Source organism: Neomonachus schauinslandi, chromosome 3 (assembly GCF_002201575.2).
Source record: "Neomonachus schauinslandi chromosome 3, ASM220157v2, whole genome shotgun sequence".
NCBI classification, from domain to species: Eukaryota; Metazoa; Chordata; class Mammalia; order Carnivora; family Phocidae; genus Neomonachus; species Neomonachus schauinslandi.
Genome location: NC_058405.1, coordinates 133,160,629 through 133,304,807, shown reverse-complemented (window position 1 = coordinate 133,304,807; position 144,179 = coordinate 133,160,629). Strand labels below are relative to the sequence as shown.

At 36.9% G+C, this 144,179-nt stretch overlaps 2 protein-coding genes and 1 pseudogene across 6 annotated transcripts in view; 1 reads left to right on the top strand and 2 right to left on the bottom strand.

Annotated features, from left to right (window-relative positions):
• The window catches only part of SLC25A12 (solute carrier family 25 member 12), a 102,476-nt gene extending 80,595 nt beyond the window's left edge, over positions 1 to 21,881 (top strand). Inside the window, exons 14-18 of the mRNA XM_021702972.2 lie at positions 14,888 to 15,028; positions 16,826 to 16,964; positions 19,541 to 19,699; positions 19,815 to 19,905; positions 21,191 to 21,881. Of these exons, the coding sequence (XP_021558647.2) occupies positions 14,888 to 15,028; positions 16,826 to 16,964; positions 19,541 to 19,699; positions 19,815 to 19,905; positions 21,191 to 21,392 (732 nt within the window). The 3' untranslated portion in view covers positions 21,393 to 21,881. The remainder of the gene's footprint in view (positions 1 to 14,887; positions 15,029 to 16,825; positions 16,965 to 19,540; positions 19,700 to 19,814; positions 19,906 to 21,190) is intronic.
• A 13,194-nt stretch (positions 21,882 to 35,075) lies between these two features.
• On the bottom strand, positions 35,076 to 36,047 carry LOC110592287 (annotated as a pseudogene).
• A 12,763-nt stretch (positions 36,048 to 48,810) lies between these two features.
• Positions 48,811 to 104,171, bottom strand: DYNC1I2 (dynein cytoplasmic 1 intermediate chain 2). Of its 5 annotated transcripts, XM_044913673.1 has the most exons (18): positions 103,642 to 103,778; positions 102,482 to 102,598; positions 100,193 to 100,310; positions 92,444 to 92,461; positions 91,656 to 91,746; positions 86,427 to 86,486; positions 84,140 to 84,255; positions 71,776 to 71,871; positions 71,399 to 71,561; positions 71,176 to 71,275; positions 70,562 to 70,687; positions 69,539 to 69,685; positions 69,062 to 69,175; positions 68,625 to 68,758; positions 67,597 to 67,741; positions 53,556 to 53,696; positions 51,580 to 51,705; positions 48,811 to 49,790 (listed from the first exon to the last, which is right to left on the bottom strand). In XM_044913673.1, the coding sequence occupies exons 2-18, from the start codon at positions 102,587 to 102,589 to the stop codon at positions 49,677 to 49,679; spliced, it is 1,917 nt and encodes a 638-aa protein (XP_044769608.1). In that variant the 5' UTR covers positions 102,590 to 102,598; positions 103,642 to 103,778; the 3' UTR covers positions 48,811 to 49,676. The 5 variants fall into 5 exon arrangements, with proteins under 5 accessions (XP_044769608.1, XP_021559012.1, XP_044769609.1 ...); XM_021703337.2 differs by lacking the exons at positions 86,427 to 86,486; positions 92,444 to 92,461; positions 103,642 to 103,778 and adding an exon at positions 103,890 to 104,171; XM_044913674.1 differs by lacking the exons at positions 86,427 to 86,486; positions 92,444 to 92,461 and having other exon boundaries at positions 48,811 to 49,787; positions 103,642 to 103,860.
• Between the last annotated feature and the right edge of the window lie 40,008 nt (positions 104,172 to 144,179).

The following is a 144,179-nucleotide window of genomic DNA, read 5'->3' as shown; positions in this document are numbered from 1 at the left end:
GAGGAGACTGTCCTTTCCCCATTGTATGTTCTTGCTTCCTTTGTTGTAAAGTAATTGACTATAGATGCATGAGTTTATTTCTGGACTCTTTTTTTGTTCCATTGATCTATATGTTTTTATGCCAAAACCATACTGCTTTGATTACTATCATTTTTAAATATAGCTTGAAATCAGCGAGCATAATGTCTCCAGCTTTGTCCTTCATTCTCAAGATTGCTTTGACTACTCAAGATCGTTTGTGGTTTCATATAAATTTTAGGGTTCTTTGCTCTATTTCTGTGAAAATGCCATGTGATTTTGATAGGGATTGCATTGAATCTATAGATTGCTTTGGTTAATACAGACTTTTTAGCAATATTAATTCTTCCAGTCCATGAGCACAGAACATCTTCCCATTTATTTGGGTCTTCTTCCATTTCTTTTATCAATGTAGTTTTTTATGTACAGGTTTTTACCACCTTAAATTTATTCCTAGGTATTTTATTCATTTTGATGCAATTGTAAATGGAGTTGTTTTCGTAATTTCTCTTTCTGACAGTTCATTGTCAGTGTAGAAAAACACAACAGCTTTTTGTATGTTGACTTTGTATCCTGCAACTTTACTGTGTTTATTCAGTGTTTTGGAGGTCTTTTGGATTTTATGTATATAAAATCATGTCATTTGCAAATAATGAGTTTTACTCTTTCCTTTCCAATTTGGATGCCTTTTGTTCCTTTTCCTTGCTGAATTGCTCTGGCTAAAATTTTTGTTTCTATGTTGAATAAAAGTGGTGAAAGCAAGCATCCTTCTCTTCTTCCTGATCTTAGAGATTTATGCTTCCAGTTTTTCACCATTGAGTGTGATGTTAGTTGTGAGCTTGTCATTAAATGGATGCTGAATTTTGCCAGATGCTTTTTCTGCATCTATTGAGATGATCATGTGATTTTTAGCTTTCATTTTGTTGATGTGGTGTATCACAATGACTGATTTGCAGATGTTCAACCATCCTTACATCCTGGAATAAATCCCACTTGATCATGGTGTATGATGTTCTTAATGTATTTTTGAATTTGGTTTACTAATATTTTGTTGAGGATTTTTGCATCTGTGTTCATCAGGGATTTGGGTCTGTCATTTTCTTTTTTTGTGGTGTTCTTGTTTGGTGTTTGGTATCAGGATAATGCTGGCCTCATAAAATGAGTTTGGAAGCATTCCCTCCTCTTCAATTTTTGGGAGAGTTTGAGAACGATAGGTATTAACTCTTCTTTAAATGTTTCATAGGATTCACCAGTAAAGCCATCTGGTTCTGGACTTTTGTTTGTTGGGAGGTTTTTGATTACTGATTTAGTCTCCTTCTCAGTAATCAGTCTATTCGGATTTTCCATTAGTCAGTCTTGGAAGACTGAATATTTTATGTTTCTAGGAATTTATCCATTTTTTCTAGGTTGTCCAGTTTGTCAGCATATAATTTTTCGTAGTAGCCTCTTTTTTTTTTTAATTTTATTTATTTGACAGAGAGCACAAGCAGGGGGAATGGCAGGCAGAGGGAGAAGCAGGCTCCCTGCTGCACAGGGAACCCCATGTTCCCTGGACCTGAGATCAGGACCTGAGCTGGAGGCAGATTCTTAACAGACTGAGCCACCCAGGTGCCCCTCGTAGTAGCCCCTTATAATCCTTTGTATTTCTTTGGTATGGCTTATAACTTCCCCTCTTTCATTTCTGATTTTATTTATTTGAACCCTCTTTTTTTCTTAGTGTAGCTAAAGGTTTATCAATTTTGTTTATCTTTTCAAAGAACCAGCTGTTAGTTTCATTGATCTTTCCTATTTTCTTTTTAGTCTCCTTTATTTCTGCCCTGATCCTTATTATTTCCTTCCTTCTACTGACTTACTTTGGGCTTCCTTTGTTTTTCTTTTCTAGTTCCTTTAGGTGTAAAGTTAGATTGTTTATTTGAGATTATTTTTGTTTTTTGAGGTAGGTCTATATGACTATGAACTTCCCTCTTACATCTGCTTTTGCTGCATTTCATAGTTTTGTTGTGTTGTATTTTCATTTGTCTCAAGGTATTTTTTAATTATTTCTTTGATTTCTTTGTTGACCCATTAGTTGTTCAGTAGCATGTTGTTAAATCTCCACATATTTGTGATTTTTATTTTTATTTTCTTTTTGTGATTGATTTCCAGTTTTGTACTATTGTGGTCTGAAAAATGCTTGATACGATTTCAGTCTTAAATTTATTGAGACTTGTTTTGTGGCCTAACATGTGATCTATACTGGAGAACGTTCTGTGTGTACTTGCAAAGAATGTGTATTCTGCTTTTTGGTGGAATGTTTTGTATGTGTTAAGTCCCTCTGGTCTAATGTATCCTTTAAGTCTAATTTTTCCATATTGATTTTCTATCTAGATATCTATCCATTGATGTAAGTGGGGTATTAAAGTCCCCTACTATTACTGTATTGCTGTCGATTTTTCCCTGTAGGTCTGTTAATATTCCCTTTATATGTTTAGGTGCTCCTCTGTTGAGTGCATAAATATTTACAAATGTTATATATTCTTGCTGGAATGACTTTTATTATTATGTAATACCTGCCTTTTTTTTTTTTAGAACAGTTAAAGCAATTTTTATTATTTATTATTTTTTAAAATTTAAATTCAATTAATTAACATATAATATATTATTGGTTTCAGAGATAGAGGTCTGTGATTCATCAGTCTTATATAATACCCAGTGCTCATTACATCACATGTCCTCCTTAATGTCCATCACCCAGTTACCCCATCCCTCTCCCCCCTTCCCTCCTAGCAACCCTCAGTTTGTTTCCTATGATTAAGAGTGTCTTATGGTTTGTCTCCCTCTCTGGTTTCATCTTGTTTTATTTTTTCCTCTCTTCCCCTATGATCCTCTGTTTTGTTTCTTAAATTCCACATATCAGTGAGATCATATGATAATTGTCTTTCTCTGACTGACTTATTTCGTTTAGCCTAATACACTCTAGTTCTATCCACGTCATTGCAAATGGCAAGATTTCACCTTTTTTGATGACTGAGTAATATTCCATTGTATATATATATACCACATCTTCTTTATCCATTCATTTGTCAATGGACATCTGGGCTCTTTCCATAGTTTGGCTATTGTGGACATTGCTGTTATAAACATTGGGGTGCAGGTGCCCCTTTGGTTCACTACATTTGTATCTTTGGGGTAAATACCCAGTAGTGCAGTTGCTGGGTTGTAGGGTAGCTATATTTTCAACTTTCTGAGGAACCTCCATACTGTTTTCCAGAGAGGTGCACCAGCTTGCATCCCCAACAGTATAAAAGGGTTTCCCTTTCTCCGCATCCTCGCCAACATCTGTCATTTCCTGACTTGTTAATTTTAGCCATTCTGACTGGTATGAGGTGGTATCTCACTGAGGTTTTGATTTGTATTTCCCTGATGCTGAGTGATGTTGAGCATTTTTTGTGTGTCTGTTGGCCATTTGGATGTCTTCTTTGGAGAAGTTCTTTACAGATTTTGGATACTAGCCCTTTATCTGATATGTCATTTGCAAATATCTTCTCCCATTCTGTCGGTTGTCTTTTGGTTTTGTTGACTGTTTCTTTTGCTGTGCAAAAGCTTTTTATCTTGATGAAGTCCCAATAGTTCATTTTTGCCTTTGTTTCCCTTGCCTTTGGAGATGTGTCTAGCAAGAAGTTGTTGTGCCTGAGGTTGAAGAGGTTGCTGCCTGTTTTCTCCTCTAAGATTTTGATGGATTCCTGTCTCACATTTAGGTCTTTCATCCATTTGGAGTCCATTTTTGTGTATGGTTTAAGGAAATGGTCCAGTTTCATTCTTTTGCACGTGACTGTCCAATTTTCCCAACACCCATTTGTGGAAGAGGCTGTCTTTTTTCCATTGGACATTCTTTCCTGCTTTGTTGAAGATTAGTTGACCATGGAGTTGAGGGTCCATTTCTGGGCTCTCTATTCTGTTCCATTGATCTGTTCCATTGTGTCTGTTTTTGTGCCAGTACCATACTGTCTTGATGATTACAGCTTTGTAATAGAGTTTGAAGTCCAGAATTGTGATGCCACCAGCTTTTCTTTTTCAACATTCCTTTGGCTATTTGGGTCTTTTCTGATTCCATACAAATTTTAGGATTATTTGTTCCATTTCTTTGAAAAAAGTTGGTGGTATTTTGATAGGGATTGCATTGAATGTGTAGATTGCTCTAGGTAGCATAGACATTTTAACAATATTTGTTCTTCCAATCCATGAGCATGGAATGTTTTTCCATTTCTTTGTGTCTTCCTCAATTTCTTTCGAGTGTTTTCTAGTTTTCTGAGTATAGATCCTTTGCCTTTTTGGCTAGGTTTACCTAGGTGTCTTATGGTTTTGGGTGCAATTGTAAATGGGATCGACTCCTTAATTTCTCTTTCTTCTGTATCGTTAGTGTATAGAAATGCAACTGATTTCTGTGCATTGATTTTATATCCTGCTACTTTGCTGATTGCTGTATGAGTTCTAGTAATTTGGGGGTGAAGTCTTTTGGGTTTTCCACATAGACTATCACATCCTCTGCAAAGAGTGAGTTTGACCACTTTGCCGATTTGGATGCCTTTTATTTCTTTTTGTTGTCTGTTTGCTGAGGCTAGGACTTCTACTACTATGTTGAACAGCAGTGGTGATAGAGGACATCCCTGCTGTGTTTCTGACCTTAGGGGAAAAGCTCTCAGTTTTTCCCCATTGAGAATGATATTTGCTGTGGGCTTTACATAGATGGCTTTTATGATATTGAGGTATGTTCCCTCTATCCCTACACTGTGAATCATTTTAATGAAGAAAGGATGCTGTACTTTGTCAAATGCTCTTTCTGCATCTTTTGAGAAGATCATATGGTTCTTGTCCTTTCTTTTATTAATGTAATATATCACATTGATTGATTTGCAGATGTTGAATCACCCTTGCAGCCCAGGAATAAATCCCACTCGGTGGTGGTGAATAATCCTTTTAATGTACTGTGTGATCCTCTTGGTTAGTATTTTGGTGAGAATTTTTGCAGCCATGTTCATCAGTGATATTGGTCTGTAATTCTCCTTTCTGGTGGGGTCTTTGTCTGGTTTTGAGATCAAGGTAATGCTGGCGTCATAGAAAGAGTTTGGAAGTTTTCCTTCCATTTTTTTTTTTTTAAAGATTTTATTTATTTATTTGACAGAAAGAGACAAAGCGAGAGAAGGAACACAAGCAAGGGGAGTGGGAGAGGGAAAAGCGGGCTTCCCGCTGAGCAGGGAGCCCGATGCAGGGCTTGATCCCAGGACCCTAGGATCATGTCCTGAGCCGAAGGCTGACGCTTAACGACTGAGCCACCCAGGCGCCCCCCATTTCTATATTTTGAAACAGCTTCAGAAGAATAGGTATTAATTCTTCTTTAAATGTTTGGTAGAATTCCCCTGGGAAGCCGTCCAGCCCTGGACTCTTGTTTGTTGGGAGATTTTTGATGACTGCTTCAATTTCCTTGCTGGTTATGGGTCTCTTCAGGTTTTCTATTTCTTCCTGTTTCAGTTTTGTAGTTTATACCTTTCTAGGAATGCATCCATTTCTTCTAGATTGCCTAATTTGTTGGCATATAGTTGTTCATCATATGTTCTTATAATTGTTTGTATTTCTTCAGTGTTGGTTGTGATCTCTCCTCTTTCATTCATGATTTTTATTTATTTGGGTCCTTTTTCTTTTCTTTTTGATAAGTCTGGCCAGGGGTTATCAATCTTAATTCTTTCAAAGAACCAGCTCCTAGTTTCTGATCTACTGTGTTTCTGGTTTCTAATTCATTGATTTCTGCTCTAATCTTTATTAATTCTTGTCTCCTGCTGGGTTTAGGCTTTCTTTGCTGTCCTTTCTCTAGCTCCTTTAGGTGTAAGGTTAGTTTGTGTATTTGAGACCTTTCTTGTTTCTTGAGAAAGGTTTGTATTGCTATATACTTCCCTCTTAGGACCACCAAAGATTTTGAGCAGTTGTGTCTTCATTTTCATTTGTTTCCATGAATTTAATTCTTCTTTAATTTCTTGGTTGACCCATTCATTCTTTAGTAGGATGCTCTTTAGCCTCCATGTATTTCAGTTCTTTCCAAATTTCCTCTTGTGATTGAGTTCCAGTTTCAAAGCACTGTGTCTGAAAATATGCAGAGAATGATCCCATTCTTTTGGTACTGGTTTAGACCTGATTTGTGACACTGTATGTGATCTATTCTGAAGAATGTTCCATGTGCACTTGAGAAGGATGTGTATTCTGTTGCTTTAGGATGGAATGCTCTGATTATATCTGTGAAGTCCATCTTGTCCAGTGTGTCATTCAAATTCCTTGTTTCCTTGTTGATCTTCTGCTTAAGTGATCTGTCCATTGCAGTGAGTGGGGTGTTAAAGTCCCCTACTATTACTCTATTATTTTGAATGTGTTTCTTTAATTTTGTTATTAATTGGTTTATATAATTGGCTGCTCCCATGTTAGGGGCATAAATATTTCAAATTGTTAGGTCTTCTTGTTGGATGGACCCTTTAATTAATGATATAGTGTTCTTCCTCATCTCTTATTACAGTGTTTGGTTTAAAATCCAATTTTTTTGATATAAAAATTGCCACCCCAGCTATCTTTTTTTTTTTTTAAGATTTTATTTATTTGAGGGCGCCTGGGTGGCTCAGTTGGTTAAGCGACTGCCTTCGGCTCAGGTCATGATCCCGGAGTCCCTGGATCGGGTCCCGCATCGGGCTCCCTGCTCGGCAGGGAGTCTGCTTCTCCCTCTGACCCTCCCCCCTCTCATGTGCTCTCTCTCATTCTCTCTCTCTCAAATAAATAAATAAAATCTTTAAAAAAAAAAAGATTTATCTTTAAAAAAAAAAAGATTTTATTTATTTATTTGAGAGAGAATGAGAGAGAGCACATGAGAGGGGGGAGGGTCAGAGGGAGAAGCAGACTCCCTGCCGAGCAGGGAGCCCGATGTGGGACCCGATCCAGGGACTCCGGGATCATGACCTGAGCCGAAGGCAGTCGCTTAACCAACTGAGCCACCCAGGCGCCCCGCCACCCCAGCTATCTTTTGATGTCCATTAACATAAATAGCTTTCCACCCCCTCACTTTCAATCTGGTGGTGTCTTTGGGTCTAAAATGAGTCTCTTTCAGGGATGCCTCGGTGCCTCAGTAGGTTAAGTGTCTGCTTTTGGCTCGAGTCATGATCCCAGGGTCCTGGGATCAAGTCCCTCATCGGGCTCCTTGCTCAGGGGAGAGTCTGCTTCTCCCTCTGCCTGCCGCTCCCCCTGCTTGTGTGCTCTCTGATAAATAAATAAAATCTTTAAGAAAAATAAAATGCAGACAGTATATCAATGGGTCTTGCTTTTTTTATCCAATGTGATACCCTGTGTCTTTTGATAGAGGCATTTAGCCCATTTACATTCAGAGTTAACTATTGAAAGATAGGAATTTAATGCCACTGTATTACCTGTAAAGTCACTGTTTCTGTATATTGTCTCTGTTCCTTTCTGGTCTATATTACTTTTGGGTTCTCTCTTCGCTTACAAGATCCCCTTTATTATTTCTTGCAGGGCTGGTTTAGTGATCACAAATCCTTTTAGTTTCTTTTTGTCCTGGAAGCTTTTTATCTCTCCTTTTATTTTGAATGGCAGCCTTGCCAGTAGTTGTTTATTCTGTTTTTCTCGGCTTCTTTATTCTTCATCATTTGGTCTTCTGTATCACTAATTTTCTCTTCTGCCTCATTTATCCTAGCAGTCAGGGCCTCCATTTTTATTGCATCTCATTAATAGCCTTTTTGATTTTAACTTGATTCGGTTTTAATTCTTTTATTTCTCCAGAAAGTGATTCTCTAGTGTCTTCTATGCTGTTTTCAAGCCCAGCTAGTATTTCATAATCATTATTCTGAACTCTAATTCTGACATCTTATATCCATACTGATTAGGTCCCTGGCAGTCAGTACTGCCTCTTGTTCTCATTTTTGAGGTGAGTTTTGCCATCTTGTGATTCTTGCAGAATGTGGTCACTTTTCTATTTGTAGACCTGCAGCAATTCTTTTTTGTCACTCTGGGTGAGTTCTACTGCCCTGTCTTCCAGGTCACTGAGCCTCTCTTCTCTTTCATCTGGTCTGCTGTTGAATCCATTTAGTATATTTTTCAGTTCAGTTATTGCATTTTTCAGCTCTTCTTTTTTGTACTTTCTTACATTATATGTCCCCTTATTGAAGTTCTTTTTATTCATCCATTCTTCTCTCAAGATTGGTAAGCATCTTTATGACCATTACTTTGAACTTTTTATCAGGTAAATGACTTCTCTCCATTTCATTGAGATTTTTTTTTTTCCTGGGATTTTGTCTTGTTCTTTCATTTGGAACACATTCCTGTTTCCTCAGCTTGACTCTGTTTGTTTTTCTATATTAGGCAAAACAGCTGTCTCTCCCAGTCTTGAAGAAGTGCTCACAGGAAGATGGGGGTGTGTTTCTGTCTGTTGCCTGTGTACCCTGGGGGTGGTAGCCTGTTAAGAACTGTCTCTCCAATTGTTTCAGTCCCATGGGCCCCAGAAATGCCAGTCCCGTGACTACAGATGCTCAAGGGGTATCCCCTGTGTGGACTGCATGCACCCACTTGCTTTGGGAGGGCCTCAGGAAAGTGCTGGGCCAGGGTAAGCTCACCTGCCAGGGTTAGCAGGGCTGGAGTCACAGGAGAGGGCAGGGCTGGGGTAAGCTTGCCCACTGGGTTTAGTGGAGCGAGGCTCCGGGAGAGTGCAGGGTTGGGGCAAGGAGAGGAAGAGTACAAAAATGATGCCTACCAGTGCCAGCACCACCCAGGCAGGAGAAGAGTGCAGAATTGCACCTGGCAGCACCCTCATCCTCAGAGAGGGTTCCAGCAGGCCCCTCTCCTTCCTGCAGATGCCGTATGTCTAGCCAGTGGATCTCTGTCACATGTGGCGTGGGTGCCCTCTAACCTGCCGCTTTTGCGCTGGGTCATAGCGTGAGTGTGTGCATGAACCCTTCAAACGGGGAGTCTCCGTTCCCTTCAGCTCTTTGGATCTCTTGGTCTTTAAAGCCAGATATTCTGGGGACTTGTCTCTCTGGTACAGGTCCCAAGAGTTGGGGTGCCTGATGTAGAACTCAAACCTGTTGCTCCTCACGGCTGTTCTCTGTATTTGTGAGATCACTCTTGCTTGTGGGTCATCCCCGCGTGAGTGGGGTTTTTGGCCATACTGCATCTCTGCCTGTTTTACCTGTCTCATTGTGGTCTTTTTATCCGTGGTTGTGGAGGAGCTGTTGAGTTAGTTTTCACGTCTTTTTCAGAGAGAATTGTTCTATATGTAGGTGTAGATTTGGTGTGTTCTGGGTTTTTCTATACCATGTTGACCTGCCCCCTCTGTGGTGGTTTTTTCAAAGAAAAGATTATGTAGAGTTTCTTAGACTACCTATAAACTTAAACAGGAAAAAATTTTAATGTCTTTCCAAGTCAAAAAAGCAGAAAGTTAATTAGTCTAAATGGACTGATCTATATGTATTTTTAAAAATGTCCCATTGGTAAGTACCTATTTTTATGTTAAACTCTAACCAGAGCACATACCTGCCTGATCACATTACCTCTTTCAGAGTGTATACTTCTGAATGGGTAGAAGTCTTTTGACTCAGAACAGATTTATTGCTCAGCAAAAGGCTAGTGTCATCTCATCATGTTGCAGATGTTCTTAGCCCTGGGTGAACATAGCTCCTGAAGAATACATCCCTTCCCTTCAGTCTGCACAGTGCTTCCACATTAGTGCACAAGAGCTCTGCGAGGTATATGGGGGCAGTTGTTGGGATCCCTATTGTCATATTAGGAAACCAAGGACTGGGAAGGTTATGACCTATCCAAGGTTACAAAGTTAATGGCAGTATAGATCAACAAACCTAGAATCTTTCTACTCTTCCATGCTTCCTCCCTTCGGCCTATGGGTGTCCACACCCATAGATGCAGCAAGAGGTCCACTTGTTAGTTGGAGCATTTACTAATCCTAGGGCCATGATTTGTAGCTGACCAGCCCTTATGCTGTGTCTTCCTCAGCAAACTGAGTTTGCATAACTCCAAAGAGTTGTTGGAAATGGTATCTCCACCTGCCGTCCCAGGAATCAGTGTGCTCCCCAACTTGATGCTTGCATACTTGTGTGAGCACATATACATATGTGAACAAGTTCAGAGTCTATATATATTTATGTCTGAGTGGCTCATGATAGGTACACAGAGGTTTTGACTCTTCCTTTACCCTACTTAGGGCCATGTGTAGTTTTATCTATCCATATCCTAACACCCTGGCATATATCAGTGACTCAGCAGTGAGCAAATTGCAACTTACTCCTTTTAAGTTATCATGGTCCTAGGCTATTTTAGAAAGAACCATTGCATTTCCCATTGCTTTATAAAATATCTAAGAATGCTTGGTTGATGACATGTGAGACAGAGTCACTGTTCCTATTCTTCTTGAGTCAGTCCTAGTGACAGCTAATTCTGTGGCTTTTATTAGCTTGGTTATTTTAAATGCACATATTTTGTACATCTGTTCAAGTTCCTGGTGTGGCCTTAAGTTGAAGTTAGATTTTCATCAATCTCTGTAAGGGAAGACTATAATGAATTGTTCAGATTGTAGTAGGAGGGAAATAGTTCCAAACGACAGGAGAAAACAGATCAAAGAAGAAAGTGAACAGGAGACTGGGCACAAGCAGGGCCAGGTCGCCTGCCTCTTTGTGGACTCTGCCCCTGGGGTAGGATTTTAAGGGCAGGAGGTTGAACAGGCCTAATCCTGTGTGCAACCCCTTGGCCTCAGGCACATCAGAGGCCTGGTGACATCTCAATATTACATACTTTTTCCTCCTAATTTGTACTGCCCACTTGAGTTGGTTTATTTTCTCATTAAAAAAATAATTATGTGACACAAGATTAAATGGAAGTGTTTACATTCTTTCCATTTCTGTTATATATAGATAACCTTCATTCAAAATGAGATTTATTCTCTTTTTTTGTGTCATTTGTAATTCATTTCTAGAACAACAAAACAACTTGGTAATGAAAAATGAAAGCCTCTGAAAGTTTTAATATTAATGTTTGCCTCTCTTTATAAGAATAAGCAGCAGATTCGAAGAGGGAAATTTCACCATTAGAAGTTTTGGAGCTAATTTTGGTAATTCGGTAAGGGGGAAAAAGTCACCGAATGTGCTGCATGGAATGGTGTTATCTAATGTAAGCATCAGGATGTCAAATTAGACCAAGTCCACTAAGAGCATAGAACAGTGTATCATCATGATGTAATTTGAAATTTTAGATATCTTTGTTATTTCAGATCACTAGCTATAATTGCTTAGATTTTTTTGATGTTCATATCTGCATAGATGGATAAGCCTGTTTAAAGTTTTGGATCCGCAGATAACTAGTGCTAACTAGTTTTTAAAATGCATTTAATGTATATAAATACCAAATTTATCATGGGGAAGAATGTGAGAGAGGACCTAGTCTATAAAGGAAGCCATTGTTTCTAAGACCAGTTCTGTTTCTTGTTTTTTGGTTGGTGTTTTTGAGTACTTAATACATTTCATGATTCAGAATTTAAAAGGAACAATAGGGTATGCTTTAAAAATTCTTTCAGGTACTCCTTTCTCTTTCCAGAAGGCAACCAATATTTTCATGCCTCAGCCATTCTAATTTTGACAAACTAATTTTGATCAGTGCATACCTATGTTTTATGTTTGGTTTATGTTACTTGGCATAATTTTATTACCAGATCTTATTGCTTAAGAGCTTATAATTGTTTCTACTTAACTATTTCCGTATTGGGCATTTACATTTTTTTGTTTAACTTTGTTGCTCTTTAAAGTAGCGAACGTATTTGCATATTTGTAGAACAGCAAACATAATTAGCATATTTGTAAAAATACGGATACTTTTTTCCATTGAAAAGTTACCATATTTTTATTTCACAATTTGATACTTCCTGAAATTCATTATATTCATTATGTTTACTGTGTTTTTTCCCTGTGAAAAGCTGTTTTTAATGTAATAATATCACTCACAATCAGTAGAGCCTTAAAATAGAAGAGAAATGCTATTTTCCTGTGTTTGTTTTCCGAGAGGAAACAGTTAAGAATGTGATAAAACATAATCCTTGTTCTGTGTCTCTAGATTTCTTACTAGAGGGATTGAATTAATTGCACATTTTCTTCCCCCATCCCACTGTCCCCAGTTTAACATGTGTGAGATAGTGGTCAATCTCAGAGTTTAGAAAAGGACAGTGTGTATTTGCCATGGATGTTTCCCTTTAAGTGTTACCAAAGTTTCAGACAACTTAAATAACAATCTTTATTTTTTCTAAAATTATTCAATGTTTCTGGATAGTATTGGCCTACGTATTCCTAGGCCTATCATAAAGTTTTTAAAAATATAAATATTTAAGTCATATACAGACTGTGCAACTGCTAGACGTTTTCTCCCTTCAAATACAGTAGAGTACGTAAGTGTGAAACACACTCACAGATGTGCGCCTTGCTACATTGTCACTGCTTTCTTGTTTACATGCTCACTTGTCAGATGTATATATAAATGCAGATGAGTTTAGTTTTGTCCTTATGTCCATTGCATCCTCAGGACTTAGTATGCATTCTGGGTAACAGATCTTCAACGCATACAAAAATTAATGTGTTAGATGTTACATGTATACTCAGAAAGAAATGTGAAGAGCTGCTGAAGGAGTACAAATCTCAATCTACTGGCGTATTTCCCGAAGGGCCTGGTGAGGAGAGGAGGAGGAGCTGTGGGGTGGGGTATGACTGACTGGAGTATGCCTGCTCTGTGGGACGTTGTACTTTACTAATGATTGAAAACATGGAAGAACCTTGTATTTGTTTAAACGTGATGTCCATAATTAATGAATGGCGTCCAAGGTTTGACATTATCTGATGGTGGCAAAGTTTGGAGATTATAATCAAAATTTGTGTTTCTGTCCTTTTTTTTTTTTTTTTAATCTGCTTTAGTTTAGAACACAAGGTGCATTTTCCCAAAGGTAGTCTTCGCAACCATTATTTAAACACGAGATTTCAGGGAAGTAGTAAACTTTTTCAGTTGGTTTGGTCTCTGATACTAGCTATGGGAGCAATTACTTGGATTATCATTTTAACATAATTTTTCACCCAGCAATCCTTTTGAAAGTATTGTTTGCTTAGATTGAAACATTGAAATGCTTCCTTCTCCCTGCAGCGCAGTAAATTAAGAGAGGGGAAACTCAGGCATATCGGCATGTAAAATTGGGTCAGTTGTCACTCTGGGGTTTGTGTGCCAGTGGTATGGATTGTGGAAACCCAGAGAGAGACAGCACATTGCTGCACCCCATGCCTGGTGGACAGCAAAGGGATCAGGGCCCCGGGGAATCCCGGATAGTAAGCTTCCCACAGAGCCGGAGGGCTCTTGTGTCCGTGTTGGCACTTGGGGACGGCGTGGTTCGTAGGAGTAAGGGGTCAGGGTTGGAGCAGGCAGTTGAGGAGAATGGGCTGAGACCTGCTACCCCTTGGAAGTAGGACTGGAAGGACTGTGGGTTTTAGAAACATGAACAGGAATGTGGGTGAAGGTAGAGTGTTGAAGCGTCATTGAATGCTGCACATGAGATATAAGGGTATTTTTTGTAGTGTGTCTATACCAGTGGAATTGGCCCCAGTGAGGCCTTTCCTAGTTCCTGTTCCACATGGGACGTGCTATTGCAGGGAAGTTACAAGTATATAGTATAATATGATTATGTGACTATGGTTATGATTGTGTAATATAAACAGCTGCCGTTCAGATGAAGATGTACAAATGAGATTTTTTCACTTCGTGGAGATATATTTATGTTTTATTTTTTTTACAAGATTTTATTTATTTATTTAAGAGAGAGAGACAGAGACAGAGCCATGAGCAGCAGGGAGGAGACAGAGGGAGAGGGAGAAGCAGACTCTCTGCTGAGCAGGGAGCCCGATGCGGGGCTCGATCCCAGGACCCTGAGATCATGACCTGAGACGAAGGCAGACGCTTAACGACTGAGCCACCCAGGCGCCCCTATATTTATGCTTTAAAAATGTATTTTTATATATCATATACACACACCCATACAAACACATATTTTCCTTACAAAAAACTAAAAAAAAAAGAATTGGTAGCAGTTTTGTTAACACATTCTTTCCCCCCTCCCAGTTAACATGGTAACTAGATGATCCATTTCCCAGCAGAGTTTTTCTGGTTTTGTCTTGATACTGAAAGTGTCTTTCTAGGTTCTCTCCTTTTAGCTACGTATCTGTCTCAAGAGTTTTGCTCGGTATAATAGATTTTAGAATTGGAACGGGGGGAGACTTTTCCCCTATGACTTAGGCACCTCTGTGGGGCGAAGTTGTGTTAATTGCTCTACAATCCAAGGAAGCGGAACCGGGTGGCTGAGCTAAAATGAATCCTTGCTAAGAGAAGGAAAGTGACCCTTGTAGATCCACATTTTACCTCCAGCTTACAAAAGATACCAACCAGTCTTTTACCATCTCTTTCCCTTTCATTGGGAAGCTCCCTGCTGCCTCATCTGGCTTCACTTTTGTTTTCCAAATGTGTTTATTAGTTTTGCCATTTTGGATATGGCTGGGTTGATCCCGGAAAGACTGGTTTGAGAAATACTCTTGACATTTCGAATCAAAACAAATCCAGACATAAGATTCTCTTGAAACTGAGTTTGGGACCATCCCTGTGGGCCCCTCTAGCATTGGCCAAAGTGTGGGCCTCTCATTCCCCTATGAAGAGGGAGGAGTAAAGCGGTGCCGTGCAGAGGCTTTTCTGGATTTTTCTTGGTAACGCTCCAGTCCGTCTCTGATTTGGAAATCTGCTTCCGTCTCTCCTCCCTTGCCTGCAGGCTGGCGGCTCTCAAGTCATCTTCACTAATCCACTGGAGATAGTAAAGATTCGCCTGCAGGTAGCTGGAGAGATCACCACAGGACCCAGGGTCAGTGCCCTGAATGTACTCCGGGACCTGGGACTTTTTGGTCTGTATAAGGTGAGTAGATTCCCTTGGGTGATCTCAGTAGAGAGCTTGTCATGTACTCAATAGAACCGTGAAAGAATGTGGAAACCAGGCTTCTCCCTGCAAAGTGGAAAAGCAATTTTGTCCAGCAGGGTGGTTCCTCGAGTACAAAATCAGACAAAAAGACAAAATCAGCACACTTTTATTAGAGGCAGTGGGCTATACAAACACACTGTCCTCTTGTTGCCTTCAGCCTTTATGAAGCTGCCGGCAGGGAGCCCGCCTCATAGCCTTTGGTTTGATGGCAGGTTTGGGAAAAGTTTCTTTGGTGTTCTCTTTGGTCTGTTTTTTAGGACTTCAAAATAGTCCTGTGTTTATTTTGAGTCTGAGTTATCTGTATTGTTATCTTCCCAGTAGGAGCTTCTGTTTGTCTTAATAATTTGACCACAGTGAAACAGTAGCAGAGTTTGGGAGAATTCAGGTCTTTAAGAAGTTAAGTGGTGGGATTTGTCAATAATGAATTCCATTTAAAACACACACACACACACACACACACACCGCAGAGTGTACTGTACTTTAGCAAAATGCCAGTCAACAGACTCCTTCCCTGCAGGTACACTTACTCCCATCATTACAGATCGGATGTAATGGAGCAGAAGCTATTATTTTTCTTAAACAAGGAAGAGTATTTCTTTCCATTCTTTTGCCTAGCATAAGGGGGGAATACGTAAATTTGGCTGCTATTAGACAACAGTGTTTCTACAGCATCTGATTTATTTATAGATCTTTCACTGTAGAAATGTGTAAATTGGCTTCTGTAGCTATGAATTGGAAATCAGAAATTCTCTAGATTAGAATCACACAGGTACAGGGCTCTTAGGAGACCAGTAAACCAATGATGCTTATCTTGAGAGAGTTCTGTACACATTTCCTCCCCTCCACCCCCAATTTCCATCCTTTTTGGAATTCCCTTTGAGAGCTGAATTTATTAATACTGCTTCTGTCTGTATCATCCTTCAGAGAGTCCTTGGATTTTTTTTTTTTTTTTTTAATGTTTTGAGTTTGTCTTTTCAAAACAGAACCATTAGGGAAACAGCGGCCGAAGATGGAGTATTCGGCTGGAAGATGAGTATTCAGGTCAAGCCCTGGGCAGGAGAATAGCCTGGGCAACTGACCAAGTTGAGGAAGGTGTTTACTGTTCCTCGGTCACTGAGACGAGCTCTCCCTGGGTAGCTTTCTATTCCAGTGGAAACTTCTAAAATAATTTGTCCCAGTTCCCCCAATCCTCTGCTATCTAGGAGTGGTTTCTTTTTCCCGTTCCCTAGAATAGTCACCTTTCTTTTCCAGTGCCACAGCCTATAGCTTAACTGGTACTTCATGGGCTCTATGCTGTATAGATCGAATGGATGAATTGTTAGTTTTGTGGGCTGCCTTTGCTCGTTGCTTTGGAATCAAGGTATTAACATTAGGTTTCCAAGTCTGTTCCCACTCATGCCCCTCTCCCTCGCATCCACCAAAGCCACACAGAACAAACAGCCTGGAGGTTTGAGAACTGAATTTTTATGAACCTTAAAATCTGAATCTGTATTGGAAATGCCAGAAAATTCTTAGTTGTCAGGATAACATCATTACCCAGTTAACTCACTCTAGGTCTCCAGACTTTGAGCCAAGTATATTTCCTATGCCCATCTCGTTCCCCCCCCCATTTCCATTCCACTCAGTCCCCATGCTGTTTGAGGGAACACCTAAGGCTTGTCACCCTGGATCCGTTGTGGGCATTCACGGCCCTGTTTACACAACTGTTTTGCACTGTTTCCTCACTTGTGACAGGGTGCCAAAGCGTGTTTCCTCCGAGACATTCCCTTCTCTGCAATCTATTTTCCTGTTTATGCTCATTGCAAACTACTTCTGGCTGATGAAAATGGACACGTGGGAGGTATAAATCTCCTTGCAGCTGGAGCCATGGCAGGTAACTACAATTTTTTTTTTTTAAGCCAAAGAACCCTCCCCCCCATTCTCTTTAAGAAGTACACAATTTCTGTGCACTGTCCGCCTTTATTTCTGGAAGGGTTATTGTTTGTATCTGACTTAGTTTAAATATGATCGCTTTTTCTACTTTGTGGGATGTGCTGTAATTCTGATGAGAGTTAATTACATTTGCATAATGTGGATAAACAGCGTAATGCAGCTTAGCAACTCAGAGCCAAATTAGATCTGCCCATCTAAATTGGGCTTTCATCATTAACATGCTTCTTAGCCTCCCGTGCCCCTGAAACCTTGGGTGCAGCCAAGCTAAGCATAAAGGTGGAAGAGTTCTTCATCAAATCAGTTGCTTCGTTGTACCTCATGTGATGCCCAGGTCTAGCATGCCTCACTTGCTATTTCTGCATGATGGAGTCTACATGATTGGCTCAAAATTGAGCTTTCTTCATGGTACTGTTGATGTTCCTTCTACCATCGTTCTCATTAGATACAAGTGAGCAGTACTTCCCCGGCAAACGACCCTGTACTCAATTGGCATCTCTTCTCTGTCCCTTAACACTTTCTTTAGTAATAGTTGTTTGCATAAGTTTTATTTTCTGTACTAGGCTGGGAGCTTTTTGAGGGCAAGAGCTTCATTTTCTTCATTTTTGCTTTCCCTTCATGGCCAGCATAGTAATAATAGGAGCTCAAATGTCAGTGGAACAAATGAAAATCTTCATTTGGTCTGAGTTCCCAAGTTAGCCACAAAAGAGATTCCATCTGAAAGAGGAGCCTAACAAATGTAGGAAGGTACTAAGTTGTTTCCTTCCGATCTCACAGGTCTAGCCTTCCTCTTGAAGGAGCTGACTTGGGATAGAAGGGGAAGACCAGGTGTTCTTGGCTGTACCAGCTCTCAGAAATGACAGAGGAAGGAAAGGGCGTGTATTTGCTCCCCATTACTGCTGGTCCAGGATAGAAACGTGAAGGGTGAACACCAACTCAAACGTAGTGTCCAGATGCTCGGTGTCAGTCTGCCTGCCTGGGCTCATGGTACTGTGTAGCTCTCACTGCGTTCATTCTCCTCCGGTGCCCTGGCTGGACAGCCGGACAGCCTGAGCACTTCCTAGAGTGTAGTGTGTATGGTGGCGTTCTGAGGGTGTTGGGATGGACCGTGTTCTTGTTCTCACCCATGATGACAGGGAATGACTTGCGATGGTTAAGAAACTCTCCCAGGGAGCTCTGAGCCCTTATTTGGGGTCTAGCAAATCCCATGTTCTCTGGCATTTGTTACTTCAGTCCTTTAAAAGCCAGAAAAGTTGCCTGCTCCGTGTTGGCGCTGAGTGCTCCTCCAGCCCCTTTTCCGTACTCACCAAAGTCTCCCACTTTTAAATGGGGCCAGCAGATTTTCCCCCCAAGCGTTTGCCTCTGCTTTCCATTCAGCAGTAACAAAACAAAACAAAACAACAAAAAAACAGCCAAAGAACAGTCTAATCGTGGACAGGCATTTTGCCAGTGGTTGATGGAACCAAGTAAACGTTTTCATGGAACTGTCAGTGCCAACTTCTTGCCCCCAGATATTTGATGTCAGTTTTCAGAATGAAAGATGATTTTTTTCTAATTTTTACAGGAAAGCCTTGCTGGCAGGCCCTAAGAACATTTAGAATTCAGAACATTCCAAAGAGAGGTAGTTTACCTAGTTTCATCTGACTACGGTGCAGGGCCGCGTGGAGCGGAGGTATTTGCATCCTCCTGTAACAGCGGCTCTCACAGGTCCCACACGTCCGCCAGCTCCATCTGCCTAGTGGAGATTCAGTGATAGTCAGAGGCCCAATTGAATATCATCCCTCTGAGGAAGGTTATCTTGCTCCTTTGTCCCCAGCTTTGTTTTATAAGGGAAAGATATGGTTGTGAAATCTATCTTGGGTGTCCCACTGCTGCTCAATCTCAGCATGACCCAGGGAGCTCCGGCACAGGGGATAGATGATGAGGCCTTTTGATGACCAGTTCCCCTCTTGTTCCTTAACTGGTTGCCTGGCCGCCTCAGCTCCCGTTGTAATGACTTCTGTCATGTAAGCATGTCTGAAAAGAGTCTCAGCCAACTCCCGAGTTAGCCCCTCAACAGGTGAGTAGATATGACTATTGACATTCACCTTGCACAGTAAGGTGACAAGAATCAGCAAGAAAACACTACGTTTAGCATCTCATCAAACGGGCAGTGTCCTCATTTCTTATTATATACAAAAGTACTTGCATCTTATTCGCTGAAGAAAAGGAGGTAAAATAATTGAAACCTGAAAGGGAACACTTGGGAATTGTCCTAGTAATGTTGCTGCGTTTTTTCCTCTCCTAGTTCTTTGGGATCATGCAGTGTAGAGTGATTTTCCTAATTCAGAAAGAAAATAGAATTTTGTTCCACACTGAAGCAGCTAATAGGCTTATCTATCCTTTTTTCCATGAGTGTCCAGGCACCTACTTACTGGAGTTAGAGCAGTTAAAGTTGCTAATTGTATTGTTGGCTGTTGGCAGTATTTCTGCTCCTTATAAGGTACTTCGGGTGACTTCAGTGTGCCTTTCTCCTGAAAGGTGTGCCTGCTGCTTCCCTGGTGACCCCCGCTGATGTCATCAAGACAAGACTGCAAGTGGCCGCCCGCGCGGGCCAGACGACATACAGTGGTGTCATTGACTGTTTCAGGAAGATACTCCGGGAAGAGGGGCCCTCAGCATTTTGGAAGGGGACTGCAGGTAGGGGCTACGGCCATGCAGAATGGCTTGCTGGTGTTAGGGACCTGCTCCCATTACTCACCGACTGGCTTTGCCACAGTCATTTTCAGTATCCCCACTCCGGTCTGTTTTTCAGCTCGAGTGTTTCGATCTTCTCCCCAGTTTGGTGTTACCTTGGTCACCTATGAACTTCTCCAGCGGTGGTTTTACATTGATTTTGGAGGCCTGTAAGTGCAGCTGTTCAACTCCTTGTAAAAGAAAGCACCGAAACCAAAATAGGTCTTTGTTCAGCCTGCGGAGGCAGTTTTGGAACTCCTAGAACTGGGTAGGACAGAGAACCCTACAGGACCAGTGCATTTAAAACAGTGGGCTTGAGAAGCTTCCGTATGAGGGGACATCATACGCAGTGTTAAGCAGCGACTTGGGGAAAGTGAAGGCAAGCAGCAAATTAAACTGTTACGTGAGTAAATTATCTTTTTTAGTGTAAGCAAATACAGAGCTTCATGGATTTAGGTCCTTATTATTTGAATTCTATTATATGGCCTTTTCACCAGATATAAGGTAAATTTGTTTTAGTAACAGTTTTATGAACTTTGTTTCCAAGACTCAAGCCTTTTCACACCTCCGAGACTTCATTATTTATTTTTATTTATTATTAGGTAGGTATAGATGTTCTTAGAGCTAACAAACAGAAAAGAAAAAAAAAAAAACGTTCAGAGAGAGGTTATGCATATGGACATAATTACTTGTGAAATCTAGGTCAGAAATTGGGCCACTTGAAGCCTGTGCTGGGAAGAAAAGGAATTACTTGTTGAATCTGCTGGGTGGGCAAGGTTTTACCTAAAGCAATTAATTGTCAGCTTTTCAGCAGATAATCAAATCCCATATCTGGGTCATCAGCTCATAAACCTTTGACCCCCTTCCTTGCTTAAAGGCCAAACAGGGAATTAGCTGCTGAACCCAAGGAATAGAGAGACTTCTACAAAGTAGGAAGTAAGAATAGCAATCTTACAATTCCAGGCTTTTCTGTGCTTTCACATTCTGTAAAAGTAAGAATTACATCTTTGTCTCTTTAAATTTAGTAATAACGGTCATGAGTCTACCACTTAAAAAGTTAACTTTTTTAACTATGTCAAAATAAAAGAAAAATGTAAACTTTTTATGACTGATTTATGCTTAATGCAGAAAACTTGGAGAACGTAAAAGTATAAAAGAGAAAATCACTCACAATCCTACTTCCCTGAGAGTGTTAATATTTAAGTGTATTCTCTTCTGATCTTTTCTCTGTGGATTTATTTATAAATTGAGGCCATTTCTCTTCCAAATAAAAAGTATGAATGTGTTGCTTTCCAAGCAGCCATAAATCCTGAGAAATGTGGCATAGATGACAAGGAAGTAGCCGGACAAACACTCCTCTTTGGGGCGCATGGGTGAGACTGAAAATGTCCTGTCCGCATGTGCCATCCGCATCAGCCTTGAGCACTCTAACCATTGGCTTTTTCCTATCAACAGCAAACCCTCTGGCTCAGAACCAACACCTAAGTCACGCATCGCAGACCTTCCTCCTGCCAATCCCGATCACATCGGTGGATACAGACTTGCCACGGCCACTTTTGCTGGCATTGAAAATAAGTTTGGCCTTTATCTCCCCAAATTTCAATCTCCTAGCGTTGCTGTAGTTCAGCCAAAGGCAGTGGCGGCGGCAGCTCAGTGATGAGACAACCGTTGAGCGTGGCCAAATGGTGCCCTGGAGAGAGAAGCCTAGAAGAGCAGCCCTGTAATGTATCCAGTCAGCTGCATGGTGCTGACTGAGCTGAGGAGTCAAACTATTCTTTCTATATGACATATACATATATTTGTTTATAAAGTAACCATTTGCCCAGGAAAAAACAACCACGCAGTTTTGAGCTTTAGTGTTAAGTGTTGAAATGTTTTCTAAGCCTTGGCATGAATTAGTGTCCTAGACTGCTTTGCACAGCTTGCACTTACAGTGACTGTACATATTGTACATCTTTGTACAGAGACGTCTTGGCACCTCATCCCAACAAATCACGTTTATAGAATGTACTGCAGTTCTAAGTGGCTTGAAATGTACAGAATGTTTTGAAAGTGTTTTATTAAGAGTCACACAAAAATAAATGTATTAAAATTAAATTCATTCTCTTATTGGTGACTTCTGGCAATAAAGCATCAATATTGGATGTGTTTAATTCCCAGCTCGTTTTCCATTCTGGAATAAAAAGGTATTTGCTGATAGGAGGCATAATGAGACCCAGTGCTTACACCATTGAATAAGAGATCCTTTGGAAAAGATGCATGCTCGTGGATGCCAGAGGACCAGGCTAATGACTTGTGTGTGCTGATGTGTTTCCATTTGTATTTAACATGTGTGTAGATTCTCCTCTGTTCATCATCAATCAAAAGGCATTTCCTCGATAGCATCTCTCCTGTCAGTGTGCATTTGGAAACAGTGGTGTCTCCAGCATTACTGACTTTGTTTTGCTTTCCTCTGACATGGCAAGGCAAGGACCTAGCTTTCAAGATTAAAGCATACTTTGGCAATTTTTCTTCATATGGCTATGATTCCAAAAAAATAATAAAATGCACACCAAAATGTATACATGTAGTTGGATGTTCCTTCATAAATACACTGATAGTGCTTTTTATTTTGATTCACTACCAGTTCCAAATAACTCATCATTAGGTTTCCCTCTCTCCCACTTCTATAGGAAATTATTTGATTTGGAAAGGGCTATGGGAGTGAGGGGGGAGGGAAGAAGAAAAAGAGAAGCTGTATCTTGTGATTTTTAGTGGCTCTAGGTTCTTCCTTATGAATCCAATCCAAATCCAAACTACTTACTCCAAAAGTCACTCACGAAGGGTGTGATTACTAATTTAGATCTAAACATGCATCTTGACAGCCACATCTACACTTTACTACGGTTGTGATTTGATGTGTACATCACAATTCACTTTAGCAAAGTGCTTTGGGAAAACATTATTGCTGTTGCCAGTGAGCCAGGATATGAGAATGTATGCAAATATTTTCAAGGGGCAAACCTGGAGATAGACCCAGGCACTTAGAATCCTCCACGGCACTTACACTTGATGGCTCACAGCCCTGTACCACAACCATAGGCTCTCAGGCCCTCAAGAAGCAAAAGACTTAGCTTTGAAAGCAAGTTATTCCCAAATGTATTCAGTTCTCATTGGAATGGAATAAATAGCAGTACAGTTGTTTCACTGTTACCACCTGTTAAAAATATTCAAGTAGTCCATGGATATGTTCTTACAAAAGATTCATAGAATATCTGTGTATATAATTGACCCTTGAACAACTTGGGGGCAGGGGGCACCAACCCCCAGCACAGTGGAAAACTGGCATATATTGATTCCCCGAAAACTTACCTACTAATAGCCTACTATTGACCAGAATCCTTACCAGTAACATAACCAGCCACTTAATACATATTTTGTATGTTATATATATTATATACTGTATTCTAATAATAAAGTAAGCTGGAGAAAAGAAAACATTTAGAAAATCATAAGGAAAATACATTTACAGTACTGTATTAAAAAAAAAAATCTGCATATAAGTGGACCAGCCACACAGTTCGAACCCAAGTTGTTCGAGGGTCAACTGTATTAGAGTAAGATATGAAAGTGCCCTCGTGCCCTCTTCACCCTGCTTCTCCCTTCACCACTCCCTGCCTGAGAGGTAATCACTAATAGGTTAAAGTCTAAATTTGTAGTCTGTTTTTCATACATCTCTATAGAAAAAAGTATGTGTATATTTATATTTTTAAGACAGGGTTATGCTATGTATGTATTGTTCTGTGACTTTTGTTCATTTAATATCTTTGAGATCTTTCCATGCCCATTCATAGATTGATCTTAATTTTTAATAGCTACATAGGACAGCATTGTATGAGTAATGACACTTTTCGTAAATACTCCCTATTAACGTTCATTTTTTTCACTGTTGCAGGCACTACCGTAGTGAATGGTACACATCTTTTTGTACATATATTTTGAATATGTGTGCTAGTATTTCATTAGGATATTTAAAATTGGAACTGATGATTCACAAGATATATGGGTTTTACATTTTTGTTGTATATATTGCCACATTGTTCCTCAAAAAGTCTTTACTAATTTACTTTCCTACTGACAGCATATGAGAATGCCTCTTTCTTTGTAACCTCCGCAAAAATGGGTATTATCAGTCTTACATTTTAGGTGAATCATGACAGGTGATCACTGTTGTTTTAATTTTCATTTTCCTAATTACTAGTAAGGTTGAATGTCTTTTCATATTTACTGGCCATTTGTATACTTTCTTATTGTGGAGTATACAGAAAGTACATGAGATGTACATGTATGTATGTATATACATAAATATTTTAAAATCATAAAGTGAACATCCATGTAACTACCCATGTCAAAAAATAGAATAGTTCTAACACCTCAGAAATTCCCACATATCCTCCCCATCATACTCCTTCTCTCCTCTTTAACACCAGCCCTACTCTTCATTTCTTTATAGTTTTAGACCTATGTATATATCCCTAAATATATCCCTAAATATTTAGTTCCGATTTTTGAAATTTATATGACTCAAATTATATTGTAGTCTTTTGAGACTTGTTTCTTTTGCTAAACATGTTTACAGGATTCATCCATATAATCATGTATATCTATACTTTGCTTATTCCATTATATGAATATATTATACTTTTTCCATTTTACTCCGGACATCTGAGTGGTTTCTAATTTGAGGATATCACGAACAGTGCTGCTCTGGATATTTTGTATGTGTATTCTAGAGTATGCACTTAAAAAAAAAAAGTTTATTTAATCTCTACACCCAGCATGGGGCTCGAATTCAGAATCCCAAGATTGAGTCGCATGCTCCCCCAGGGACCCCTAGCGTATGCACTTTTAAAAGGACATGTACTTAAGAGTAGAACCACAGAGGCACAGGTTTGCTAGATTCTTGCCAGATCATGCCAAACTTTCCCCAGAGATTCTTGTACTGATTTACATTCCTCCAAGGGTATATTGGCTTCTTAGTTTTTACCAGTCTGTTGGGTGTATAATGTTAGCTCACTGTGGTTTTACTTAGCATTTTCCTTATGTCAAATTATGTTCATATATATTGCCACACTGCTCTTCAAAAAGACTTATTATTTAGCACGTGAGAAGGCCAACATGTTTACTGGATATTTCGATTTCATCTTTGGTGAGTTTAGTATGTTGTAAAGTTTTGTGTCCATTTTTTCCCCAGTAATTTGCAGGGGATTCTGATATATATCCTGGATACTACTCCTTTATGAGTTGTGTTTGCAAAAATCTTTCCCCAATTTGTGGCTTGTCTTTTCACAGTGTTTTTGATATATTAACATTTTAATATGTTCACATATATTTTTACCTTATGGTTAGCATGTTTTAGATTTCAGTTCAAAATTGTTCGCTCTCTAGGTCATGAATATGGTTGATATTTTCTTCATAATGCTTTATAGTTTTGCGGCTCACATTGAGATTTCATCCAACTTGGAAATGTCTTCTGCATGTGGTATGAGGTAACTTTTTTTTTTTTGCATCATTATATGGTTAGTCTGTTGTTCCAGCACTGTTTATTGAAAAGACCTTCCTTTCCCTACTGCTTTGAAGTGCCTTCTCTGTTATATATTGAGCGTTGATGTGTGCAGACATCTCCTTCTAGACTGTTTTGTTGGTCTTCCCTTGTGCCAGTATACACTCTCTTCATTACTCTATCTTGAAAAAAGTTTTGAAATATAGTATTGCAAGTCTTTTCACCTTGTTGTTCTTCAAGAGCTTGTGGCTTTTCTTGGTTCTTTGCTCTTTCATATCCATTTTAGAAACAACTTGTGAATTTCCTCCCAAAGACTAAGCAAACCAAACACACTGAGATTTTAATCGGAGTTGCAAAGACTCTGTAGGCCATATGGGGAGAATTTACATCATTATACTGGACCTTCTAATCCATGAACATGATATATCTCTTATTTAAGTCTTTTTAATGTCTTAATAAAATTTTATTATCACCAAAGAGGTCTTGGACATTGTGTGTATGTATATTTGTTTCTCTCTATATATCATAGTATATACCATATACTATTATACCTTTTTTAAAAAGTCATTCCTGGTACATAGGAATATAATTGAGTTTGCTCCCCACTTTTTATTTTCAAAAATTACAAACCTGAAAAGTTTGAAGAGGTAGTATGAAACTCTTTGAATGTGTTTCAACTAGATTCACTTATCTACATTTTTCCATGCTTGCTTTATCTTTGCAAATAGTTATTTTTGCTGAACCATTTGAAAGTATGTTGCAGGTGACATGGTACTTCATTCCTAAATATTTTAGCAAACATCTCCTAACAGTGAGGACATTCTGCAACCAAACACCATTATCACACATACAAAAAAAAAAATCCACAATAACTTCATATTATCTGATATTGTCTAAATTCAAACCTTCCCAACTACTCCAGAAATGTCTGTTTTTCTGATGTGGATTCTAATCAGTATTGATACATTATGCTTGGTTATGCATCTTTAGTTCTTAACTCTGGAATAGTTCCATGCTTTTTCACTTGTTTGTCGGTCCTTAACATTGTAAGTCATTTGTCTTAAAGAGTATCTTACATTGTTTATCTCATTGTTTCCTTGTGGTATGGTCTAACTTGTCCCAATACTATAAACTGGAAGTCTAGTGGTACAGTGGTTAATTTTTCTTTTTAACAGCTTTACTGCTGAGGTATGCTTTAAAGAGCTATGTAACCATCACCACAGTTCAATTTTAGTACATTTCCATCACCTCCCCAAATGTAAAATATATCATTTTATATTCCCACCAGTAATTATGAATACAGTTTTTCCACATTCTCACCAACACTTTATTGTTTTTTGTTATAGTTACTCAGTGGGTATGTAGTGATACACATTGTGGTTTTAACATCCATTTCCACATTGACTAATGATGTTGGGCGTCTTTTCATGTGCTTATAGATATTTGTGTTTAAGCCTTTTACCTATTTTTAAAATGGGGATTTGTCCTTTTATTATTGAGTTGTAACAATTCTTTATACATTCTGGAAATGAGTCCTATATCAGATTTGCAATTATTTTCTCCCAATTTATTTTCTTGATCATGTCTTTGAAATGCAAGAGGGTTTTTTTCTGTTGGTTTGTTTTTGTTTGGGTGGGGGCAGAGGGAGAGGGAGAGAGAGAATCTCAAGCAGACTCCATGCTCAGCACATGAGCTGGACATGGGGCTCATTCTCACAGCCCTGAGATCATGACCTGAGATGAAATCAAGAGTTGGATGTTTAACCAGCTGAGCCAGGCAGTTGCCCCAGAATGCAAGAGTCTTAAAGTTTAAGTCCAGTTTATCAATTTTTGAATTATATGGATCATGTTTTGGTGTCATCTGAGACTTCTGCCTAAACCAAGGTCATCAATTTTTTCTACTGTGATTTCTTTGAAAAATGTTCTATTTTAGCTCTTATATTTAGATCTGTGAACGATTTGGAGTTAATTTGTGTGTACAGTGTGAAGGGTCTAAATTCATCTCTGTGCATGCAGCTATCCAGTTGTCTCATATCTTTTCCCTAATGAATGGTTCTGGTACTTCCATCACAAATGAATTGCCCATACATGTTTATTTTAGGACTCTTCATTCTGTTACATTCATCTATATGACTGTACTTACGCCAGTACCACACTTTCTTGATTGCTGTAGCCTCTTATTAAGTTTCGAAATAGGAAAATATAACTTCTCCAGCTTTGTTCTTTTTCAAAATTGTTTTGGCTGGATCTTTTGCACTTCCATATAAATTTTAGATTAGCTGGAGAGTTTCTTCAAAAAAGTCATTTGGTATTTTGATACAGATTTTGTTGGATCTATAAATCAATTTGGGGTGAATTGCCATCTTTTTTTTTTTAATTAAGATTTTTTATTTATTTATTTGAGACAGAGAGAATGAGAGACAGAGAGACAGGAGGAGGGTCAGAGGGAGAAGCAGACTCCCTGCCGAGCAGGGAGCCTGATGCGGGACTCGATCCCAGGACTCCAGGACCATGACCTGAGCCGAAGGCAGTCGCTTAACCAACTGAGCCACCCAGGCGCCCTGAATTGCCATCTTAATCTTCATTCTTCCAATCCATGAACTTGGAATCTCTCTCTACTTACTTAGATATTTTAAAAGTTCAGCTATGCTGTTTTGTTTTCAATGCACAAGTCTGGCACTTCTTTTGTTAATTTATTCTTGATTATTTTATTGTTTATGATGTTTTTATGAATGGGATTGTTTTCTTAATTATATTTTCAGATTGCTCACTATTACTATATAGAAATACAACTGATTTTTCTATATTGATCTTGTATCCTATGACCTTGCTGAATTCACTTATTAGTTTTGATCATTGGGTTTTGTTTTCTATATGTCTCATATCTTTTTGTTCCTATCTTCCTTCTGTACTGCTTTCATGTGTAAAATAGATATATTTAACTAGATCTATTATTTATATTTATAGCTGTAGTGTACCATTTTAATTCCTTTGTTTTTACCATTTTAAAAAATACTTATTTTTTTTCTAGAGCAATTTTAGATTCACAGCGAAATTAAGTGGTATTATAGAGATTTTCCATATATACCCCCTGTATCTCCACACATACATAGCCTCTCCCTCATTATCAACATCCCTCATCAGAGTGGTACATTTGTTACACTCAGTGAACCTACACTGACACATTAAAATCACGCAAAGTACATAGTTTACATTAGGGTTCACTCTTGGTGGTGTACATTCTATGAGTTTGAACAAAGATATAAGAACATTTATCCATCATTATAGTATTGTACAGAGTATTTTCACTGCCCTAAAGATCCTCTGGGTTCCACTTATTCCTCCATTGCCTCCCCTCAGCCCCTTAACACCTGGTAATCACTAATGTTTTAATTTCCATACTTTTGCCTTTTCCCGAATGTCATATATTTAGAATCGGATAGTATGTAGCCTTTTTCAAATTGGCTTAGTAATATGTAATTAAGATTCCTCCATGTCTTTTCATGTCTTGAGTACTCATTTCTTTTTAGTCCTAAATATTTCATTGTCTGGATATACCACATATTTATCCATTCACTTACTGAAGCATATCTTGGTTGCTTCCAGTCTTGGCAATTATAATAGAGCTGCTGCTATAAACATCCAGGTGCAGGACATAAGTTTTCAGCTCCTTTGAGTAAATACCAGGGAACATGATTGCTGGATCATATGGTAAGAATATGTTTAGTAGTGTAGGAAACCACCAAACTATCTTCCCAAGTGACTGTACCATTTTGCATTCCCACCAGCAATTGAATGAGAGTTCTTGTTGCCCCACATCCTCATCAACACCTCATCTGATGTTAGTGTTCCAGATTTTGGTCATTTTAATAGTAGTGGTTCTCACTTTTGTTTTAATTTGCATTTTCCTGATGATATATGATGTGGAACATCTTTTCATATGTTTATTTGCCATCTGTATATTTTCTTTGGTGAGGTGTTAAGGTCTTGGACTTACTTTTTATTTTATTTTTTTTAATTATTTTTTTTTAGATTTTTTATTTTTTCATTTGACAGAGAGAGACACAGCGAGAGAGGGAACACAAGCAGGGGGAATGGGAGAGGGAGAAGCAGGCTTCCTGCAGAGCAGGGAGCCCGATGTGGGGCTCGATCCCAGGACCCTGGGATCATGACCTGAGCCGAAGGCAGACGCTCAACTGACTGAGCCACCCAGGCGCCCCTGGGCTTACTTTTTAATTGGATTGTTTACCTATTTTTAAGAGTTCTTTGTATATTTTGGATAACAGCCCTTTGTCAGATGTGGCTTTTGCAAAATTTTTTTTCCAGTGTGTGGCTTGTCTTCTCAGTCTCTTGACATTGTCTTTCACAGAGCATAAGTATTTAATTTTAATGAACTCCAGCTTATCAATTATTTCTTTCATGGATCGTGCCTTTGGTGTTGTATCTAAAAAGTTACCACCATGTCCAAGGTCACCTAGGTTTTCTCCTGTGTTACCTTCTAGGAGTTTTATAGTTGCATGTTTTACATTTAGCTCTCTGGATCTATTTTGAGTTAATTTTTGTGAAGGGTGGAAGGCCTGTGTCTAGATTTTTTTTTTTTTTTTTTATGTGACTGTTCAGTTTTTTCAGCACCATTTTTTGAAAAAGCCATCTTTGCTCCATTTTTTTTTCCTTTTTTAAAGATTGGTTTACTGTTTTTTTACCATTTTGGCTTTTTTTTTTTTTTTCGTTTTTTTTCTTTTTTTTTTTTTTTTTTTTTTTAACAATACCACTGTCTTGACTACTGTGGCTATATACTAAGTCTTGAGGAGGGGTGGTGTCAGTCTTCTTTGTTCTTTTTTTTTTTTTTAAGATTTATTTATTCATGTATTTGACAGAGAGGGGGGAGTGGGAGAGGAAGAAGCAGGCTCCCCGCTGAGGAGGGAGCCTGATGAGGGGCTCGATCCCAGGACCCTGGGATCATGATCTGAGCTGAAGGCAGCCACTTAACTGACTGAGCCACCCAAGCACCCCTTTTTTGTTCTTTAACATTGTGTTGGCTGTCTTTTGCCTCTCCATATAAACTTTAGATCTGTTTGATGTTATCGACAAAATAACTTACTGGGATTTCAATTGGGATTTCATTGAAATCAATTGGTCAATGTGGGAAAAACCGACATTTTGATAATGTTGAGTCTTCCCATCCATGAACATGGAATATCTATTTAGTTCATTCTTTCACTTTGTTCATCAGTTTTATAGTTTTCTTCAAGTAGATCTTTGTACATATTTTGTTATATATAAACATTTCATTTTAGGGGTGCTAATGATAATGGTATTGTGTTTTTAACTTCAAATTCTACTTGTTCATTGCGGAATATGGTAAAGGAATTGACTTTTGTACATTAACCCCATATCCTTTAACTTTGCTATGATCACTTATTAGGTCCAGGAGGGGTTTTTTTGTCACTTCCTTCAGATTTTCTACATAAGCAATTATGCTCATTTTCAAACCAACAGTTTTTTTTTTCTTAAGATTTTATTTATTTATTTGAGAGAGAGAATGAAAGAGAGAGAGAGCATGAGAGGGGGGAGGGTCAGAGGGAGAAGCAGACTCCCTGCTGAGCAGGGAGCCCGATGCGGGACTCGATCCCGGGACTCCAGGATCATGACCTGAGCCGAAGGCAGTCGCGTAACCAACTGAGCCACCCAGGCGCCCAAACCAACAGTTTTATTCCTTCCTTCCCAATTTGTATATCTTTTATTTCCTTTCTTTGTCTATAGCGCATTAGCTGGTACTTCCAGTACAGTGTTGAAAAGGAGTAGTGAGAGGGAGCATCCTTGCCATCTTTCTCTTAATGGGAAAGCTTTCCCTCTTCCATCTTAGTGGGAAAGCTTCATGTTTCTCACCATTAGGTATAATGTTAGGTGTAGGTTTTTTGTTTTTGTTTTTATTTTTTTTTTAAAGATTTTATTTATTTATTCATGAGAGACAGAAACAGAGGGAGAAGCAGGCTCCCAAGGAGCGGGAAGCCCGATGCGGGACTCGATCCCAGGACCCCGGGATCATGACCCGAGCCGAAGGCAGACGCTTAACCATCTGAGCCACCCAGGTGCCCAGGTGTAGGTTTTTTGTAGATCTTTTTTTTTTTTTTTTAAATCAGGTTGAGGAAGTTCTTTTCTCTTCCCAGTTTACAATTTTTTTTTTTTTTTTAAATCAAGAATGAGTGTTCAGGATTTTAAATGCTTTTTCTGCCTCTGTTGATATGTTCATGTGATTTTTCCTTTAGCCTGTTGTGATGGATTACAATGATTTTCAAATGTTGACCAGTCTTGCATGCCTGGGGAAAAAAATCCCAATTGGTTGTGGTATGTAATTCTTTTTAAACATTGTTGGATTCAATTTCCTAATATTTTATTGAGGATTTTGCATCTATATTTATGAGAGATAGTAGTCTATACTTTGTTTTCTTGTAATGTCTTTGGCTTTGGTATTAGGGTAATGCTGGCCTCATATGATGAAATACTCCCTCTTCTGTCTTCTGAGATTGTAGAGAACTAGTAGAATTTCTTCCTAATATGTTTGGTAGGATTCACCAGTGAACTATTCTGGGTCTGGTTCTTCTGTTTCAGAGAGTTTTTAATTATTGATTCAATTTCTTTGATACGAACCTATTCAGATTATTTCTTTTGTGAGTTTTAGCAATTGTGTCTTTCAAGGCATTATTTCCATTTCATCTAGGTTATCAAATATGTGGGCATAAAGTTGTTCATGGTATTCCTTTATTATCCTTTTAATGTCCTTGGGGTCTAAAGTGATGTTCCCATCTTCATTTCTGTTATTAGTAATAATTCCTTTCCTTTTTTAGCCTGGCTAGAGGTTTATCAATATTATTGATCTTTTTAAAGAACCAGCTTTTTGGTTGCATTGATTTTTCTCTATTGATTACCTGTTTTCAATTCATTGATTTCTGCTCTAATTTTTCTTTTCTAATGCTTGCTTTGGATTTAATTTGCTCATTTTCTAGTTTCCTAAGGTGGAAACTTAGATGATAAATTTTAGATCTTTCTTCCTTTCTAATATATGTATTCAATGCTAAATTTCCTTCCAAGCACTGCTTTTATTGCATCCCATGAATTCTGGTGTTATCATTTAATTCAAAATATTTTTTTATTATGTTATGTTAATCACCATACATCATTAGTTTTTGATGTAGTGTTCCATGATTCATTGTTTGCATTTAAAATTTCTTTTGAGATTTCTTTTTTGACCCACATATTATTTGAAGTATGTTGTTTAATCTCCACATATTTGGGGATTTCCAGTTGTCTTTATCTTACTGATTTCTAATTTAATTACATTGTGGTCTGAGGGTAGATATTGTATGATTTCTATTCTTTAAAAATTTTCAGTGTTTAGACAAAAGCAGAGAGGGAGACAAACCATAAGAGACTCTAAATCTCAGGAAACAAACTGAGGGTTCCTGGAGTGAAAGGGGGGTGGGAAGGATGGGGTGGCGGGGTGATGGACATTGGGGAGGGTATTACTATGGTGAGCGCTGTGAATTGTGTAAGACTGATGAATCACAGACCTGTACCCCTGAAACAAATAATACATTATATGTTAATAATTAAAAAAAATTTTTTTTCAGTGTTTTAGGACCAGAATGTGGTCTGTCTTGGTGAATGTTCCATGTGAGATTGAGAAGAATGTGTATTCTGTTGTTTCTGGATAAAGTAGTCTACAGATTATTGATTATATTCAGTTGATTGACGGTGCTTTGAATTCAACAACATCTTTACTGATTTTTCTCCCTGCTGTATCTGTCCCTTTCTGAGAGAGGGATGTTGAAGTCTCCAACTATGATAGTGGTTTTATGTATTTCTCTTTGCAGGTTTATTAGTCTTTACCTCCAGTAGTTTGATGCTCTGTTAGGTGCATACACATCAAGGATTATTATTTCTTTTTTAAAATTGACCCTTTTATCATTATATAAACCCTTTTTAATCCCCAATAACTTGTCTTGCTTTGAAGTCTTCTCTGTCTGAAATTAATATAGCTACTCCTGCTTTCTTTTGATTAGTGTTGGCATGGTATATTTTTCTCTATCCATTTACTTTTAATTTATGTGTCTTTAGATTTAAAGTGTGTTTACTATAGACAACACATATTTGGGTCTTCTTTTTTGATCAGATCTGACAATCCTTTTTATTTAAAAAAAAATTTGAGAGAGATAGTGTGAGTGGGGGGGATCTCAACCAGAGTCCCCACTGAGTGCAGAGCCCGCTGTGGGGCTCGATCCCATGACCCATGGTCATGACCTGAACCAAAACCAAGAGTCAGATGCTCAAACAACTGAACCACCCAGGCACCCCCAAATCTGTCTTTTAATTGGTGCATTTGGACCACTGATGCTCAAAGTGATTATTGATATATTAGTGTCTACCGTATTTGTTACTATTTTCAATTCTTTGCCCTTTTTCTTATTTTTCTTTTTTTGGCTTTAATTGGGCATTTTATATGATTACATTTTCTCCTTTTTATATCATACTTTTTTTTTTTTACCTTTTTTAGTGGTTCCCATAGAGTTTTCAATATAAACTTACAACTAATCCAGGTTCACTTTCAAGTAATATTATGCCACTTTATGGGTAGTGAGAATACTTTATAATAACAAAATAATCCTAATTCCTCCCTTTTGTCCCTTCATTGTTATCATTCATTTCATTTGTACATAAGCACACACACACAAAGTACACACAGTTGAATATAGTGTTTCTATTATTTTGAACAAAGTTATCTATTAGATCAGTTAAAAATAAGAAAAATGAAGGTTTTAATTTTACCTTCACTATTCCCTCTCTGATGCTCTTCCTTTCTCTCTGGATCAGAGTGCTTCAAACCTATATCATTTTTACTCTCTAAAGAACTTTTAATATTTTTTGCAAGACAGCTCTCCTGCCAAAAATTCCTTCAATTTTTGTTTTGAGAAAATCTTTGTCTTCACTTTTGAAGACCACATTCTGGGTCCTAAAACACACTGAAAATTTTTACAGAATAGAAATCATACCGTTCCTGCTTACTTTGAGCTATGCTACAGAATTCTAGGTTGGTGGTTTTCCCCCCTCTCAACACTTAAATATTTACTCTTCCCTCCTTCCTTCCATGGTTTCTGCAAAGTTGGATGTTATTCTTAAATTACTTTTCACCTATAAGGTAGGTAGCAATTTGTCAGCTGCTGTTCAGGTTTTCCTGCCCTGGCACTGATTCCCTTGGAGGTAACTGCTCCAGTAGGTTGTAGTTTTCTAGCTTTGCCTGTCTCTCCCATTTGGGGGACAGTGGCTTGCACTTTGACCTCACTTCCCTTATGGATCTAGGAAGAGCTGTTTGTTCAGCTTTTTCTTGCTATTAGGACAGAGTAGCAACTTCTAAACTTCTTACATGCAGGACTGGAAACTGGAAGTCTAGAATTCTTAGTTCAAAGTAATTTTTTTTTGTCTTCATATATTCTTGTCAAAGAGAGGCCTGATGTCAGTGGTTGGGGAATGGGACTTACTTAGCTATTCTGCATCAACTCCCTAATGAACCACCCTGCCCAGTACCCATCAGTACCCTCCTACTCTCTGCATCTGTTGATTCTAGGTTCTAACCCATTCCTCTGTTTGTAGTAGTCTTTACTGGTTTTGTGTTGTAGTTTCCTCATTTTATTTGCCTATAGCTTTGATTCCATCTGCCCTTTTTTTAAAAGAAATTACACAGTTTTATAATTTTCTTTGTTGCTTCTTAATCCACTGAAAATAATTTCATAATATAATATTTTTAGGCATCTTCTTTGTTACTTTCTGCGGTTTCTACTTCTTTAGACAACAATGGCTTGATCTTTAGTAACAAACCTTCACTTGTTGAAGTATGAAGGAAAGCTCATACCACGAAGGTCCCAAACTGAGTGGTCTGTGCTTATAAATTTCACTGATAACTGCTGGCAGATTTGCAGCTATCTGGTCACTTAGCGTATGCAGTGTTTCTGTTTTGGTCTCGAGAAAGTTCTCCCCTTCTTCATCTACTTTAATTTCATGTCCAATTTTAAATAATTCAAGCATTTTGGGGATGTCACAGCCAATGGAATTTCGAGTTAGTTTTGGAAATCTTTTTTTCAGCTTTTTCTTTAATGGATTAAGCTCGGGCATTATTTCTGGAACAGCTACATAAAAGTCTGATTGAATTTCATCATCCAAAATCTTCTGAATTAGATTAATTCCTCCTGCAAATGCAGCTCCATTTTCTTCTGCTATTTTAATCTCTGCTGCATTCCCTGTAAATACAGCAACTTTATTGACTTCTGAAACGAATGGGTATGGAAAACAAAGAACACTGGCAAATGGCTCCACTTTTTTCTTCTTCCCCAGTGCCATATCCAGTGTCAAATCAAGATAAACACCTTACTTTAGATTAGTAAACTCTAGAGTTTAAAATTTCTTAAGTAACTGAATAGCTTTCTCCACCTCCTATATCTGCCTTGGATATAAGTGCTTTAAGTAGACATCATCCTCAGGTTCACCTTCCATAAAGCAGTAGGACTTTATTTTTTCTATTTCATCTTTTTTCTCATCTGATGCTTTGTCTTTCACACCTTTTTTTTGTTTTCTTTGCAGGCTTTGTAGCAGCAGCAAAATGTCTGCTGGGCACCTGAACATATACAGAACAAGGATGTGTCTGATAAGCCACCTTGGAAAGACTATACTTTTGATGATGTATCAAAACTCTACTGAGGCACCTTATGGCGGTCACCATGTTGACCATTCCCGATTCCATCTGCTTTTGATGTTTCTGGCATTTTTTCAAAATGTCTACTTTTGCTAGCTCCTATTTTTCAGTACTGTAGCAGATTTTTTTATTTTTCAGTACTGTAGCAGATTTTTTAAATTTTTCTTCTGCTTTAGCACTTTATACAGGATTTAGCATTAAGAGGGATAGTAGGTGGTTCTGTCCTGTCTGCCATCTTGATCCAGTCTTACTACCACTTTAAGAAAACAGGACAAAAACTCTTTTGTAGCCTTTCTTTTTTTTTTTTTTTTTAAAGATTTTATTTATTTATTTGAGAGCGAGAATGAGAGAGAGAGAGAGAGAGCATGAGAGGGGGAGGGTCAGAAGGAGAAGCAGACTCCCTGCCGAGCAGAGAGCCCGATGCGGGACTCGATCCCGGGACTCCAGGATCATGACCTGAGCCGAAGGCAGTCGCTTAACCGACTGAGCCACCCAGGCGCCCCTGTAGCCTTTCTTTTATTCCAGTTAATTTCCTTGAAAAGAACTAGTGTTACAGTGGCTCCTGGGATGGTCCTCTAGTTATAAAATACGTTGTACTATTATCATTCACAGAAAGTATTATTTACAAGGAACTATTGAAATATCACCTCTTTGCTAACATGCAGAACTTTGTGATGCACCTATCGATACTAAAAAGCAGTTCCTAGAATACTCTTAGGGATCATGAAATAGTCTTAGTGATAATTGATTTTATTTGCATTGAAAGATTAGGGATAATAGAACTATCTTAAAAACTACTCAGTTGATCAGGATCATAGTGGTGTAAAATGTTTTTTGTCCTCCTTTTTTAACAATGAATTAGACATGCATCCGTGAACAAAAGCACTGTTGTGGGAGTTGTGGGAATGAGCACCATCTGCCAAGGGACCTGGGAGGAGTCTTGCCCACCTGCACATCCAGTAAGAGGCAGACAGACCTTGTTACAGGCTGCAAAACCAACAAAACTGCCTCAAACCTTCTTGCTGCAATAAGGGACAAACCTGGAGAGTGCTGTCCTAGGTGGATATGCATGGATGACAATTCACAAAAATCCAGACTTCACAAGAGGAGATTCCAGCACACCATGGGAGCAAAAAACAGAAGTTTGGTTCAGTTAGGACTATAAGAGGAACTTTCACAAAGCAACACTGCACAGGGCTGAACTATCCAGCAGTGGTAACTCCTCTCATGGGGGAAAGGAAAGCAGTGAGTGCCTGGCTACCCCAGTGGTGAGGGACCTTTATAACTGGGGCTAGGGTGGTCTGGGAAAGAGTGAAATAATATCGAAGGGCATTAAAGGAATGTAGTTCCTGCTGACAGTGCTCAGGAAGTCTGCCCACAAGCCTCTGGGCATGATTCACCCAAGTTTCACCCCACTGGGTCAGGTCCACGGGCACCTCCAATACCCCAAGGGCTAAACCAACATCTCCACCGACCCTGCAGTCAGCTCCTTGTACATGCTGGAGTGCAAATGCAACAGTAAGTTGAGTAAACACCATCAGAAAGACCAGGTTAGGTGGGCTAGAGAGAAACCACAAACTTGAGCTATAGCACCACCTTCTGGAAAATGAGAGGATTCCAGTGGGCACTGGTGAGTGGTAAGAACCAGGGAAGCCACAAAAGCTTAAGAATTCTTCCATAAGAAGGACAAGAAGAGTGTATGTATCCAGGTATATCTATACAAAAGCAGAGAAAACCCCAAATATAACAGCACCAATGAATAGTATACCCCATCTGAAGGCAACTGGTAAAGATTTAAGGAGATGTCAGCTATTTCAAATGTGAAAGGAGCAAGCCAAAAAACAGGAACAGGAAAAATCAAGGGAACACATCATCACCAAAAGAAAATAATTTTCCAACAACCATGCTCTCAAAAGTATGGAATTTTGCGATCTCCTGATAATTCAAAATAGCTGTTCTGAAGAAACAATGAACTACAAGAAAACTCAGACAATTCAATGTAATCAGGGGAAAAAAAATACATGAGCAAAATGAATTATTTACCCAAGGGATAAAAATCATAAGGAACCAAAAAGAAATTCTGAAGGTGAAAAATTCCATGAATAAAATGAAAAAAAAAAAATGCAACAGAGAGCATCTGCAGCAGAATAAAAGTAAATGGAAGATAAAATAAGTGATTTAGAGGACAGGAATTCTGAAATAACACCGTGTAGAAAAAAAATGAATAAAAAAGAATGAAGAAAGCCTGTGTGATTAATAGGATTCCATCAAAAGAACAAATATTAGAATAACTGGGGTTCCAGAAGGAGAAGAGATGTAGAAGGCGGGCAGAAAATTAAAGAAATAATGGTCAAGAACTTCCCAAAGATGGGGAGAGGGGCGCCTGGGTGGCTCAGTCATTAAGCGTCTGCCTTCGGCTCAGGTCATGATCCCAGCATCCTGGGATCGAGCCCCACATCGGGCTCTCTGCTCCGCGGGAAGCCTGCTTCTCCCTCTCCCATTCCCCCTGCTTGTGTTCCCTCTCTCGCTGTGTCTCTCTCTGTCAAATAAATAAATAAAATCTTAAAAAAAAAAAAAAAAAACAAAGATGGGGAGAGATTTGGACATCCAAGTTCATGAAGCTAACAGGTCACCCTAGGATCTTAAAGCAAAAAGACCTTCTCTAAGACACATTATAATAAAACTGTTAAAAATCAAAGATAGAGAATCCTAAAAGCAGCCAGGGGAAAAAGCCTGTAACCTACAGAGAAACTCCTGTTAGGCTATGAGCAGATTTCTCAGCAGAACTATAGGTCAGGAAAGAGTGGAATCAAAGTGTTGAAAGAAAAAAATTACCAGCCAAGAATAATCTATCTGGCAAAGTTATACCTCAGGTATGAAGGAGAAGTATTTTCACACACAAAAACAGAGGGAGTTCGTCACCACTAGTTTAGCCTTGCAGTAAATGCTGAACGGAGTTCTTCAAGCTGAAAAGACACTAATCAGCAACATGAAGACACAGGAAAACACACTGGTGAAGATGTTGTATATGCAGTATATATACATACAGTCAGAAAACTCTTAATTCTGTAATAGGGTGTTTGTTAACCACTTAACTATAGTATAAAGCTTAAAGGGGAAGAATATTAAAAATGATAGCTACTATAATTTGTTAATAAACATTATAAAGAGTAAATAATGACTTCAAAATATAGAAAGGAAAAGCAAAAGGATGAAGCTTTTTAGGCAATTGAAGTTCAGTTGCTATCAGCTTAAAATCCTATGAGATATTTAATGTAAGCCTCATGGTAACCACAAAGCAAAAACCTAGAATAGATTCACAAAAGATACAGAAAGGGGGAAAGAGAACATACGACCATGAAAGGTCACCAATTTACAAAGGTACGCAGAAACAGAGGGAAAAAGAAAAAATGGAAATATGAAACAACTGGAAACCAATTAATAAGATGGCATTAGTAAGTCCTATCAATAATTCTAAATATAAATGGGTTGAATTCCCTAAAAAGGCAGAGTAGCTGGAAGGATTAAAAAAAAACCCAACTATATGCTGCCTACTAGAGACTCACTTCAGCTTGAAGGACAAAAAAAACTCAAAGTTACAGGATAAAAATTAGCATACAGAATCAGTTTGCATGTCTATACACTAATACTGAAACATCTCAAAAAACAAAGCTATCACATTTACAATAAAATACTTAGGAATAAATTTAACCAAGGATGTGAAAGATTTGTACAATGAAAACTACAAGGCTTTGATTAAAGACACTGAAGTCACAAACAAATGGAGAGATATCCCATGCTCATGGATCAGAAGAATTAATATTGTTAAAATTCTATACTACCCAAAGCCATCTACAGATTGGACAAAAACCCTATCAAAATTCCAATGGCATTTTTCAAGAAATAGAATAATCCTAAAATTTGAGACCACAACTAGCCAAAGCAATCCAAAAAAAGAAATAAACCAGAGGCATCTCACTTCTTGATTTCAAACTATACTACAAAGCTATAGTTAAAATAGTATGGTACTGACATAAAAACAGACACAGAGACCAGTGGAACAGAATAGAGAGCTCAGACATAAACCCTTGCATACACAGTCAACTACTATTTGACAAGGGAGCCAAGAATATTCAGTGGGAAAAGAAGTTCAACAAATAGTGTTGGGAAAACTGGATAACCAGAAGCAGAAAAATGAAATTGGACCCGTTATCTTACACCACTCACAAAAATTACTCAAAATGGATTAAAGTGTTAGAAGATCTGATACTGTAAAATTCATAGAAGAAAACATAGGGAAAAAGCTCCTTCAATTGTGCAATGATATTTTGGATGTGACCCCAAAAGGACAGGCAACAGAGGCAAAAACCAACAAGTAGGACTACATCAAACTGAAAAGCTTCTGCACAGCAAACAAATAATAAAAAAAAAAAAGAAAAGGCAACCTATGGAATGGGAGACATTTGCAAATCATCTACCCAGTAAGAGGTTAATATTCAAAATACATAAAGAACTCATACAATAACAAAACAAAAAAAAATCCAATTAAAAATGGGCATAGGAACTAAATAGACATTTTCCCAAAGACATATAAATGGCCAAAAGGTACATGAAAAGGTGCTCAACATCACTAATCATTAGGGAAATGCAAATGAAAACCACAATGTGATACCACTTCATACCTTACTAGAATGGCTATCATCAAGAAGACAAGAGATAACAAATGTTGGTGGGGATGTGAGCATAAAGAAATGCTTGTACACTGTTGGTAGGAATGTAAATGGGTGCAGCCAATATGGAAAAAAATTATGGAGGTTCCTCAAAAATTAAAAATAGAACTACCATATCATCCAGCAATTCCTCTTCTGGATATATATCCAAAGGAAATGAACAAAGGATTTCAAAGAGATATTGCACTACTATGTTCACTGCAGCATTGTTCACAATAGCCAAGATATGGAAACAATCTAAGAGTCTATCTAAACAGATGAATGGATACAGAAATTATGGTACACACACACAGCAATATTATTCAGCCATGAGAAAGAAGGAAATCCTGCCATTTGTGACAACATGGATGCATACTTGAAGGCATTAATACTAAGTGAGATAAGGGGCGCCTGGGTGGCTCAGTCAGTTAAGCGTCTGCCTTCGGCTCAGGTCATGATCCCAGGGTCCTGGGATCGAGCCCCGCATCGGGCTCCCTGCTCAGCGGGGAGCCTGCTTCTCCCTCTCTGCTGCTCCCCCTGCTTGTGCTCTATCCCTCTCTCTCTCAAATAATAAAAAAATCTTAAAAAAAAAAATTAAAAAAAAATACTAAGTGAATAAGTCAAACACAAATACTATATGGTATTACTTGTATGTCAAATCTAAAAGAGCCACATTCATAAAAGCAGAGGGGCGCCTGGGTGGCTCAGTTGGTTAAGCAACTAGTTGACTCTTGGTTTCAGCTCAGGTCATGATCTCATGATCTCAGGGTTGTGAGATCAAGCCCTGCGTGGGGCTCCATGTGTAGCACGGACTCAGCTGGGACTCCCTCTCCCTCTCTGCCCCTACCTCCTGCGTGCTCTCTCTCTAAAATAAATAAATCTTTGGAAAAAAAAAAAGCAGAGGATAGATTGGTGGTTATCAGAGGCTGCGGGGGTGGGGTAATTGGGGACATATTACTTAAAGATACAGACTTGGAGATCTAATGTACAGCGTAGTGATTACAAACAATACCATATTATAAATTTCAAAGTTGCTAAGAGGTTAGATCTTAATTGTTCCCACCACAAAAAATTATAATTATGGGGCTGATAGAGGTATTAGCTAATAGTGTTTATATATATATACACACACACACATGCTATACCTGTTTATATATTGTAATATATAAGTATTTCAAACACTGTGGACACCTTAAACTTACACAATCTTGTATTTTAATTATGTCTTTAAAAAAACCCAACAAACTACTCAGTTGACTTTAGGAGAAAAGGCCCAGCACTGCCCTTAGCTGCCTCATTTTAGAGGCCCTCCTGTAGCTGTGCCCCTGAGGGCAGAGACTACAGGGCCAACAGGATATCCCCACCTGGAGCCCATCTCATTCCTTTAAAGACCATGTTCAAGGTACCTGAGACAAATTTCCTGCCTGACCAGCTCCGCTTACAGGGCCTGCATGAGCCTCTTCACCCAGATCCATCTTCCCTAAAATGCACCCCTAAATCTAAAGGGTGGCCAAGAGGTAGCTATTTTCCAGTAGTTCAGAATTCAGGCATGTAGGCTGAAGAGTCCACAAAAGTTCCTTTGAGGCCTGTCATTCACAGAACAGGTAGAAGAGGAGGAGAGGAATGGGCTATGGGGTGGTTCTCCTCTGGCTGCTACACTTTGACATGGAATCCTGAAAATTCTCAAATCCAAGCTGTATGTACATGCTATGAACATAATTTAATAGCTTGTTTTTATAACAGTGAAACCTTTTGACCTACTGCTTCAGGGCCTGCAAATACTAGGGAAGGGCCTAGGAAGGAGAAAAGTAGTGATTGCTAAATGGGTTTCAGGTACAGCCCTAGCTAACAGAGATGCCACAAGGGAGCCTGCTCAGTTGTAATTAAGTCACAGCTACTGCCATCATCTTCAGCCAGTGGAAACTTACTTTGTAGGTTCCCAGAAGCCTTAATTGCTCTTTCTTACAGAGTTCTTTTATGGTCTTTTAATCATGTAGCACCGTAGGCTCATCTGAATAAAAAACGGACTTGTTGATCGGCTAAGATCATAAAGGCAGTGTAGTATAGTGGTTAAGAGCACAGCTCTAAAATCAGGCTGCCTTGGTTTAGTGTGTAGAGAGTCACTTCTTAATGTCCCCAGGCCTAGTGATATGCTGGACCTGGCTTGCACCAGCTGAATGAGAGCCCATTATATGTGTATATTCCCAATTCCATGTTCAGTGACATCACATTGGTAGTTTGCTATTGGCCCTGTGGGAGGGGAAACTGGCTACAAATCAGGTCCACAGATATTGGTTCAAATTAGTTTCCGCTTTTGTAAATTAGTAATCCTTTATAATAGTTATAATAGTAATCCTTTATAATAGTTCCCACATTATAGGGAAGCTAGAATAAATAAGAATATGTGTGTCATATATAATCATTTAGCAAGTACTCAATAAATGCTACCAGTTATTAATACTACATTGACAGAATGTACAAAGGCCAGTTCTTTATAAGGCAGAGGAGACTTTGGAAACAAGAGATATATATTTCCATTAAGGATGAAGTGCTGATGCAAGATTTTTGAAAGTCACCTTCCCAATTCCATTTCTTTGAAACTTACTTCCTACTGGTTTTGTGGTCTCTGTCAATAGAGGAAGCAGGAGGGGACAAAAAGAAGGGAATCCTAAGTGGTCAAGCCAGAAAGCCATGTGTGGTAAAGCAGAGATCTCGGAATTTCTAAGTGCTTATTTTTAGCCTCTAACAGTCAAGAGATAAAGCCCATAAACTTGTAAGAGCTACTGAAGAGCAGTTATTGAACCTGTTAAGAGTTACTTACTCATCACCTCCCATAATAGCAATGCCTCATATTTGTATAATTCTTCGTTTTCACACACATTCTGGTTTAATTCTGTAACAGCCCTGTGAAGCAGTAGATGAGGAAATAAGCTTAGAGAGGTGAAACCATTTACTCAAAGTTACGGTTAACTGAGTTTCAACACAGGTTGCTAAGTCCAAGACTATATTAGAAATACAAATCTCAGGACAACCATGTTTTGAAGGAGTTTCCGAACCAAACATTAGAATTTAGTAGTCAATTGTTTCCTATCAGTTGATAGAATTCCAACTAAGGTGCGACATCCTGATAGTCAGTTATAGCCTTCTTTGGGCTTTGGATCTATGTGGAAGTATTATTCCAGTTATTCTCTTGTTACGCTATTAACCACTGCAGCATTTATTTTACAATCGTGAGGATGAAGGTTTAGAGAGATAAGGAACAAGAAAACCCAGGGCAGTCTTCTATGAATCACACTGTTCTCCTTGTCTGATTTTCAACACAAAATATAAAAGTCCTTTTTCTCAGTTGATACCAATTCTACTCAAGTAGCCCCTGAGTTTCAGGAGGGATAAGGCCATTTCTCTTGCCTTTGGAAAACTAAAGGTCCTCCAAAGTCATCTAATGACCCTCAATGTACTGACAGATTCATGATTGTATCAAAAACATTATTGGAAATGAGGCCCCTTAGGAAGGACCTAGTCATTTTACCACGTTTCTTGCTCAACTGGCATTCATTAGTAAGTCAGGTTTTGACTTATTTCAAAATCACATTTTGGACACAAGACAGCAGAGATCTGCCAATCCAGATGTAAGTTAGATAAAAGCTATTCCTGCAGGACTAATCTTAGGGCTTCCTCTAAGCCTAACAGCCACACACAGGTCAGGTCATCAGGACTGAAGCCCCCCTTCTAGTGATCATCTTCCTACAGGGAGCACAAGTTATTTTCAAGGGGCCTAACATTAGGGAAGAAGGAATGGTACTATGTAAGTTACAACAGCTGAATAATGCTGTTCCCCAGATTTTTGTGGAAGTGATGGATTCCAGTTCTGCTAACATCTAGCTGGGTAGTCATGAACCAAGTTTGTTTTCTCACTAACTTGAAAAAGCGGTTTCACGTGTTCTTTTCTAAGTCTCCAGATATCACAACCCATGTTATATGTAAGTAACATAAGAGCAACAGCTGAGTATAGGCTGGAAATTCAGAGTGGGTCATTTTTTTTCTATTTTCATAATTTGTAATTTTATCATAAAATGTAATAAAACATTCCTAGGAAAAGTATCACTGATTAAGGGCAATTTATATCCCTCAGTTCACTGCTACTCCTAAATGTCTGAGGGTTAAATTATGCTCTGATGTCTTAGAATTAAAATAAGATTTTCTTGAACACCAAGCCACTTAAATCCTTAGAAGGTGTGCTTTTATTACATTGCACAGATGGCTACACAAAATGGTCTCTCCATTTTTGTATTCTTTTTAAAAAAAAAATTAATACAATCCCTTATTTGTGTGGTACTTTATAATTTACAAGTTTTCACGTACACCATATCTCCTATAATCTTCACAGAAAGTGGATATTTTCCTCACTTAACGAGCATATTGACCCTTGTCCCAGGTGACATTACTGGTAATGGTGGCATCAGGAATAGATTTTGGGTCTTTTGAGCCCAGTATTCTCTTTCTCATTATACCAGCCACACTTCAGCATAACAGCTTTTGTTCCAAAGCATTTCTATTACTTTGTTCAGAAAAAAACTTTCTTTAAAAATCTAGTACAAAAATTCACAAAAGATAAAATTACTTGCCATCAAAGCCTTACCGGTGGTATACCTGATTTCTGAAGTCACCAGAGGCAGGTCTCTGCATGTTCAGCACCACGTAGGTGTGTTCTACACCCTACACAATCACTGCCCCACAGCTTTCTGACCAAATCAAGTACATGAAAAGACAGGCATGATAATACATCACCAGAGACCTGAATAAATGACCTCACAAAGTGAAACAGACCTTTCTGAAAGCTTACCTGAGTGCAAGCTGTTCCATCCTCTGACTGGGAACTGGTAATGGAATATTAAGAAGCCAAAACTGAGATTCCTGCTATGAAACTAACAACACAAAATACTGTAATTTTAGAAAAGTTTGTAAAAGATGGCTGATTGGCTATGTTGAAACTATCAGTGGTTAGAAACTACATACTGAAAACTTAAAAACCTAAAATCCATTTGAACTTTAAGAAGTTGGGGAATTGCAAACATGGCAGGCAGAACGAATCTGTACACCTAAAGTCCAACAAAAGATCCAGGAGCATTGGCCTATTGAGAAAAGCATTGCAATGTGATTACTATTCAGTCTTCCAGTTGGCATTCTGAGTTAGGATTGTAGCGTCTTTTTAAACAATGTGTTTGTTATATGTGAAAAGGATTTTAAAAATACAACATATTAAGTATAAGCAAATTAGTACCTTTTGGGGCAGTAAGATTAAAGAGATTGGTTAATGTTCTTAATTGTAATCCCTGAATTCAAAAGACATACTGAACATAGGTGTTCTTTTATTCTTATCTTTGGGGCAACTTTCAAATTCTTTGATAGCACTAGAAGCCCCCAGAATCTGTAAACCAGGTCTTTAAGTAAATAAGTTCTCAGCACTTTTTTTTTTTTTTTTAAAGATTTTATTTATTTGACAGAGAGAGACACAGCGAGAGAGGGAACACAAGCAGGGGAAATGGGAGAGGGAGAAGCAGGCTTCCTGCTGAGCAGGAAGCCCAATGTGGGGCTGGATCCCAGGACCCTGGGATCATGACCCGAGCTGAAGGCAGACGCTTAATGACTGAGCCACCCAGGCGCCCCTCCCAGCACTTTTTGATGAGTCAAAAAGAAGAGCCCCAGGTCTTTTTCCCAAACCTGTAAGGCCTTATTTGCCTATCAATCAGCAAGATGACAGCAGGAAAGCAAGAACTCCTTTCCTGTTTCTGTGTAGACTGGAAAAAAAAATCTGAGTGGGAATCTCATCACGAAATTATCAAATGAGGCAAAGCCAATGGCTTTTTAGCCTAGACTTACGCCCAAGATTCAGACATGACACTAATGCCACTACCACCTTGGATGCTATGTCATGTTTCAAACAACTCCGTTCTCACAACCATCGAGCAGCTGGAGCTGTAACTGGAGATCCATCCTCCCCAATATATACCTAATTGTAGAGCTTTTCCTATTTAGAAAATATCACAGTACCAATGTTGAAATACCAGGACTGTGGACAAGATTTAAAAATGCACTGCCCAATAGAATGGGACGATGAAAAATCACATGCTTCATATCAGATTTTCTTTCATTCATTCAAGCCCTTCCTTCCCATATGGTTCAAGAGGAAGAGGTTACAGTCTAACAGTTTATTCAGTACTAGTACAAAAGAGAATGAAATCAGCATTCTTACAATATTGCAAGACTAGGATCACTCCTAATACTACTTTCCTTTAGTTCCTTCCCCCCTAAATTTTAAGTCATCCATTCCTTCAAGATGCAGTATGTCAGCATTACTGCAACAATATTTTATAACTAAAGATTTTCTAAACTTTGTAGGGAATTGAATCTATAAGCATGAAGACAGACTCTACCAGTGAATTTTTGTGGGGTTTTTTTTTTTTGCTTTAATTATACCAAAAATTATTTCTGAGACTTAGTGTAAGCTAATTAAACTGAGTATTCTTCCTCAACACAAACAAGAATAACCAAAATCTTTAATTTCTCGTTCAAAAGATAATAACCAAACAATAAACAAAATAAGAAATTAGCCTGAAAGCTATGGCTTGTTTCCCATTCAGCAAAAAAGTATAACTGGTAATGAATAAGGTACAATTTCCATAACTCGGTATTTTTGAAAATTTTAAGGTTTTCATTTGTAAAAGAGTAAAGAGCTGTGCTACACTTTTCTAGTCAGCTTGACTTGTCAGAAGATTTTACATCAATATTGACAGTCTTAGCTCTTCCTTTTTGCCCTATCATATACTCAACCTTAAAAGGCAGTTACATTAAATTTATCTGTTCCTAAAAATGTAGACTAAGTTATATGGGCAAAGGTCCACATTGCATTTGAGGGCTGGGGTGGGGAGGGAGAGAAGTTACTCCTCAAAAGCAAAAATTCTGGTGCTAAGTATTTTACTTACCAATTTTATTCTTTCACAATCGAACACATCAATTTTAGTCCACTGAGCATCTGATTTGCCCCATCTCTTGATTTCTAACCTTAGTTATGATGATGTTTTCCCTTTTCCTAGTCCTTTTTACAAACTGATGGCAAAATGTAATAACCAGGGGGTGCCTGGGTGGCTCAGTTGGTTAAGTGTCTGCCTTCGGCTCAGGTCATGATCCCGGGTTCCTGGGATCAAGCCCCTCGTCGGGCTCCCTGCTCAGTGGGGAGTCTGCTTCTCTCTCTCCCTCTCCCTCTGTGTTGCTCTCTCTCTCAAATAAATAAAATCTTAAAACAAAAAAAACAAAGACAGTGTGACTGCTGAAATTGAACTTCTGACTCATAGACATTGCTACCATGAGCTAACTTGAGATGTTTGCCTACTAATATAAAAAACTTATCTTTGGTATATAATACGCAATTATGGGCTGCTAATTTGTAAAAACTAAATATATAAAAATGGAGAATTGCCTGAAGTAATTACAATCAATAATTTTAGAGCTGGAAGGAAATTTAACAATCATCTAATCCAAACTTAATTCCTAGATGAAAAGAATGAGGCACAAACAGATGGAAAGACTTGGCTAAAATCACACTTCTCATGAGTGCCAGAGCTAGAACTAGAGTTGGGTCTAATATTCCTAGGTGATTATTTTTACATTACACAATACTCATAGTTTAGAAATTTTATTATTTGGAAATTTATCTTCCAACAGATCTTTGTTAGAATTGTAAAACAACAACAAAAATGTTCAAATTCTAGTATCTATTCTTCCTTCCTAGTTCATGTACTGTTGAATAAATAGTTAAACTTTAGAAGGATAAGAGGTTAGGATCAAGGAAATGGACAATTTAAAGTGGATAAAATACAGATCTGATCATAATGCTTTCCTCTAATTCTGAAATAGGTTGATTTCACCATTCATGCTTAGATATTTGTCACTCACCTTTCAGACTTGCTTATACAAGGTTGTATGGTAACAGATCTCAAGATGTGGAGTTGATTCAATGACAAAGCTCATTTGAACACTTTTCCTTCATAGCTACTACTGCAACCATGAAATCAATTTCACAGGTTTCAGTCTCAGAGAGCTCATAATACATAATAATCTCAATCAATGAAAATAATAGGCAGCTTTCTGTTTATTCTTTAGACGAACTACATCTCAGATGGAAAGTAAGTAAGGGAGTAAAGCAAAAGTTAACCTAGGAGACGTTTTTTCACTGACAGGTTAAACATCAGTCCATAATTCATCAAGAGATCTACATTATAATGTATGGCATATTTAAGACACAAAACTTCATGAGACTTGAGGTGGCTGCTTACAACAAGAGCTTAAAGATATGGAAAAAAAGACACTTTATAAAAGGGAAAATTAAAATTGCAAGGCTAAATCAAAATGAAAATCTGAAAAGTTAAAGCATATTTGTTTTTATTTATAGACAGTTATCACATGAATTATAAAGAAGAAAAAGGATATCAGAATGGAGCTTGGGTAGATGTATGCATGCTATGGCTAAGAATAAACAATGTTCTTACATGTTATGGTTAGTGAGGACAGTATCAGTATAACAGGGAATTGTGACTATTTAAAAATATGGAGAACTGATTTAATCTGTACTTTAGAAATAACTTAATGTTATAAGTTGAAAAGAATTCAAAAGAATAACTAATACCAAATATACACCTGTGTATAAGAATTCAGAAAAGGCTGCAATCTGTAAAGTCAATCAGCTGTATTAAAAATGACACAAATCCAGAACAAGATGCATGTTATATAAAAAGGGACATTATAAGATTTACTTGCTGCATTAAATCCATGGTTAAATCCACAAAATTTCCTTTTAATTAACATTTAGACAGAAACATGCAAATAGTCTTAGGTTCTACTTAGAGACTTCCCCAAATCCGCTAAGGCTACAATATCCCCCTTTCAGGAGCTAAGCAGGTATTCGGGTAGCTGCTTCCTCCTCTGCATCAGCTCGGTTTGCATTAATTTCTGCGAGTGTTCGGCCGAACCGTGCCCATTCATCATTTCGGGGGACAGCAATCTGCTGTTAAAAGAAAGACAACGTTTTATATACACTGAAATAAATGATTATCTTACCCAGTATTTCGGTTTGTTTTCAAATAATTTTTCCATTAAAAAGTAATGCTGTAAATGGTCTTTCCATAATTACAGGGACTGTAACAATGCTTCACAACACATTTCAAAACAAAAGATGATGTTTGGGAAGTGTGTTGTGACAGCCTCAGAAATGCTTTTGCTGTTATCACCATCAGTACAAGAGAGAATAACAATGATACTCTGTAAATATAATTCCTATGTACTATCTCACAGATTTTGCTGGTGGGGAGGAATTCCTTAAAATTTTTTACTTCTTGCACTGTTCCAAATATGAAATAGTTTTTGAAGCATGCTTCAAAGAGCTGGTTTCTTATGAGTATTTATTTTTGTTTGGAGCATAAGATAACTGTTTTTGATATCTTAATCCCTTCATCAGAAGGTACATTATCTCTTACCACTTTAGTGATCTACAAATAGCTAAAGGGGAAAAGAGGCTCATGATGCTTTTGCCTCCATGAAGCATCCAATGACCAAAAATTTTTGGTAACTGTCATCATAATATTGGTGAAATCTCAACACTGCCATATTAGGGCACAAACTACTCAGTATAGCAAATGAATGTGCCTACTTCTTAATCTACCATATTAGATTAGATTGGATAGTGATATCCAATACGGTGGCTACCAGACACAGGTGACTATTCACATTTAAATTACTTAAAATGAAATAAAATATAAATTTAGTTCCTTCGTTGTGCTAGCCACATTTTTTTTTTAAAAGATTTTATTTATTTATTTGACAGAGAGAGACACAGCGAGAGAGGGAACACAAGCAGGGGGAGTGGGAGAGGGAGAAGCAGGCTTCCATGTGGAGCAGGGAGCCCAATGCAGGGCTCGATCCCAGGACCCTGGGATCATGACCTGAGCCGAAGGCAGACGCTCAACGACTGAGCCACCCAGGTGCCCCACTAGCCACATTTTAAGTGTTTGACAGCCATATGTGGCTAGTGACTACTAGATTAGTGCAGATACAGAGCAATTCCATCTGCGTGGACAGTTCAATTGGCTATTCTAAATGATTCAATCTACCTCCCTCCAGATCCAATTACTAGAGGCCACAGGGTGTCCAGAGGGGATGGGGAATCATAAGGCATAGCAAAAGAAACAGTGACTAAGGCTTCTTTTAGCTAGGGCTAAAAGGAAGGAAATTGCTCCTGAACATTGTGTATAGCCAACCCAAGTACAAAAAATGACAAAGAGCTGCAACTTATCCTGCTGGATTCAATGATAATGGCTTTGCAACAAGGTTCACAAGTCAAGATTCACATTTCACACAGTCATCAAATAACTCTCAAAGATACTACTTTTGATTTCTACTACCTGGCCCAAACAAATCTACAAATACAGAAAAATAAGAACTTAAATCTGTAAAGCCCCGAAGTCCGTAACACAAAGTCTCTAACTCAACTGTTAACTCCGAATTTCTTTTTCCTGAAGAGTTTCTAATTTCTAGTAATTTATGCTTCAAGAAATAAGGTACTTCCAATGTATGATATTATCCTCAAAGTCTGTTGCATGGAGACACAGAACATCCAGTTTAGAAAGAAAATTAATCTTAGGAGTTGCTTCTGTCGTGGAAAAAGTTTTATCTTTACAACCATATGGTTTATACCACTCATGAACCTTGAAGACTAGTTTTAGCCACAAAGATACCGTAACTACAATGCCCTGAAAGCTAAACAGATGTATCAAAATTATAGGTAGTGAGCCCCATACCTCTCCCACGTCATATATGACAATCTGGCCTTCAGAATCACCCACAGCAATCTCTCTTCCAGAATGGGTCCATCTTACACGATTAAGAGCAGGATTACCCTCCACAGAAATGCTGGCAGTTGGCACCTGAAGTCATTTAAAATATAGCGCAGTGTTAAAAGTTTCATCAAGATTTCTATAAACATGTAAAACTCTTCTTTCCTCCAATTGGGCTACGTTTTTTAAAACAAAGATGAAAATAGATAAAGAATTTTCCCAACTTTCTTCCTGTTCAGTGATACATTATGAATGACATTACAGTCAATCCTTGAAAATGGTTTGGGAAAATAACTTAAGTTCTTATATAAGAAATTCTCATATGACTGGATACATACATCATTTTGAAAGATCTTCTCTTTAATAAAGGATTCTTTGTTGTTATTTTAACTTTTTTAAGAAATCAAGCTGTTTGAAAACAGATGGCCAAAACCCCATTTTAAAGAAACATTTCAAAAGCCCTCATAAACAGATTATGGTTCAATTTTAGAGGACAGAAATTACTTTTGTAGCTTGTGACTCTGTCAGCTGAAACCTGTGATTTGATCCACAGCTCCTAGAAACAGTTCACAGTGAAGGTGCAGGATGGGTTTTTCCAAAGCTCTTATTCCCATAAACTGTAGAACAGGGTAGGATGATAGCACCAAGACAATGGCACCACCTCCCCGGAATCTGACTGTACTTCTCTCATGCTGAAGAAAAAGAAATTTATTTGCCACACACAGAGCAAACATCCAATGTCTGACTCAGACTGGAAGCACAATAAAATTTTTGAAACCTGATTAAAAATAATCCTTTTAATTGACACTAGTCATCCCCAGATGACTAATTTAACTCCTAGAATGCCAAAACTGTTACAGAGAAAAATTGTAATTTAGACATATTCTTTGAGTAAAGGATTATAGGAAAGACCTAAATTTAAGGGTAACCACAAATCTCAAACACCAAAACCCAAACTAAAAAAATGCAATTGGTACCTATCTAGGTAACTAAAGAAGTATAATTAAGCCCAACCATCTAGTCAGGGCTTAATACCTTTTCCTAGGAGTATCTGAATGTTCCTCTTCAAACTACTAAACCACGAGTTAGCACACTTAACTACTCTAACATTTCAAATCCATAACTTCCTTGCCCTGTATAACCAACTATTTTACTTCGAGGGATTTGGATGGCTGCCACCAGAAATACGAAGAAATGTGGGAAAGAGTGGGATGTGGGGTAAGGCACCAAGAGACTTTCCCCTCAGTAACTGTTTCTGACAGAACTGCTAAAACATTACTTCTTACCACCTCATATCAACACAGAATTCAAGGAATATTTTAAGCCTAAGTTGGTAAAAATGCACATACCTAAAAATAAGTAATAGCTATAGTTAAATTTCATTGCCAATAAGTGATTTTAGCATAGTAATTAGGAAATTTTGTGGTTTCTATATTCATTTTATAGTAACAATAAACACTGTGTTCAATCCTTCATCGAACAAGTCATCAAAATGCATTTCTCTTTCATTTAAATAAGTCAGGCTAAAACTAATGTTTATGGATGATAATACAATTCTGTCAGGGCTAAGAGATAATTTAGAAATTCAGAATTAAGGTTAACATACTTCAACAGTCTGAAACTATCTGCTTTGTAGCCTGCGAGTGAAAAATATCCCAGTTGCCTTATGAATGAGACTTTGCCAGGACATTACAGACATGATAGTGCTTTTCAGAAGTAAAAGGAAATGCCCCAGTGCTCTTGGCAACATTATTTCTCCCTTCAGTACTGCACAGCATGGTGTTTATTATTAAGGGTACAAAGCTTATTTGGTTTCTTTGTGATGAGCTACAATCACCGAGCCCTTTCACATTCCTTGGGATAAAAGAAATTTCACAAATTATTCAATAAATCTCCAGTTTTCTATTTTTCAATGCAATTTTTGTTATTTTCCTGCTCACCTCCGTGTCATTATTGAGATTCCACAAATCCAGCCTCCCCATGCCATCCACACAAGCAAACAGGGCTGGGTGGGTGGGTGACCACATAACATCATAAACATAGTCTGAATTATCTTCAAATGAATACAAAGGCTTGTTATTCTGAAAGGGAAAAGTTGATTCTTAGCATAGTCAAAATACAACACACATTCAATAGGTATGGATAACATTTTATGATATTTAACTCAGCCTAGAACAAGTTCCTCTTATTTGTTTCACTACAGAATTACCTGCAGTTATAAACTAAGAATCAACTATTGGATTACAGTTTCTTTTTAACTTGCAGACACCATACTGTTTTAAAAAAGGAAAAGAATGTGCTTCAAAAACATCTGTCCATGAGAAGATGCTGGGAGGATGATAGCAATGGCAGTTCACTTTTTGAATTCCTCTAACTCTACCCATAAACCCAAACAAAGCAATGAGGATAGCAAAACCAAAGATTCAAAGACAGTATGTACAACAAAATCAGGTGACCAAGCTCCAAATGTGAGTGAGTAGAAACAAACTTCTGCCAATAACAAGACCTACATGGTACAAACATCTGTGCAGGAAGAAGTGTGGAAAGGCCTGGGGCCTCTGACAGCCAGAGAACAGAACAGAAGAGCCTCATCGCTGACAGCAGATACTCACTGGACAGTGTCAGGGAATACGCTGAGTCTGAGAACAGCAGCAGAAACTAGGAGGGAGTTCAATGCAATTCTATTTGTAAATAAGTGCAAGCAGACTCCAATGTGATATAAGTAAAGTCTAAAGGTGCAGTCTGAGATCTACAAACTCTCAAAATTAACAAACCAAAGCTCCCTTTCAAGACAAAGTCTCACCAAAGAGAAACTGCTGGGAGTAGAATCAAAGTTGTAGCAGATAGCACAGTAGGGACAAAGGGAAAGAGAAGGCTCAGATAAAACTGGTGGAGAAAAACAGAAAAGGCACACCTCAGAAAGTACAAGATAGAGAAAGATAAATATTAACTTTGCAAAAAACACAGAAGAGAGAGCTTTAGCCTTGACTACGAAACTAGAAAAACTATCCTATGCCCATTCCACCCTTCTAAAAGTACAGAAAAACTCATTTCACTAGAAGACAATAAGCAACAAAAAAGGATCTTGGTTAAATCCCACACAAAGTTATTGTGGCAGATCTTCAATAATGGTGTCATGATAGTTAAATGGGAAAAGAATGGTAGACAAGATGGATTTGCACATGCACAAGAATGAAGACGAACCCCTCCTTCCTCATACCATACACAAAAAGTAACTCAAAATGTACTGGAAGTCCTAGCCACAGCAATCAGACAACAAAGAGAAATAACAGGCATCCAAATTGGTAAGGAAGAAGTAAAACTTCCACTATTTGGCAGATGACATGATACTGTATACAGAAAACCTGAAAGACCACCAAAAAACTGCAAGAAGTGATAAACAAATTCAGTAAATTCAGTAAATTCACAGGATACAAAATCGATGTACAGAAATCTGTTGTATTTCTATATACCAATAATGAAGCAGCACAAAGAGAAATTAAGAAAGCAATCCCATTTACAATTGCACCCAAAATAAGATACCTAGGAATAAACTTAACCAAAGAGGTGAAAGACCTGTACCCCCAAAACTATAAAACACTGATGAAAGAAACTGAAGATGACAAAGAAATGGAAAGACATTCCATGCTCATGGATTGGACGAACAAATATTGTTAAAATGTCTATAATTTGAACCAAAGTAACCTACACACATTCAGTGCAATCCCTATCAAAATACAGCACTTTTCACAGAACTAGAACAAACAATTGTAAAATTTATATGGAACCACAAAAGACCCCAAATACCCAAAGATATTTTGAAAAAGAAAAGCAAAGATGGAGGTACCACCATTCCAGACTTCAAGTTATATTACAAAGCTGTAGTCACCAAAACAGTATGACACTGGCACAAAAATAGACACACAGATAAATGGAACAAAAACAGGAGACCCAAAATAAACCCACAATTATATGGCCAATTAATCTGCAACATACCAAGAAAGAATATCCAATGGGAAAAAGTCTCTTCAACAAATGGCACTGGGAAAACTGGTCAAATACGTGCAAAAGAATGAAACTGGACCACTTTCTCACACCATACACAAAAATAAATTAGAGTGGATTAAAGACCTAAATGTGAGACATGAAACCATAAAAATCCTAGAAGAGAGCACAGGCAGTAACTTCTCTGACATCAGCTGTAGCAACTTTTTTTCTAGGTATGTCTCCTGAGGCAAGGGAAACAAAAGCAAAAATAAACTATTGGGACTACATCAAAATAAAAATCTTCTTCACAGTGAAGGAAACAATCAGCAAAACTAAAAGGCAACCAATGGATGGGGTGCCTGGGTTGCTCAGTCATTAAGCGTCTGCCTTCGGCTCAGGTCATGATCCCAGGGTCCTGGGATGGAGCCCCACATCGGGCTCCCTGCTCAGCGGGAAGCCTGCTTCTCCCTCTCCCACTCCCCCTGCTTGTGTTCCCTCTCTCACTGTCTCTCTCTCTGTCAAAAAATAAATAAAATCTTAAAAAAAAAAAAAAGGCAACCTATGGAATGGGAGAAGATATTTGCAAATGACATATTTGACAAAGGGTTAGTATCCAAAATATATAAAGAACTTATACAACTCAACACCAAAAAGCAAATAATCCAATTTAAAAATGCAGAAAACATGAACAGACATTTCTCCAAAGAAGATGTCCAGATGGCCAACAGACACATGAAAAGATGCTCATCATGACTTATCATCAGGGAAATGCAAATCAAAACTACAACGAGGGCCACCTGGGTGGCTCAGTCAGTTAGGCGGTTGACTTCAGCTTGGATCATGATCTCAGGGTCCTGGGATTGAGCCCCACATTGGGCTCCTCACTCAGTGGGGAGTCTGCTTATGCGCCCCTCCCTCTGCTTGTGCTCTCTCTGTCTCTCAAATCAATGAATAAAATCTTTAAAAAAAAACCGAAACAATGAGATATCACCTCACACCTGTCAGAATGGCTAAAATCAACAACACAAGAAACAGGTGTTGGCGAGGATGTGGAGAAAAAGGAAACCTCTTGCACCGTTGGCAGGAATGCAAACTGGCACAGCCACTGTGGAAAACGGTATGAAGGTTCTTCAAAAAGTTAAAAACAGGGCGCCTGGGTGGCTCAGTTGGTTAAGCGACTGCCTTTGGCTCAGGTCATGATCCTGGAGTCCCGGGATCGAGTCCCGCGTCGGGCTCCCTGCTCAGTGGGGGGTCTGCTTCTCCCTCTGACCCTCCCCCTTCTCATGCTCTCTCTCTCTCATTCTCTCTCTCAAATAAATAAATAAAATCTTTAAAAAAAAAAAAAAGTTAAAAACAGAGGTAACCCTATGACCCAGCAATGACACCACTGGTATTTACCCAAAGAATAAAAAAACACGAATTCAAAGAGATATATGCACCCCTATGTTTATAGCAGCATATTTACAATAGCCAAAATATGGAAGCAGCTCAAGTGTCCATCAACTGATGGATAGATACACACACACACACACACACACAAATATTATTCAGCCACAAAAAAGAATGAAATTTGACCATGTGCAATGACATGGTGGAGTTAGAGAGTATAATACTAAGCAAAATCAGTGAGTCAGAAAAAGGCAAATACCATATGATTTCACTCATATGTGGAATTTAAGAAACAAAGGGAAGAAAAAAAAGAGACAAACCAAGAAACACTCTTTAACTACAGAAAACTAATGGTTACTATAGGAAAGGTACATGGGGGAGATGGGTTACACAGGTGACGGGGATTAAGGAGTGCAATTGTGATGAGCACCAGGTGATGTATGGAATCGCTGATTCACTATATCATACACCTGAAACTAATATAACACTGTATGTTAATATAACACTGTATGTTAACTAACTGGGATTAAAATACAAACTCAAAAAAAGAAAAATAGGGCGCCTGGGTGGCTCAGCTGGTTAAGCGACTGCCTTTGGCTCAGGTCATGATCCTGGAGTCCCAGGACTGAGTCCCGCAACAGGCTCCCTGCTCGGCGGGGGGTCTGCTTCTCCCTCTGACCCTCTTCCCTTCTCGTGCTCTCTGTCTCTCATTCTCTCTCTCAAATAAATAAAATCTTTAAAAAAAAAAAAAAGAAAAAGAACTCAAAATGTATCACAAAACTAAATAAAGAGGTAAAAGTATAACTCTTAGGAGGAAGCATAGGAGTAAGTTGTTGTGAGCTAGGATTTGCCAATGGTTTCTTAGATATGAAACCCAAAGCACAAGCAACAAAAGAAAAAGTCAATAAATTGGGCCATATCAAAATTAAATACTCTTGTGCTACAAACAATACCTTCAAGAAAGTGAAAAGACAACCTATACAATGGAAGAAAATATCTGGAAATCATTTGATAAGTGATTTATATCTAGAACACTTACAACTCATTTATTAAAAAAGGAAAATAAGCCAATCAAAAAATTGGGCAAAGAATCTGAACAAACATTTCTCTAAAGGAGATCCACAAACAGCAAATAATCATTTGAAAAGATATTCAACATCATTATCCATCAGGGAAATGCAAATTGAAACCACAAGGAGATATCATTTCACACACTAGGATGTCTATAATAAAAAGGACAGATAATAGCAAGTGTTGGTGAGGAGGTGAGAAATCAGAACCCTCACACATGCTGATGGAAATGTAAATTGGTGCAGCTGTTTTGAAAAAGTTACTCAAATGCTAATTAGAGTTAACATATGACCTAACAATTCCACTCCTAGGTATATACCCAAGAGAAATGAAAACATATATATACACAACAAAAATGTACATGAGTGTTCACAGCAGCATTATTCACAACAGCCCAAAAGGGTAAACAACCTAAACATTCATTAACTAATGAATGGATAAACAAAAAGTGGTATATCCATATAATGGGATAGTATTTGGCCATAAAAGGAATGAAGTACTGATACATGCCACACATGGATGAACCTTGAAAATATGCGAAGTGAAAGAAGCCAGTCACATTTTGTGATGCCATGAAATGTCTATAACAGGAAGTTTAATAGAAACAGAAAGTAGGTCATTTCCAGGAGCTGGGTGGAGGGAAAGGAGGAGTGACTGCTAATGGACTTAAGGTTTCTTTCTGAAATTTGAAAATGTTCTAAAATTAGACAGTGATGATAGTGCGTATCTCTGTGAATCTAAGAACTATACACTTTAAAAGGGTGAATTTTATAGTGTATGAATTATATCTCAATAACACTTATTTTTAAAAAAGACATAAAGTGATAGACAGAAATTAACAAAGATATACCTATAAAGGCAGCCCCTAAAGAAGAAAACCAAAGCAATACTGTAGAATACAAAAAATAGTAAGAGAACTCTCCTAAAATAAAAGACAGCTTGAAACTACATATTTAAGAGTATCCTGTGCATCTAGGACAATCAACCCTTTAAAGAAAAAGAAAAAAGGACGCCTGCGTGGCTCAGTTGGTTGAGCGTCTGCCTTCGGCTCAGGTCATGATCCCAGCATCCTGGGATCGAGTCCCGCATTGGGCTCCCTGCTCAGCGGGGAGCCTGTTTCTCCCTCTGCCTGCTGCTCCCCCTGCTTGTGCTCTGACAAATAAATAAAATCTTTAAAAAGAAAGAAAAAGAAAAAAAATTTGATCACCCAAGTTTTGTAAGACCAGGTCACAATTAAGGAAAAAAAAATCAGATTGTCATCAGACTTTCTGACAACAATGCTTTTTGCCAGAAGACGACAGAATAATATATTTAAGGTAATAAAAAAACAGCGTAAGTCATGGATTTTATATACAGCCAAACTGACCTCTGTAACCCAATAGGCTCTTGTGAATATGAGAATAATGCATCCACAAGCACGCTACTGCAAAATGAGCTTCAGATGACCAAAAAAACTGAGGAGACAACAACATAAGGACAGGGAGATACCAAGTGATTCATGAGGGTAAACTCTTCTTTACAGAAGTATAAACAATCTACAACTATACACAGCAGTATGAACAATACAGTAAGAATGCAAAATCTAGACTGTGAGAAACTCAACAGGACAACCAACCTGGTTTCTTCTTCAACAACAAGGAAGCAAGAAGAGAGGGAAGGAAGCCCTATCTTAAGAGAGGAATTCAAAAGATGTGTCAATTGCAAATACATGGACCTCATTTGGATCTTGGTCAAACAAATAAATAGTAAAAAAAAAAAAAATTAATTAAATTGAACACTGATTGGCTATTTAATGAAACTAAGAAATCACTGTTTATTTTGGGGGGTGTAATATAGAGTATCATAGCTATTTTTTAAGACTTTATTTTTTAGAGGGGTGCCTGAGTGGCTCAGTCGGTTAAGCGTCTGCCTTCGGCTCAGGTCATGATCCCAGGGTCCTGGGATCGAGCCCCACATCGGGCTCCCTGCTCTGCGGGAAGCCTGCTTCTCCCTCTCCCACTCCCCCTGCTTGTGTTCCCTCTCTCACTGTGTCTCTATCAAAAAAATAAATAAAATCTTAAAAAAAAAAAAGACTTTATTTTTTAGAGATACATACTGAATATTTGTAGATGACATAACCTATCTGGGTTTGCTTTAAAATCCAGGGGTAGAGGGGCACCTGGGTGGCTCAGTCGTTAAGCATCTGCCTTTAGCTCGGGTCATGATCCCAGGGTCCTGGGATCGAGCCCCACATCGGGCTCCCTGCTCGGCGGGGAGCCTGCTTCTCCCTCTCCCACTCCCCCTGCTTGTGTTCTCTCTCTCTCTGTCAAATAAATTAAAAAAAAATCTTTAAAAAATAAAATAAAATCCAGGGGTAGGGAGGGAATGTACATGAACTGTCTCAAACAAGACAGGTCATGTGTTGATAACCATGGAAGCTAGGTATTGGGTACCATGGCTTCATTATACTCTTCTCTTTGATTTTGTATCTACTTGGAATTTTTCATAAAAAAGAGTTTAAAAATATTTAAAATTTTCCTTCAGATATTATAGTAAATGTCAAGAGCATGGCTTAATAGCCAAAAATGTTTGCTTGTAATTAAGAAATTTTTCACAAAACTTAAAAGTAAGCTAGAAACTGAAACTAAGAGGTTTTTTTCCCTCTCAAGATCACTACTTTCTATAACTCTCTTTGGCAACAATACCAAATGAAGTCTCACTCTGAAGTAGTGGTTTTCAACATAGGATGGGCATCGCATTCATCTGTAGAGCTTTTTAAATTCCACATGCAGCCACACCCATCAGACAATTCATCAGTGTTTCTGGTGTTGCTGCACTAGTGATTCTGATGCACACCATGATTAAGAGCCACCATGCTAAGGTATATTATTCCTGAGGTGATAGTGTACTTCCTCAAGAACATCCCATTTTTAGACAATTTTATGGTCTCCAATCAAGGACTTAAAACAGTTGTCAAAATCAAAATCATGTTCACATGCTCAACTCTGTAAGCATATATATTGGCCTACATAATTTTCTAAAGAAGGGGTTATCAACAGAAAAATGGGTAAAAGATTTGTACAGGAATGTCACAAAATGGTCAAAAAACACATGAGAGGTTTTTGACCTCATTAGTCTCAAGGTAATGCAAAATAAAACCACAATGCAATGCAACTACACCTATCAGAATTATTAAAATGAAAAAAAGGTAGAAAATATCCAGTGTTGAGAAGGCTGCAGAACAAAGGGAGATTTTATATGCTACCAGTGGATTACAAACTGGTAAAACCATTTTGGAAAATTGTTTGGCAATATCTACTAAAGCAGAATGTAGGCATATCTTATGGCCAAGTATTTCACTCCTAGATATATGCCCAATAGAAATGAGTGCTTATGTCCATCAAAAAGACATCTACAAGTGATTCATGAGGGTAAACTTTTTCTTTTTTTTAAAGATTTTATTTATTTATTTGACAGAGACAGACACAGCGAGAGAAGGAAAACACAAGCAGTGGGAGTGGGAGAGGGAGGAGCAGGCTTCCCGCAGAGCAGGGAGCCCGATGTGGGACTCGATCCCAGGACCCTGGGATCATGACCTGAGCCTGAAGGCAGACGCTTAACGACTGAGCCACCCAGGTGCCCCAGAGGGTAAACTTTATAGAAGTATAAACAATGCTAGTAGCAGCACTATTCATAACAGCCCCAAACTGGAATCAACCCAAATACTATCAGCAGTAGAATGGATAAATTGTGATATACTTACATAATGGAATAGTATACAACCGAGAGAACAATCTACAGCTCTACTCAACAATATGAATGAATCTCACAAGCATAATGTTAATAAGCAAAAGCACCCAGCCACAAATAAGTAAATATTATATGATTCCATTTTTATAAAATATGAAACAAGTTGTATGCAAATTAGATTAAACTTATTTATGTCTTTTTTTAAAAAGATTTTATTTTGGGTGGGGGTAGAGAGCACAAGCAGGTGGAGCAGCAGAGGGAGAGGGAGAAGCAGGCTCTCCGCTGAGCAAAGAGCCCAACTCGGGGATAGATCCCAGGACCCTGGGATCATGACCTGAGAGATGCTTAACCACTGAGCCACCCACGCGCCCCAACAGAATCTCTTTAAAAAGAAATAATCCCAAGGTCAAAAATATCTTCCTATATAACCTGACTGAAAATATGAACTTTTTGAGAAGGAATGTTTCTATTAAAAGCAATGGAAATACAAAGAAGCAGAGTCTTAAAAGAAAAATGAAGACAGTACTCAATTCAAGCATTGTCCAGGAGAGAGTCTCAGCCAATGGATTCTAAGAATTACCACCCATGGCAAGGCTATCTCCATGTGAAAATGAATGAATCACACTATCTTTGCTTGATGCCATTAAACATTCAAATTAGAAAACTTCTTTTGTTCCAATTCCTTGCTCACCAAGCAATCTTCTGATTATAATTTGGCTTCCCACGTGAGTTGTCTACAGGGAAACAATGAGCTGGTCAGGCCAGCATGAGTATCTGGGTCTTCTGGCAGTTGTTTCTCATTGTTAAATTAATAAATTGACCCTCTCCATATCAGTGTTTTAGAAGCCTTTTAGTTCCAGTCAGCACTCCCTAGCTAATCACTCTAGTAGACTGACAAGACTAAGTTTCCGAATATGCAAAGAACAGTCTGGGTACTGGCCAGCAGCAGGTTACTATAGTAAATGCTAACATGGAGGACCGGATCCCAGCCTTCCCCAAGAAACACTCCAAATTCGAAGCATTTTTTCATTTGAACTTGTCTAATACGTGCACAGTTGCTATTCCAAGCATTAGGAGAATCTCTTTAACCCTGTTTTAAATGCTGGTGTTCTCTGAGAGTTAAATAATGAAGCTATTAAAATATAAAAGAGGATTTAAGACATCAGAGATTGTGAAAAAAATTTAAGGTGTATACGGACTACTGAAGTCTGAAAACTACCTACTCTAAGAAATTACCCCATTAATGATTTTAACCTCAACACTTAATGGTAAATAGAGTCCTGACAGGCATTTGTTCTGAGACTAGAATATACTGTACATACATGAAAATATATTGGTCCCAATTAAACAATTCTATTACAAAGTAATTTGTAACAAGTATGGTTAAATATGGTAGGACGTTAAGCTAATTTACCAGGTCTACCCCTAATCAAGTTCTTACAGAATCCTCTGGTTACCTTCCAGTAGTTTCACTCCTCACGCATTCTTCCTACCATTTTTCAGGGCTGCCAAAGTACTTCTGTTGTGAATTTTCAAATTTGGCATTTTGAAAGGTAATAGTGTCTTCCAAATATATTAGAAGCCATGTCTTGGTTGGTATAAACTTTACCAAAATGTGGAAAATCTTCTACCTCTGTTTATATTCCTTACTAAAAATAACTGAGTTTAAAAAAAGTCATGAAAACAATTTGATGACCCAGAACTCTGTCACTGCATTATAAATTCCTGACTAGGCAAAAAGTAGACACTGACTACAGAAGTAGATTACTTTAAATTTGAGGCAGTGTCGGGCGCCTGGGTGGCTCAGTTGGTTAAGCGACTGCCTTCGGCTCAGGTCATGATCCTGGAGTCCCTGGATCGAGTCCCGCATCGGGCTCCCTGCTCGGCAGGGAGTCTGCTTCTCCCTCTGACCCTCCTCCCTCTCATGCTCTCTGTATCTCATTCTCTCTGTCTCAAATAAATAAATAAAATCTTTAAAAAAAAAAAAAATTTGAGGCAGTGTCAAACTGAGATTTCTGGGATTTTTTTAGAGAACTTATAAAAAGGGAGAAAAAGGAGGAATCTTTTTTTTTTTTTGCACCTGTGAAGAATATTGCTGGCAGTTTTATTTTTTTAATTAATTAATTTATTTTTATTAACATATAATGTATTATTTGTTTCAGAGGTACAGGTCTATGATTCATCAGTCTTACACAGTTCACAGCGCTCACCATAGCACATACCCTCCCCAATGTCCATCACCCAGCCACCCCATCCCTCCCACCCCCCTCCACTCCAGCAACCCTCTGTTTTCTGAGATTAAGAGTCTCTTAAGGTTTGTTTCCCTCTCTGGTTTCGGCTTGTTTCATTTTCTCCTCTCTTCCCCTATGATCCTCTGCCTTCTCAAATTCCACATATCAGTGAGATCATATGATAACTTGTCTTTCTCTGATTGACTTATTTCACTTAGCATAATACCCTCTAGTTCCATTCACGTCGTTGCAATGGCAAGATTTCATATTTTTTTGATGGCTGCATAATATTCCATTGTATATATATATACACCACATCTTCTTTATCCATTCATCTATTGATGGACATCTAGGCTCTTTCCATAGTTTGGCTATCGTGGACATTGCTGCTATAAACATTGGGGTGCACATGCCCCTTCGGATCCCTACATTTTGTATCTTTGGGGTAAATACCCAGTAGTGCAATTGCTGGGTCGTAAGGTAGCTCTATTTTCAACTTTTTGAGGAATCTCCATACTGTTTTCCAGAGTGGCTGCACCAGCTTGCATTCCCACCAACAGTGTAGAAGGGTTCCCCTTTCTGAAAAAGGAGAAATCTTGTTTTGCTATTAGGGCAGAGCCAGATCTTAAAGGATACAAAGATACAACAATTTTTAGTAACTCATTCCTTCTAGTTTATGCGGGCTCAATCCCCTGAGTCAGAAAACCCTTAAAAAAGTAGAGGCCAAAAAGAAAAACATTTAAAGTCTGTTAAATTCACGAATGTGAAGATACTGATTTAAAAAGCTTAAAATGGAATTGGAACAATGTTTCTGAAGAGATTGCCTCCTGGGGTGCCTTCATGGCTCAGTCAGTTAAAAGACTGACTCTTGGTTTCAGCTCAGGTCATAATATCAGGGTCATGAGATCAAGCCCCGTGTTGGGCTCCAGGCTTAGCAGGAGTCTGCTGGAGATTCTCTCTTCCTACTCTCCTTATGCCCCACTGCGCCCTGAAAAAACACCCCAAAAAAAAAAAAAATCACCTGCCTATTATTCATAACCATTGTGTTGGAGAGCACAGAGACTCTATCAAGTTTTTTGGCAGGGTAGAAATAAATACCAGCAACACAAGTACCATGAAGTATAAATCCAAGATCAAAACAGTGACACTGGGAGCCATGATATAACCGAATAACAAAATATTTACTCAGCAGATTGTTGCTGTTCTAGCCTTCATAGAGAATTACTTGTGTGCAGAAAAGTTAGAATAAAAGATAATCTTCTGATAAAGTTTTAGAGGGCCCTTAAACATGTATAAAAACACTCTGTTCTCTGTTGGCTCATCCTTTGGCCACTAACACTGGAGAGGTATGTACATGAGTATGTGTGTGGAGGGAGGAGACACACGTATCACAGTTGAATGAATAAATGAAGCACACAGAGGGAAGCAATGCCTAGCTCAATTAGCAAAGAAAGAGATATGCCTTCCTGTCATTCTTTTTTTTTTTTTTTTTTTTTAAAGATTTTTTTTTTTTATTTGAGACAGAGAGAATGAGAGACAGAGAGCATGAGAGGGAGGAGGGTCAGAGGGAGAAGCAGACTCCCTGCCGAGCAGGGAGCCCGATGCGGGACTCGATCCCGGGACTCCAGGATCATGACCCGAGCCGAAGGCAGTCGCTTAACCAACTGAGCCACCCAGGCGCCCCTTCCTGTCATTCTTATTCAGAAGGCAGTTCTATGTTGAAATACAGCAAAATACCAGAACAAAAAATACCAACCACCAATCAACCAGCTGTGTGAGTACCACAAAAGCAAGCATCAATCAGTCTGCTATCACAGACATAAGTTCTGTTCTTGTTTAGGCAATGAAGAGGAATTCTTCACTTTCCAATCCTGCTGGTAATATATGCAAGGATGGAAGCCTCAAATTTAAAGCTAAAGACTGGCAAGTGAAGCCCTGAGATATTAAAATAAATCTACAAATTTATAAAAGATTCTTTTCAATTACTGAAAAAGGAAGCTGGCCAACAACCTAACAAAGATGTCTTCCGTGTCTATATAAAGGACTACCAAGGTGAAAGCACATCAAGAAATATAGCTACTTGTATGGTTACCTGCAGCCTATGCAGAAATAGTTGGCTTCATCTCTCCTATTCTACACCTTGCTTTGGTTTTACGAGCTAGATTATACATTTCTTTGCTTATGGTTGTAAGAATCTTCTTCTTCTACACTTTTTCACTGGAAATTCTCATTAAAAAAAACAAAAATTCAAGAACAATCCAAGAAAGAAAACATGATTGATTAAATGCATTCAGGGCTCTGTCTGATCCCCATGAAAGAGGAAGTGAACATTACTAAGTGCCTATTACATGTTAGACACTGTGTTAAGCACTTTTCTATATATTTCCTTCATTAGCCTTAAGTGCTATTTTTATGCTCACTAATGCCAAACATGAAAATGCTCAAATTTAAAAGGCAAGCTTTTAGAGGCAGAGTTTTCTAACTCACTTCATATTACATTGAAAGAAAGCATCATGAAAGAACAAGAGTGGACAGTAAGTCCATCCCAGATTTCTGAGGCCAACCTTTGATATATAAATATGAGTTCACTGTAACAGTAAAGAACATCTCTTAAGACCACTAGGTTTCCTCAAAGAAGCTGAAGAACCAAATAAGGTTTCTAAACTCTGTCTCATGGTAATCTATTCAAAAAGTCAACATTTGGAGTAAGGCAAATAGAAACATGAAAAAATACAGCTTAAAATTTAACTTCATTTAAATAGAATCTGATATTTTGATTATGCAGCTTTGCCAACTACAATGTAATACTGCAGAAAAGCCAGACAGAAAAGTCAAGGCTTCTTAAATTTAATATGGGGTCAAATGAAACTATAAGGCCTATCACAAGAAGTAACATTCCGTACTTGGATTTGCCTTGAGACTTTCACTGGAGCAGGGCAATGTCACATTTATCTGGAATTGCTAGATGATCAGGAATCACTTTTAACACAGTAGGTTTTTCAAATAACTGAAGCTAATTAAAAGTAAAAAAAAACTAATTTTTTTTATTATGGAAAACAAAAATATATATTCATCCCTGCCTTTAACAATATTTCCTTAATGATTTAAGTTTGTTATTAGAGCCTTATTGTATAGGACTTATTGTACATCCATTATCTGTCTTTTCTCCATTTTCCAGCAGCTCCGGGAGCCACTGCAGCCTCTAAAAGCTCTTCCAAGAGCAAATGTATGGCTTTTGTGCTGGGCTATACACAGCTATGTAAGGTGCTATGAAAGATACTCAGGTGCTTTTTCCCGAACTCAATTCAGAGTAAACAGTTCTGTGCTTTAAGAGCCTGAAATGGGAAGACTGGTCTTTGGTTACGTAGGGTTAACATATTTGTCAGCACACTTTTATGAAAACTACAACATCCAGTGGCTCACTCACGTTCAGTATAACTTCTTAGCAGGTTTGATCTATCAATGAATCATTCTAAGCTATTAGAAAGCTTTTCGCCTTTCCTGTGTAGTATTAGAGTACCACCTTGTGTCAGAAACCCAAGGAAATGAGCAGCCATCTGGTGTTTTTAGATACCTTAGTTGTCCAAAGTTTTACTGTCCAGTCAAATGACGAAGTGACAAAAAGATGTGAGAAGTCCACTGCTCCAACAGCTGCATGACAATGGATACCAGTAATTGGTCCTTGATGTCCCTCAAACATCTCACTGATTCCAGCTTTGCTATTTCATAAAAGTGAAAATATTAGGAAAATCTCTTGGAAGTAGACTGCTTATAAATACATCTTATTAAGGATTATATATCAGATTTTTACATAATTTCAACCAACCTAACTCTGTTCATAACACATCAGAGTAACTTATGTTGAGTGTTACTCAATCCAGATTTGATAACACTACTAAAACAGTAAGTACAGTTTGAACTATAAACATGCTTGTTGACAATACAACTCACAAGTCCAATTATCTGAGGTGATGGAATAGAGACAAAGGGAGGCTATATGTAAGAGAGAAAATCTGGGCTACTATTTTTATATCAAAGGCTTTGAAGTGAAGGTGATCTGTATTTGAGATGAAATCTGGACACTCCATTTTTCTTTTTTAAGGAAGCAATTGATAAGGTACAGCTAGACAATTTCAAAACAGATTGAACAGCAGGAGAAATACTAGTCAATTTAAAATGTGTACGTGACATTACTACACAATTATCAGGAAGATGAACTAAAGCTCAAAGTCCAAATAAATCAAAATGGAAAAACGGCTGAAAATCTTATTTACAACTTTAAGGGTCAGTATGTGGCATGTGCATATTATATTTGCAACTGCTGAAAGCTACTTCCTACCATTAACTTCTGTGAGTACATGCATACATACAAAACCATAGCACACCACAACCCGTAAGATCCAGAACATATCATGATCCAAAATAACCTTTTATTTTAAAAAGTATTTAAGTTTTAATTTTATATACCTGAACTCAAATACAATTTGTCAAAAATAATGAGTGGCTCTATGACAAATTTCTACTTAAACAAGGGGCAATTTGTTTTAATGAGACTATTAAAGGAAGAAATTTAAATAATTGCAAATTCCAGTTTAGATTTACCTGCCATGGCGGCATGCTGTGTACACCGAACCTTCTTCACTCCCAACAACAAAGTTGTTGACATCTCCAACAGGGAAGGACATAGATGTCACAGCTACTGCCTTTGACTGTTTATGAACCAATTCCATGCTATCCTATGTAGAAAAAATTGAGGATATTATTTTCTAAGTTTGCAACTTTTAATTTTCTAAGAAACATTTCTAGTTTTAATTGGTTTATAAACAATTCTTTTATTATAATACTTATACAAATTTACTTTGATTAAATGAAGTAGGTTTGAAAATAAAGTATTTCATGACAAACTATAACAGGTTAGATTTATAAGCTGTTATCATAATACTATTATAAAACATTTATGAAAAAACATAAGCTGGGATTTACATGGACTTAAAGAATAACATTTGTCTCAAAATTTCAGTTTTCCAAGTTTAACCTACCTGTGGATGGGAAAGCATGTCCAGACTCCATGAACAAATTTTTCCATCAGTAGATATGCTAATCAGATTATGAGCATTTTGTGTTCCAACAACATTTACACAATATACTGGATGCTAAAGAGATGTTAAAAGACATTTTCTGAGATTATTTTGCCAAAAAGATGGAACCATTTTTATACTAAAATCACAGGTATTCTGTTTCACATCAAAACAGTCTCATATCTTGATGGTATTTTTAATGTGAAGTTTGATGCTATTCTGTTAATTAATAAAAGCTTGTCTCAGAAGATAGATGAGTTTTTAATAAAACAGATTTCTAAAAATACAAAAAAAAAGGCCTTCATTTTTGGTGGCCAACTGATGAAGAATTCATACATGAAAGGAAACACATTCTGAGACTACTCTGATGGACACTACTAAGCATTTAATGGTGAAGCAGCACAAAAGTCTAATGGAAATAACCTCTTTACTACTTACTGTGTGTGCAGCAGCTGACAGCGGAGTTCTCTGCACTGGAGTTCTTTTATTGCTACGGTTATCCCACAGCACAATTTGGCCTGAATATGTACCACCAACAACCAGATTTGGATGAAATTTTGCAAATGTAGCAGACATCACAGCTGACTGTAAATAAGTAAGATTTCTATACTTAAGGTTCAAATGGAAGAAGCCTGATAAGTTATAAAAATAAATCTACACACAAACATTTTCCCTTTTATTGTAAGGTATTAGAGATTATAAAAAGAGTAAATTAATTCGTTTAAAAATTTCATTTTATTTCAGAATATAAAAATATACCTTTAGTTTTTGCTTAAGTCAAATGTAATGATTGTTTACATAAATGTATTCAAACAATTTATAAAGAAAGCAAAAAAAATATTTTGTTTGATTACAGTATTAAATCAAAAGACAACTGGCTCTAACAGTAATCTGACAACAGAGTATAAGCTAGTTTTGACTCAGTTAAGCATTTTTTTCAGAATTATGATTATTAAAAGATAACTTATGCAACTAGAAAAGGCTTGCAAATTCTAACCTTCCACTAAACTCACTTTAAAAATCTGCATCTGTTTCCTACTTCAAACATATGTTTCTATTTAAAACTATCTAGTTCCAACTCCTCAGGCCATGTATAAGTAATTCAGTGGGCTGACCGTCTAATTGTTTTTTCAGCAAATAAGTTCATGAGAAACTCCCTGTAGAGAAGACATTTTATAAAAGATTCCTTTTATATAATCAATCACAATAACAGAAAATCACAACTGCAAAGGACTTCAGGTGTGATTAAACATAAGAGATGTCAGAAAAGCTACAAAAGGCTGATCATGTTGAACTGAAAAGTCTTCAGTTTTCTGTTAACATCTGTTTGCAAATATGAGGTGGTTTAGTAAATGCCAATCCAATGAAATCATTATGTTGACAAGAAAAGAAAAAAGGCACTTGTCTAAATTCATTAATGAATTCTTAAACTTAGGGAAGACTGTTAAAACACCATCTTACCTGGCAGTGAAACACATATTCTGGGGTAGTTTTTTTGTATTTCATATTCCATACAAGGGCTACACCATCAGGTTCATGAGGAGCATCTTCATTGTTATTATAAGAAGCCACGAGTAGCTCTGGATACTGCTCACAAGAATCAAGTGGGGAAAAAATTGCTACGCATAAGAAATGTTTCACACTCTTAGTGACTCAACTATTTTTATCAAATTATTTTGAAAATACAAATACTTAACATTTCCCCAAGAAAGGTGTCACGAGAGTTACGATTACTGGGGTGTTAGTAAAACTCTAAATTAGTATAGTTAGTGATTAAAAGTGTTTTAACATTAAAACATTATTAAAACACATTGCAATTTTAACCAAAGAATATGGTGAGCAACTGAAATTAGTAAACCTGGGTTGTGGCATAAATTCAATCTTGAGTTTTAAATTAAATGATGTTTCCAATCCTTTCTTCCAAAGTATTTAAGATAAAATGAATACAATAACAGAACCATCATCCATTATTACTCTAAATGACACACACTGATTTAATTACACAAAGTCTCCATAATTAAAAGTTCTTGTTAATTTTAATTTAAAAATGAGTAACCAATTTTGTTACAATTTACCTGAGATGACCAATCCAAACAACTAACAACACGATGCTTTGACCAACGTTCATCAAAAAATTGTCGATTTAATGACAGTTTAGCACCTGCTTGAATCTCTCTACAGAAAAAAACCAAATCCAAAAAAAGATCATGTTACAACTTCTCACTCTTGATCTGAAAGTAATTTAAGTAACCTTAAAGTAACATTGCTAAAGCCATAATTTTAGCAATTAAACATTACCCTTCTTTGTCTTCCAAATCTCTTCCACTGTAGTCAAAGAAGATGTTAATCTGCTCAGAAAGTGCTCTTTCTACAATTCTTGTAGAATGGTCAAAGAAACTTAAAAATTCCTCTGAGTGTAAGATTTGTTGCTTTTCTTCTTCAGTCAGCTCATGAGGGGGAGCTGAAAAACAAATATTTTCCTGAAGTCAGTCTAATTTACGTCCGTCAAATCCTGTCAATTCACTATCAGTTTGGATCAATGAATGCCACATATTTTTTTCCAACCAGATTCACCTCTTTCATTTAGAGCATTGTAGTCTACTTTAACACATAAATAACAAAAAAAATTTTAATAAGAATCAACAAAATTTTTAAAAGTTAATTCTTTAAGATACCTTTACTATCATTTTCTTCATCTTTCTTTAAAGTTTTCTCTTCTTCGGGTTCAATAGGTGGTTTAGGAGTCACTACGTCATCTTCTTCCTCTTCATCTGAAAAAAACCAGAAAAACACAAAAATTATTATGAAAATAACTGAACTTTTGAGCAACAGTTCAGAAGGTATACAACTAACTTTACATAAACACAAAAGTAAACCACTGATAAGACAGAACAAGAATAATATGAATTTTATCAACACAATTTTAAAGAAAGAAATAAGTGGAACTTCTTGGTGTTTATACATACCTATGTGGTACCTCTAATAGTCATTCCAAATTTTGTAGCACGTAAACTGAATTAAGATATATAAGCAACTAGGACAAATTCCTCATGGAAATCTCTAAAAGCTTGCAAGCATTTATCATTCCAGACAGAACAACATGCAACTCCTGCATAGTTTTATGTAGCATGCTGACACATTAATGCTGTAGAATGAAGAAAATCAAATGTCTAAAATAGCCTACAGAGCTGGCTGCTTACTTGTGATCTGAAACCATCAGCGTCTAATGGGTCTTCATATGGCATAAAGACAGCTTACATTAACTCTCAGATTGCTATTTGAGAGGCAGATTTTAAAGATAATAGCTATGAGACCACATTTTCTATTCTGTCATTTTAAATGCAAGTCTCATTATCTACCGTTGCATGATGTGGCAATAAGCACTTAAAATAATGTTTTCTTAACTTGGAACAAAAATATATATTGAGATAATATACAATGTTTATAAGAAGACTTTATTACTAAATCTCCTCTCCAAACCAAGAACTAACTTAAAATCACTTACTTTAAAATGTTATAGAGCATACAACTCTGCATACCTTCTCTTTTACTATATACTGAGACAGATTTTTATGAGGAAAATGCTTATTTTTATTGCCTAAACAGATGTGTCATTTGTCTATAAGGGAATGGCAGCAGGCGTCTGCAGCAGAGTGCATCTTAAGTAATGAGGGCCTATTCAATAAGGGGACTTGTTATTTATAGTCATTTCCCTGACCCATGTTCAAAATTATCTAAAGCACACATACATGCTCCATACACAAAAGAATGGTCAAGGATGGGAACCAGCTGCCAAGTCATGGTCCCAGCAGCCAGGCCAGCTGACTAGATAGCAACAACCAGATGGCACTGCTGGGATTGTGTCTTTCTGCTACAAGGTGGCAAAGGGATGGCACAACATTCTTCCGCTTGGCTGCTTCCAATCCCATCTCTCCCCAATGGTGAGACTGTGCAATTACCCACACTCCAGGAGGCCTACAGATAAGCCTTTACCCTGCAAACAAAATGCAGCTTGTAGGCCACACCAGCTGCCAAACCACACACATAGTGTTAGGTTCGGAGAGCTATGAAAATCTTTCAAAGTCTATAGTATAAGCAATAAAAATATAGCTGTACCTGTAGGAAAGAAAGCCTTAAATGACACTGTATAATGCACACAATGATACAACCTCCAACTTAATCAAAATGATAATGACGTATGCCAATCCTACATTACTTGAAATTGAGCGATTTTTACGTTCTGACAAGTTTACAGAACTAGGATAAATGGCACGAATGATTTCAATATATGCTCATACTTTTGAACCAAATGGTGAAGGTTAAAATTTTTCCTTTCAAGGGCCTCAATCAGCCACAAAGGAAAACAGTAATCACTGTCTTTTCAGCCAGCCCAACCGCATTTGTCAGCCCTTTCTCTGTCAATGCAGCCAGAGCAATCAACCTGCCAAACATTCAGAATGGAAAAACAATCTGAAAATACAGGGTATAATGCACCTGCCAGTGAAAATGGCCATTTCAAGAAAAGCTAGTGATCTCAGTGACCCCGCTGAGGAGGCGGTGGTGCAAAGGGGAAAGAACACGTAAAAGAATTCTTAGTGATCGCCACTCTCTTGCACATTGACACTTCCTTACAAAGCATGCCAATTACAGCTTTTGTGCTACTTAAAAAAATGAAAGCTTTTTTGGGGCAAAATAATCACACAGAAACAGAAAGACAGTACTCCTTTTTAGATGAATTCTCATATACAACAGATTATTAATCTGAAAACAGTATAACTGGTGACAATTCTATACTGTACTGCTCCAACATGATGAAATTCTACCATAAAATCACCTGTAGGTGTAATGTAATAAAACAGTTTAATTACATGTAACTCAGAGGTTGACTTTTAGAATAATGATATATTTAAACAAATTAAAAATTGAGTCTGAGAATATATATATATTTTTTCATTTTCTGGCTATCAGTTATCCTAACCAATTTTGTTTACTAGCAGGGTTTACGGTATGTAAATCCTAAAATCAAAGAGGGGGATTTTGAGACACCCTGGACAGGTCTTCTTGAGCACTGTGAATTATAAATTACAGCCTCCTAGCCACATTGTATTTTCCTCCCTCAACTTTGTTGCATTATACGGCTTCTAAGTACTATTTCCAATGACAGGTGTCAAATTCCTGTCATAATGCATAGGGTCAGTACTTTAGCGCCAAGTGACCTCATAATCTACATATTTAACAGAAAAGATCTTGTTTATAGACCATCTTTTCCTTCTAAAATTTAAAATGTAGATGAAGTATGTTAGACAGTGATCTATATCTGCCTCTTATATGGCATTTGCTATGCCCATTTGCCCATATAGATCAGTTTAGTTGTAGCTGAATGATGGATTACCAACTATTTAGATACATGTTTTCAGGATTTTGTTTTAGAGTTAATGTACCTACCTCCCTTTCTACACGGATGAAAAACTGATCTAAAAACTATGACAGGTCAAAAGATTAAGCCAAATAAAATTTCAAGGAACAAAAAACAAATGATCTGCTCTTCTTAAAAACTACAAAACATCATATTTTTATTATAAAGCTGGTCTTAAACAATTATCTATATATATCAAATATTTGGCAAAAATGCCCATCAGTAGGGACGCCTGGGTGGCTCAGTCGGTTAAGCGTCTGCCTTCAGCTCAGGTCATGATCCCAGGGTCCTGGGATCAAGTCCCGCATCGGGCTCCCTGCTCCGCGGGGAGCCTGCTTCTCCCTCTGCCTCTCTCTCTCTATCTCTCATGAATAAATAAATAAAATCTTAAAAAAAAAAAAATGCCCATCAGTAATACCAGATTAGAGAATGTTCCTCTGAATAAATACACTCTCTTTTTAAAAACTAATATGATAGCTACTAAAGGACTACGGACATGATCAAAAATATAATATCATAATTCTGAAGATTTTCTAAGCTAGTCCTTATTACATGATAAACTATAATGTATTTAAAACAGAAAAAGAATGCAACAGAGCAGGAAGACTGAAAAATGGGACTGCCATGTCACATCAATTTATTGATGAATATTCATTGCAATATGCTAAGTGGTTAACTCCATGCTTTCTCTGACAGGGAATCTAAGGTTATAAACTGAGCAGTAAAGAATGCATAAAAGTAGCAGTTACTTTTAAAATGACAAATCTCTTGTCAATGAATGCTAAGACTAGGTTTAATGAACCACTGAATTTTTACTTTGAGTTAACATCAAAATTGTTATGTATTTTGGTGAGATGGAAAGAAAAGCTGCTCTGTAAATTAAGCTGCACCTAGAAATAACACCAAAGAGTGAAATTCCAGTTGTCGGAATAATCTGTTACAATGGAGTTGGTTAATCAAGGTTAAATCATCTGTAAAATGGGTGGCTTTTGTTAAACTGAAGGAAGGAGTCTTCAGAGCAAGTTTTCTCATCTGTATGTCACATTACACTTAAGAGACATCTAAGCCAAGAATAAGCCACAAAGTATACTTTGAACTATTTTAAAATGTTACAACACATTTAACAGGTAATATGCAACATCCTAGGAAATCCTCACTAAACACTGATACTTTTAAATCTATCACTTATCATGATTAATTCTCATTATCAAATGAAAAACAAGTCCCATCATTAGTGCATTAATGTTGTTCAGAAAATATGTTTGTTATCTATAAATGTATTATGTAGTTTCATTATATTGGTGTGCCGTATTTTAAGATAGTTTTAATGTCCTATGGAGTATTCCTTATTTACCAAGTAGCCTGATTATTTATGGTACAAAGGAAGTTGCCACCAAGTTCTAAAAATAAGAAAATTTGTTGTATATAAAAATGATTTAATTTTCAAAAATTTAACTTATGAATAACTTCACAAAATCTTTCATGAGATTAGAGGGAAATGCTTTAATCATTAATTTTAAAATATAAGTTAGATATAAACAGTTTTCCTTTAATATTTTCAAAATAACCCTTTCTTTTCTAGATCAAAATCATTTTGAATCACTTCATTTCAATCCAGTTGTCCATAATTTCATCTACTTATACCTTACTCTTTAAAATCAATATTAAGAGAAACTTGTATTGGGACAAAGCTTCATGAATGGATCAATGGACTCCATTCTTTTTATATTTTTAAATATCTAGAATGATATGCAAGTTCTCTTGGATTTCCTTAATAATTTAGATCTTCAACAAGCAAAAATATGTAGCAGTCTTTTAAATCAGGAAATATTTTGAATACAGATCTAATGCTAACTTGGGGGAAAAATAAGAAAGAAGTAAAATTTCAACTATACCATTTACTTTAACACAATTTGTTTCTCTGTATGGTCTTTTTAATACAAAATTCAGATTTATCTAGGCAATATTGGCATCATTGACATAGACCCTGATATCTACGATCTCATAAATATTACATTTTTCTGATGCCGTAATTTCAGATATGCTGATTAAAAGTCTTTAAGATTAAGAAGAAATGCTTTAATTTTCAATTATATTTATGTTCTCACAGATTCACTGAGGGTTAAAACTCATTTTTATAGGTCTTATTTATCCTAGAATTTTTAAAAATTCCATTTTGGACAAAGGTAATATTAACCAGACGGCCCAAATTTAGTCTACCTGGGAAGCATGGATTACAGACAAATGTTAAGATCATGCAAGAAAAAATTTAGAGCTATTTACATGTAATACTTTTCTATACATTATAAATACTAATCGACATGTTCCTAAGGAAAAATATCTGGCTACTAAACCAATACAAAAAGTAATTTTAAAACTCCACACAGATAAGAAATTGGAATAGTGTAAGAACTGCACTTCACTGGAACTCAAAAGCCAGGTTCTGGTTGTAGCCCTATGTCACCCACACTGTGACCACAGGCTCATCACAATTAACTTCTTCAGGCCTCAGTTTCCTCAGGTTTAAATAACTGATAATATTAGATAACATAGGATTTCTTCCTCTTTAAAAATCTATCTAAAAATAGCAACAACAAAAATCCATACCGAAAAGGTAGATAAAAAATAATGCCATTTTCAAAAGAGTTAACAGACTTTTAAAAGCTAAGAGAAGAAAGTAACTTTTCCAGGAGTTTATCTGTGGGCACCATGAGAAGCTTTTTACCCGCAGAGAGTGAAATTGACTGAGGTCACATGTTCTTAGTCAATTTCTTTCACAGTAGGTGCTTTAAGACAGCAAAGCACCTCAGTTCAGAAACAGTACTACCAACTTACAGAGTAAACTTGAAAGCAAGAAGATGGCTAGAATGGTGAAAAAGAAAAACAAGGCAGAATAAAAACCACTGCTTTTTTAAAAGATTAAGATTCAGCCATTTAAAAAAAAAATGGTAGAAAGATAAGAGTTAAGCCTAAGACCAATTTTTATCTTCAATTTAGTAACTCATATTACTCCTGCACTGATTACACTGCCTACCCAAGTTTAATTTACTGTCTGCTACACTCAAATTGTAGTTTCAGCAATTTTGTCTCATAGTGAGTTTTGGAATTTGTTACATAATTCTTAAATGGAAACCAACCAGGCTAAGTTTGAGAACCACTGTATTAAAGCAATGGATAAGTACAAGTATAGTTAAGCACAAAGTGTTTTCATTATAAAACCTTAATTTCAGGGTTTCTCTTTCCCTCTTTCTAAAACTTCCACAAATTGGGAAAAGAAACTTAATGGTAAGAGCCCTAGACATGAAAATAATTATAATAATATAGAAAGGAAATGATCTCATTTTTATAAATAGCTTCAAAGGCTAAGGGTGGCCCCATGGTATCAGGATAAATTTCTCATTCTCCTTCACTTACATAACTAAAAAAAAAAAAAAAAAAAAAAACAAAGGATGACCTAGTGCCTTCATATATATAGCATATACTCAATAAAATTGTAGAATCATGAATGCTTGTTAGGTTGCAAATGAATAAACATGGACCTTTAAAAATTAGCATTTAAGTCTAGTCCACATAGGAAAATTTTAAAGGTAGTGGTGCTGACGCAGACATACTCATTAGAAACTGGGCTGAGTTCACTTATCTTGTCACTTTCCCCTTCGATCAGTAAAGATAAGAAAAATTATATTTAGCACTATGAAAGAACAAAGCTGTTTATTCATTTATCTTAAACAATTACTATAAAATATTATCCTGATGCAGATATACCAATAAATAAGTTAATTAAACCATGCTATCCTTTAACGAAGTGTTTTTCAAACTACTGGTCTAACTAAACCAATGAATTTAGCATATTATGGTCATTTGTCATTTAAAAATGAAATATAACAAGAGAAGGGGAGGTGCTATTTAATAAAACTTTTGTTTCGGTTATACATCTGTATCCATGCTTGTAGTGTATTACACTATAAATTGAATTCTTTATCATAGGTTAGTACCATAAAAGCACAAAAATGCTGCTTCAGTGGCAGCATGAGAGAGAAAGCTCACCTTAAAATCAGACTTGGTTTAGAATCCTAGCTACACCAGCTATGTGACCCTTGATAAACTATCTCTTTGAGTTTTACCTTCTTCATGTGTAAATAGAACCTTTAGTTAACTCTTATAGTTTTGGTGAGAGGATTAGAGATTAAATGTAAAGTGCTTCACACTGTACCTGATATGTGAGCACTCCTTGTGGTTAAAATTTTCAGCTATTAATTTAAACAAAGTTTGAAGAACCATTACAAACGAATAGCTAAAATAATATATTTGAAAGATGTTAACAGGTTCAATTTTGTTCAAAGCATTCAGAGGGATACATAGAACACAAAATAACACATTTGTATCTACATAGTTTGTCAACATGGAACTCAAGAAGGCTTTAAGGAGAATCTATAATGGTTTCATTTATGGATATAAGAGCAAATAAAGACTAGAATATGATATAGTCATATTAAAACCAAGAACTGAGACTAATCATACTTTTTCACCCAATTTCATCAATAATTATACTGTAGCATTAACATTTGAAAATAACCTATTCCTAGTAGTTACTTCCAGAGTAAATGCATGACAATAAACAATGCAAGTAAGCAAAATCATTCTCCTTAGTAGATAAAAGCAATTAATTCCTTCACCAAATACTATGTTCTTACTACATGCCAGGCACTATTCAACCAGGCAGGCATTACAGCAATGAAGATGAAACAGTCTCTATACCCAGAGAAAATCTGGCAAAGAAGCTAAAGTTTGGTAATGCTAAAAGCCTTGCCCCAAATAATTTAAAACTGGAAAGAACAGAGTTTATCTTGTGCTTCTGGATCATCAGCTTATCTAACAAATCATGATCTTTCACATTTTTAATTACTTACAAAATAAAAATAGGAAAAAGAATTTTTTTAAAAATGCCAGTCTTATACAGCTATACACTCAAATTAGTTCAATGGCAGTAAGTTACATGTTAATATTTAAACATTTACACACATCTCAAAATAAGCAATTAAAAATGCACATTTCAAATAGGATATAAAATCATATGTGTGTATATATATTTATGTGTGTATATATACAGAGAATTTTTTGAAAAAATACATTCTAGAAAACTGGAAACAAAATATTAACAGTGGTTATTACACAATGGAATCATGACATTTCCTTTATATCCTTTCTGTATTTTTTAATTGAAGTATAATTGTCACAAATATCCTATTAGTTTTAGGTATACATCATAGAGATTTGGTATTTTTATATATGACAAAATGACCCTAACAATACATCTAGTTATATGTCACCATATAAAGTTATTGTAATATTATTGAATATATTCCTTATGCTATACATTATATCCTCATGCCTTATTTATTTTATAACTGGAAGTCTGTACCTCTTAATCCCCTTCACCTATTTCACCCACCCCCAATGTCTGCCCCCTCTCTGGTAACAACCAAGAGTTTGTTTCCTATACCTATGAATCTTGTTTCTGTTTGGCTTGGGTTTTTTTTTGGTTGTTTTTTAGACTCTACATACAGGTGAAAACATACAGTATTTGTCTTTCTCTATCTGACTTATTTCACTTAGCATAATACCCTCTAGATCCATCCATGTTGTCACACATGGCAATATTTTATTCTTTTTATGGCTGAGTAATATTCCATCTCCTTTACCCATTCATCTATCTACGGACACTTAGGCTGCTTCCGTATCTTCAACTATTGGTCGAAGATTGTTTTCTTCAGATAAATATCCAGAAGTGGAATTGCTGGATTGTATGGTGATTCCATTTTAATTTTTTGAGGAACCTCCATACTCTTTTCTAGAGTGGCTGTGCCAATTTACATTCCCACTAACAGTGTACAAGGGTTCCCTTTTCTCTACATCACCAAATCTTGTTATTTTTTGTCTTTTTGATACTACCCAATCTGACAGGTATGAGGTTAATATCTCACTATAGTTTTGACTTGCATGTCCCTGATGACTAATGATTTTGAGCATCTTTTCATGTGTCTATTGACCATCTGTAGGCCTTCTTTGGAAAGATATCTATTCAAATCCTCTGCCCATCTTTTAATTGGGTTGTTTTTTTGATATTGTCTAAGTTCTTCATATATTCTGGATATTAACCCCTTCTCAGGTGTATGATTTGCCAAGTTCTTCTCCCATTCAACAGATTACCTTTTAGTTTGGTGGATGGTTTCGCAAAAGCTTTTTAGTTTAATGTAATCCCATCTGTTTATTTTAGCCTTTGGTGCCCTTGCCTGAGGAAACTGGTCTAAAAAAATATGTATGGCTAAGACCGATGTCAAAGAGCTTACTGCTTATGTTTTCTTCCAGGAGTTTTATGGTTTCAGGTCTTACATTGAAATCTTTAATCCATTTTGAATTTATTTTTGTATATGATGGAAGATAGTGGCCTAGTTTCATTCTCTGTATTTTCTAAATTCTCCATGATATACTACTCTAATAATTAGAAAAAAATTATTTTTAAAAAAAGGAATTCTTCACTTAAACTGAATAGGATAGGCCTTGCCCCAAATAGCTTCAGAATGCTTTACATTTCAAACAATCCAAAATGCATTGCGTAAGTATGATGGAATAACTAAAAATAAATCTCCAAGTTATTAGATGAAGAAAACCAGCCTAATATATTTTTTAAATGAGTCACTGCGCCCTCATTTTGGCTATTTTGCTCACTTTTTTGAGTTAACATATATAATAATGTAGCTTCAGAAAGACAGACATTAAAATACTTGAATATACTGATTAATAAAATATTATTTTCCAGAAATTATGGAATCCTGCAGTATTCTCCATACTGTTAATTCAACGCTTCATCTTTCCTTTTTTTCGTTTAAGTTGCTTATGCCTCATGATTACCATCAGTGACTTTTTTTCTAGTTAAGATGAGGATTTTCCTCCTGTGAAAGCTATTTTACCAATCAATGGAGCAAGTAGGAATGAAAAAAATGTATCCACAGAAATGAACATTCACATGATCAAGTAAAAAAAAGAACCTGGATAAAAATGTTACCCTGATTTCCTCAAATTTTTGGAAGTGTAATAGTATGTATGATAATGTCAACTCTTTTTGGGGAACAAGATGAAAGTAAACAGAAAAGTTTAAGGTATTTATTTCACTTCCATCCTTAATGGACAGGGAAAAGAGAGTTGTTAAAAAGTACATAGATTGTAAATAGGTATAATCCTAATTTCTTTTGAGGTATATATAAACATGAAAATTTAAAGATTTTCTTTGGTAACAGCTAAAGGTTTCAAGGATTCTTTTGGGGGTACGGGAGGGAGAGAGAGAGAGAGGGAGAGAGAATCTTAACCAGACTCCATGCTGGGACATGGGCTCGATCGCACAACCCTGAGATCATGACTTGAGCCAAAACCAAGAGTTGGATGCTTAACCAACTGAGCCACCCAGGCGCTCCAAGGATTTTTTTTTTCTCCTTTTTGCTTACCTGTATTTTCTGGGCTTTCTGAAGTGAATATTGTTTTTGATTCCCCTTAATGGAGAAAGGTGGTAATGAAACTCAAATTTTAAAAATAAATTAATTTAAATATTTGATAAACAAAGTTTTAATGTTTGATATTCCATAATTAAACAGGAATAAATTTTCCTGGCCAAAGAGAAAAAAGATTCCTTATGCACAGACTGCTAAAAGGAATTTTTATTATTGGACCACAGTGCAAAATATCAACAACTCTAAAATCCATAGCTCATTTGGTGATAAACCTTGACATGACTAGAGGTAAAGCTATTTATAATCATTATTTATCTTACTTAGTTTGAATATTCATATCTTCTGCTGCTAAAGTATTAATGCCCAAGTTGCTTCTGGAGTGTTTACTTACAGTACATAGACTTTACTAGTAACTTTTCTAAAATCTGACAAATTCTGAATTCAAATACATATGTGGCTTCAAAGGTTTCAGGTAAGGAACTATGGACCTGTATTAGGGCTATTATGTAAATCTCTTTTATGTGTGACATAAATTTATTAGCCTAACTGGAAAAAACAAGAACTATCATATTAACTTTATGCTTGAATCATTATCTGATGAGATTTTAAAAATTAGTCCCCAGGGCGCCTGGGTGGCTCAGTCGGTTAGGCTTCTGCCTTCAGCACAGGTCATGATCCCAGGGTCCTGGGATCGAGCCCCACATTGGGCTCCTTGCTCAGTTGAGGAGTGTGCTTCTCCCTTTCCCTCTCCCTTTGCCCCTCTCTCCAATGGTGCTCTCTCTCTCTCAAATAAATAAATAAAATCTTAAGAAAAAAAATTAAAATAAAATAAAAATAAAAATTAGTCCCCAATGTAAAAATGGTAACTCCTGGTTTAAGAATCAAAAGACTTGGGGTGCCTGGGTGGCTCAGTCGTTAAGCATCTTCCTTCAGCTCAGGTCATAATCTCAGGGTCCTGGGATCAAGCCCCACATCGGGCTCCCTGCTCAGCGGGAAGCCTGCTTCTCCCTCTCTCCCACTCCCCCTGCTTGTGTTCCCTCTCTTGCTGTGTCTCTCTCTGTCAAATAAATAAATAAAATCTTAAAAAAAAAAAAAAGAATCAAAAGACTCCTGGGGCGCCTGGGTGGCTCAGTCAGTTAAGTGGCCAACTCCTGATTTCAGCTCAGGTTATGATCTCAGGGTCCTGGAATCGAGCCTCACGTCAGGGTCTGCACTCAGCAGGGAAACTGCTTGAGGATTCTCTCTCTCCCTTGCCCTATGCCCCTGCTCCTCCTCTCTCTCTCTCTCTAAAATAAATAAATAAATCTCGGGGCGCCTGGGTGGCTCAGTTGGTTAAGCGACTGCTTTCAGCTCAGGTCATGATCCTGGAGTCCCGGGATCGAGTCCCGCATCGGGCTCCCTGCTCGGCGGGGAGTCTGCTTCTCCCTCTGACCCTCCTCCCTCTCATCCTCTCTGTCTCTCATTCTCTCTCTCTCAAATAAATAAATAAAATCTTTAAAAAAAAAAAAAAAGTAAATAAATAAATAAATAAATCTTAAAAAAAAAAGAATAAAAAGACTCAACATTCAATATAATGTCTGTGTATACATCTCTCTATTACACACAAATTAAAGGCTGCTTATGAAATCAACATAATAGAGCCCTTAGATCATAAAAGCAAAAGTTTTATAATTAGGTCTAGATGTGCTCATTAATATGGATAACAACGACAGCATATCAGAATATCATATGCTCTAAAGAAAATAATTTACATGGTTTCATTTACTGTGTGATACATTCTTTTAGGAAGGATTGTGCTCAGTGACAGAGAAATAGATCATTCCTAAGCTTTTCTGACTCTAAAGCATCACATATCAATGACAAAATGAAGATTAAAAACTTAAGCTTATGTCAACAAAATTAAAAACCATATATACAGTTTATACTTTTATTAACTTCTAAAAGAAAAAGGTTTAAAACTCTAAGAAACAAATACATCAATACAGAAACCTTAAAGCATTAGTTTTAGGATGTTTTCCTTAGAAAATATGCCAAAAAACAAAAAAGAAAGAGAAAAAAAAGAGTCTATTTATTCCATATGGGAATTTAATGATCATCATATTAAGGATAGATATTCACCTTCTTTGGGTTGAGCCATAACTGGAGTCTGAGTTTCCTTTGTATATGTGACGATTTCTCGAGGAGGAAAGTCAACTTGTGTAATTTTAGCCATTCCAAGTTTAATAGGTCCTCGTCTAAATAAAGTGAAGACAAATGTTTTTAAATACAACAAATGAGACATTTTAACTACATCAAACCATGTTTTTTGGAAAATTAAGAATTAAACATTGTGTATCTAACATTGTAATTTAAATCCCTGTTTTATTCAAGAAAGTTTAGATGAACAATGAATTGGCTTTATTTTAACAAAAGAATTTAGAAGATAGCAAAAACAAAAGATATTTCTGAATCATTCAAGATGTTTGTTTTTCACTTTAAAAAGGCAAATAATTTAGTTTCTTAGAGCAAATGTGTGGGTAATAATAGACTAGGAGGATAGGAATTTCAGAGTGGACTACTAAATATGGTTGGTTATGAGAACTCTTCTTAGAAGGGATATTGATTTCAAACTTTTTTGAAGAGGCAGATACATGGATCTCAGACCACGTTTAGTTTCCTTCACAATTAGGATACTTAAACTTTAAGAATGAAAAATAAGTTTCTGTTGAAAACCTTTTTTCTACTTATACTTTGCAGAAATTGAGAATCATACAGTCAATTTAGATTTTAAGATGAAATATTTAAACTTTTAAATCTCTAATCTCTAAATGGTCAGTACTGTCCTTGATTCATATACGGACAAACTACAATGCAGATATTCTACACCTGGATTAAAGCAACAGATATTTTGAATACGATAAAACTTATATTAAAGTCACTTCTGTTTTAAATAGAGGGAATACATTCTTTTTTGACAAACAGAAGAAGAGAATTATAGCTGAGGAAAATGGATCAAAAGAAAAATATCTTTTATTAGATATATGGAGGATCTTTTCTTGATTTATTAGATATCTAAATGCTCAATCAAATAATACAGTATGCTTACAAGCTCCCAAAGAAGTTCTCAATTATAAGACTGTCTTAAAAGGATATCTAATAAAAGCATTGCTGTAACTTTAGAATATCAAGCAGGATACCTGAAATATATACATATATGTAATAATAACTATTTTCTTATAAAACATTTTCAAAATCCTATACAAAAAAGTATAATAACATTAGTACACTAAATGGGTTAGTTTTCTCTAAGGTCCCAAATGTGGGCTATAATAAATTTTTAATGTGTTTTCCACTTTAGGAATATCTTAGCTTTAAAGAGAAAAAAAAGGTGCGTAATCAAAGAATTAAATAGGAAAACTTAAGCAGATTTGAAGTAATCTTGTATTCTAAGAATAAAATTTAAAATAAGAAACACTGTATTCTGAATTTTAAGATACAAACTACTTAAAAAGTAAATCACTCACATATCTGGGAAAAAAAGGCCAAGCCAAGAACATTAAGAATAAGTTACTAACTTGGCTGCATATAGGGTCTAATTAGACAAAAATCACATTAGAACAAACAAACAAAATACTCTTAAGATTTAGGGGTAGAAGGGTAGGGAGGTAATATCTCACTTATCTAAAAGCCACTTTTCCTGAGAATAAAGAAGCAACTAGGGGTGGGGGGAGTCTCAGGGCAGCCAACAGAGAAGCTTCCCGTTAATGTACAAGAAGCTCATATACTTTTCTTGTGTGCCCTAATTTAAGGCTTATTTACTCTTACTTTAGACATAATTCCAAAACGTGTTGGTCACATGATTTAGAAGGTACAAATTACCAAATTACTATCTGAGTAAGGCACAATGGCAGCAACAAACATAATTTGCATTGGAGACTAGAATAAATAAATGAGTGAATAAATGAATTAAAGAATAAATCAATAGCAATCTGGGGCCATAGTGTAGATGACCAACAGCTCTGTTCCTCTTAAAAACCTTAGAAATCATCAGGAAATTTTAATATAGGAAAATAAATTAATATTTATATCAAGTAACCCAGAAAAGGTTCAATTATATGTAGAATACGTATCAAAAAAAGTCTGGGAAGTTTGTAATACAGCTTAGAAAATTTCACATCAAAAATATAGACATAATCAAAGGACTTTGGACACTTAAATGGGTAAACTTAGGGAACCTAGAAAATCAGATACATAAAATATTTCTTTCACTAATGATAGAGGATAAATGAGGTGTCACAGTAAAATATTAACTCTTTTCCTTTTCCTAACTGTATAATGTACATTAGAAACTTAAGTAAAATTAGGACAATTTCACAAAGAATCAAATTAATTATAAAAGAGGGAAGGTAAAAAATCTATTCAATACCCCAAATCGGAATCTGAGTGAAGCTGAAGAACTGATGGATCTGTATCCCAATGCAGCGTCCTAAATGGTTGTAGGACAACCATGAAGCGTTAGCAAAAAAGGCCATAAGTTAGTCAAGCAAATACATTCTATGAATAGGTAAAGCTAAAATACTGTTCACAATTAAAAACCGCATGTTCTGGTTAGTAGAAAAAAAACACCAGGTATCATTCAATGCTCTCGTGCATGTCATAAGCAGAAGGTGGTTAAAGATGCAAACATACAACCCAGATTAGTTAAGACAGTATTTTCAGATTACAGGAAACTAATATTGCCTAATAATGGACAAGAACAGCCAAAGCATCCAACAACACAAATAATATATTATTTCTGGATAACAAGCTAGGCTATAAAAATAGCTAAAATTTTAATTTTCTTAATTAAAAAAGCATTAGTAAAAACATCTTAGTTAACATATTATAATCTTGCCCAAAGCACTAAATGTGTGCAGTAAATTGTCATATTGGTAAAGCAAACGAATCAACACATAAGCCTTTCGGTAAGAAAACCAAAGACTATTCCACTGGGATTCAAAAAAGCTAAAGTTTCCAAAATGTGACCCCTATGTAATTTATGGGTTAAGCACTGCCTTGGGCTTACATGTCATCTGCTTTAGAAAACAACTAAAGATTTCTGTCTCTAGGAAAAAATAAATTTTCCCAGGAAAAATATTTTATGTTCAAAGGACTTAACTAAATTAACTAAACTTCTAGAGAGTATCAATTCTAAATAAATATTTGGTTGTGTTTTAGCCTTGCCTACTGGGTAAATAACTTACATAGGATCTTTTCCACTTAAGCCAAATCTTCTATGACTAGAACAAAAGGTACTTTATCACATGGGCATGCTTACAAGGTAGCAGTATATAAGATAATTATGTACTGTATGATACTCATAGTTTCTATTAAAAAGTTAAGCACAATATATTCAGTACTACTATTTTTGGTTATATATATATACTCACGTAAGTCATAACAAACAACTAAAACAGCTACAATATTTAAATACAACAAATGATTTCTATATTTTACCTGTCTATATAATTTATCAATAAAAACACTCAGATGAATTGAACTAGACAAATTCTTCATATTAAAAATATAAAGAAAGACTTGGGGATTTAAACAGGATTGTGTGTATGCAAAGAAAAGGTCACTTTGAAGATCTACTTTGTACTAAGCAATGAACAGCAACAAACTCAGGCTTTGTTAAATCAGAAGGGGTTCTATTAGGTGCTCTCCAACGAATGTTCTGTACCCAGCCTTTACATTATATGAGAGGTACAGCTGTTATCAGTGACCTACAGCTCCTTGTTGAGGATGTCATTTAAGCCTAAAATTAAGCAGGGGCTCCTGGGTGGCTCAGTTGTTAAGCGTCTGCCTTCAGCTCAGGTCATGATCGCAGGATTCCTGGGATCGGGCCCCAATCGGGCTCCCTGCTTGGCAGGAAGCCTGCTTCTCCCTTTCCCACTCCCCCTGCTTGTGTTCCCCCTCTCACTGTCTCTCTCTTACTGTCAAATAAATAAATAAATAAATAAATAAATAAATAAATAAATAAAATCTTAAAAAAAATTTAAGCAAAACTTTACCTAAAAATATAGCCAGTACTGAAAATACATTGCACAACATACAGAATTATGTTTATTAAAGGCATCAGCAGACACATAAAGTAAAATTCCAATATAATCCAAAAGCCTGAGAGATAAACTGATCAAGAATGGGAAAAGGAAGAAACATGGATTACCCAATTGAGAAACTGTCAGCTAAATTGTAGAGATAACAGAAGTGACTGAGAAAGAGAACTAGAAACTTAATGAAATTCAACTCGAAATCTGCAGAGTTAGAGAGATATCACTTTTCATGGCCTTTTAACATTTACTCATAAATTACAACCAGGCCCAATAGAAATTTTTGGCATTCAGATATGTCTTGATACCATATTTGGTAATGTCTAATATATCTTTTCCTACTCCTTGAGTGTACTAATCTTGGACTGTCTTGCCCAGTTAACAGAGTTGAGTGTGTAGGTTCATACATCCCACACATCTTCATGTATTTTCCTGTGATATTTCTTCATATTCTCTTCATTCTTTCATTACAAACATGCCTGCTCAATTCAAGTTCATTCAGTTTCATTCTCAGATCTTACTATACTTTTCAAAAGCCATATATTTAGAAATGCTATTATTTCACTGCCAATAGCACCAATTAATCAATAAGATTAATTATCTCTCTACTATGCAATCTGGAGATGATGTAGTAGAACTCAGTTTTTACTCTTGTTTGTATACATATATACACAAAAAAGAACATATGCAGCCTTCTTGAAAATTAATGATTAAAACCAAGTCTGTGCTCTCAAAGGAGACAATGTATGTAGTAAGATTAAAAAGATACAAGGTCATCTCATTCAAAAAGAGGAGTATTTTTTGCTCTCCTGTTAAACTAGAAGAAACTAAATTTTACATTCACTCTCTAATAAGAACAAACCCCTGAAGATAATTTAAGTACCTGTTTTCTTGTTTTATAACTTATCATTAAAAATTTATACTTTAAACTTAAGCAAACACAAGTTAGCTTGGAACTTTTCAGTACCGTGAATAATATCTTTAAATTAATGATGTAATCACTAGAATATAAGTTCCATGAAGACAAGGACCATGAATATTTCATTTTCTGTGGTAATCTATATAGTATTTAACATTAAATTGGCAATTTGATGAATATGTGTTCTACATACAAATAAATATTTTTCTTAACAGTATTTACTCCCTGTACCAATTCACAATATTCCAATGGGTCTCTAATAAACTCTAGGCTTCCCAATGAAACTCAGAAGGATATGTTCTAATTCACATTAATTTCAAAAACCAGGTAGATGGGAGTGCCTGGATGGCTGAGTTGGTTGGGCATCCAACTACTGGTTTTGGCTCAGGTCATGATCTCAGGTGTCATGGGATCAAGCCTCATGACAGGGCTCTGCACTCTCCCTCTGACCCTTCCCCCCCCACTTGCACTCCCTCTCTCCCTCTTTCTCTCTCTCAAATAAATAATCTTAAAAAAAAGAACAAAGTCAAGTAGATGTTACATAGTTTTGAAAGCAAACTTGCTGATGCAACATTTAAAATAATCTTTCTACTACTCAAAATCAAGAACACAGAGTTCAAAATGAACACAGTACAATATGTACATAAAAATAATTTATAATACAAATAAATTTAATAAATATAATAATTCTTTGTTTGGGTAAATATTTGTACTACAGTAAAGCTGTAGAAGGGGAAAAAAAGCCTTCTCTTGAAAACACCACTTGCTTATTAGCAGAGGAATATTAACATATTTGTGCAAAAATAAAGCATGAAGTATGAAACAAATTTAGTCTTAAAAATGAGTTCAGACTAAATAAATTTAGCCTTTAATCTAGAATATATACTATTTGATAAGGTACTATTATTTCTAAAAAAAAAGTTTTGATTTTTCTTAAATGATGGTTTTATTATTTACTTCCAATGACAGTACAGCTTAGATTTGCAATTTTGGTTCTATTTATAAAACAGTTTTGGAAAACACATCTCAAATCCAAACTGGTGAGACTTTTTTGTCTTCTAATTGTTAATGATAACCTGATTATCAGGAATTGATTAAAATATCGAGTTTATTATATAGCTTCCTTGCTTTTTTCTTGCCTGTCTTTTAGATACTCATTACTTATTTATAACTTCAATCAGAGGAACTTAGGCACAAAGAAGATGAGACTTCTCAAGTTTATTTCTTATTAAGAGGTATGTTAAGATGTTAAGATATTTTTCTGAGGAAGACATTTAACTTCCTGCCCAAAATAAGGATTCTGAATAAAGACTTTAACTATGTTTAATCTCATTTCAGCTGACACAAGGAGTCAAACGGTATGATGCTGTTTTTAAAAGACTTGCTGTTATTGTGTGTGTGTGTGTGTGTGTGTGTGTGTGTGTGTGTGTGTGTGACAAAGAGGAATAAGTAAAAGTACTTTCCCCAAGACAATCTTTGGAGAGAGGCTGAAATCTTACTGAACTTTTGGAGAGCAAGTCCCAACATGTGTACAGGATCCTAAAACAAATATGAAATATAGTTTTACAAGGAAGACATGAGTATGGGAAAACTAGGCAGAAAACATTTTTTTTAAATGAGGTATAATTAACATATAACACTATATTACTTTCAGGTGTACAAAATAATGATTTGATATTTGTATATACTGTGAAATGATCACCACAATTCTAGTTAACATGTGTCAGCATATACAGTTAACAAACGTATTTTTTTCTTGTGATAAGAACTTTTAAGATCTACTCTCTCAGCAATCTTCAAATATGCAATATAGTATTATCAACTGTAGTTGCCATGCTGTACACATTACATCCCCAGGACTTAACTTATTTTATAACTAGAAGTTTGTACCTTTTGAAACTCTTCACCCATTTTGAACATTCCCTATCCCCCACCTCTGGCAACCACCAATCTGTTCTCTGTATCTATGAGCTTGGATTTCTTTGGGTTTTGGGGTATTTTTTTTTACATTCCACACATAAGTGACATAATTCAGTATTTGTCTTTCTCTGACTTATTTCATTTAGCATAATGCCCTCAAGACAGTAAACATTCCTGTTTCCTTAGCAGTTATCTCTATTTGATATTTTATGCACTATTATTTTCTATTTTAATTAGAACTAGTGACTCAATAGAACACAATTGAAGTGCTTACCTGAATTGTTTAGATTTTCAATTACTGAATGGACAATTAAGCACAACAGAGGTTTTACATTATTTATAAACTATTTTATACTATATTTATACTATTTTATACTATCATACACTATTTACACACTACTTACATTGTTTATATTATATTATACATACAGAACATTTACACAATAACCTGTGAAGTATGCTTAAACAGAAAAAAATTAATCTCTTTATTTTAATATAAAATAATTAGTGTGAAATCAGTTAACTATTGAGTCTAAATTAATCAAGAGGGACAGTTAAAATACTATTAAAAAAATTCCCCCAATTTAAAACAAATAATTTCTATGCCACTTAGATTATAAAATGTTAATTTTAACATAACTATTTAGAGTTCCTCTAAAGCATCAACAGCATGTAGGCACTAAATACATTCTATCATTAAACTATTAAAAGAAATTTACTGTACCTAGATCCCACTGCGCCATCTCCAGAGTCTTGGCTTCCAGCTTCACTTGGTGTGCTCACAGATTTGGAGGATGGAGACATAGGAGGAGGGACTAAATAGTGAAATAGACAGGTATCCGCTGTTACTACACGGAGAGGTTGCTCAGCTTATGACGTTTCAAAAGTAATTAACATGAAGTAATTAACAAAAAAGAAAAAATGGCAAACCAAAAAACAAAAATACATGAATGAAAATGAATAGTAGAAAGAAGAGGAGAAAGACAAAGTTAACAATGCATGCTGAAGACTCATGCAATTTCTCTGGCAAAATGCATTTGGGTTTTATATTAAAAAAAAAGCAAGATTATGAAAAGATGCATCTTCATCCCAGCCAACACCAAATATGGGTACTTATTTTCAAAGGAGAGCATTCCTTCCCCCCACCTTTCTAACTTCTCACTTTTAAGATCACCAGATGATAAATATTACTTGTCAAAAATCAAAACTCTGAAATATCCTTCAAAAGTCATTTACCCTTGGTTTTCTGAGATTTATTTTAAAATGTTAATTTTTGTCTAACAATTTTTATTTCAGAAATTAATGCCTTAAATGATTTCATTTTCCCCTCGGCCAATTTAGAGAAAATGACCACAACTAAAGGAATGGCTCCTTTAAAATGTCCATTAGTTTCCAGCAATTTGGGTGAAAAATGCAAACAGGCCATAAAACAGCATGCCTTCTAGACATGATGCATAACATAAAATGATGCATGCAACTTAAACAAGGCAAGACTTATGATAACTTCCTTACCCCAGTATTCAGAAAAAACTGAAGTGTACAGACAAAGATACAGACACCCAAAATATTCTTAATCCCTTCTTATAGAAAAATACACATTTTTCATAGTATATAAAACAAACAGCAAATGCTTTCCCCTAAATCATCACTCTTAACATTATATATCAACAGTTGAACGTGCACATTTCATGCTATTACATTTGTAAAACATTTTGATTACCATTGCAGGAGTATAGGAGGATCATCACTGCCATCTTCTGGTTAAATTTTACCATAAATGTCCCCAATCCCAAGTATCTTTGTAAAATAATTTTTCAGTATATAATATTAAGTAACTAACACATTTTATGTTGAGCTGCACGCCCTTCTTTTAATAGTCTACTGAAAAGAAGGTAAGTTCCTAATTATAAATGAATTAATCTAAAGAACTATGTATTTAATTAAAAATCTATGGTTTGGGGACAGTCACATTCATTGAACCCTTAAAATTATATTTAAATGTTTATACATGATACAATAAAAAAGGTTTGCTAATCTAACAAAATGTACAAGTATAGTATGATGAGTTACATCTTTTGCCTTTTTTTTTTCTTGGTAATGTAAACTCTACACTCAACGTGAGGCGTGAACTCACAACCCCGAGTCACATGCTGTACTGACTGAGCTAGCCAGGTGCCCCATGATGAATTACATCTTAAACATAGGTACAAAACTAATCATACTTATTTTTCCAATGGCAAATTCTATTGGTAACCAATAGTAAGATTAGAAGAAAAAAAATCATAACTAGAACGTTTCCTGAGATACAGTGAGTAATTCTTGCTTAAGTTCCAAAGGACTATAAAAACTTAATTGAATGTTTCTAATTTTGTGACTACATCTCAGAAACAATGATAAAACCAGATCACCTTCACATAGTTCACAGGTGGATGGCACTGTGCTAGGTGCTGCGTGTACAACTCAAAGTAGCTAATTATGATTTGTATCTAAAATAAAAGAACATTAATGTCCCCTAACTTCCTTTAGACTATATTCCTCATCTTTTTGTCTGTTTCTCAATGTGAGGCTTTCCCTAGACTAAGTCCCAACTGATGCAAGAATAAATAGTATCTTACTTGGTTAAAACTACTTTATAAAAAAATGTTACCTCAAATTCTTTATTGAACAGATTAAACAGTAATTATATGTACATAAATACACTAACCTAGCCAATAAAAGTGTCAGAAATAAAAGTTCCCAAGATAAAAAATAAATTACAGGGGTGATGCTACCAAATTATCATAGTTTGTCAGCCAGAAGCAAGGTTAATCACCATGGCATCACATTTGTAATTCAATAAAAATCTCCATCCCAGAACTGTATCATTTCTCACAAAAGATAGTTTTCAAGCCAGTTTAGAGAAAGGACTCATTAAAGACTCAAAATTATTATCTGGCTAACCCACTTCATCTTGCAATCATAAATAATGTATACTACAGAAGAGACAAACCTAGAAAAAGAAAATTACCATTATTGAAAAAGGAGTAATATTAACAGAAAAAAAGGGAATGGTAGTATTGTTTGGTCACTACCATATTTCAACCTAATTAGTCTAGAAAAATCAAAGATTACCGTAATTGCACAATAAGGCAATGCCACCATACTCCCAGATTCAACAAACAAGCCCAAGAACAAACAGCATGCATTCAGGGTTAAAAAAACCTCTGAACTCATAGTCCCCCAAATCTCAAAATGACTCAATTTTAGAACTCATTTGTAAAGATGATTTTAGAGTCCAAACAGCTTTGAAAATAACAAAAGCCACTACTAATTAGCTTTTGCCAAGTATTTTCAGATATAATCAGCTTAATAAGAACAGTGATTCAATCACATTACTTTTATTCCAGTTACATATATATAAAAATATGTATCATTTTATATATATTTTATATATATATAATAGCCTAAAACAAGGCTTTAAAAGGCACAAAATAAAAGATTTAATGTTAACACATATGAATATTTGAATGAATTTAAACTTATTAGAAGTTTAGAGCAAAGATACTTATTTCCTTCTTTGAGAATGAGACGAGAAACATGGAGTAAATTGAAAAATCTACACCATGGCATTCACTGATCACGTAAGTAATATTGAAAGACTGTGACTCTTTAATTATCTAGAACAAAAACCCAATCAAGAAGGCCTTTCCTGCCAGCTTAGATCTTGGCCTTCCAAGGATATAAAATCAACATTGCTGCCTTTTGGCCTGCAAAGGAACACCTAGAATATTTTTAAACCAGAAAGCACCTAGGAATCCACCTAGATTTATGATTAGAATTAAGTTTGAGTTGACCACTCAGAACTACACAAACGTCTTAGAGATGAAGGATGATGCACAGCCCAATTATTTTTCAAGTAAGAAGAAAGCCTCTGGCAAGAAGGGGCTTTTGCCAGGAAGAAGAACCTAGAAAAGGTGAACAGCCAAGGAAAGTGAATGTAGGGAGTAGAAGCTGGTAGAGACAGTAAAATGGAAGGAGTGAGCTTCTGAGCTAACCCAAAGTTGTAAAGCCTCCTCTAGCTAATCTAGGATACTTAATACTCAAACATAGCCCGCACTACAATAATGCCCCCTTGTGGATACTCTTAGCCTGGAATAACAACATTTAAATAACGTTTTCATAACTTCCTCTTTTTGTCCTGAAAGGTACTGCTTTAAACCTTAACTCTCTTAAATATTAATTTCTCCCCTTCGATGGCCTCTTTCTCCTGATAATGAAGTTTAAATATCCTCCACTAATCTCTAAATGTTTCATTTCCTTTATTCTCTTCAATGTAATTCAGAGCATCAGATAAAATTTTTAAAAGAAATTAATAAATAAAAATAAAATTCTGTGGTATTAAAATACTATAATGAACAATTTGTTAAAATTAGGCTAAACTTGAAGAAATGACTTGGTGCATGGGAAGCATTCATTCCATCTAAAAATCAGATTTACCAGTTATAAGATAAATAAGTACTAGGTATATAACATACATGAAGACTATAGTTAACACTGTTATATGATACATACGATAATTGTTAAAAGTTGTCATCAGAAGAAGAAATTTTTTTTCCTGCTTAGTATACTGTAAGATGATGAATGTTAACTAAACCTATTGTATTTATTTTACAATATACGTAAATCAAAACATCATACAACACACCTTAAACTTACATAGTGATATATGTCAATTCTTTCTCAATAAAACTGGGAAAAAATGAGATTTAAGGTATTCAAAAGTTACAAGGAGTGTGAGGGAAATAAATGAAGCAATACTCATTTTTGACTAGCAAAGTTCTTTTGTTTTTTCCTAGTAAAAGAAAATCCAGAAAATAAACTATCATACTAATCAATGTTCTGTGCCCTACTGATACAGACTCAGGCTACAGAGTACTTGACAGTGTCTGTTTTCATCTCTTTACAAGATGTTTAAAACAGTAGTTATACATACAAGAGAGATTCACTTTATTTTTTTCAATCATCAATGCTTAAGAACTCCACATTGGATATAACATGTCTTGAAAGTTGTACCTAAATTTAACTTTCTTAAGACTGGCCACTTAGTTTAAAAAAAAAAAGCCATGCTTCTTTTATGAAATGTTCAAATGTTCAAATTTCAATTTCCACTATGTTCTTTTCTGAAATTTAAACAATCAGATTTTGGTTTTGCTTTAAAGCAGATCGCTTTTATTTGGCCTTACAAGGTAGAAAGACATACGACCTAATAATAATTGAACAAACATTTAAGTGTCTAGTCTGTGCTAGACACCAGGGATAAAAATGTGCTTTTCTCTGCTCTCAAGGATCTCTGACAAAAAGCAGTCAATTACCAAATATATAAGAATCTACCAATGATGAGAAGCTAAAAGAGATTTTATTAGCTATATCTTTTTTAAAAAACATTCTTTTCAGAATCAAAAAAAAAGAAAAAAGTCTGTTTTAGGAAAAGAAGAGATTGATGTTTTTAATAAATCCTCTTGAATATTCTAGCAGTATTTTTACACTTCTATAATTTAAAAATATTTACTAAAAACATTCTGTAGTGAAAAGAAAAACAAGTATCCATCCTGGGTCATGATATAAAATGTATTTTTTATTTTGGGTTACTGTCAAGAAAGTTTGGTAGACACTGCCTTCATCTGTATCCTGTATTCTTCAAGCCTAATTTAAAAAAAAAATACTGGAAAGATCTTTAGGAATCTGTCAGGGAATAGAAGAAGGTGAAAACCACACAACCCCTTTAATATGGCTACTATAACCACTATATCTATTATAATTGCCAGACAAGATATAATAAAAGGAAAAAAATTATAGGCATGATTCTCTTATGAGTATAGATGAAGAACTCCTAAACAAAATACTTGCAAATGAATTCAGCAATGCATAAGAAAAAAATCATCTCATAACTAAATTGTTTATTCCAGAATGTAAGATGCTTTTACATTAGAAAAGCTATCATTATAAATCATCAAATTAATACATTAAAAGGAAAAAAAGCATATGATCATCTCAAAATATGAAGAGACGTATGAATTTGTTGCAAATATTTTGGCAGTTTTAAAGAATGTCCAAATTCTTTGTGAATTCCAATCAACAGAAGAATGTAGTGGAACTGATGACTCCCAAGAGTAAGTCATAAAAATAATAGCTTTTTCCCAGCTGTCTTTATCTTTGGATTGCTCACTCTGAAGAACCTGACATTCTGCAAGGATACTCCAGCAGTTCTGTGGAGTGGCCCATGTGGATAGGAACTCAGGCCTTCCACCAACAACAGCCAACACCAACTTGCCAGCTATGTGAGTGAGGCACCTTGAAAGCAAATCCTAGCAGCAGGCAAGCCTTCAGATGACTGCAGCTCTGACTGACATCTTCACTTCAATGCCATGAGACACCCTGAGCCACAACCACTCAGCTAAGCCACTACCAAATTCCTGATAGGCAGAAACTATGAGAGATAATAAATATTTATTATTGTTTTAAAAAAATCAAACCAATACAAAAATAAATAGAAAACTTGAATAGACTATAACCTTAAAAAGAGACTTGAAATGGTGAATAACCTCCGTTCTCAACTATCCCCTGGAAAAAAAAGTTGTAATCCCAGGCAGTTTTACAGTTGAATTCTACCAAGTTTTAAAGAAACAGGTAACATCTACTCTTTACAAGCTGTTCTACAAAATATCAAAAGGGAAAGCTGTCCAATTTATTTTAAAATTATAACCATTATGGCCAATGAATGTGGACCGTACAAGAAAATTACATAGAATACAAAGTCATAGTAATTGAAACTGTGGTTTAATAATATAGAATCAAACAAATTAGATAACAGTGAAAATACAGAGCCCAGAAATGTCATGAATATATGGAAACTCTATGACAAAGTTGGCATCAGTATCAGTGAGGGAAAGGATGGACTATTTAATAAACGGTACTGAGAAAATTAGCTAACTATATGGAGAAAAACTAGACTGGATCCCTACCTTATGCTATATTCAAAAATATAACCCAAACGTCTAAAGGTGAAGGCTGAAACTATAAAGCCTAACAGAAAAAATGTAGAAAAATTAATATTGTGTCTTCAAAGAAAGGATTTTTCTTAAAAGAAAAAAAAAAAGACCAAAAAGCACAAAAAAGGATTATAATTGGCAGGCCTGACTATTATCAAAATGAAGGATTTGAACATATTAAAATGAAGAATTAGGTTCAATGAAAGATACTATATAACAGGTAATAGACTGGGAGAAGGTTTTTTTTTTTAAAAAACTAAAACAAAGAAGTCCTCCTCTAAAATATACAAGGAATCCTACAGCAAGATAAAAAACTCTAACTGTAAATGGGCTACAGATATGATGAATATGCAATTCATAGAAGAGAAAATAATAGATATTTGAGAAATGGTCAACCTCACTGTAAACAGATAAATTTATATTAAAACATTTTGGTATACCACTTTATACCCATCAAGTTGGCAAAAATTGGAAAGTTGGAGAAAATTAGGTGATGATGTGGATATGGTAAAATAGTTACTTTCTCATCACTGGCATTGAGAGGGTAAACTTGTAGTCATTCTTGAGAGCGGTACATAGAATCTAATAAATGTAAGTAAGCTTATACACAATAACACAGCAAGTCAATTCTTAGGCATACACCCCAGAGAAACTCTTCCACAGTTCTCAAAGGGAAAGTATATATTCTTTGCAGTGATGATTGTGATAGCAAAGAGATGGAAGCAATCTAAATGCCTATCATTTGGGGAACAGATAAGTAAAATATGGTATATAATGGAATATTATGCATCAGTCAAAAATAAATAACTAGATCTGTATTCAGCAACATGGGCAGGTCTCAAATGCTGCTTGACAAAAAGATACAAACAGAATGATACATATAACACAATGTCTTTTATGTATATAAAACGTATATGCACATATATATATGAAACCTTGAAATACGTAAACACATGTAGGACAGATCAAAAGGACATATGTTAAAAATGCAAGAATGGGGCTTAATGCAAGACTGGGAAGTGGAATGGAACTGGAGATGGGGAATGAGGGAGAAACATACACACTCACACCCACCCCCCCTCTGAAGAACAGTCTTTCAAGACTCGATAATGGAGGAGGGCCATGGACTCAGAAATATGAACATGTGAATTCAGTGAAACTGAAATCCTAAAAATAGAAAAGGAAAAAAAATTCCTATTGGAGGAAAACAAAGCCAATGACAGAAAAACTGATCAGACTATACAACTAATAAGCAACTTAGTTTAGTTACTATTTTATTAACAATACTGTTCTGATGCATTTACTTTTAAAATTGTAATATGAATGTAAACTTATTAAATAAAGACATATAAATATATTTCAGTCTTCAAATTCTACCATTAGGGAAAAGGCAAATGAGGTGAAAGAAATAACAATGAAGCAGACCATGAGAGTAACCAGCTTTTTCATCTTGAAACCTTTTAGAAATATCAGCTCTAGAAATAGTCATGTTGTAGTTCACAACAGGAAAACAGTAGTTACTACTTCTGGTATTTGTCCCCTGAACCAGATGGAATTAGCCTAAATGACAAAGGCCATGTCAAATTAAAATACTATGTAACAACATCCAGGTCAGAATTATTTTAAGCAAGTGTTTAATGCTTTCTGACATGTAACTAGACTGTCTTCAGTACCTCTACTATTTCAGCTTTTTGGTTTAGTACTGTTATCAAAATGAATGGCCCAAAAAAGAACAAGTCAAATTGCTGTCAAAATAGGCTACCAATATTATTTCCGTTATTAGCAGTGAGAGCAGAAGGCTATTTTTTCCTTCCACTCCTATACCTTTGAAACTAATATACTTCTAGAACTTTGATTCATTATACCTCTCTTTAACCTACAGAAAAAAATATAGAGTTAAGATCAGGAATCAGTCATCTTTGAGCTAAATACAGTATGGCACAGAAAACTTGTTCAACAAATGTTGAAATAAAATTACTGATTTAACAAGAAAAGTCAATTGGTTGTTCAGTGTATGTTAATAAGTACACATAATCTTGCAGCTCTCTTAAACAAACAAAATAACCATGTATTGGCACATGTGAAAAAAGATAATTCTAAGTAATCATTTTTAAGAGACACAAATAAGAAAAATATGCAGAATATATTAAAGTCAACACATTCATCTCAGATATGTCTGAGCTGAATAGCATCTATTCTTGGCTCTTATAAATGGATATATTCTTATCCTTACCAATGGGGGATTCTGGAGTTAGCCCCATGCTTTGAAGCAATGCTTCAGCTTCTCTTCTTTTTTTTTCAAGATCTGATTCTTCTTGCACAGGCGCAACTGCTTCCTTCTTCTGATCAGTCTATTTTTAAAGTTAAAAATTTAAATTTACATAGGATATGAAACATTTCTGCTTGCCAAAAAAGTGTATTTTAAATAATGTGTGCTAACACTGTTTACTCCGGGGGGGGGTGGTGACTTAGTTTTGAACACACATTATACTCATTAAATGAAAACCATTCTCAATAGAGTGCTAGTAAGTAATCGCCAAATGATACGTAATCAAGGAGTTCCCACAAAAGTTTTTACCTAATAGATAAATTCAAAAAGTATAGTCAACTTCTATTTATCTACAGTATGAAATTGCTATCCACAGTTAGGAATTGTGGAAACCTCCCCCAGTGGCACAAAAGCTTAGATATAAGTATCACAACACTATAAAAAAATTATTTAACAGGTAACAAATTTTAAGTAAATGGACAATGTGATTTGTTGAAAATCAAGTATGAATACCTCAAACTTCTGTATGAAGTCTTCATTGTATTTTGCAGTTTTATGTAGAGGATGTTTGTCAAAAATTCATCTTGTTTTTAAATTATAGGTCTTACTTTTATGATAATAAAAACATGGTTGAATTTCGTACAGTTAAAATTCACTTTCACACAACACAAAACATTTGTTATCAAAATTATTGCCAGCTTTTATTTCAGTCACCTATAGTTTTAGCAAAATCTCCCAGGTAAACTAGATAAGCCTCAATAACCTCAGATCATCCAAAACATCTCAAATGAAATTTAAGCCTTCAAAGAAAAAGTTTTATATATACAAAATAGGCTCAGATGCCCTGTTTTGCCTAGACAACTATTACTCACACAATTATCTGTACTGAATTTTGTCAATCATAATATTCTATGATACCATTTAAAAAAAAGTCATCTGTGAACTTCATCAAAATAGCCAAACAGGCTATATTATCAAGTTGACACTTTACCTGTATTATATAGCAATATATTAGTAGACTCATTGTTTAATACTATTAAATTATCTCTTGCAATGTTTTATAACTTTTAAATTAGCTGTAAATCATGTAGTAGATATCCCTAGGCTATTTATGCCACTTACGGCCATCCTTAGAAAACAAAAATCAAATATGCTCTCAGTACTGAAGGGTTTAAGGTTATAGATACTACTTTGGAATGGCTCTGCCTATCAGACTCATGTTTCTATCAGTTAACTTTTAATCAAACAGCTAACTTAAACCTCCAACGGTCTTACAATAATGTATCACAGAAAGGTTCAGAATAAATTAGAAAATTCTTCAAAGGCCTTTACAGCATCATAGCAATGCTGTACAAAAATTGTACTTTCAATTTTTCTTTTTTTTTTAATTAACATATAATGTATTATTTGTTTCAGGGGTACAGGTCTGTGATTCAATTTTTTCTGATTTTTCTTTTCCCTTAAGAGATTTCTAGAAGTCTCTAGCAAACAGAAACCTCGGTACTAATGTAACACTTAGGAAACATTATCTTACACTGACCATTTAAAACATATCTGTGGTAAAAGTATACAAATCTGTCCAAATAGTTGGGAAAAATGTACATATCAATACAGGAACAAGTAAAATATCTCCAGCTCAGGGTCAATGTATATTTGCCATACATGATGAAATGGTGGTGTGAAAAATCAGAAGACATACCTATCTGGTCTATCTTTAAGGTAATATCAAACCTACTGCTTGGCAAAAATATTTCAAGGAAAATATTTCATGATGAAAGAGATAAATTCCCTAATCACTTAAATAATCTATTATATATTTCTCTTTTTTATTATTTATTCTGACAAACTGTTAGCAGTGTAGGCTAGCAAAACATTCAGATAAGTAAATTCAAATTCCAAACTAAGTTATGATATATATGCCGTTTTATGAGCTATTACAAGGCAGATGTCCCTTACTTTATATAATAAACATATGCCTAGAGGAGAAACATGTAAATTGAACTTTTATAAACCAAATCCTCAAAATGCATCATCTATATGAAATATTTTTATTCAGTAACAAAAATATTTTAATTTATCAATTTTGTCATTTTCACATACCTGGTTTCTTTAAAGTAAAATTCACCTACAGTGCTATATTTGCAGTCACAACTGCTGGATTTTTAACTACTCTGAAAGTATTACATAAAGGTATAAGTATTTGATATTAAACCCAATTATTTTACATTGTTTACTTAAAAAAATAAAACATACTTCCTTTTTCTTCCTTTCTTCTTCTTTTCTCTTCTTTTCCTCTCTAATTTGGGCCAATCGCTGCTTCTTTCGTTCCAACTCTGCCTTTAATTCACTTTTGTCCGACATGTTTGTGACCTTAAAAAACATACCATCATTTACAATCATCATTAGGTTGGTAAAAGTAGCGCTCTTTTAAAAAAAATTAGTCTTCAAGAAGAGAATTATCTCAAGAGGCCTGTAGTTCACTGCTTTCGAAAGACAACATATAAACTCTACTTTTTAAATATGGAAGCATAATATATTACTAAGACCTGAGTAACATTATAAAGAAATGTATATAAATATTCAGAGTTGAACAAAGTAGCTAGCACACAGTAAGCTCTTTAATGTTCACATGCCCAGATTTAACACAATGTCTCTGACTCTTAAAACAGAGGACATGGGTTGGCATTAAAGAGCTCTTAGGCTATATGACACAGATCAAATCTATTACCAGAGCTTTGCATTCATCCCTAGAAATTTGATTAAAAAAATATGCGGTCAGACAAAATTCCCGTAAATGATGTGTAATAGTAATAATATTCAGGACAAGCAAAACACAAAATTTACCATCATTAACTATCAAATATATTTAAAGTAAGTATACTTTTAGTCAAAGCCCAACAGCAAAGTCTGACCGGCTCATCCTCCCAGGCCGGAAGCTCCGTGACTGACAAGTTCACTTTCTCAAAACTACAAGGAAGAGAAAGCCTCTGTCATTTTATGCTACAGCCTCCACGTTCGGGTACTTTCCAACATACACGGGGAGGGAAAACGCTGTCAACGCCATGTAGGAATGACTTTTATTTATAAAATGGAGCAAGGCGAAAAAGAGGCATTTTCCTCTGAGGTCACCACTAAGAGGGCGCGGTCCAGCATAGGGCGTCTGGGAGAGGGGGGCCACAGGGCGCCGAGCAAGCCTCGAGGCTCCGCGGGCCATCCTCCGGTGGGTCAAGAAGGGGAGCGAGTGGTCTCGTCTCCCCCGGCTTTCCTGAATCACCGCACCCGGCTCTCCCCGCCTCTCCCCTTCAGGAGCCGGGCCGGGCAGCGCTGTCAGCAGAAACTGCCAAACCGCCCTTTGAGCCGGGACGTGAGGCACAGCAGGCACAAAAGCCTTGAGGGAAGCACAGTCAACCCACCTGTCAGCTGGCGTGATGGGAAAAAGAGTCCGCCCGCTTGCAACGTCCAGGTAACGTCCCTCTCCTTCACTCCCAACTCCCAAGAGTCGCCGCCACTAGCTCCGCAGCTTCGCGAAGCACACAAAGAGGGTTGGGCGGCGGCTACTACGGCGAGAGCTTAGGGACAAATAGCTTCACCAGAACGAGGTCGCTCCCGGAAAGAAGGGGTGGGGCCCCGCTGCGTGAATTGCCGCCCCTCCGTAACTTACCTGTGTAAAGTAGAAACCGAAAGATAAGACAAAGAACCCAGTCAGCCTAGGGGCCCGAAGTGTTTCCACTTTGCCAAAAACTGGAAGAATACGCCTGATGTTCTCCGGCTAGGTAAGCAACCACACCACCCTCGTCTTACAGAGTGACACGACCAGAGAGAACTACAGTCCCCAGCTACAAGGGAAACCTGCGTGCCTCGAGCAATGCATTCTGGGAGTTACGGTCAATGGTAGTCGCAAAGTATGCTGGGACGTGTAGTGATTTCTAGGCTTGCGGTTTCCCACTTCAAGGCCTTCTATCTTCAGTATTCCAAAGAGAAGCTTCCAGCACTTCCCTTTAACGTATTCTGGTCCGTTGGTCCCTGCTCACAATGTTGTATGTGTTATATATTAAGATCTTTGACTCAACAGTGGCCGGATTTTAAGAAGGCTTGTTTTCCAGTGGTGAACTTATGTATTACACTGCAGGTGAAGAACATTTTTTTAGATATATACACCAGTTTTAGGAAAAAAATGCCTTATAGAGGTTTCATGTGGCATCTTAGGCAATAGCTAAAATATAAAACTAAATTTTGAAAATGTAGTGTAACCCATTCTGTCAGAAATGTGACCATTTGTCTTTAATTAGAAAAAGATTTGGAAGTCTTCACTCAATATTTACTAGTAATCTCGTGCAGTTGTAAACTTGCTTAGCTGGAGTGTTACAGTTATGAAAATTAGCAATAAAAACTTTTTTTAAGTAGGCGTGGAGCCCAAAGCTGGACCTGAACTCAGCACCGTGAGATCAAGATTTGAGCTAAAGTCTAGAGTCAGGTGGTCCAACCAACTGAGCCACCCAGGCACCCCAGCAATAAAGACTTCTAATTACCCTATTTTCTCCTTAGTTTCATCATGTACACATGGAATATTCATTTGAGACTACAAATAAAATGATTACTATTGGAATAAATAAATTGATAAATAAATGTTTTTCAGCATTGCAAATAATTCTCCAGTACTTTGTTGCAGTGTGGTAGGTAGCATTTTGATTTTCTCTCAAGAATTTTTGAAAAGAGAATTTTACGCTATTGAAATCAATCATTTTATACTATTGAGACCAAGCAAGAATGATTTCCACAGTTGTTAGGTGTTTTAACATATAAAAAAGGAAAAGTTATTGGAATATGAATTTACCAGAAATTTATGGGTCAATACACATTTTAAATTTTCTTATTTAAATAAAGCATTATTTGGAAATAATTAAAGCTAACACCAAAGCAATGTCTTTCTTATAGTCTAGAGCGACATTGCCCAAATCTAGGATTAACCTTTAGGATTCAAATTCTAAGTCCTTAGGCCTGTGCCTAGTCTCTTCCTTATCTTACCCTGCCTATATACACGATAAATAACTCAGAAATAAATTTGAGAAAGAAAATTCTTTCAATTTCAAGACTTTTCCCCATAACCTAAAATTTCAAAGAGCCCCATAACTGTACTCCTTGTTTTTCTTATGTTATGTTAATCAGCATACACTGTACTCCTTTTTGTTTTCTTTCTTCTTTTGTAATATTTAGTTTTCATTTATTAATTTGAAAATTTGTTATTGATTGCCTACCACGTGCCAGGAATGGTCCTGGGTGCTGTATGTAAGAGCTAAAATGCATATCTCTGTCAGGACACTCAGTTCAACTAAATATTATGATGAGATTCAGTAGAGAAGTGGTGGAAACACTCTGGAAAAAAAAATTTTCAGAAGGAGGTGATTCCAGAGATCAATCTTTGATTTTGAAAGACTGAATAGTAGTTAACCAAGCAAAGAAGATGCGGAAAGTTGCCTTAGGAAGAGGAAGGAATGTGGCCAATGTACATAATATGAGAGCATGGACTACTGGAAAATCTGGAAATAATTCACAACAGCTGTAGGCTAGGGCAGGAACAAGGGAATGAAGTCACAAGCAGGGGCAAAGTCACATATCCCAGTTTAGAGTCCTGAAGATGATGTGAATCCACTGACAGATTTTAAATAGGAGGATGGTATGATAAGTTTAGCATATTAGACATTGACCTTTCAAAGTGTTCTGACCTGAGCCAAAGGCAGTCACTTAAACAACTGAGCCACCCAGACACCCCTCCTTTCAAAGTGTTCTGAAGAAAGTCCAATATGATGATATTTTTGGCCCTTAGACTCATTTCCTACCCTTCTTTGCCAACCTTTATGCCTCTGGGGAGTGACATCAGCTTCTTTGATGACTCCCTTGTAGTTGGGTTTGCCTAATGAAAGGCTTAAGCAAGGTTCTCAGAAGGCAGATGGAAGGTGAAATTTGACTTCTCTTCTCTACTTCTTCCCTCCTTTGATGTTATATCTCCAATAGTAGCTTCATTCCTTCCTGGCTACAGCTCTTGCAAGTGGCCCCTCCTCCATGACTCTACCTTTCACTGGGCTCTGGAAACTTTATTTTCTCCTTTTGTCTCCTTAGCATCCCCTCGGTAGCTAGTCTCCAAGTGCCTCATCAACTCTAATTTGCTCACTTACCTCTGTCAGCCCTTCTGTAACTGGTCCTTTCATCAGAGTATCTTTATTTGAACTCTGGGTGAACTCTGTTTCTTGCTGAGACCCTAATTGATACAGCTTGGTTGAAGGGATGAGAGATGGAGAGAAGAGGCAGGGTAGAGACTAGAAGCAGGGAATATAGTTGGAAGGCTTTTGGATGGAGCCAGAAACTACTTGTGTATGAGCCAATGCATTTACGGTGGGAATTAAGAAAAATAGACTGGAGAAATGTTAAGGTTTTGGAACAGTAAAGCAGGTTAGGTACCCCAGTTGGCCTTCCTCCTGAAAAGAATTAAAAATGCAGGATAAAATACCTTCCTTCTTGCTTTAATGAGCTGGCAAGAAAGTAAAGAGTACTTAGGACAAAAGAAGGTGGGAATCTAGATGGCATATGCCTAACTTGGTGAATTTTCATAGCTTGTAGGCAGGAGACCACAAGAGACAAAGCCCAAGGCCTACTCTAGACTGCTATTTCAAAAGGAAACCTCCAAATACATCCTTGATGTAAGAAATCTACCCCCACTCCTGAAGAAATGCCTAGCAACTTTGGCACTGATGGGATGGGAATGAGGAGGCAAATTTATGAGAATGTGCAATCACAGGTGGGCCCTCACATGGCTTTTCAACCTGAAATTTCAGTACCTGGATGGTTCATAAAAACATGGGCTGAAAATGTGATTTAAAGTTATCCAGACTTATCATGTACTCAGGTGCCTGGGAGAAGCAAACATGAATCTTTTTGGAGGGGCTCCTCTTATTCCAAGCTTTGAAGAATTCTACATAGATAAATTTCAAGAAATATGAGCTCAAATTCACAAAACACACAAAGAAAGGAGGCAGCAAAAGCAAGAGCCAACCAACCAAAACAACAGATACCAGAATAAGACCCACAAAGACTTCTGATATTAGAATATCAGACACAGGATATAAAATGAATATGGTTAACTATTATAAAAGATAAAAGAACTAAAAATATGACTAAAACAGATTTTAAAAAGAACCAACTAGATCATCTGGAAATTAACAATATACTAACTAAAATAAAAGACTCAAGAGATGAGTTGAACATAGCTAAAGAGAGCAGTATTACCCTTATACCAAATCTTGGGCCCTGTACTTTGGAGTCAGCTCTGGCCTTTATCCAGCCCCAAGGAATCTGAATGGCTAAGGATATGGCCAGTCATATGAAATCTATATGCCCCCTTACAGATCATACTTCTGACATCAGGGACCCTGAAATTCCTACCTCAAATCATCCCAAGCCTGCTTCCAGTTCCTTATGGAGACCTCTTCTCCAGGTCTCTCCTCCTGAGGGTAGCCTGCACTCTCGGGGTGGCCAAGAAATGGCTCTCATAAGACTATGATGGGACTTGGATTTGTAGGTTGGCTGCCTAAGTGTGTACATTCAATGTCCGTTGCAGTATGGAATGGAGCTGAGGATAAAAAGAGAGGGGTTTAGAGTTAGCAGTTAGGAGTCAGCATTCCCTGTGCCACCATATTATAGGGCAGAGCTCTAGGTATCCAAGAATTTTAAATTCAAACCTGGTTTTTGTCAAGATAGGAGGAGGGAATATATTTTATTTAATTTTTTGTTAGTTTGATTTCTGACTTTTAAATGTGTCTCTATAGTATGTGTCCTTTCATTTGAACTTTTTTCCAGGGTCCTAGAAATATTAGGGGTAGATCAAGAAGAGAAAATATTTGTATTGGAAGGTAGTACTAAAGAAATTATCCAGAATGCAGTACAGAGAGACAAAAAGGTAATATGGAAGAAAGATTAGAAACATGGAGGATAGGAAGAGGTTTAACAAGCATCTAATGAAGTTCTAGAAGGGAAAGGGAGAGAGAAGAGAGCAGAGGAAATATCCAAAAAGGCACTTTTTCACAACGGGCAAAAATCATCAATCCACAGATTCAAGAATTCCAATTAGCTGCAAATGGGATAAATGAAATCTAGAACTTGACACCGCAGAATGAAACTGTAGAGAAGAAAGGAAAACAAAACAAAACAACAACAACAAAAAAGCCAAACCTGGAAATAACCCAAATGTCCGTCAACTGGTGAACAGATAAAATTCTAATATATCCATATGATGGAACACTACTCAACAATAGAGAGGCATGAACTACTCGTATGTGTAATGGCATGAATGAATCTTCAAAACATCATGCTAAGTCAAAGCCAGACAGAAATGACTACATACTGTATGATTGCATTTCTGTGACATCCTAGACAAGGCAGAACTATGACAAAAGCAAATCAGTGGTTGCCTGGGGCTGGAATAGAAAACGACTCACTGCCAAGGGGGCATAAAGGAACTTTTTAGAGCAATGGAAGTGTTTTGGTTACTGTGGCTTTGTAGTAAGTTTTGCAATCAGGAAGTGTGTGACCTCCAATTTTGTTCTTCTTTTTCAGGATTGTTTTGGCTATTTGGAATACCTTGAAATTCCATATGAATTTTAGGATGAATAGTTCTATTTCTGCTAAAAAGGCTGTTAAGATTTTGGTGGAGAGTGTATTAAATCTGTAGATCTGTTTGGGGAAGATAGCCATCTTAACAATAGTAAGTCTTCCAATCTACAATCACAGAATATCTTTCCATTTATTTAGCCCTTTGATTTCTTTCAGCAATATTTTGTTTTGTTTTGTTTTCGGTGTACAAGTCTTGCCCTCCTTGGTTAAATTTTACCTAAGCATTTACTTTTTAAAATGCTATTATAAATGTAATTAGTTCCTTAATTTCCTTTTGGGATTGTTCATTGCTAGTGTATAAAAATCAGCTGAGTTTTGTGTGTTAATCTTGTATCCTGCAACTTTGCTGGATTTATTTGCTCTAACAGCTTTTTGGTAGATTCCTTAGGATTTTCTACCTATAAGATTATGTCACCTATAAATAGAAATAGCTTTACTTCTTCCTTTCCAATTTGGATGCCTTTATTTCTTTTCCTTGCCTAATTCTCTGGCTAGAACTTCCAGTACAATGTTGAATAAAAGTGGTGAAAAAGAACACCCTTGCCTTGTTCCTGATCTCAGGGGGAAAACTTTCAGTCTTGAAACTACTGCTTTTTGAAGCAGAATACCTCTTCCTTTCATTAGGAGAGTAGCCAAGATTATTCTGTGGAGTCTGGTTTCTCTAAGACCGTGCGCAACCCCCTCCCGCAGCCCCCTCCGGCTCCCCACCGCCCACTATTATTTGATCCTACTCACCCAGGTAACTACATCAGCTGAAGACTCCTGCTTTCAGGCAGGGAGCTGAAAGTGCTGTGGGAAGTATCCAGATATTGTTTGGAATTTCCATCCACTTAACTGGGAATAAAGGATATGTAAAATCCTTTAGCTAATTTCTGTCTCTTAGTGTCCTAAAATTTCTATCTCACTGTGATTAAAGAATCACTGGCCAAACAAGGATGCTCACCTGTTTTTCAAATCCTAAAATCTGATTAAGTAAATAAGGATATAGCCATAGAATGCAGCAGAATGAAGCCATTAAAATTGGCATAGTGGTGGGGCGCCTGGGTGGTTCAGTCGTTAAGCGTCTGCCTTCGGCTCAGGTCATGATCCCAGGGTCCTGGGATCGAGCCCCGCATCGGGCTCCCTGCTCGGCGGGGAGCCTGCTTCTCCCTCTCCCACTCCCCCTGCTTGTGTTCCCTCTCTCGCTGTGTCTCTCTCTGTCAAATAAATAAATAAAATCTTAAAAAAAAAATTGGCATAGTGGTTCTCTATGTGCTGATGGCAAATAACTTCCAATATAATTTATAATTGGAAAAAGCAGTGTACAGGATAGTTTGCTTAGAATTATTCCATGTGTGTAGAAAAAGAAGAAACATACGCATGTGTGTACTATTTTTACAAAGATACACAAGAAGTGAATTAATAATGAATGTTTCTAGTTTATCATCTGAAAGAGACTCAATGGAATTGTAGAAAAGTTTATCCATCAGATGAAAGAAACATAACACTTGCTAATTTGAATTTACCTAAAAGAATTTTGTATTTCTGCTGGAATGTTTGTTTTTTATTTCAAAATTTTATCTCCTAAGAATAATGAATGTTTCTAGAGAAGAGGGTTAGTTGTCTTGGGGTCTAGGGTAAAACAAAGACTTTCTCCTGTGGCCCATTTAATTTTTTTTTAAGAAGTAAATGTGTAAACAAAACAAAACAAAAAAGCACAAAAAGAACCCACACGTGTTTCTGTTTTATTTCATTTTAACACTTTAAAGAAATCCTCATTATCAGCATTGATTAGAAAGACTGTAATGACTAAGAAAAGGTCACTACTCCAGATATTAGTTCAAACCACTATGTCACTTCTACTTAAGTTGGCAGGGCTGAGAGGAGTCATAGTTAGCATTAGTACTGAAGAGGTTTTTTGTTTGGGGGAATGGCTGGGGGGATCTGCATTTTAAAACTTCTCAGAATAGTTTGTAAAAGAGGGTAGAAATAGAGGAAAAATGCATTTGTTGAACACATTCATATCCAGAATTACACTTGAACTCAATATGCCCACTTATGGAAAATTTTATAGAGGCAACCATTGCAGGGTTTCATTTATATGAAATTTGAAAGCAGATAAAACTCATCTAATGCTATAAGTCAGAATAGTAGCTATGAAGGTATGGAGGTACTGACTGGAAAGGGGCATGGGAAGTTTAAGGGTGCTGGTAATGTTACATATCTTTGTTTGGGTGTAGGTTACATAAATTTATATAATCTATAAAAATTTATTGTACAATTGTACATATTAAAAGTGTATAAATTTTATGTATTTATATAATCTGTAAAAAATTCTACCCCTATGAAGGGCCTTCTTTACTGTATATATGTTATACTTAATTAAAAAGTTAAGAAAAAAGTAGCATATTGAACTGTGGCACCTTTAAACCAACCCACAAACATATAACCCATCAGAAAAATACAATACCCAAATCAGGAGAGGAAGGAATAGAAATGTGTTATACTACTCAGTGATCCAGGCATCTCAAAATACTGTAGGGGCTTCAATAAGTCTTTCCAAAACAGTCTACTATAGCATTTATAAATGTTTGTTGACAACCTTGTGATAATGCATTTTCATCAAAGTTTATGATGAAATTATGTTGCAAAAAAGAAAATTGTAGTTGCATTAGCAATGCATGAAGCTTTCTGGTAATTATACTTTTAGTGTTCTTCTGTAAAATGTCACTTGTTTGGTTATAACTTTGCTAAAATGAAATATACTAAAATTTAAGATACACATTCCCATGGCCTTTTTACCAGGCAAAGAGCATGCAGCATTTCTCAGGACCTTTTCATAAATACTGTATCTCTCCTATTTTTTCTACATGTTAACCTGCTAATACTTCACTTTGATGGTCTAAGTTCATGAAGTTTCTACCACCCTGCCTCTGTGACCTTACATTGTTCATCTTTTGTATGTTAACAACTCCTTCCAAAGTCATTTGTGTTTTTTAAAATTTTCCAGATACTTCCTTCACCTTCAAGAAATGTATTTGACCTTGTCTTTCAGACATTGGCACAACTACCTATTTTCTTCCAACTTTGGGAACTATCTTAACTTTCCCATTTCCTCTCATGCCTAAATGAAGTTCTTTAAGAAACTATCTTCACTCAGGGGAGTGTTCATGAGCTGGCCAGTAAATCTCTCCTCATAATTTAACAGCATTACTTTTCTATCATCCTTATTATTGTTCTAGTCTGTATTTTTCCCTTTGGAGTGTTTGCTGCATTGTTAACTTAATATAGGGTTTTTTTTTTTTTCACTATTTCCTCTACTTGTCTTGATGCACATATTTTCTTTCTTAGTGTCAAAATAAGGTGATGGTAAATTATGAGTCCCTTCTGAGCTGAGGATACTTTTGTAATCTGGTAACCTTTGGCAGGAAGCACATATCCTAGTGAATGATGGAGCACTTAAGAGTGATTCACCACTGAGCATTACAGAAAATAGGCTGAGGGTTCAAAAATTCAAGGCAAGTTCCTTCTCCTCAGCGTGGTGTATATACTGTGCTCTCACTTTTCTACCCCCTATTATGTGGTTAAGAAAGAGGAGATAATGATGGCTTCTGAAAGTTACCTATAATGCACTCAAAACTCTGTTAGGTGTAATGGTTTTAAAAGGTAGAATGAAAACACAGCTAGAAGATCAACACAAAAGGAATCATTTTCTGATAGAGAAAGCAAGGCTTGCATGCCTGCTGATACACACATTAACTGTAATGGGAATTATGAGTGCCCCATTAAAGGAATATGTACCCCCCAAGTGTGGTAGGGAGATACTCTTTCACCCCCAGAATCTCTTGTATTGATTTGGTTTCTTGTGGTAGAATCAATCGTGTATTATTGTTTTAAAGTTACTACCGGGTATTCAATATGTTGTCTTTTGAGTGTAAGGGTGGGAAATAATTACTGATTGGCAGGCAAAACCTTTTTAAACAACCACAAACCCTATGTGAAGTTCAAATCAGACCCAGATTGATTAATTTTCAGGTCAGAAGCTTTGACCTGTAATATTCCTCTTTGAATAAATATTTATTCAACATTTGACCTTACTGACTTTAGGCAAATTTTGGCATGGTTATGACTTTCTACATTAACATGGAAATGAACTTCTAGTTATACAGAACTGTTGATTAATAACATGTACAGATTTACATAATGGGAAAAGAACTTTGGTTTGTTCAGTGATCTTTCCAGAAATCTTGATCACTGACAGATGCTTAGCTTTTAAAATGCTGTCTGTGTGGGGGCGCCTGGGTGGCTCAGTCGGTTGAGCATCTGCCTCTTGATTTTGGCTCAGGTCATGATCTCAGGGTCGTGAGATCGAGCTCTGCATCAGGCTCTGCACTGAGTACGGAACCTGCTTAGGATTCTCTCTCTCCTTCTCCCTCTGCTTCTCCCCCAACTCGTGCACATGCACTCTCTTTCTCTCTCAAAAAATAAATAAAAATGTCTCTGTGTATGTATAAATATATGTAATATATAAATATACATATTTATACACTAGGAAATATTTATGCAGTGTAACACTATCTCCTGAGTTCTCCAGCCATACATCTAACTCTCCACTGGATATCTCCTGGAGATCCTACAGGCACCTCAAATTCAACATGTCCAAAACTGACCTGTCATTTTTCCCAGCAAGCCTGCTAACTGCCCTGTGCCCAGTCTCACTGAATGAAACCATCATTCCTTCAGTCACACGTGGGCTAAAAAAAGTTGCTAAAAGATATAAGGTGAGAACTGGATCAGCATTAAGCATGACTTTAGGCTGAGCCAAAAAGGTATGGGTCCCCTTGTCCTTATATTTCCCTGACCCTGGAGCCAAATTAATCTTAGAAACTAGAATAGAAATGAAGGAGTAGGTGGAGTTAGATGATCCCAACTGTCAGCTTCTAGGACTTTGGGGCCAGAGAGGTTATCACATCAGCTATCACCAGGTGCCCTCTGTAACTCTCTCACTAATAGCCCCCTCATCATTTTAACTTACTGCCTACGAAGCTTTTCTCTGCACAATTGCACAATTTAAAAAGAACAGTATTAATCCCAGGACCCTGGGATCGAGCACTGCATAGGGCTCCCTGCTCCATGGGAAGCCTGCTTCTCCCTCTCCCACTCCCCCTGCTTGTGTTCCCTCTCTCGCTGTGTCTCTCTCTCTCTGTCAAATAAATAAAAATAAAATCTTAAAAAAAAAACAAACAGTATTTGTGTCATCAGTTAGGCTGCTTTCAGGTGTTTTCTAGACCATCAAGGTACCTGAGTGAAGACTAAATTGCAGGGGCGCAGGCCCCTACGTTGCTTGGTGCCATTGTGTCCCTAGCCCTAAGAACAAGTCTAGCCCATGATGGGCTCTCAGGAAATAGTCATTGAATTTTGGATGGATTACAATGTAATTATAGTAGTACTTACTGCTTTGGACCTTACAGATTTACAATTCTAATAGTTCAGATGTCACAAACTGGAATCTTGCTTTTCTCATTGTTACAAAGTAAACAAGGAAGATTAGGAGTGAAGCTTGATATATTGTTTTCAAGCAGCTGTATAGCAAAACATTTGGATTAAAATCAGTGAATGTACTACTTATAAATTATTTTGTGACATTCAGAGAACTCATGGAAATCAGAGAAAAATTACTAGTATACTCAGAAATAAATAGGCAAAGGAAAAGATAGTTTGCAATAGAGTACCTACAAATGGCTAATACGTGTGAAAATGATTAATTCCTAGGAGTGAAGATACACAAATTTAAATAAGGAAGTATAACTTTGTAGCTCTCATGTTAGAAACTATTTAAAACTTCTAGGCCTCAAGAGGTGGACGGATATTCTTACCTGCTTTCAATAAGTGTGCACGATGTTGCTGCTTTTAGGAAAATAACTTTCAGTGCTTGAAAAATGTTTGCATCATTAAACAGTTTGTTCAATATCTGAAAGTCCATCCTACAAAAATAATTTTATTTATTTTTAAAGATTTTATTTATTTATTTGACAGAGACATAGAGAGAGAGCACAGATAGGCAGAGCGGCTGGCAGAGGGAGAGAGAGAAGCAGGCTCCCTGCTGAGCAGGGGGCCCGATGCGGGGCTGGGTCCCAGGACCCTGGGATCATGACCTGAGCCGAAGGCAGACGCTCAACCGACTGAGGCACCAAGGCACCCCCCCAAAAAAATTTAAAAATAATATTTACAAACATTTTCATGACCTTTAAAGATAATTGAGAACAATTAGAAGCAACCTGGATATCCAACTCCAGAGAATAACTGGAGTCAACTGTGGCATAGGGCCACATGGCAGAAACATCTACCACTGCTGAAATGATGATGTTTCAAAGAGTTGGATGATGTGAGAAAACATTACTGCCTTGTTGTAATGGCAAGTGAAAAATATAAGAATATAAGTTTATACGTAAAGTATGACTTCAACTACTTGTAAACAATTATACCGAGGGAAAAAACTAGGGGGAAATTAGCCAATATGTGAACAGTGAATGGCTCTGGGTGGTGAGACAGCAGGACCCAGAGGAGGAGTTGGCAAAGAAGAGTTAGATGGTCCTAGAGAGAAAGGTGTTCACACAGGCATGGGTATAAAAACCCCTCAGAAAGATCCAAACAGGGGCGCCTGGGTGGCTCAGTCAGTTAAGCGTCTGCCTTCGGCTCAGGTCATGATCCCAGGGTCCTGGGATCGAGCTGCGCATCGGGCTCCCTGCTCAGCGAGCAGGGAGCCTGCTTCTCCCTTTCCCCCTGCCTGCCTCTCTGCCTACTTGTTCTCTCTCTCTGTCAAATAAATAAATGAAATCTTTAAAAAAAAAAAAAAAGAAGAAAGATCCAAACATTCGAAGAAAGCATGATGTCATCCATATAACAAACGTAGGAAATGTGACATCAAAGAATATGGCATCTTTAGCAGCTTTTGGACAGGTAAGGCTGAGAAAGGCTTGCCTTGTGGGAGGAACTTGAGGCTGAAGCAGTGTTTGTCAAACTGTGTTCCACAGAATCCCTGAAACCTGTATGAGTATTTTTAGAAAGGCCATAAGCCTCCGATTCAAATTTCTTTGGTGTCTACGTTGCCATAAAGACTGCAATGAACTCCATTAACCCCAGTTTCAAAAGTGTGCTGTTTGACTAACTTATGTAAGAAGTAAATGTTAAATGTTATAAAGCTGAATGCGTGAAATAAATCCATGCTGAGAAAATGCTGGTCTTACCTATCTTGCATATCAGGGTTAATGACAATTTTGTTAGTAAAAAGACAAAAAAAAAAAAGGCTCTGCTGTTTAAAAACAGAAGTGGAAACTTCTGCTATCTGGGTCCCCAGGGCTCTGGTCCACAGTCCGCCTCTTGGAGCTGTGCACTGTGCAAAAGTGGTGGAAGTGGAGTCAGGGTCCACATTACGAATGCTAATGAGCCTGCAGGTTATCTCGATGGCAACAGAGAATCATTGATGTATTTTTAACCCAAGGCGTTATATGTTCTAATTTATATTTTAAAACAGATTTTTTGGTAGCTGACTTACCTATTTCATAGGGCTTCAGGGTGAAATAAGGAAAGAAAAAAGAAATACGTGAAAAGGAAAGAAAAAAGAAATACGTGAAAAATACTTAGAAAAGTGACTATCTCATAATAAGTGTCCACGATGTTTATATTTTTTATTATTACTGTTACAACTATGACAACTTTTCCAGGGAATACAGGGATAGAGGAAGTCTGCGTGTAGGGAGAATCTTTCTCTACCTATACTTCCAAAAGACAATTTAAGATTGAGAAACCTTTGGAGCAGTAATTCTTAAACTTTTCTAACTCATTAGAAAAGTGGATGGAAAATGCAATCTCTCCTTGAATAAATTCACCTACACACAAAATATTGCACACAATTTTGTAAATGGGAAAAGGATCCTTAAAAGCCCATTTAGTGTCAGCTCTAGACGTCCTGGGGTGTGGGACGGGGAGAGAGCTGCAGTCACGGCAGACAGCACCGGCGGTGGCGAGAGAACACACACACATTTAAAAGAGGTTTTAAGGGGCGCCTGGATGGCTCAGTTGGTTAAGCGACTGCCTTCGGCTCAGGTCATGATCCTGGAGTCCCTGGATTGAGTCCCGCATCGGGCTCCCTGCTCAGCAAGGAACCTGCTTCTCCCTCTGACCCTCCCCCTTCTCATGTGCTCTCTCTCTCGTTCTCTCTGTCTCAAATAAATTAAAAAAAAAAAATCTAAAAAAAAAATAAATAAAAGAGGTTTTAAAATAGCCACTAGCGGGGCGCCTGGGTGGCTCAGTCGTTAAGCGTCTGCCTTTGGCTCAGGTCATGGTCCCAGGGTCCTGGGATCGAGCCCCACATCAGGCTCCCTGCTCAGCGGGAAGCCTGCTTCTCTCTCTCCCACTCCCCCTGATTGTGTTCCCTCTCTCGCTGTGTCTCTGTCAAATAAATAAATAAAATCTTTTAAAAAAATAATAAATAATAAAATAGCGACTAGCCTCATGCAGCCAACATTCACCAAGTAAAAATGTGTGTCGTGTCCAGACCTATGTTGAACATTATGGAAAACGCAAAAATCTATAAGACAAGACCCTAGAAGTCAAGGTCTCTTGTGGTGGAGAAGTACTAGCCCATACTCAAATTCCAGAGGCACAGGGCCAGGAGCCAGCTTATTGGAAGTGGCGCCTGGATGGCTACACATATTACTATAAAGCTAATGGTGAATTAAAAACATTTTTATTTTGCTGCTGCAGTTGATAAAAGCACCAAGTAAGGCACCATTAAGGGACTCAACAGTGTAATGGTGGGGAAGACATTCTTAAAAAGGTATAATGACACCGATGGAAAGCCATTAGTCACTAATGCCACCTCTGGATTTCAATTATGAAGTTCTGTATAAGAAAACACTTGGGGGGTGCCTGGGTGGCTCAGTCAGTTAAGCGCCTGTCTTTGGCTCAGGTCATGATCCCAGGGTCCTGGGATCAAGCTCCACAGCAGGCTCCTCTCTCTCTCTCTCTCTCTCTAATAAATAAATAAAATCTTAAAAAAAAAAAGAAAGAAAACACTTGGTATATAATAGCATACAAGATTATATCTAATTTGTTACAGAAAACAAGATATACCTTTTAAGAGGTATTTTTTAAAATCTCTGTGTTTTCAGGTAAGAGAAGTGGCTAATTTTGAGCAGAAACTGCTGAGTGAAAACCCATAGCATGATAATATGCCAGTTAGGTAAATATTACCACCAAATAAGAAAATGGAAATGCGAAATTGTACATGGTATTGTGCTGATTGATAAGACTGTGGCTCTGGCTTAAAGTAATTTGATTAATTCCCAGTGTAATTTGTGGAAACTCTCTCTTCAATGTAAAGCTACATTTAATCTAAAGAAAATTAAGCAGATAGAGTCTCTGCCTTCTACGTATTAATGAATGTAGTCATTCACTCAACAACTATTTACTGAGAGTGCTCTGTGTGAGCCATGGTCCTGGGTACCAGGAAACAATGTGAACAATACAGTCAAGGTCCCTGAACCATATAGTCCAAACAAATAATGATCAACTGAGGTAAGTGCTATGAAGGAACAAACCTGGTGCAGATAATAACAGACTGAAGATCTTTTAAGATAAGGTGGTCAAGGGAAAGCCTCTGAAGGGTTAGTACAAAGACCTGAATTATAAAGTGGCCAGCCTTGAAAAGGCAAGCAGGGGAAGAAGGAATGGAATTTTTTGGCTACTAGGCAACTGAACTCCTTTCCTATATTTAAGGCCTTCCCACTATGTGAATCTTGGTAAGAAGCAGGCTTCTCCAAAGCCCACTCTAACTCACTTTCCTAGTCTTCCTTGCATTAGGGTTTAGGTGCATGACCCACACAAACAGAGTTACCTGCCCAAGGCAGTGAATCAAGAGCCAGGGATACCAAGAAGCAGAGCCAAGAATTTTTTTTGGCAGCAATGCCTATAGTAGTAACCTTGAGTTTCTGGAGCAATGACTCCAGGATTCCCTTGTGTAAGAGAGCTTTGCATTCAGAGGCAAAGGCAACAGAGTTCTCTTCAGACTGGTTCTAGGCATGATGTTGCCAGAAGTTCTGTTTGTCTAGCTTTGCTTTGTTTTTTTTTCTTGTTCTCCAAACCTGGTATTCCAGCCTTCCTGGAAATTCTGTGAACCGCTCAATATACTCCAATGCATTTCTCTTAGGTTAAAGCAGCCAGGGTCAATTTCTGGTGATTTCATCTAAGTATCCTAATGGATAGGGAAGGGGGAGTGGAGGGAAGGTATGGGAGTACACTGCAGTGCTGAAGAACATTGCGGGTACAGGCATGTGTAAAAGCCCGAAAATGGGAGGGTGGGTGAGAGAGAGCTTGGAGTGTTTGGGGAACTGAGAATGAACCGAAGAGGCTGGCTTTAGTGAGAAAGGTGGCAAGTGGAGATGAATACAGCTGGTGAGCCGGTCAAGAGCCAGAGCAGGTATTCATAGCAGAAGTCAGAAATGTGCTAGGCCTAGCCTTTTTTCAGGGAGATGTGACTAGCTCACGTGTCCTAATCAGATGTGTCTCTTCCGGTCAGCAGGACTCTAAGGTGGGGCTGAAGGGTTTTGGTGGGGTGGTTGCCACTCTGCAGTGCAAATTATTCCAAACCATTCAGAAGGCTGAGGCTAGGCTTGCCATTTCCAACCCGATGACCTCTCTGTCTCTCCTTTGAAGTACCAAGACATTCATCTCTGAAGGTATTAATAGTATATATGTTTATGAGTGTTTGTCATATCTACCATTAGACAGCTAACTCCCTGAGGGCACAGTCGGTGGGTGGGGTGGGGGGTGAAATGATGACATGCTTTGGACTAAGACAGAGCTGGATTTTTTTGGGGGGGGGGTCCTGTCAATTACAGATTATATGCACTCAGACAAAATTGCTTCACCTCTCTGAACTACAGTTTTCTCATCTGAAAAATGAGGATACTAGTACCTAATTAAGGCTTCCACGCACTGTAAATGACTACACAGTGCCCACAATGTAGTAGGCACTCTGTAAATCACACGGTAGGTACTCTGTATACATTAGCTCCTTTATTCCTTAATATTTCAGTGAATTAAATAGGATCTTCTGCAACTAGGAAAACAATATAAAATCCTTGCTTTTTATACTTACTTTATTATAAAATGCTAATTTAAAATAGATTACACTGCTTTCTTAGTTCAGAATTTAATCTTGAAAATTTCTTTTTTCTTTTTTTTTTTTTTAAGATTTTATTTATTTATTTGACACAGAGAGAGAGCACACAAGCCGGGGGAGCTGCAGGCAAAAGGAGAGGGAGAAGCAGGCTCCCTGCTGAGCAAGGAGCCCGACATGGGGCTCCATCCCAAAACCCTGGGATCATGACCTGAGCCAAAGAAGGTAGACGCTCAACCAACTGAGCCACCCAGGCGCCCCCAAAATTTCCTTTTTCTTAAAATGTTTCCTTTTTCTGGAAAATTCTCCTGAAGGGTTATTGCCATTCACTCAGTTCACTCCAGCAAAGTTACTAAAAAAAAAAAAAATCAACATTTTTCCCTTTCAAATATCCCCAAAGAAGTAGCATAGAGTATAATTAAGACGTTGTGTCCAAAACCAGAAGATAGATTTGTTATCCTGAGAAACAGAGGAAGATATTATTCAAGTCCTGATTGTCTTAACCAAAATATTCCCTTATATAATATTTCCTGGCCTTGAGTCTTTTTCATTTTAAGAACTTGAAACTATATATGCTCTATTGGTTAAACATTAATTGACCAAATATGTAACGCAGCTATTAAGAGGCTAAAAACTTAAAAACATTACCAAAAAAAATCCCTAGAGCTTCCCAAGCCCATTGGCTTGCTGACTTGCTTAAACAATCTAATCTAATGAACTGAGGGTCTTTTAGAATTCTTTTCTTTCATCCTTGGCCCTTAATCCTTTAATATGTTTACTGACCTCCATCTTCTTCTGATTTTTTTCTTCCGTTTCCTTGGATTTTGGGGTAGTTTCTCTTTTCGAGTCTGGAGTGTGTGAAGAAAAAAAAAAGGGTTGCACTGTTGATGCATGATGCTTCTCTTCAAATGGCATATGAGACAAAGCAGTCAGGACAGAGGATTCATCTTTCTTTCTCCTCTATTTACTGTAAACCACAAGAACTTGCAACCAGGGAGAGGCCAGACAAGGAATGTCTTGATTTACATAAGGGAGTTGTTTAATGTCATTTTTGAAAACCCACACTCCTCTTTTTAAAAACTCCCATATTCTTGGCACTGTAGTAGGACTCCTGGCACTGAGGATACCTACCAGCCCTGGCAACTGGAGCCTCCAGTGAAAACATTATTGCAACTTCCTATGGAGGGAAGGGAAGAAGGTTTTGTTGATGCTAAGGCCAAATGCGAGAAATAATTAAGGACTGAAGAATATTCTCATAGGATAATCAGGCCCTTGTAGTCATTTCTTGGCATGTTTGTTTGCCTTGGAATTCCAATCACTAACAACAGTTCAGATTCTCAGAGAAAAGATTATATGTCTGGTGAATGCCCACAGGCGAGACAACTGGCAATGCTTATTGCAAAGAAAAGCAAAAATATAGCAAGATATATCCATAGCATGTGAAAGGAATGCATAGGTGAGCATTTCTTTTCTTGCACTGCTTTTGAGGTAGAATTGTTTTAGGAGGATTTAATCAAGGTGACTTTGAAAGTCTTACCTTATCCTCATGTGAAGGGTTAATCTTCTTTAATAAGGAAGAGTCAATGTCCAATTCTGCTCTTTGGTGTAAGTTTGCGTCCAAATAAGTAATTAATTTCTGGAGCTCTAAGACCAAACTCTACTTAATGAGAGGAAATAAAATCGCTGACTCAAAAGATTACTTTAGGGGACTAGAACAATTGTTCTGTCTTTGTTTAACTGCAGGTTTCAGGTGGCATACATCAATGGCTCAGAGAGAATGTGCTTTCAGGAAGAGATTTGAACATATTTGTTCACATACTTAAAACTCAACCAGGGGGCGCCTGGGTGGCTCAGTTGATTAAGCATCTACCTTCAGTTCAGGTCATGATCCCAGAGTCCTGGGATCAAGCTGCGCATCAGGCTTCCTGCTCAGCAGGGAGCCTGTTTCTCCCTCTCCTGCTCCTCCTGCTTGTGCTCTCTCTTTCTCTCTGTGTCAAATAAATAAAAATAAAAATAAATAAAACTCAACCAAGTTAATGCGCATCATGCCAGATACTCTCAGCATACAAACTTCTCTCCGGCACTTCAGTAGGCTGGCTAGTTCAGTCCAGGTGTATGTGTCTTTGTATCTCTGCATGTTTAATGGCGCATAGGAATGGATAGAGTTAAGGCATTTGCTTTCAACTCAAAAACGGAGGTCCATGCTCAGCCACACTTTAAAAAGTGATCGCTACTTTAAATGGAACATTCTGCAACACAATTAAAACAGAGCACAACCTCCTAAATTCCACTTAAATTCACATCTGATGAGTATGTAAGCCTCTTATGAACAGGCAGTTGTCTTTCTCTATTTTCCATCTTTCCTTTACAACTATCAAATCACTGGAATTAACCCATTGAGATGTCAGACTTAAGGCATCTTACATGTGCTGGCATCTCGTACATGTTCAATGAATGTCATTACACGTTCATGACTCTGGATTTCCTTTACCTTTTATACAAACTACATAATTTAAGCTGGTAATAATGACATAATCCTACTTGATGGAAACTGCTAATTGTGTGTGTATAGTTATCTTATCTCCTTGTATTAGTTTCTCATGGCTGCTATAACAAATTGTCACAAACTTAGTGGCTTAGAACAACATAAATTTATTATTTTATTGTTTCGTAGTTCAGGGGTCTGAAATGGGTCTCACTGGGTAAAAATGATTGGCAGGGCTGTAGTCCTTTCTGGAGGTGGTAAGGGAGAATCTGTGTTTCTGTCTTTTCCAGATTCTAGAGACTACCTGTATCCCTTTGATCGCGGCCACCTTCCACCTTCAAAATTAACAATGGCCAGTCAAACCTTTCTCACACTGCATCATTCTAACACTGACTTTCTGCCTCTTACTTCCATATTTAAGGACCCTTGTGATTTCATTGAACCCATTTGAAGCATCACCATCATCATCATCATCATCATCATCATCAATTCCTTCTTTTAAGGCCAGCTGAGGAGCAACCTTAATTCCATCTGCACCTTTTTTTTTAAAAAAGATTTTATTTATTCGTTTGACAGAGAGAGACACAGCGATAGAGGGAACAGAAACAGGGGGAGGGGCAGAGGGAGAAGCAGGCTTCCCGCGGAGCAGGGAGCCCGATGTGGGGCTCGATGTGGGGCTTGATCCCAGGACCCTGGGATCATGACCTGAGCCGAAGGCAGATGCTTAATGACTGAGCCACCCAGGCGCCCCAATTCCATCTGCACCTTAATTCCCTTTTGCCATGTAACAATATATTCACAAACTCTAATAGTTAGGATGTGACCATCTTCGGAAGGCCGTTATTGTGACTACCACATCTCTCAGTCAGACTGTAAACTCCTTGTGTGTCACATTTTTCTATTTCTCATAGCAACAAGAATAGGTCTAAGTATGATTGTGTTTTTGTTGATTATTGAACTAACACAGTAAAAGTCTCAAAGGGTGATCTATGGAGTTTTGGTGGTATTTGATGTTCAGATATTATGCAAGTTGCATTAAAATTCAAGTATGAAAAATAGGGAGTTAAAAAAAAACCCAAAGAAATAGTTTCCATTGCCTGTACAAATTTATAATATTTGAAAAAAAGGGGCGCCTGGGTGGCTCAGTCGTCAAGCGTCTGCCTTCAGCTCAGGTCATGATCCCAGGATCGAGTTCCCCATCGGGCTCCTTGCTCAGTGGGGAGTCTGCTTCTCCCTCTGCCTGCCACTCCCCCTGCTCGTGCTCTCTCTCTCTCAAATAAATAAATAAAATCTTTAATAATAATAATAATAATATTTGGAAAAAAAAGAAGAAAAGAAATTTGGTGACAGTGTCTGCAAAAACAAGTGAGTAAGCCAAGAAAAAAGACATAGGATCTTTGAAATAGAGAAGGCAATATAGGATGAGGGAGAAGGGAATTCTCAGCATTTAACAGGCATTGAACCAGATGGGAGCTGGCCAACATGGGACTCCAGTAGGATGTCAGTAAAACAATTAAAATGCAACTGCTAGATTATTTGATGTGTCTAAATGAACTAGAAGGATGTTTACACTTCTTTCAGAGAGTCTGGGGATGAATCCCAGAAACTTACACAAGTGAAAATCTGAGGCAATGATTGCCAGAGAAAACAAATACTGTATCATAAAGAAAATGTATTTATGGTATACCGTGTAGTCTGCTGTGAATAATGTTAACAACATGATAATAATGTAAACATTGAATACTGATTGAATGAAATTATGTTATAACTACATAGGAAGATGAAGAGGAGATGAAGGAGAGAATATGATGGTAAGAAAAAAATTCTCATTTTCCATTGCAGATAGTCAGATAAAATCTAAAATGAAGAAATAGTAGCCTAAGAATATTATTTAGAAACAAAGTTAAATAGGGGCACTGGTGGCTCAGTCGGTTAAGAGTCCGACTCTGGATTTCGGCTCAGATCATAATCTCAGGGTCGTGAGATCGAGCCCCGCATCGGGCTCTGTGCTGAGTGTGAAGCCTGCTTAGGATTCTCTCTCCCTCTGCTCCTCCCCAGCTGTCTTTTTCTCTTTCTCAAAACAAAAACAAAAACAAAAAAGAAAGATAAACAGGTAAAAGAGCAGATTTTATTGGTGGGGAAATTTGTGGCACAGCCCTTACCCTATTATTTGACTGCTTAAATTACATGTGTACAGTAACTACAAAATTAAAACAAAAATTTGTCCACATTTTGTAAAATAAAAAAAATACAAATGCAGGCATAATTTACAAAGGCTAAAATCCCTATACACGTTACTCTCTCTCTCTCTCTCGCTTATGGCAAGTAGTAGTCCGCAGGAATGTTCATTCTAACCAAAGTGATATTTACTTTATTCGTTGATTCTAAAAGTTGAAACACTTCAGCATGACTTAGCCAACTAAGAAAGCAATGAGATAGGCCAGGTAAAGGTCCTGATGGTGTCCATACAGAGTGATCAGGAAGAACTGGACCGGTATGGCAGGATATTTCAGGAAGAATTTAACAGAGATGAAGATGGGATCAATAAGGAAAAAGTCTTGCTTATGTTTCTATCGAACAGAACTATTCTCAGTTGCCTAAGTGTGCCATGTTTTCTTTCTAGTCGGTTCTTCATATGCATTTATGAACCAACCATAATTAGTCTCATCACTGCTGATATTATCTTGCATATCAGAAGATGCTGAGGCACCTGCGCTTCTTTGTTAACCCTTCTACCTTATGTGTGGGGGACTGCCCATGCTTACTGGGGGGGGGTTTAATAATTCTCAGAATGACGTATTCAGAGGAGATAATTCAGTTCAATTCAGCTGTAGCAAAACCTCTTCCCTCCTTTCTGCCATCTTATTTTTTTCCTCTCCCCACCTTCCAGTCTAATTATGATAAGCATTGGTTGGCCAATGATTTAAGCGGCAGGGAAACAAGATGGTGGAACTTAGAACTGTCTCAGGAATCTAGCAAATCACAGTTATCCCAGGTTCTTGATTGCGTGAATTTTTTCTTACATACCAAGGTTGCTGGGCAAGATATTAGATTTACAGGTTCGTTTTCTTCTACTTGTTTTCTGGGTTAATGAAGAGTCCCTAATCTTCATTACACATTTTCCCACTAAGTTGTCGGTTTTGACTAGTTGGTTCCAGGAAGAGGCGTCTGGAAGCATGAGGAGCTGGAGCAACCAGTCCAAGGAAGCCAGCCAAAGAATGGCAGGATGTGGAGGCAGCCTGAGGCAAAGCGACAGCATCCAGGACCAAACAATGACAGTGGATCCGCTCTATTACAGTTCATTCATTCATCTAGTACTTACCGAGCATCCCAGTGCCTGGCACTGTTCTCGATGCTGGGGATACATCTGCGGATGCGGTGTCATAATTCTGCCTGATTGTATCTTTTTCAGAGGCAGCCCCGCAAATTAAAAAGAATACAGTTAAAATTTCCACCTCCAACCCAGAGTTCTTACCTGGCTGCATGTGACCCCAAGTTTCATGGGAAAGAGGCTTTCCCAAGAAATTTGCAGTGTTCCCAGCTTCTGATCCTTTAGGGGAAACAAGCTTTATTTCTGCAGTAGTTTGTCTTCCTCAGAGTGTTCGCCCACCCCACCACCTCTTGGGGAAAGAACTAAATTCCATGAAAAGCCACAGCTACCCTGTAGTAGAAATCAGTCCCTAATGATATTACATTTGCACAAATTGAAATGGGGTTAAAAGCTCGGATTATGGATTCTTAGATTTCTTGCTAAGCTGGAAGCTTTTATGGGGTCACTTTAAATTGAGAGGCAGAGTTTAGACCGTTTTGTTACTTAAGAGACTGAGCAAATTAGCAAGTCCGAGGCAAATCTTTTTTGATTACTGAACTATTACAAATGCCTCCTGGCCAAAGAATAACCTCTCTCCCAAGGGAAATGTTCAGTGGGACCTTTTGCTTAAATTCATAAACTCTGTTAAAGCAAATCTTTCCCATTTCCATTAAGTCAGTAAATTACTTCTAGGGGAAGAGGATAAAATGCCAGCGATAAGATGGCTGGACTATATTAATGATGGGAGGTGGGGCTGCAAAGATGGAAGAATTGATGGTACATTTACGGTGCAGAGAATTTCAGGCTTTTTCACGTGTTGGGCTAAATGTAAATGATGTCACCTTCTCCTCCCCTAGTGAGAGGCAAAGTTATCGGGCCGCAGAGGCTTCACTGAATGCGTTGTGTGGCTGACATTAAAATGACTACAAGGTTATTTCTTTCCATATCTATTCCCTTGGAAATTTTTTCAAGATTTTATTGTAGATGGGGAAAATGCATAATGCTACAGGAAACAAAGCCCTAGACACATTGTTGCTACTGGATTATTGCCATTCTATCTCAATGCTGATTGAAATCCAAGACTTGGTATCAAAGCCTTAATGAGATGCTGGCAAATATCTTTCTGCCCCACTGGAAATGTAATCTTTCTATTGAACATTTTGTCCCAGTGAATTTCATCTGCAATAGCATTTTGCATTTGAATCAGAGAGGTCAGTGCTTGATAGCAGACCATGTGGTGCTGGCTCTGTTCACTTTGGGATGAAATTGATCCCCGAAGGTGTTGAAAGTACAGCAGCGAGTCATTATATATAATTAGCTCATTGTTTCATTCAGATGATTAAAGTCATAACCACTGCTCAATTTGTTGTATTTCTAAAAATCAGATTTTCCTATCAAAATGACTTACCACTTCCCATGTCCACAATGCTTCCCAAATATAAAGAATTAGTATATTGTCTCTTAATGCATCTTCTATACTCAAATTACACTTACTTTAGGAAACCCATGTATGTCATAACAGTTGTCCCTAAAAGGGTCATATTTTTCCACATTTTTCTCAGTTTTATTTGAACGAAGTAGCCCATGCTGTGAACTTAGGCTAAAATTTAAAGTTAAAATACTCTGTTTATTGTCTAACCATTAGCGTCTCCTGAGCCTTTGAACTGAGTTAATCACCAAGCAAAGTGCTAAATTGCATTCTTATTTGCTAAGGTTGAAATAGCAGGAAAGGGAGCATCTAGCTAGTGGTCTTCCATACAGATTACGAGCAATAACAAAACATACTTGCCAATATTTGGCTTGGTAGTTAATTTATTCCATATCTGTAAGCAATAAAGCATATTTCTAGAATAAATGTTATATATGTGTGTGTATATACATATGCATATACATATATATTGCATATATTATATATGTATATATATATACATATTTTTAAAGTAAATGTTTGTCACCAAAATATAAAAACTGTTGCTTTTCATGCTGTGCTAATATCAAAAGATTGAGCATTTAACTGCTATGTGGGCATGGCTTTTACAAGTAAATTTGCAAATCCAAAAGGCCTAGTATATTCTACTTTAAATTCACTTAATTTAAATAGTGACAGCTTACTGTTCTATGCAATATGATCAATTTAATCAAAAAATGAATAGAATTACTAGAGAGATTTGCCTATATTAACAGACCAAAACACTGGGCTACAAACCCAGTTATTGGGATTCTGAGTTTAGAAGAAATTCAAGAAAATGATCCATTAGTAAATAAAAAAATTTTAACTTTGAGTAAAAATAAGACCTATTACAATCGGTTATGAATCTGTTAAATATAGAGAAAGAAAGTGAAAATTTTGGTATGATGATTTAATAGGCCAACAGAATTATCTCTAAGTAGAAAATATACTTCATAAAAATATTTAAAGTGCCTACTGAATTATGCAATCTAGGTTTAAAAACTTAACATTGTACAAACACTTTGAACCAGCAATTCCACTTTTCAGAAACTATGCTAAGGAAATTAGGAATTTAATAAGGAGGTATAAAGGAATTTAGTTACAATTATTATAGTGCTGTTAATTATAACAACAAAAACATTGGAAAAGTCTAACAATCTCACACTAATGGTTTAGTTATGCGCATTGTAATATAAAACATATAGATCTTATATAATGGAATACTATGTAGCTGTTAAAATTACATTGTAGAAATATAATACAGAAATGTATTTATTGACATGGAAATATATCTGTAATGTTATGCTGCCTTAAAAAATGCAGTTTATACAAGAGTATATAGGTATGGTTCCACATACATGAATATACGTATGGATGCATATGTGTATGTTTTCAGGAAAAGTAGCCATCAAAATAAAGTGTGATTTCTAAATGGTGGGCTATGTGTGCTTTTAATTTTCATTTTGTTTCTCTTTTTTTGATTTGCATATTTAAAAAAATTAAAACAATAGGAATGAATTGCCCCAAAGTGCCAAAAGCGTTATATATTGTTCCAGCTACAATTAAACCTGGCTTTGTCATTATTCTCTTAAAACCAAGGGAATCCAATCAGTAATTCTCTGACCCCCTCCCTTTTCTTGAGAATATAAAAGAACTCCCAGGACACTGGAGAAGAGCCTCTGCTATTGAGTTCATTGTGGTTGGTGCTCCTGATTCTCCTCCTCAATGTAGCATGTTCCTTTTTAAAAAAGTAAATTACCTTGTTATATCTTTTATTTTCAAAAATGTGCTTGGGGGTGCCTGCGTGGCTCAGTCATTAAGCGTCTGCCTTCGGCTCAGGTCATGATCCCGGGGTCCTGGGATGGAGCCCCGCATCGGGCTCCCTGCTCGGCGGGAAGCCTGCTTCTCCCTCTCCCACTCCCCCTGCTTGTGTTCCCTCTCTCGCTGTGTCTCTCTGTCAAATAAATAAATAAAATCTTAAAAAAAAATGCTGATGTCTTTATAAGATATTGACATTTAAACTTTATTTAAAAATTTATAAGAACAACAACAAACTATGCTTAACACTTTCACGCAATAAATGGCACCAGTGAAGGTACAATCCTTGTCCCCAAGAAACATAATTAAATCAGCTATTTTTTAAAAAGATTTTATTTATTTATTTGATAGAGAGAGAGAGACAGCGAGAGAGGGAACACAAGCAGGGGGAGTGGGAGAGGGAGCCCGATGCGGGGCTCGATCCCAGGACCCTGGGACCATGACCTGAGCCGAAGGCAGACGCTTAATGACTGAGCCACCCAGGTGCCCCTAAATTAGCTATACTTTACTGCTTCTTGGAGAAAGGTGAAAAGTAGGTCTATAGACAAGAGAGGTTTGTTCGGGGTAGTCTGCTACATTTCTACCTCAGCTCCCACCACTTCCCGTGTCCACCCTCCCCAACCCTTGCTGCTAATGCAATGCTGGGCGTTCTGATAGTCAGTTGGACCAAACAACATTAGATTGAAATCCTTCTCCAGCTGAATGGACAAGACTTAACGCTAGGAGATCACTGGACAGTCTGGAGATGGCCTAGTGACTGACCACGTACAGCCCCTTGAAAACAAATGAAAAAATCCTGTGTTGTCTCTTGGTGGCTGGCTCCAAAGGATTTGTTTCGGTGAGGCCTGAAGGAGGAAGGAACCTTTATAACAAAGGTCCCTAACATTGACAGCACCCCCCAGACTCAAAAGAACTTATCTACAGAGACAAGCAGACTGAAGCCCAAAAGAGCTGACACAGTAAAGACCATCCTGGTAACTGTTTGGTGGGCACTTGGCAGTGACATTTGAGTCCTGTCCTTGTCATACTACTGTGTCCTTTCAGTAAGAGCACAACTTAATTGGATATAGGTTGCTTAGTTCATGGTTTCAGTTTTAGATATTTAGCTGAGATTAACAAATGAGACCCCTAATAATGACTGTGCAGCGTGTAATGGATTGCTTTACAAGTGAGAAGTGGTCAATTGTCTTCCATCCTCACTAAAGGCAGGTTGAGAGCCTGAATGACAGCCTGAGAAAGTTCAATTGCCATTTCAAAGAGCTAGTCACTTAGGTATTGATTACCTGTGTTGCTCCTCAGTGTTAAAATCTACTCTTTATTAAGCACTTACAATGCATTAGGTTCTGTGCTAAATATTTCACATGCTTTGTTTCTCCACTAAGTTTGTACAATGACTCCGTATGGTAGGTATTACATCCCCCAAAATACAGGTGAAAGAACTGATATTTAAAGATTTTAATTCTTTTTTGTGTTTACATAGAACAAGTTAAATGATGGATCCAGGTTTGTCTAATTTCAGAACTTTATCCTTAACTGCTGCTTTTAAACCATTTAGGATGCTTTTGGCTGTAAGAAACAGAAAAACCCCAAGTCGAGTTGCCTTAAACAATAACCAAAAAATGCCATAACTAACATAACCAGAGGTCAGAGAGAATGGAACTCCCCGGGCCCCAGCTCCTCTTCACAGGGATCCCCTTGGCTCTGCCCACCCTCACCTCCTATGTTTTGGCTTCATTCTCAGGCTGATCCCCAGATGGCTCATCAGCCCAGGCATCATATCCAGACAGACAACATCCAGAGGAAGAAAGGGACTGCATATTTTTTGTCTCTCTTTTAAGAATAAGAATGAGGAGACCTTTCCTGGAAAGCTCCTCCTCTCCTAGAAGAATTTCTCTCATGTCTATTTTACCAAAAATAGGTCACATACACGGTCTTAAACTACTTACTGAGAAGAGGAATAGGATTACTGTAATTGACTTAGATTCAACAAGGGCGGGGGGCGGGGGCGGACAGATTCTGATGAGTTGGGAGCTTAGACCACTCTACTGCAACTGTTATTAATTAATTGGAATGCTCACAACAAAATTTTAGGCCTACCACTAGCAATGTCATGAACTTTGGATATTAGCATTACCCCAAGCTTTATCTTATTTTCTACCTCAGTTTTCTCACCTTCTTGGTTTTTTAATATATTGAAATATGTGTTTTATTATAAATGACACAAATCCTTTTTAGAATGAGATGGAATAAAACCAGTAATGATTAGCTATTTAAAAACTTAAATTTAAAAACAGTGCTATTTTATTTCTAACCTGTTTCATTCTCTGTAAACTTCTTTTGATGGAACAGGGCTAGTACAAATTATATGCGTACATATGACATTTCTGGACTATTCTGCAAGGCTGGGTTATGTTTTTAGGAGGAACTCCCTCATAGTGATCATTGCTAAGCCTAGGATCTGAGTGAGAAGGGAGGTTTCTGGATATCCTCTAGAAGTCTCTGCATATACATAAGATTAAAACCCTACCTATTTGATTGAAATAGTTTTGCTGGATGAAGAGGGCTCAATCAGTCAATTATTTATTCAAAACCCACTTCTTGGGGTGCCTCGGTGGCTCAGTCAGTTAAGCGTCTGCCTTCAGCTCAGGTCATGGTCCCACGGTCCTGGGATCAAGCTCCACGGCTACCCGATCGGCAGGGAGTCTGCTTCTCCCTCTCCCTCTGCACATCCCCTCCACTTGTGCTCTCTCTCATGCTCATTCTCTCAAATAAATAAAATAAATCTTTAAAAAAAAAACCCACCTCTTATTTTTCTAGACACTGAGCAGAGTAGGAAAGTATGAGGTTCAGATTCTGTCCAAAAAAACTTAACAAACTGGATGGGGAGACCACAACCCCTACATAAAACAATCAAAGTCACATACACTACATGATTCAGGCAAATGTGGCCATCGGCAGTGAAAGGGGGTTGGGCTGCATATAATTTTTTGGTTCTGATAGTGCCTTAACATTCTGTAATTCTATGATGCTTCTAACACTGTGAATCTGTCATTATTTCCTCTTTCCATGTCTCTATACTGAGATTTAAAAAGTTTAAGAGATGGATCTAAAACAGTATGGAAAGTCTAGAATCAACACAGGCTCTGTGAGATCAGAACACTCAATTGATGGATTTTTGTGGGTGCTTTTGTTAGGGGAAAAGTGAAAATCACAGCAAAAGAAGTTTATGTCAGGTTGGGATTAATTCAAAACAGAAGAGACCTTCCAGGTCAAATTGTGTGGTCTTCTCCTAAGTCCTTAGTATCTGCAACTAACAAATGAGGCCCCAAGATGGTCAGCTTTAGGCACCCAGAGATCCTGATATACCAAAAAAAGATTCAAATATGTTCACTGTGACATACTTATGAAAGAAAGCACCAGGCATGCAGTAGGTAATCAATAAATATTTGTTGATGTAATTAAATAAATTGAGTGAGTGGATAAATGAATGAATGATTTTCATCAAAGTGTTTCAGGCTGGGTTCCCTGTTAAGCAGACTCAGGAGAAAGAGAGAAGTAGGAGGGGGAAGGGAATGTGGGTAGAGAAAGAGGAAGAGGAGGAGGAGAAGGTGGAAGAGAAGGAGGAGGAAGAGGATGAGGAAGAGGAGGATGATCAGAGAAGTTGAGCTCTGGTATAGTCTGAAATGAAGACCTCACCTCACCACAGCAGGGCTCTAGAACTGGAGTGTTTTTGCAGTGTTACTCCAAGTTGGGCCAAGGAGGCCTGGCCTCTACATTCCCTCTGATCACTTTGATCCACCTTATATCCACTTTCCTATGGGCTGTCTATAGAAAGAAGCTTTAGACAAAGCAGTTCCCCGAAGAGGCAATCCCCAAAGAAGGCTGACAGGAGAGACTGCCTTCGGGTAGCCCCACCAGTAGTTGGAGAAATAATCTGCAGAAGATTGAATATTGATCACCAGAAAGAATATGTCCACATCCTAACTACCACAACCTGTGAATGTGACCTCATTTGAAAAAAGAGCCTTTGCAGATGTAAGATCTTAAGTTGAAGGTCTCTAGATGAGATCATCCTGGAATACCCAAATGGCCCCTAAATCCATGACAAGTGTTCTTAGAAGAGACAGGAGAGAAGACACAGAGTGTACACAGGAAAGAAGGCCAGGTGGAGACAGAGGCAGAGATTGGAGTTCTGCAACCAAAAGCCAAGGAACACCTGGAGCCACAAGACGTTAAAAGAAACAAGGATTCTATTCTCAAGTCTTTGGAAGGAGTGAGGTCCTGCTTCGCTTGGATTTCAGACTTCTGGTCCCCAGAACTGGGAGAAAATACGTTTCTGTTGTTTTAAGCTACCCAGTTTATGGCACTTTCCCCCATCATTCCTAGAAAACCAACACGAAATCCTTCTTCCTGAATGAGTATTTGGGTAACTCATCATAGTGTCTACCAAAACTAGGATTGAGAAAAATGGGGTTTCTGGTTAAAATCTATGAAAACTCAAAAATCCAGTATTGGAGTATTCCAATTCAGTTAAGGTTTTTTGGGGAGGGACTGCTCACAAGAAGCGATACAAAATAGACACTGACAATCTTAACAATCGTTATATGTGACCAAAGAATTACGGTCACATAGATTCTGAGGCTGGTGTCTGTTCTCAGCATAAAATGACCTAATTACCTGGCAGGACCCCTGTAGAATTCCTAAAGAGGAAGGCTTACTTGGTATTCTTTCAGGGAGACCTACTTTACATTCATTCCTACCTAGAAATGGTATTTTTGCTATAGTATAACTTATTTCCAGAAAGAAATATTTCTTGTCCTAATGTGGTAGCTGGGCTGTTCCAAGCTTTTGCAGATTTAACTAAGTTGAAAATCTCTAGATGAGATTTCCAGAAAGAAATATTTCTTTCTTTTTTACAAGGCTTTTTACAAAAAAATTCCAAATTATACACATTATATGACTATAATTGCTTATAAACTGTGTATGTTATAATTTAATTATATTTTGAATAAGAGATTTGCATTTTTGTAAGAGCATTTGGTATTTTGCCACAAAGTTACTAAAAAAAAAAAAGAAATCAAATTGACATGAAGCGTTTTAAAATATTTACATTTCAACTAAAATAAAGGAAAAAAGGTCCCGGGGCACCTGGGTGGCTCAGTCGTTGGGCGCCTGCCTTCGGCTCAGGTCTTGATCTCAGGGTCCTGGGATGGAGCCCCGCATCGGGCTCCCTGCTCCGCAGGAGGCCTGCTTCTCCCTCTCCCACTCCCCCTGCTTGTGTTCCCTCTCTCGCTATGTCTCTCTCTGTCAAATAAATAAAATCTTTAAAAAAAAAAAAAAGGCCCCACATTTTTCTTACAGAGAATTAAAGCAATCGTTACCATTCAGAAATAATGATCCACCAAGAAAATTGCATTTGTGTTATCTGAAAGAAGAGAGGATATATGTCTATGAAATATAAAGCATAGAACTAAAGGTTCATTGAAAAACCTGGAAAATCATCATAGCTTATTTGTGAAAAGGCTCTTGCCCTCATGAAATTTTGAGGTGTTCTTTACATAACTGAATTGTTTCCCTTCATTGTTGAGTGTCACAAGGCAGAGAGGTCTAGAATTACCGTGTTATGAATGTGACTGAATTGGTTTCAAAAATATTTCAAAATAAGTAGTTATGAACAGAGGACTGAAATTCTCATTTAACAATCAGTATTATTTTAAATGACTGCAAGATTTTTTTTCACATCTAGGCAGTACTAATTGGTCACACTGAACACAGAGAAATGTTATATTTGGAAATGTTAAAAACATCAGTTAAAATATCTTGATTCTTGGGCTTCAGTACAATTTCCTTGATGCTTTTAAGTCCAAGAAGCTCTTTAAGGAAAAAGAAAGTGAATACAGCACGAGGGAACAAATAAAGAGAGAGGAGGAAGAAATGTGGGAAAGGAATACTGGGGAGGTGGGAGGAAAGGAATCAAATTAAAAAGCACAGAAACAAATGGGACAAGCATTCAAAGAAGAGATTTCCAGTCTGAAACAAACTCTTCTAGAGAATAGAAAACCCAAGAACACTACTTAACTCATTTTACAAAGCAAGTACTGCCATAACACCAAAGAGCAGATCTGGGCACTCTAAGGGTAAACATTTACAGGGCCATTTTTCTCATGAACATGGATGAACAAATTGCAGATAAAATATTGGTAGCCTGAATTGAGCAATGCATAAAAAAGATAATAAACCATGATGACATTAGGTTTATTTCAGGAAAGCAGAATTAGTTTAACATTAGAAAATCTTTTTTATCATTGCCCTATTAACAAAATGAAGGAGAAAGAGCACAAGAATGTTTTGATCAATGTAGAAAAAATGTTTGACATACAGCAAGAAGAATTCATGATTTTAAACAATGCTTAGCAAACCAGGAATGGGAAGGAACTTTCACTCTGGTAAAAGGCAGCTACCAATTACATAGGGTAAACATTAAATGTGAAATGCTTCCTCTCCTCTCTAAAGTCCCTCTCTTTAAAGTCACGAATAAGAGAGGGATGCCCACTGTTATTACTACTTCTAGTTCAATATTGCATTGGAGATATAATGGGAGAAGGAAAGGAGAATAAGAAGTAAAATTGCCAATATTTTCAGGGGATATGTTTGTCTACATAGAAAATCTAAAAGAACACACAGGGTGCCTGGGTGGCTCAGTTGGTTAAGCGACTGCCTTCGGCTCAGGTCATAATCCTGGAGTCCCGGGATCGAGTCCCGCATCAGGCTCCCTGCTCAGCAGGGAGCCTGCTTCTGCCTCTGACTCTCCCCCCTCTCATGTGCTCTCTCTCTCTCATTCTCTCTGCCTCAAATAAATAAATTTAAAAAAATCTTTAAAAAAATAAAATAAAATAAAAGAACACACAAATGATCACAAATCCAGACTGCCCAGTCAACACATTTCTAGAATCCCCAAACAGAAAATGTAATTCTAAATATATTCATCATCTAAACATTATATTAAAAACCCCTATGAATAGATATTAAATGAAAATATTAAATGAGACTTAAGTAAAAAGAAAAGAAATATGATAGGGCGCCTGGGTGGCTCAGTCGGTTAAGCGTCTGCCTTCGGCTCAGGTCATGATCCCAGGGTCCTGGGATCGAGCCCCGCATCGGGCTCCCTGCTCTGCGGGGAGCCTGCTTCTCCCTCGCCTCCCGACTTGTGCTCTCTCTCACCATCTGTCTCTCTCTCTCAAATAAATAAATAAAATCTAAAAAAAAAAAAAATAAAAAAAAAAAGAAAAGAAATATGATAATCATAGGAAGAGAGAATCAGTATCATATGGTATAAATTTTTTCCAAATTGATCTAAAAATCAATGTAATTCCAATTAAAATCCCAACAGAGCTTGTCAATAGAACTTGGCAAGCTGATTCTAAAATCAGGTATGGAACAGCAAAGGTCAAGAAATACCAAGACACTCTTGAAGGATAACAAAATGAGGAAACCTGCTCTACCCAAATATTAAAACTTAATATAAAGCTGTAGTAATTAAGCCACTATGGTACTGGTGTAGGGGTAAATAGAATGTAGAGTCCAGAAGCTGACCCACACATATGTGGAAACTTGCTCAAGCACAGAACTGGTATTACAGACCACTCAAAAAAGGAGAGTTAGTCAATTAATGGTACTGGAGAACTAGATACCCAAACAGAAAAAAAAAAAATGAAATTGGACTCCATAATCTGTACTATACCCCAAATTTCAATTTCAGTTTGCATTGAAGATTCAAATGTGAAAAGTAAAATTTTTTAATTTTTAGGAAAAAGATTATGGAAGAACTATTTTATGACCTCAGTTTTTTAAACAAGATACACAAAGTTCTAACAGAGGAAGTTTGATGAATTTTATTACATTAAAATTAAGAACCCCTGATTATCAAAAGGCCACCACTAAGAAAATAATCCAATAGGCACATGAAAAGATGCTCAGTATCACTAATCATCAGGAAAATACAAATCAAAATCACAATGAGATATCACCCTGTACCTGTCAGAATGGCTAAAATCAAAAACACAAGAAATAACAAATGTTGGGTGAGGATGTGGAAAAAGGGGAACTCTCTTACACTGTTGGTAGGAATGTAAATTGGTGCAGCGACTATGGAAAACAATATGGAGGTTCCTCAAAAAATTAAAAATAGAGCTACCATGTGATCTGGCAATTCCCCTAGTGGGTATTTATTTGAAGAAAAGGAAAACACTAATTCCAAAAGATATATTCATCCCTATGTTCATTGCAACATTATTTACAACAGCTAAGATATGGAAACAACCCAAGTATCCATGGATGGATGAGTGGATAAATAAGATATACATATATATACATATGCATATACATATATATATGTCAGAAAAAGACAAATACTGCACAATCTCATTTATATATGAAATCTAAAAAACAAAACAAACAAACAAAACAAAACAAAACACAGACATAGATACAAAGAACAGATTGGTGGTTGCCAGAGCAGAGGGGGGTTGTAGGGTAAAAAGGATTAAAAAATACAAATTTCCAGTTATAAAATAACTAAGCACTGGTGTTACATGCAACTGATAAATTATTGAACACTACATCTGAAACTAAGTATGTACGATATGTCAGCTAATTGAATTTAAATTAAAAAAAAATAAACAAGGCCCCAATAACTTGCAAAAAAAGTAAGTTGTGGGTATTTAATATACAGCATGGGGAATATAGTCAATAATATTATATTGATTTACAGATTGTAACTATACTCATGGTGACCATTTTTCAATGTATATAAATGTCAAATCACTATATTAAACACCTGAAAGTAATATGACATTGAATGTCAAGCATACCTCAATAAAAAAATGAAAAGATTGGGGCACGTGGGTCGCTCAGTTGGTTAAGCGACTGCCTTCGGCTCAGGTCATGATCCCGGAGTCCCAGGATTGAGTCCCGCATCGGGCTCCCTGCTCAGCAGGAAGTCTGCTTCTCCCTCTGACCCTCCTCCCTCTCATGCTCTCTCTCTATCATTCTCTCTCTCTCTCAATAAATAAAAATCTTAAAAAAAATGAAAAGACAAGTCATAATCTGGAAGAAAATATTTGTAACACATATAATGAACAAGTTATTGGCATCCAGAACATATAAAAATGTTAAGAAATCAATATAAAAAGATAAGAACAACCCAATAGAAAAATGAGCAGAAAGCATGAACAGGCATTTCACAAACAGGAAATATGAGTGCCCAATAAATGTATGAAAAACATGCTTAACCTTATTAGTAATCAGGGAGACACAAATTAAGATCATAAGAAGATATCAGTTTTCATCCACCATATTGGCAAACATTTAAAAGTCAGAAAATATCAAATGATGGTAAGGATACGATGCAACAAGAACGCTCATATACTATTGGTAGGAATAGAAGTTGATATAGCTATTTTGGAAAACAGTTTGCCATTATCTAATAAAGATAAAGATGGGCATCCTCTCTGATTCCATTCCCTGTATGTATACCCAACAGAAATACATTCATATGTTCATCAAAAACACTGATACTCATATTATCTAAGAATTAGAAACAACTCAAATGCCCTTCAACAAAAGGATGGATACAAAATGGCCGTATGTTCATCCTTTAGACTCCCATGGAACAATGTAAATGAACTATGACTGCTCAGATCAAGAGCTGAGTCTTATAAACATGATATTGGGAGGAAGTTGAGAGGAAGAGCAAGTTGCAGAAATAAAAAGTACATTATATGAAGCCCAAAACATGCACAACTAAGCCACATCTTTTAGAACTGCAACTCTATGTGGTAAAGAAATAAAGTTAAAACAAGAAAATCATAAGCACAATTTCAGGATAACGATTATCTTTGAGTGGAGGGTAGGACTAGGGAGAGGCAAATAATGGGCAAATGCAGGTACGTGTGAGTTCATTTTATTTTTTTATATAAAATATACATATATTTTTAGTTTATGAAACATTTCAAAGAGAGGAAGCTAACACCACCTCAGCTACACTCCTAGAACGAAAATAAGTCTGATTTTACAAATGGGGCAAGTGAGGCCCTTACTTGGGCTTATCAGATTAATCTGTTTGTGATGTGCTGATGTTAATAACCGGAGGAAAAAGGAACCAAAAACCACAAGAAAGAGGAAGTTAGAAAGTAAAACAATGGGAAGAAAGAGAGAGAAGAGGAAAGAAGAAATTTCCAGGTAGGACGGCTTTAGAAATATGTTTTGGTGTTTTAAAAATCTGACCACCACCTCTTTAACCAACTTGCTAAAAAATAATGCACCTAGAGACATTACCAATCCACATTCTGTAATGCAGAGAGTAAACTCCTGCCTGGTGTCTTGTCTCTGGAAATCACCAGATACAAAACACTGACTACCTGGGAGAGCCCATAGTCTTCCTCCATTGGCACATTTTTGTTTTTATTAAGACAATATTTTTTAGAGCAGTTGTAGGTTTATTTATCCATTTACCTACTGAAGAATGTCTTGGTTGCTTCTGACTTTTGGCAATTATGAATAAAGCTGCTATAAACATCCATGTGCAGGTTTTTGTGTGGACATAAGTTTTCAATTTCTTTGGGTAAATGCCAAGGAGCTCAATTGCTGGATCGTATGGTAAGAGTGTGTTTTGTTTTGTAAGAAACCACCAAACTGTCTTCCACAGTGTACCATTTTGTATTCTCACCAGCAGTGAAGGAGAGTTCTTGTTGCTCCACATCCTCGTCAGCATTTGGTGTTGTCAGTGTTCAGGATTTTGGCCATTCCAGTAGGGGTATAGTGCTATCTCATTGTTGTATTAATTTGCATTTCCCTGATGACATATGATGTGGAGCATCTTTTCATGTGCTTATTTATCATCTGTACACCTTTTTTGATGAGAGGTCTATTAGGGTCTTTGACCCACTTTTTAATCAGGCTGCTTTCTTGTTGAGTTTTAAGAGTTATTTGTATATTTTGGGTAACAGTCCTTTGTCAGATGTGGCTTTTACAAATATTTTCTTTGTGGTTTTCTCATTTTCTTGACACTGTCTTTCAAATAGCAGAAATTTTTTATTTTAATGAAGTCTAGTTTATCAATTATTTCTTTCTTTCATGAATTGTGCCTTTGGTGTTGTATTAAAAAGCCATTGACAAGCTTTTGAATTGGTGAGCACATGGAGATTCTGGGAGGTTGTGCAACTGGACAGGACGTGGAAGCTTCTCCCCACTTTACACACACCTTAACATATGCATCTCTTCCATCTGGCTGTTCCTGAGTTATATCCTTTCATGATAAACAAGTAATCTAGAGGCCCCAGGGAATGCTGGAAAGATATGGGCTCTGAGACCACTCTTAGGCTTTGATCCTGTTTCTATCTCTTCACAGCCCTGAGGCTTTGGGCAGTTCACTAACTCTAAGTCTCACTTTCCTACATTGTAGGATTCTAGGATAATCTGTCTGGCATATAAGAAATAATCAGTAAATGATAGACACTCTAAACTGGCTAACCCAACCTCAAAAAAAAAAAAAATGTCATTGCCATACCCAAGGTTATGTAGGTATTCTCCTATGCTATCTTCCAGCAGTTTCATAGTTTTGCATTTTACATTTAAGTCTTTGATTCATTTTGAGTTAATTTTTGTGAAGGGTATAAGGTCTGTGTCCAGATTTCTTTTTGCATGTGGATGTCCACTTGTCCGAGCACCATTGTTGAAAAGATTATCTTTGCTCCATTGTATTGTCTCTGCTTCTTCATCAAAGATCAGTTGACTACACTTGTGTGGGTCTATTTCTGGGCTGTCTGTTCTAATCCATGGACCTATTTGTGTATTCTTTCACCAATACAAACTATCTTGATTACTGTAGCTTTCTAGTAAGTCTTGAAGCTGTGTAGTATCAGTCGTCCAAATTTGTTCTTCTTCAATATTGTGTTGGTTATTCTGGGCCTTTTGCCATCCCACATAAACTTTAGAATTAATTTGTTGATATCTATAAAATAACTTTCTGGGATTTTTATTGGAATTGCATTAAATCTACAGATCAAGTTGGGAAGAATTGGCATCTTGACAATATTAGGTCTTCTTATCCATGAACATGGAATATCTCTCCATGTATTTAGTTCTTTGATTTTATTCATCAGAGTTTTGTAATTTCCCTCATATAGAACTTGCAAATATTTTGTTAGATTTATATCTAAATATTTCAATTTTGGGGTGCTAATGCAAGTGGTATTGTGTTTTCATTTTCAAATTCTACTTATTCATTGCTGGTACATAGGAAAGTGATTGACTTTTGAATATTATCATGTATCCTTCAACCTTGCTATAAATTGCTTATTATTCCAGGTATTTTTATCAATTCTTTCAGATTTTCTACGTAGACAATCATGTCATCTGTGGTGAGAAGGGACATCCTTGCCTGAGCTTAGTAGAACTGCTTCAAATCTCTCACTATTGAGGATGATGTTAGCTATAGATTTTTGTAGATATTCTTCATTGAGATGAGGTGTTCCCCTCTATCCATAGTTTATTGAGAGTTTTTACCATGAATGAGTATTGGATTTTATCAAATGCTTCTTCTGCATCTATTGATAAGATCATGTGATTTTCCTTTTTCACTCTGTTGATGTGATAGATTACATTGATTTTTGAATGTTGAATCAACTTAAATACCTGAGCCACGAGCACATTTTAACACTGATTGATTATAATAGTTAGTTGAGAACTTGGACCTGGAAAGGATGAAAGTTAGGGTCAGGTAAACTAGGGAAGTGGTATGGCAGGGAAGGAACAGCGCCCAGGAGGATGGGTGTGAAAACTCCAGGCTGGGGAAGGAATAGATAGAATGAGAGAGCAGAGTTGATGGGGACTGGAAATTAGGCCCTGGGGAAGAAAGGGATGGTTTTGTCCAAGATAGACCTAAGCCTGAAAAAAAGAAGAAAGGGAAAACAGATCAGCACTATTTCAATACATACTCCATTAATTCTGTGTGTGCATCCATTATGGATTTTGTTATAAAATGGTGATAGAAAACTATAGAAATCTAACATCTATCCAAGGTGGCACTATAAGATTCCTTTATATGTAGTATGATTTTAGAAGGTTGGAGATGATCTCGAATCTTGGCTAAAACTCCATAATCCCTATTCTAAATGTCTGAGATTCTGTTACTAAATGTCTTCATGAAGATATGTCTCTTTCCCTCTGCAAGGAAAATGGCAGATGTTGTTTCTGGAAGCTCTTTTCCTTTGAAGGTAGAAAGTTTTATGGGCTGAGCTGCTGAATAATAGTCTAGAAACTAAGCCCAACATAAAATTTGAAGGACAAGTCATAATGCCATCAAGTTTAGTGAGAGGAAAGTGGTGGCAATTTTTCAAAATGCAGACTTTCATCCAAGGAAATCAAAATGTTAAGTAGAATTTCAGTGAGACTCTGTTTTGATCAGTTAATTACCAAAAAAAAATCATGTTGTACTACATACATGTGCTGCATACATGTTGTGCTACATACATGTTGTGTTACATACGTGTTGTGCTACATACATGTTGTGCTACATAACAACAGATGTTGAGATACATAAAGCCTCATGTATCTCAACAAATAGATGCATTTTGCATTACACTTTGTTTCCATGTTTCAAACAGTTGACTGAGAGTTTTAAGCAAAAACTTTTTTCAAAAATCTATTTCAAAACTTACCCCTGGACCAACAATGGCTTGCCATGTTATTGGAGTAATATCCGATATCTCTCTACTCACATGCTTGTATATGTGGTTTTTCACCCTTTATACTATAGAGCAAATATTGAATGCCACTTGATTGTCAAATTAGTATTAAATGAAATAGAGGCTACTTTATACATTCACCCAAAGTGGTATTTTTTAAATGTATTGCCACAAAAGTAAACTGACAATGAACTCTACCCATCCTTCACATCAAATTAGCTTCTAATTTTTTCAAAAGACATATACATTTGACACACTTTCAAAAGACATACTATGGCATTTTAAATTCACCTATTTTGCAGTTTAAACTATTTTATGTACCTTTTTTCATGTGTCAAAATTATCAACATAATTATCATTTTATTGGCTGAAGAGTATTCCAGGACATTGATATCCCTTAAATGGTTTTGGAAAGTTCATTGATGCAAAAATTCTTTTCATCCCATATCAAGCATTATCTGGTGCTCAGTTTTGTCTTCTCTGTCCCTACTGGTTCTCTTTCCTTACCTCCTTCAGCCTCAGCCAGAAGCTGACAGCATCCTCACTGTCAGACACACACCCACTCAACCAGAGCTTGGATAGAACAAAAAGAACACATCAGTGGTATTTAATTTCCCATGGAGACTGGTCTCTGGAAAATTCTGTTTTCGTGGATGCAAAGAATCCTATGTTCTCCTTCAACAGCTGTAATTAACCTGAGAGATTCTTTGCTGCCCTGGTGAATATCTCAGCCCCCTCAAAATCCACTAAGGGGAATCATGTAAGATGTCCAAGAAACTGTGAGAGTGACTTTAATTGCTAATACATTATCCAACACTTCTTAGATTTTCACAGTATCACTCAACCATTAGTATCTTTAAAGGGAGAAATGACATGTATATACATTTAAAATTGATTCCATAGGATGATATCAATTAATATTTTTATTATATGCATTAGGGAATATTTTAATTCTTCATTTTAAAATATTTCTGCTTTTTCAAAACTGCCAGGCATTTGCCAGAGCTTTACATTTCACCCTCTTCAGAAAATGTTTCAGAAGCACTTGATTTTATACTGTATTCTCCTATCTAGGCAGATCATAGAGCTGAGCTCAGAATCTTCAGACATCTGTCCTTTCAATCAAGTGCATTCATCACTCCTTCCCAGATACTTGGAAAGGTCTACCCAGAAACCCCCTTGCCACACCCAGCAAAGTTCTGGGCTCCACATCAGCCACCAACTGATCCAGGTGCAGAGCCCTCGCTCTTGATCCCCCTACTCTGGAAGCCACTGTCAGAGTCAGAGATATTACAGGTCTACTTTATTCACAAACATG

Coding starts and splice junctions, on each gene's coding strand:
- DYNC1I2 (XM_044913673.1), bottom strand. CDS start 102,589: ATGTCGGACAAAAGTGAATTAAAGGCAGAGTTGGAACGAAAGAAGCAG. Junction 70,688..71,175: donor GTTTGGATTGGTCATCTCAG/GTAAATTGTAAC, acceptor TCTTGTGAGCAG/TATCCAGAGCTACTCGTGGC. Junction 49,791..51,579: donor TCATATATGACGTGGGAGAG/GTATGGGGCTCA, acceptor TTCTTTTAACAG/CAGATTGCTGTCCCCCGAAA.